This window comes from Peromyscus leucopus, chromosome 15 (genome assembly GCF_004664715.2).
Source record: "Peromyscus leucopus breed LL Stock chromosome 15, UCI_PerLeu_2.1, whole genome shotgun sequence".
NCBI lineage: Eukaryota > Metazoa > Chordata > Mammalia > Rodentia > Cricetidae > Peromyscus > Peromyscus leucopus.
The window spans coordinates 35,971,798-36,115,976 of NC_051076.1; the positions used below are offsets into that span (position 1 = coordinate 35,971,798).

The window sequence follows — 144,179 nt, forward strand, 5'->3', positions numbered from 1 at the left end:
TTAGAAATTGAAGGACTTGACCAAACATGTCTCTAAATGCCACATACTGAGTCTATTTGCTTGGACTGTTCCTGGCACCAACTTCAGAATTACGATCCTGTCAGAAGAGAGAATTTCACTGGAAGAATATCATACGGAAAAGTGTTGACAGGATGTCAGAGAGTCTAAATAGTAAGACAGCCCTGAATATCACAGAGGTGCGAACCACAGAAGGCACTGCCCCTCCCAGGGCTAATGAGATGAAAGGAGCAGGTTCTGGGCTGAGCAGATAATTAAGATGGTAAAGCTTGACTACCAGACACTATACAGAAGAGCCAGGAGTGGGAGCCCATGCTTGTAATCCCAGTTCTGGAGAGGCAAAAACAGGCAGAGCCCTGAGGCTCCTGAGATTTGCTAGCCGGCCAGCCTAGCTTGGAGAGTCCCAGACCATGAAGATATCTATCTGGGATAGTAACTGATGAACAACATCCAAGGCTATCCTCTGGCCTACATGTGCATGCATGTGAGCTCCAGTCTGCATACACACGGGGTAGGGGAGAAGGAAGGGAGAGAGACTGGAACTCACACTAAGGAAATAGACCGGAAATATTAAAAACTAAAGGTCTTAAAGGAACTGGCAGAGCTGGTGCCTCAACTCTGAGAATAGTGCCAAGTGGTTTGGGCTAGTGTCTCTGAGGCAACGTGAAGAGACTGGTTCTACAGGTTGGGGGAACAACTATCACTGTAACTGAATCTACCTAAAGCGTCAGCAAGGTAGCTGGGGTGACCACATTTGTGGCAGAAATGCTAAGAGAAACTGGAAGGGAAAATTTCCATCTCTCCCAGCCTTTGAGACTCCCCCAGACAAGGAGCCAGCAGGCCAAAAAAAAGAAAAAGCATCACTGCCCAGCTTCTTAAAACAGAGCATAAACTAACAGGCTTGAAGTTGAGAGGCACTAACTGAACCTGCAAGCATTCTTTAAACCATCTCAGATGCTTGGAAGTGGGAAAGAAGGGATGATGTTGTTCATCAGGTGGTACAAGTGTGTCTTCAAGATTTAATATATAGCACGCTAATGATAATTAAAGCAAATATCATGTACTTAAAATTTACTAAGACAGGAGATGTTAAATGTTCTCAACTACAGAAAAACAAAGGTCATCATGTGAAGTGATAAATATGTTGATTAGCCTGCCTGTTACCCTTTCACATTGTATATTATAGCAAAAGATTGTATTGTGTACCTCAAAATATACATTTTATTCATCAATTATATCCCAATAAGATACATTTTATAATATAATATAACATCTCAAAAAACAAAAGCCCTAAGTTTTGTACCCATCTATGTGGTAATAATAAAATTCCCTTTACAGAAAAACTAAACAAAGTGTCTTAAAAGCACTATAAAGTCAGCATGTATCTATTGAGCCTCTACTGAATATTCAACTCTCTACTGGATGGATGCCAAGGAAGATAAAAATTAAAAAAAAAAATGAGCAGACATGTTGGTGTCTGGCTAGAAATGGGAAATCTGCCCACCAGGATAATAATCAACACTTATGAGCCAATTCACAAAACCTTCTGAAATCATAGCTATTAGGTAGTGTGGGCATATCATTTGGTCTACAGAAATTTAGAAACGACATATAAACGCTAAGAAACTTTCTACTGAAGAGTGAACTTTGTACAGATTAAATGAACATGGAGAATCCCCCCAGAGGCACTGTAGAGGTCTGTGTCAGGAAGGAGCATGATCCCTTGTGGGCGGATGAGAAAGAGTGTGGCTGAATGACAGGCAGTTCGGGGTATCATGGTAGACAGGTAAGTGCCAAGAAGTGGGGAGATCAGGAAGCAAGGGAGATTGTGTGTGCCCTAATCTCCAGGGAGGAACACCATAAAATTTATCATTCGGGAAAATTAATTTCCTGAAGCTTTAGAGCTTCCAAATGATGCGTAGGTCCCAAGGACTGGGAGAGGAAATTTACTACCAAAGGCAAAGGAGCTCCATCGAAAGAACAGAGTTGAGCCAAAGTTCATCTGGCAGGGCAGGGTGGTACCAAGAACACAGGGTGGAAGAAAGGAACAGGCATTCTACTGCTCTGCCCTTCACCTCCTGATGGAGCTTCTTGGTCCAAGACCTCCTCTCACCTAACTGAAGGTGTCACTAAGAGGTCAAGTGTTAGATGTCTCTTAACTGAAGGAAAGTTCCAGGAAATATAAGGATAAGTTGTCTTCCCTGCCTCTCTGCTGTGCGTGAGCTAAAACACAGGGAGCAAGCTAGGCACAGCCCCAGCAAGGAGGAGGGTCTGTGAGGTGCAAGCAGGCCTGGAGAGGAGGAGGGAGAGAGGAGGAGCGAAGCCCAGAGACGAGACGCGAAGTCACAATAAATCAAGGCCTCTGGCTGTGGTTCTGGGTACCCCCATGGTCCCTTGGGTCCATCAAAGTACAAACGTAAGAATTACATAGTGTGAAATCATCTAGAGATTCTCCCCAAACTCTCACAAATTCTACAATAATCAGTTTGGCTGGCAGACACCAGCTCTTTCCACACTTGAATTCCTTCGACTCCCTAAAAAGTCCTAATCCCCTGGCCAGAGAAGCTAGTCAACAGGCCAGTGAACAGCTTGTTCACACAGCCCTGCTCTGTGTGACAGTCACACTGCACACCACCTCTGGAGCTTGAAAACGGGAGATGTGAAGTCTCCAGAAAACCAGAGACCCACCAGGTAGTCTCTGTGATCTCTTCTCCCATATGAACTCCTAATCACCTCTCCAGAGGCATCATGGAGGTTTTACAGTTTTCTAACATCCTAATAAAAGCTGGAGCTCTTTCATTTCAAAGCACTCTAAAATCCCTAGAATCCTAAACAGCTACTTAAATTAAAAAATGTACTTTCTGAATCCCTGCCATTTGCTTAGCTAGCTCTGGGCAGGAGAAATAAGGAATTGAGCATGATGGGGTCTTTGAGATGAAAAAACCACTAAGTGTTGAAATGGGACAAGTTAAACAGTGATTGAGAACACTGTGAAACTGATCAGTGAAGTTAGCACTTGGGCAAAGAAAAGGCCTGGCGGAAATGAAACTGTGCAGGGAAGCTAAGTGCTTCCACTCTGGACTCTCCCTCCTGAATCACACAGACTGGAGCAAGGGGGAGAGAGGAGCAGAGGCGGGGGTCAGAGAGCAGACTTCTGACTTTACAGTCTGCTCTTTACATTGGCCAGTTTCATGAACTGACCACCTACAAGAAGTAGATCAGCAACTCAAATCAAGAGGCTTGAGCTTTCCTCCCCCACCCCACCACCACCACCATTGGCACAACAAACTCTTTCCTTGGAGTTCGGGTGCTAAGGTTTTGTTTACATTTTCTGTAATTTCAAAGCAAGAACAAATAAAAGAATTATAGGTCATTTAATCTCACAGGGGTTTCACTTTACATCCTGGTGACCATATCAGTCACCATTGTGTTTTTTTAGAGCCAAGGGCCAGGGCCCCCATTCATGCCTTCCCTCCAGTCCTTTCTTCCTTGTCCCCCCATGCCCTCCTGGTCCTTCTTTTATTCCTACGACACTCAATCCGTCTCTTCCAGGTTTTAGCAGAGCTCTACACCATGAAAAATACAAAGAAAAAGGAAATTTTGCTTTAAGAAAAATAGCCCTGCCCCCTTTCTCAATTTTGACATTAAAAACCAATTCTCTTCTACATTTGGAGAGCTGTTGGTTATCTGGGCAGGGAAAGAAGGTGGTTGGTTAAGAGGTAAAATCTCTTAAAATCAGGCAATCAGTATTCACAGAAGTGATTTGATGCAATGGGTTTCGCTTAAGGGGTCCATTTCTAGTTCTGAACCTTGTATTTAACTCTGAGCTGGTAGAGAAGTCATTTTTGAATTTCAAGCTACTGAAGCTTCATTTGAAATTCTGAACGTTGGTTTGGTTATCTTCATGGTGCTGCCTGCTGTGGTGGCCACTGACTTGGTCATTTCTTAGAGAATGGAGTAATCAGAAGAAGGAAGGTTCAGTGTCTTGTTATACAAGAATTGCACATAATGAATACACACCGTTAATGTGCTCCTGTGTCTTCTTGTGTTAAGGTGGGGATCCTGACACATAAACCTTGGCTAATAATTTCAACTGAAAAACCCTAAGCATCAAAGAACAATTTTTTAAAGACTCTTTTTCATACCATCTATCATCTATCATGGGCAAGAAAGTGGCCATTGTCGGAGCTGGTGTCAGTGGCTTGGCTGCGATACGGTGCTGTCTGGAGGAAGGGATGGAGCCCATCTGCTTTGAAAGGAGCAATGATGTTGGAGGCCTTTGGAAATTCTCGGTAAGTGGTCCATCTCTAGGACACAAGAGGTAGAATGGTGGTTTCCATTGCAAATCACATCTGGTCAGACTTGAAAACCATATCACAAAAGTCCCAGGTCTGGAAAGTTAAGTCTGACTTCTCCTATTACATTAATATTGGTTCACTCAAAACTATTTCACACAAGCAGGGCTGAACTTAGCTGAACCTTAAAGGATGCCTCAAAGAAAGCAGACCACTTTGTAATGTATTTCTAGTCTCTAGCTCATCAACAATACCATGACCTGTCTGGTGGACAGTTCTCCAAGGGATGGAGTGCTAATGTCAGTAATTAGCTTAAAGTAATACACTGCCACCTTTTTGTATATTTGCAAAGATTCTATCATTTATTCCCCTTAAATCCCAACAAAATAGTTTGGAAAAATCTGGACTAGAATCAAATTCTGAGTTCTATTTACAACTCAGGTTTTCTAGGCAGATCTTAGGCAAGTTGACTACCACACTCGGGAGCTCAAGTACTCATCTGTCAAACACAGAGATTGGAAACTAGGTTACCTCTAATGTGCCTTGTGATTCCAACAGGATATGATTTTATGACTAACTGTGTCTCTCAGAGCAGTTATAAATTATTATAAATGTTGATGGTGTATGCGGTTATTGGATTGCCTGACAACTCTAAATCTGAAGAGAAAAATTATGATCCTTGCCATCTAGTCTTCAAAACAATATGGCCAAGAAATGTTCAATATAAATATAACATTCAAGTTTCAGAGCCAAATCTGGAAGCACTCCAGCGTTTCTGCCTTGAATTTTCCAGTCAATGTGACTGCATGGAAGTGATACATACTTTTGGCTCAAAGAGAGTGTATCCACAACACTCACTGTGCAGCCATCTTTCTCTGTCTCGGTCTCGGTGCTTGCCTACCTGCAATTTTCATTCTCTGATAAAGAATTTAGTACTAATTAAGAATACATCTGTATTCATCTCATGAGATTTTTCTATAGTTTTTGTTGCTGTTAAATGCAAAGTTTTACATGAGTGAGATATCTAGTCATGGATTTTATTTTCCAGTCTGGAAATAAGGTTTTTTTTGGAGCATTCCATTGTCTTTATATCTGCCCAGAGAAGTGTTACTAGCTTAGAATAACATGACTGTCCACAATCCCATCAGCAAGAGCTAAATGCTACATCATCATTGGATGTGTCTGTTTTGTGCTAGTGAGTAGGATGAGAAACATGTGACATAATCATTCTTCTACATCAATGGTTTCCAGCTTGCTGATGAAGGGAGTCATAACTTAAGTCCACAACACTTTGATATCAAATAAACAAGAATTCAGTTGATAGCAACACCTTTCATGGGGTAATGATGGAAACAGTCTGATCATGAGGTATGTAATGGATCTAATCTGAAAAAAAAAAAACTGAGTATATTCTAAGAAGCACATTAGCTATCAGATTATTAAAACAGTGAACCTCAAGAATTTGGGATTTCCCCAGGATCTCAAGCTGAGAGAAGAAAAGCCTAGGCCATTCAAGGAGGAAGCTCTTCTGTAGAGAAAAGAGCTTTATACCCTCACAGAGATGGTGTGGGTCAATGGTGGATGGGACCATGCCTTGACCTAAAATGCTGAAATGTGTCTATCCTTGGTCCTCTATTTAAACATCAGTCTCATTTTAGGAGCCTAGAGATGAGCTGGAGTGGGGAAATAACTGGGTCTTCCCCTTTTCTGGTTTTTACTATTAATTTTGGTGGCCTAATTGGCTTGTTGAGGATAGTTGGACATACCTGGCTTCTCGAGCCACAGACTGTGACCCAAAGTTCAGTAGCAGTGAAATATAAAAACCATAAGCCAAACTGTTATACAGCTGATTCCCACTCTTACTTTATCCTACAGAAATTTTATCATGTTTGATTATAGGTAGGTACCCCAGACTTCACTAGGAGACTATGGATCATAATTCAAAACTATATATATTCCATAAAATAAATGGCCCTAAGTATCTCAAATAAAAAGTTATTGACAAGATAGCTACTGAATAAAAAGCTTCTGAAATCTTCATAAGTCAGAAGAAAATTCCTGCAAGATAGCAGTGAGCTGAATCTTAGTGAATGTTGTCAAAGAAAGTAGATAACTACATGATGCAATTCCAGAATGCCATTTCCATCATGATCTGTGAGTGGTGCCCACTGTCATGTGAATGTACTGGCAGTGTGCTAACACCAGCATCATAAGAAAAATCAACGATCCCTGAAATAAAAATGAGAGATGTCGAAGTCATCAGCATCCAAGAAGGAATCTGAGATAACTTTATCACCACCTCAAGAAGCTTATGTAAGGAAGCAAAAAGTGATAGTTTAATAAGATATAAAGTCAGACTCTGGTTATCCCCAAGATAGAAGGTCTGTTTCTCCACCAAGTTATGTATATAAGCAACATTCTACTCGGAGTCCCAGTGAACACATTCAAATACTTGAAACTCCAGTCTCCTCCGCTCATCCCCAAGCCTTCTTTCTTTTCTAAGAAAAGTTGCTTTGCACAGTATGCTCAGACAGGAATTTTTGAAAAAATGTGTTACATAAGCTTTCATCTTGCAAGTCCCTGCTGTGCAAAAAGGTGTGCAGGAAGACAGAAACCTGATCATTCTGAACTTTCTACTGTATGCTTTTCCTAAGAAATGGAAACCAAATGGGGTTTAAAGAACAGCAGGTTAAATATGAACGAGTTTTAAGTTTCATACATTCACATAGGACGCCACGTCCTCAAAAGACTTGGTTAGTTTTACAATAAGAAATTTCTCCCATGAAAGTACTAACCAAGCTTGACCCTGCGGAACTTCGGTGCATTCAAGGTGGTATGGCTGAAACTGACCTGCTGAAGATGAAGATATTCTAAGGGGACACTTGTATTCCCCAGTCTATCAGACTATTGAAACAATGGACACCCCAAAATGGATATTTCCCCCAGGAATCTCATGCTGGGAGAAGGAAAATATTGGAGGCCTTTGTATCTCTGAAAAGAGATTTAATAGTACTGACTGCATCTAACATTTGTTGGACTACCTTGTATGATGAAATGGAAGCCTAGACAATTTTGAGTCAATGGTGGGAAGGACCCCACTTTGCCCTGGACTGCTTAGATGTGCATAAACTTTAATCTCACTTAAGGACTTATACAACGGACTGGAGGAGATCACCGGGTCTCATCATCCTTCTTCCCAATGACCACATTGACTAAAGCTCCTTTTTCTGCTTCTTACTATTAATTTTGCTGTTTCAATGGACTTCTGGAGAACAGGTGGCTGAACTTGACATTTTGGAGTACAGATTATAGCCCCAACTTTGGTAACATGGTCATACACAACAATTGAAATTTTCTCAAGGAACGAACAGTAGATTGCCATCATTTTGGTTGAAAAAAAAAAAAGGAAAACAACAGAGTCAGAATAATCTGAACTTATTTTTTTCTCACTCACTTATTCACGTATTTACTCAGCAGATACATCCTGGGTGTGTACAGTACCATGTGAGGCATAGCATCAAGTAATAAGTACACTAGGAAGCCAGTGTTTTACATTTCCCTTAGTTTTTAAGAATTTCATACATGTATACAACAAAGTATGATCATACCTACCTCTCATGCCTCCTCCAGCTCCCCTGTATTCCCTTCCCAACTTCGTGCCTTTTTTGAAATAACCCACTGAGTCATTAGGGCTATCCATATGTGCACTGGTGTGAGGCCAGTCACTGAACCAAGAGAAACCTATCAGTGGCCATAGAAATGAAAACAACTATGATGTAAGCAAATATGTCGTTAGGGCAATAAAGACAACAGGAGCTTGGTAGACGCAGGGATGACTGACAGTTGATGAGAGGGAGAAAGAGAAAGCAAGTTGAAGGAGCAACTTTGAAACTGGAGCTGGAGAGTTTATTTAACCCAACAGAAATTGAACAAATACACAGAGATGAAGTATGAGAGGCAATAAAAGCGGACTGATGAAAACACACAAAGAATGTTCTGGAATTCACCTCAAGTCCTCCAGTCACTTATGACCTAGAGCAGAAGAGGGGAGATGCCGAGGCTCTTGACAGAATGACAGTGTGTTGATAATGTACCCACAGCTGTTGGTCTCTAGTTCTAGGACACAGTCTCTCAGTCTGTGTCATAGTTGGTCCTTAATTCCCTCCTGACTGATTCTAACTATCTCGCATGGTGACATGAGGAAAGGGCACGCTTTTGGAAGCAATTGTCTACTGTTGTACATTTCTCTTATTGAAAGAACAGCCTCTGAAGAAAATTTCAAGTTCTCTTTCCGTGTTAGGATTGCTTAGAATCGATGCAAGAAAGCACATGCACTTACTCGATCTGAAAAGAGTCGCAGGCCAGATCACCTCTTTTTCCAGAGCAAGCTTAGATTTTTAACCACTCCCTGACCCACAAATGTGCCCTCCCTCTTTCCAGTGGACAGCTGAGAAAGCTTCTTCCCTCCTTGCCTGACAACTGGCCACAGACAGGGCTGTGAGTAAATACAATGGCTCAGACCCCAGAACCTGCCAGGGAAGAGCCTTCACCCTGTTTTTGACCTCCATAAATATTTCCAAGCAAGTCTTTAAAAAAATAAAAATTTGAGCCTAGAAATTTATGAGAAATGTGGCAATCACAGATAGAGGAAGAATATATTCTCAACTTAAGGAGAGACACTGAGGCCTTCCCTCCCAGAGACATAGACCTCATGATCCTTTCTAGATCTCCCTGTCTTGGTCTTCCAGAAGCTAGCCTGGTGAACAAGAGATGGGCATCTTAAATCAAGCAACAGTGTGACATTGTATCTCTCTCCTCTGTTACATAAGAATTCCTTCAGGCCTTGGGGACATAGAGACGGCCAGCTTTGAGATGTGTTTTCAAGGCAACACCCTGTGTATGTTTTATCCTGTCCACACAAGAGACAGGAAATGTTTATTTTCAATTTCGCTTCCGACTGCTTTTCAACAAGAAGCCACTTTTCAATTACACAGAGGTTTTAGAGAGGAATGCCAAGCAGTGACACATAGTCTAAGTCCTGTGGTTTCCTGTGAATTTTTTTTTTTTTTTTTTTTGGAAGAGTGAATTTCCATAGCTGATGAGTTAAAGGCTCCTCAACTCATTTACAGCAGAGCGTAGTTTCCCACACTGTGGTCTCAAGACCAGTCACACCAGTATCCCCTGCAACTTCTTAGAAGTACAAATTCTCAGGCTTCTCGGGTCATGTATTAGAGGCAGGGAATCCAAAATTTTGGAAGTGAAACCCAGGAATCTGCAATTGGGGGGATTTTCTTGTGATTCTGATTGCACCAAAGTGGATCCGCCACTTGCACACTAGGTCTTGTGGCTGGTGAAGAGGGTACCGATGTCCATGCAGCAACCACATAAGACAAAAGCCACACACTGTACTGCCGTAGCCTTGTTTTTTTCAAGGTAAGCATGATATCAGATCCCGTGATAACACAGGGAAGAATAAGGAAAATGCTGAGAGACTGTAAAAAAAAAAAAAAATGTGATTAATTAGGGCAAGGAGGGTTAATGTGGCAAGAGATCAGCTCTGTACAGTCCTATGTAAAGAGCTTTCTATTCTTTATCTGGAAAAAAAAGAACTCTTTTTTTTCATACATTTTTATTGAAATTTTTTAATACAATGCAATACATTCTGATTAAGTTTTCCTCTCTCCCAATTCCTCCCATATCCCATGCACCTCTCCATCTACCCAACCCACACCCTTCCTTTCTCTCTCTTTAGAAAGCAAACAAGAAAAAAACAAAATCACGTTAAAAAAAAGAAGAAACGCACACACACAAACACAAACAAAACCCATAATAACACAGAATCAGGAACCATAATATAGGCACAAAAGATCAGTAAGAGGAAAAAAAGCCAAACAAAACAACGTGAGACAAAACCATGAGGTTTGTCTTATGTTGGCCATTTACTGCTGAGCATGAGGGTCTACCCTTAAGTGTGGTCAATATACCTAGTGAGACTCCATTGGAGAGAACTGATAAAAAAAAAGAACTCTTAATTTTTAATACTAAAAGGGTTTTTGCTCCTGCTGGGTTGCCCCTTCCAGCCTTGATATGAAGAGATGTGCCTGGTTTTACTATAACTTGACATGTTGTGTTTGTTTGATATCCCTGGGAGGCCTTCCCTCTTCTGAAGAGAAAGGAGGAGTGGATCTGGGGGAGAGGAGATGGGGGTGGGGGTGGGGGGACTGCAGCCGGGATGTAATATGTGAAAGGGAAAAAGTCTAAAAGGGGGAGTGTTGATCAACTAGTAATTGAATATTCTCAGAAAAGAGCACCATTATTGCGTTCATTTTACAGTTTTGCTATTCTTCCTAGGGCCACTCGGAGGAAGGAAGAGCCAGCATTTACCAGTCGGTATTCACCAACTCTTCCAAAGAAATGATGTGTTTTCCGGACTTCCCCTATCCTGATGATTTCCCAAACTACATGCACCATAGCAAGCTCCAGGAATACATAAAAGCATTTGCTCAGAAGAAGGGTCTTTTAAGATACATACAGTTTGAGGTAGGACCTTGTACCCAGTACCACTGGGACACAGGCATGAATCAGAGAAGATGGAAGGACACAGCATCAGACAGTGTATACCAAGTGTCTTGACGCTTCACCAGTCAGCGGTTCTGTTAGACTATAGAGCATTTATGCACTCCCCCACCCAATTCCTCTCAGAAACTTTTTAAATGCCTTGGAAAATGCTGGAGACAAATATACTATCACAGCAAAGTTCCATACCACACTTTCTTATGCTTGGAAAATCATCCAAAATTCTGTAGTCCATATTTAGATTCCTGTGGGTTCAATATCAATGAATTATGCATTGTCCAATCAAATGTGGCATTTGTTAGAAATTATGACATTATGAAAAGAGTAGCAACTTAACTGAGCCCTGTCCTTTACCCTCTTAGCCCATTATATGTCTCCTTAATGAGTCTAGGAAGTGTTATGAAGTGGAGCCACTGTTTCTGGAGCTGGCGGTAATGTTTCATATTTGTTTGAAAGCCCTGTCTTAATTAATTAGTATTAAATGAAAGGTGAACACAGATAGTGAGGGAAACAATGGACAAAAATATGACCTGAGGCTGTATTTATATAATTATTTCCCCTGGAGTTTTCCAAACACATAGTTAAAATTTCCAGCTATCATTTTTCAAATTTTTTAAAGAGTAAAAAAGCAAGGTTTATTGAGAAGTAAAGAAACAGCTGCTTGCAGCTGGAGAGAACTCAAAAAGAAGTTGGCCCCAGATGTCCTTTCATTACATTTATCTACTCATTCCATCCATTCATCTATTCTTGGAATTCCCAATGTCAAAAATTGCCTTGATTTATGGCAGTAATATCTGTAAACATTAATCATGCTCCTGATACATGCTTACATCATGCTAATGTTATATAGGAAGAAAGAAAAGAAAGATGAAGGAAGAAAAATCCTGCACAAAAGAAAGAAACAGAATTATAGAAGGAATTATAGAAGAAACATAGAAGGAATTATTTTTTCTCATTTTCTTTCAGACCCTTGTTTCCAGTATAAAGAAATGTTCTAGCTTCTTGGCCACTGGCCAATGGGAGGTTGTTACTGAAAAGGATGGGAAGCAAGACTCTCTGCTCTTTGATGCTGTAATGATTTGTTCAGGGCATCATGTGTACCCCAATATGCCGACTGACTCTTTTCCTGGTAAGCCTGAAATATATATAATAATAATGGGATTTATAGGCAAATAATTAGGGTGGAAGCATATCTTTCCACAAAATTGTGTTTAAATTGCCAGAAACACAAAAAGAAAAATATTTATGTATGATGATATGAAAAATATAATAACTTGTTCCCCAAGCACTGAAGTCCAAAACTATACAAATCAGAGATAGACATGAGTTCTTAGGTCACAGATGATAATGCAAATTTAAGTCCTAACACACATGGGGTCTTTGAACAATCATATCCAAAAATGTGGGGTTCTGCCAGAAAATTAAAGTAAGATTCATATTTTGTCTTTGTTTATAATTAACAAGTGAATTTTAATAATCTCAGTGTTGTGTGTATTAAGCATGCATAAATTTATATTTTGATGTGTGTGTATATAAATGTGTATGTATGTGTGCATGCATATGTGTGTGTGAGAAGAGTAGTAGTAGTACTAGTTGTTGTTGTTGTTGTTGTTGTTGTTGTTGTAGCAGCATCAGCACATCCAGTCACTGTCTTACTTTGCTTTCTATTGTTGTGATAAAACACTGACCAAAAGCAACCTGAGAAGTAAAGGGTTAACTTCAATATATAGTTTATATTTTGGCAGGAACTCAGGACAGGAATCTAGAGACAGGAACTGAAACAGATCATGGAGGAATACTGTTTATTGGCTTGGTCTTCTTGGCTCACTTAACTTGCTTTTCTATACAATCCAGAATCACCTGCCTTGAGATGTCACTGCCCACTCTAGGCTGAGCCCTTCCATATCAATCATTAGTCAAGAAAATGGTCCACAAGCTTGCCCACAGGCCAATCTGATGGAAGCATTTTCTGAATTGAGGTTTGCTCTTCCTAGATAACCCCAGCTTGTATTGAGTTGACAAAAATACGAACCAGAACAGATGCCATCCAAAAATGAAAATGATCAAAGAAATAAATACACTCAAAAGTCTTCTGCCCTCAATCCCATTTTTCATCCTCCCTTCCTTCTACTCTCCATCATCCCTCCCCCACTTTACGCTAATTTCTTCATCTTTTAATACATATAGTGTGTACTGAAAGGATCAAGCAAACGCCATAACAAGCTGCTCAGTCTTCTCTCAGAGATCAGGCCTCAATTTCAGTTTCCTGAGACTTAAGCAAGCAGTTTCTGGGAGGACCATGACACAGTCCTTGCAGTAGCTCCCTTTCTGCATGTACTCTGACTGTTCAAGGTTCAGCCAGTTGTTTACTGTCTGGGACCCCTCACCAGCTTAGAGCTACAAGCTACATGCATGGGTCAAAGGGAACATGTGAGTCCAGCCAGCCCCCATGGCAGCTCAAGGACAAAGCCTGGGACTTGTCCAGGCCTGCCCCAAAATAATAACTGTAACCCCCAACCAGTAAATTTAAAGGCTATATACCCTCACCCAATCATAAGATGCCAAGGCTTGTACCATCCTGCTTGCAGCTTTTCCCTTTAAAAACCCCTCATTCTGAGAGCTCAGGGTCATCCTCCTCCACCCACTGTGCAGAGTGTTGGATGTGGACCAAGCCTGAGCTTGCATGCTGTGTGTTTTGCATCGGATATTGGCTCTGTGGTGGTCTTGTTCAGGGGTCTCTCAATGTGGTCACAACAGTACCACCCAGGGATATTATTGTGAGTAAATAATTAAAAACCAGACTAAGCATTTAGCATGTGCAATAACTCTTAGACAGTATTTAATAAATTTATTATTATTATTATTATTATTATTATTATTAAAATGCACATCATAACATCTCAAAGATTTTAAGATTCCCCAGAAGTAATTATTTGGGAGTTTACTGGCAAAACCTACTAAGTGAGTAAGTGCACCTCAAATATGGGATTTTTTTTTTTAATGTGAAAACTGAGTTTTCAAATTTTTGAAAATCACCTTAGGTCTAGAACACTTTGAAGGCAAGTGCCTGCACAGCCGGGATTACAAGAGCCCAGGAACCTTCCAGGGGAAGAGGATCCTCGTAATCGGCCTGGGAAACTCAGCAGCTGACATCGCTGTTGAACTCAGTCGTCTGGCTGCACAGGTATGTGACACAGAGGGTCTTAGGAAATAAAACTAGAAGAGAAATATGCCACTAAGTAAGCACTGGGGGCTGGGGACAGGGTTTCCATAGTGTATCACCTGCTTTAGGAGACCTTCCAATCATGAGGATTTAAGTGAGCCATTCTTCTGGAGAGGGAAGAAGTTTGTTCTGATGAAATGGAGGTAAATGTATGAGTGTACATGTGAGTATGTAAACATTTACTTTTTGTTCTGATTTTGTATTTTAAAACTTTCAGATCAGCTGGTTCTTAGTCAGGCTCCATCTTTATTTATTGAACAGCATTTCTTTCCACCTACCATGTGAAAGACACTGCTTGCCAGTCTAAAGCTCTGGAACATCACATGATCTGGCTTTTACCATCATTCATTCATTCACTCATTCGGAAGCAAGCATCCAGCAAGTGCTGGGCATTATTGTATGTCAGAACTATGTTAAATTAAAATTAAAGATATGGGTTACACTAGATTATGACTTTAAGGAACAGTCAGTGGGTGGAGATGGGTGATAGGTGTATGAACCATCTCCAAAGGAAGCGATGAGTGTCTCCATGTAATTAGGTGTGGCAACAACAACACCAAGAACAGACAACCTAACTCAACCTGGATAAAGTCAATGAGAACTTCCAGGGGATTCAAGTTGTTGTGACATGTAGACCCTAGAGAACCTCAGCATGTTTTCAAGCAAGCAGATACTAAACAAGTTAACTTCTAAAAGAACGAAAGAAAGCTTTGTTTGTTTGTTTGTTTTTTTTTAAACTAAGAATTCCCCTAAGTTATCACAAAGATAGTAAATATACCAGCAATTGACCTGGCAGGCTTAGATGGCTTCCAGAGCTTAAGATGAACAGACACTCTGTGTGCATATGTACAGGGAAGACTAGAAAAGGAGAGGAAAGACAGACAGCAGCTTTAAATCTGTGACATCTCCTCAATCTAATTTCAGCTACCTATTTAGCTCTATTTCCCCAACTCAGCCCAACCTCTTCTACTACCCAAAGTGGCTGGGGCTCATTCAGTTGACTAGTCTCTACCAGCCATCTTAGTCTATGAGCTCATAACAATTAAACCAAGCACAGTTGGCTATAGAGGCTTCTTATACCAGGTGTTGTGATTATAATTATTTGAACAGCTTTATATCAGTCCTTCAGAGTGATAAGGGAAGACTCTTAGCCCCCTCTAGCTGCAAATATAGTGTGTTCATCTAGACTTACCTGTTAGAAAGTGTTCCTAACTGGATAGTGAAGGGAACATATAGATATGCCTCCAGAGAACTCTATCATGTTTACTTATTTGTCACAGAAGGATGTTGAAATCTGTGTTGTCTCTCCCAATCAGGTCATTATCAGCACCAGAAGTGGTTCCTGGGTCATGAGTCGGGTTTGGAATGATGGGTATCCTTGGGATATGGTGTATGTTACCCGCTTTGCATCCTTCCTCCGGAATGTCCTTCCTTCATTTGTCTCTGACTGGTTATATGTCAAGAAGATGAACACATGGTTTAAGCATGAGAACTATGGCCTGATGCCTTTAAATGGGTATGACAAATAGGACATATTTTATCATCCAATCTAGAAGAGTACTGGTTGGGGTTATTCACTTCTATCTCATTCTTACTTTCATTATCCAATTGAGTCTAGTGGGATTAAATTAAGAATTTCTCAGATGACACAGTTTAAACCAAAGATTATGTGCAAGTCAGAAATTAGTTAAGAAATGTGTGTGGATATGCAAAGTGAAGGTGGATGAGGTAAACAGTCATCCAATAAGCAGAATTCATTTAGCTACAATCCATTGCATAGAACTTAAAGGGCTGAAAAAACTCAAGTTGGATTTCTTGAAAATAGCCATGTTTATAGGTAAGCAATAATATCCATAACAATGTCTACCTCTGAAGACAGTAATATTTCAAAAGATAAAGGTACATTTTTAATTTACTTCATAGATTATAAAACCTTACAAATATGAATTCTTTTTAGTCTTGGATTACCTAATGGGCTTTTAAGGACCATCTATCAATACACTATAAATCAATGTGTCTCAGCAAGGAGGAGGCCCAGAACAGGAGTAGGTAATCCCTTCCACATCCTGCACATTTCGAGAGGCAATCAAGAGGCATGGAATGTGTAGAGCAATGGAGCTTGATAGAGTTGATGTGATAAAATAGTAAGATTCATTTATTTACTTCTTTTGCAGACAGTGCTTAATACACACTAATTAGGGAAGTGTTGTGGATAGAAAAATCAGTTTATCCATAGGAAAAAAGACTATTTGGTGGGTAAGAAATGTTTCACAGTGAAATTTTCCCTCTGGCCTATGCTAGCCAAAAATTTCATTTGTTTAGAGAAACATGCTAAGGAAAAGTGAAGAGGAACTGTAAGTTGGAACACCAAATACCACGTTTAAGAGCCAGAGCCTCCTTCCAAGGTTCTTCTCCTACCCAGATTTAAGGACTGCTCTGACTCTCAAGAAAAAGTAATGTTGAATTTATATGTTTAGAATTTTGTTTAACATAATAAAAGTTCCCAAATTTGATCTGGTTAAATGTTTTATCTTATGAGAGTAACTACAAATTATATTGGGGCTTTACCATTTGGACAACAAAAAAATAGTCCTGGGAATGCACTCATTCTCAGAACTAAGCTCCCCCTTTGAAAGGGTTCCAGAGACTCTAAATTGCAGTTGACACATTTTCATTCCTCCCTTGGTTGAGAGGAGAACAGGGAAAAAAACAGGTATGCTGTGATCTTCTTGTTAGCTACCTACTAAGGCAAAGGGAAAGGGGACATCGTTACAGATGGAATAACAGTGTGGAAATACAGAAATAAATACCAAGATTCACATTGTTTGTGTGTATGTGAGATACTTAGAGAAAATTCTGAAATCTCTGAAGGAAACTTAAGTCAAAATGAAATATGTTTCATGAAAAATTTCATTGCCATAATTTTGGCAAAGTACTGTACAAAAGGTGATTTCTTCTTTGTGAACACAAAGAAGTTGATGGAAAAAGACCAAACATGGTGGTAAGATATCCATCCCATCATCAAAAATCTGATGTTGCCATGCAAGGCCTTTGAGTTATAATAGTAGTTAACATGCAATGTTCTTTTCTGTGTTTAGTACTGTTTCAGTAGTTAGTCATTCAGTGATAATATCCCTGTGAGGGAAATTTTGCCAATATCCCAGTTATACATATAGAGAAACAAATATAGAGCAATAACAGCTGGTAGGAGATGTGGCTAGGAATAAACATGTGTTGTCTAGCTTTAGAATCTTTATTATTAACTAATTTGCTGTCTCTTGAATTCATTTTTACTCTCATCTATTTGGTGAGTTTCTGAAGAGTATAAATACACATCATGTAATTTTGTTTCAAAGGGAATCAAGAAAATTTCAGACATAAATTCTTAGAAATGTTCATAAATGGGAAAGGAATTCCCACAAGAGAAGATCCTCTAGTGGCCCTCATGTTGGTGCATAACTGATCAAATATGGTTGCAATGGTGTGGGCTGTTACAGGGATTTCATGGAAGCGACTGTTACAGTCATGGTGCTTGCCTCTCACATCTGCACAGTCCCCTAAGGAAAGAACCCGTGTTCAACGATGAGCTCCCAGCCCGCATCCTGTGCGGCACTGTGACCATCAAGCCCAGTGTGACGAAGTTCACAGAGACCTCCGCTGTCTTTGAGGATGGGACTGTGTTTGAGGACATTGACTGTGTCATCTTCGCAACAGGCTATGGTTATGCCTACCCCTTCCTGGATGACTCCATCATCAAAAGCAGAAACAATGAGGTCACCTTGTACAAAGGCATCTTCCCTCCTCAACTGGAGAAACCAACCATGGCAGTGATTGGCCTTGTCCAGTCCCTTGGTGCTGCCATCCCCACAGCTGACCTGCAGGCACGCTGGGCTGCTAAAGTGTTTGCAAGTATGTGGGTCATTCTATTTTTCATTCACTAAGGCAATAATTGCCTACTATAAGCTGATGACTGTGCTAGGGATCCAATGGGAACGAGACAAGCACGCAACTTGACTTTGCAGATGGGGAAGGAATGAGGAGGGGAGGTTACCACAAGAGGAGTTTCAGGGTGTTCTGGTAAGGAGAATTGGTTTGGGATTTATTTATTCCATCTAAAACAACATAAATCGAGCCATAAGTGCGAGGAATTGCACTAAATGTATGAAGAACCAGAAACATTTTTTAAAATTAAAGACAGGTGTGGCAAGCAATAGAGAGAGAAACAAAAGCATGGGGGAGACTGAATAAGAACTTGACCTTCTGACAGTGAAGTTGGGGGGAGTTTGTAAGGTTGTATGTATGATAAAAAGTAACAGGGAGATAATTACAGTATTCAAGTACAAATACTACAAAGGTGCTGGGTCAGGGGTGATGGCATGCCAGAAACCTACCATTACCTCTGTGTCAACATCATGTTCCTCTCACACTGTTGAAGGTCTTCTTCCCTTCTCTTTCTCTACTATTGACACATGGTCCCAAGGGACTACAAGAACCCTTATGTGGGGACATATAGATTACATGAAGAGAGGCAGTGACTTAAATACACTGATTTAATGGCTACAATACTATTGATCATTATGATTATGAAAAGTGTCTTCTTGTTCAATGGCTATAAATATTAAGAAACACAAATATAATTTCCCTAACACACTACTGATAAAAACTTATAATGAGGAAAATATTAAAATCACAGAATGAGTTTAAACTTCCTAACAAAAATACTGTGGATACATATGCTTCTGTTTCAAATATACTATTAAGAATGATTGTTTAAAAGTATTGTCATGAAATCTGGAATAAGGACACTCTCCTGTACAATGCTTCCATTATCTTTTATTCTTAAAAGCCCAACAGTGTACCCAGAGTCTGATTTTTTATGAGAAGGTTGGATACAATTCATAAACCTAGAAAATTTACATTAAACAAACAGAACCATTTATTCATTTGACACATACTCATAGAACATCTGCTGCATGTGAACATCTGCCTTATCACTTACTTAGGTCACAATTCCAAATCAAACAGACAAAAATTCTGATTCCTCTCCCTCTAGTAAAACACATAGCAAATAATGGCCAGAGGGTGCTGTCAAGCAGACTGAGATGCTCACAGTGTCAAGGTGGTGTTCATGTACCACAGATATCATAGTAACCTTATTCCATTGTTTCAGCAGTGAGTAAATTACAGCCAGCCACAGTGATGAAGTCTGCAAGAAAGCCAAAGCTTTTCAGCCATCCCTTAAACATCCAGCTGAATACTGACATTGGAATCCTGTGCCTCCTCTTATTATCTACTTCACTTACCGTGGACTTTAGTATCAACTATTGTTCCAGATTATTACTTGAGGGAAATTTAAATGGGAGGATAGAGACAAGAAGTATAAACACAATTACCCCATTATATGCAATGAGGTACTGTAGAGGTATGCTGAGGACCAGGCTCTTCATGATGTTACATAAACATCAAGAAGGTTGGGTAACTTAAAGCTACAAACATCTCTGCCGGGATCATTACACACGGGCCAGCTTTTCCATCCCCACAAGTGCATTTCCCTCCCAGGTCTCCATACTGTGAACGGTCATTTGGCTCCTAACACCAAAGAGAGCTCTCCTTAAGACAAAACTTGTTTATTAAACAAAAGCACTTTATTATAATGAACACACAAATAAAAATATCACACAGCTAAATTAAGGTAGCCACTCAAACACTTTTAAAGAATTTGTTTCAAAAATAATGAATCTCATCCCGTGTCATGATAAAGGACTAATGTCATTGTCTCTTTCCCCATACTTTTTCCAGACACATGCACCCTGCCAACTACAAATGAAATGATGGATGACATTGATGAAAAAATGGGCAAGAAACTCAAGTGGTAAGCAATTATACTCACTAATCAAACGAGTTCTAATTTTTCATTATGCATAGAAAACATCAATAAGATCTTTAACGTTGCCAATGGTAACAGTTCATTTTTTTTTAATCCTGGCTATTACTGATCCACATGATCCACATTAGATGGAAAAACACTCTCTGCCCCTGTAAACTCAGGAGAGAGAGATTTTGCCCTCCAGGGAACATGTGAAATCTAGAGATAACTGAGGTCTGCAAGTAAAGTTGACAGCCAGTAGCGTCCTATAAGTAAGACACCTGGGTGCTGGAGCCACCATATACCACAAAAGAGCAGTTCAGAAACCATGGGATCGTCTGGCCCAAAATGTCCATGGTAATGAGGCTGAGAAATGGCTCCATATCTTTCCCCAAAAGCACCTTTTCTTAAAGAAAACTAGCTGGCTGGAAATTGAGCGGTAGAATCTGATTTGCCATTGATAAATTCAAATAAAACTTTATATTCAGTTCAGCTACCTTAGTATATCCTGGGAAAGAGTATTCACCACCAAGCTCAATACATGCTTTCAAGTACAGTGGGTAGAAAGTCCTTTATGTGGCTAGGTCTAAATGTACTTTTTCAGGTTAATTATTCCACAAAAGAAAATTCAAGTTACCTGTCAAAATCTGTTGAAAGTATAATTAAATACCAAATCACTGTTAAATAAGTAAACAATTGTGTGGGGAGTTTGTTTCCTCTTTCCAGTCTCCAACGTACTATTTAGTGAATGTCACAGGGTAGACATCAGCCCAAGGGTCTAGAGGAGAAAAGGAACGGAACCCTCAATCCCACTTAACCTCGTCCAGTTCAAAGGGCATATCCATATCTCAGAGGTGAGCATGTGCAGTGCTTATGCTTTCTTTAGAAGTGAATACAAATAAGAAGAAGAAGAGAAAAGCTTCAAATGTCAGTGACAATCTGCTCTTTAAGTCACATGAGGCCACACTCCAACTGAAAGAATGACATGATTTATCTTACTGCACTCCAGCAGCATTGAAACTATGCAAAATCTAAACTTCAAATAAACCTGCATAAGAATCTAACATTGGCAGATGAGACATGATGTGCAACAGACAAAAATTATAGGATGAATGCTCCGTTTGCAACTGTGACAATCATTTGGTTTTTTTGTTGTTTGTTTGTTTGTTTGTTTTGTCCTCAGGTTTGGCCAGAGCCACACTCTGCAGACAGATTACATCACATACATGGATGAGCTGAGCGCCTTCATAGGGGCCAAGCCTAACCTACCCTGGCTCTTCTTGACTGATCCCCAGCTGGCCCTGGAGGTGTTCTTTGGCCCTTGTAGTCCATATCAGTTTCGACTGATGGGACCAGGAAAGTGGGATGGAGCCAGAAATGCCATCTTGACCCAATGGAAGAGGACAGTGAAGCCAACCAGGACCAGGGCTGTCGGGGAAACGCAGAGACCCTGTCACCTTTATGACTTGTTAAAAATGCTTTTCTTCCCAGTGATCCTTCTGGCTGTTTTGCTCGCATTTTATTAATAATAAAATCTTTAGGTTCCTGAGTCTAGCCTAGAAGTGTAATCACAGAGGAAAACACACAAACACATGTAGGCACACACAATCACCAAGGGCCCCTCCTTTCCTTCCGGCAGATGGGAAATGAATTCCCAGATCATTTGACTCAAAAGATAAATAAAATGGAAAATACCCAGCCTATCTGTTTCTGATGAGAGTCTTTTCTTTAATAGGCTTTTCACATGTTGAATTGAAGTTTGGGATGTTTGAGATAAGCAGGGGTGGGGGAAATAGAAGGGAAATTGAGAAGGCATAAACAGACTTTCAGGCTAGGCAAAGTTTAATGAGGTTTGTAAGGGGAGTGCTATCATATATTGCAGCATAGCAACCAATATGTTTTGCACAATACTAACTGAAGTATTTGACAATAAATGAATATAGGGAGGTGGAGCTGTACCAATGCAATATATTAAATAAAATGAACAAATCGAAAATTGCTAGGAGGAGGTCGAGATGAGTAACTCAGTGACATAGTGCCTATCTGGCATGCACAAGATCCTGTATTCAATTCCCAGGACCAGAGAAGATGGGAAAACATTCCCGCTATGAACTTCAAAAGCAAGATGGCCTCACTCATGAATTCCATCAAAAATTTGAGAAATCAATGATACAAATTATGTAAAGATTTATCAGAAAATGCAAAAGGCAGATTATTTTGCACTGATTAATTTTATGAGACTGCCATCATTCTGAAACTTAAATCAAAACCACAAGAAATAAATCTAGATCAATATCCCTCATACACATATACACATGCATACATTCTTAATAAATGCAAAATAAAATCCAACAGTATATAAAATGAACAGCACATCATCAAGTAAAACATTTCAGGAAGAGAAGGCTGGCTTCATGGTTAACATAATTCACCTTACTAATAAACTAAACTAAAAATGGGAAAACTGTTTGAGCTAAATTAAAACATCTTAGATGCAATACAAAATGCAAAAACTCCATTAAAATTATAAATTGGAGTTCATCAAGATTAAGAATGGCTCCAATATCCCCTTGGGGAAAAGAGTAAGTATATAAATATCTTTGGCGGCTATACTAATTTGCATATAATAAAAGCAAGATGAATATCCCAAACTATCAACTTGGAGATACAGAACACAGAAGAAAAAGTTGGATTTGAGAAAAAAAAAATCTGTAACAGTCTATCTCAATAAGCAAGGGGTTTAAATAGCTTTACATTACTTGGTCCTGGGTAATAGCAGAACACAATCATGGCCTTTTTCATTTTTATCAATTAAGGAAATAAAATCAAAGGATCACTGAGGAGTAGCCAAGGACCAGGAAGCATGCTGACCAAAGAGACATTGCATTCTTAGCGTTGGGAGCCTTACCTGATCAATGTGAAATCTGTATTTGTGTATATTTGTGGGTTCAAGGTGTATGATCAAATCTGATGTAAGTACTATACCAAACGAAGTCATTAATGGTAAAAACAAACAAACAAAAAACGAAAACCATTTACCAGTTCGTTATGGACCTGAGTCTAGCAAGTTCAAATGCTCTGTTCTGTGTCTACTGACACAAAAGAAACCACAACTCTAATGCCACACTTGGCTACAAACTAGCATAGATTAACATAGTAAATATTAAATAAAATTTTATATATATATATATATATATATATATATCACTGGGATCATAGAAATTTGGTTTTCATTCTCTTCCCTCTTATTTTTTTATACTGTCATGTCTGAATAATTTGCAAATATTTCTTCATTAATCTTTTGGGCATGTTTCTAACTATCACCATTATCCTGACCTACTTCACAACAAGGAAATCAAAGCTTTCAGGCATACCAAGGATTAAAAAGTAAAGCTAATCCTCTTACACCTTGATCTGCTGTTCTTTCCAAAAGCAATTCGACTACCACTTCCTCTAAGCAGCTCATTCGGACACTGAGAACCAAAAGAACATTTATGTAACACCCCCTCTATGTACCAGCCTTCATATACGAACTGGGTAGCACTCTTCATAAATATGATCAAATGTATTGTGTCTGTTTTATTGATAAATGTACATGTAATACATATATACGCATACACACATATATAAGGCTTACAGTGTACATGTGCATGTGTATATACATTATACACACACTATTAATACAAATAAAATATGTTGAATCTCATCTATGAGAAGTGCTTCCTACTTCACATATAAAGAATGTTAAATGCGCATTTATGCACACATAATAAATACAACGTGTTTATGTAATTGTACATGTATCTATGTACACATATATGTATGTACAAATATGTACAATATATATGTACAAAACATATATTGCTTGTACATTTATATAATCATAGACAATTATATAATATAAATGTTAGACATACATAGGAAGCCAATTGTCAACAGTGGTTTCCTCTGAAGATTAGATTAGGTCTGGGAGGAGGTGGGGCAGATAGGGACTGTTATTTCTTTTTCTGTTTACTTTTTCATAGTTGGAATTTTTTCTACAAAAATATTTTCATGTGTGATTTGTGTTATTTTTTTTTTAAGATTTGTTTTATTTTGAATTATATATCTGTGTATCCATGTGTGGGTATGTGCATGTGAGTTCAGGTGCCTGCAGAGGACAGAGGCTTCCAGTTCTCTGGAACTGGAGTTACAGGCAGTTGTGGGCCACTTGATGTGGGTGCTGGAAACCAAACTGGGGTCCCCCTCAATAGCAGTATAACTCTTAACCGCAGAGCCATCTCTCCAGTGCCTTGTGTTCTGTTAGTTAGGAATTAACTTTGAAAAGATATATCATTTATTGTCTGCGTGTGTGTGCACATGCGTGTGTGTGTGTGTGTGTGTGTGTGTGTGTGTGTGTGTGTGTGTGTGTGTACTTGATTGCTCCTAAGGAAGAGATGAGAAATAGAAATTTATGCCATACATAAAATCCAGCCTCAACTGGATATGGTTTTCCTCCTTTCTGAATGCCCTGTAATGTGAGCAACCAACCACCACCCTGTGTTTGGAAGCAGAGGAGGTTTAGCATGATCTTTTTCTTTTTCTTTTTTCTTTTTTGTCTTGTTTTGTTTTTACTCAGTTTTATATAACAGTAGTTATTGTGGTATGCTGGAGAAGGCTATGATTAGTGAGTTATGTACTAACTGGAATGTACTTTATCAAAACACACAATTGTAGATAAACAAAATGTCAAACCAAGCCTGTGGGTAAGCAATAAACCCACAGCACTTGCCCTGTGACTGATATCTGAGGCCAGAGATACTCAGAATGATAATTTAAAAAAAAAGATGCTTTGCCCCATAAGTAATAAAGGTTAAAATAATGAAATCCTGTAGGCTCCTAGTAACTTGTGGAACTGATACATAGATAGATCTTCAAGATAGATCACTAGATAAATGCTGAAATGAAGAACAAGGTGGCACAAGTTTTGGTAGCACCAGCCACCTCCTCTTTCTTCTCCACACTGCTATGGGTATGACCACAGTATACACCTCTTCAAAGCCCTTAAAAGCCTTCTCATTGCCTTTGGATAGCAGAACTGCTAAAGAAAGATAGAGATAAGGAGAAACTCAACAAGAATTTCTAGCCAGCTTTATACAAATATTAACCCTTCTTAGATCTCATTGAATGTTGAAGAAGAAGTTATGGTTTCATGGAGACAGGGAGCCATAGTTTTGGCATCAACTTAGGTACTCAAAAGAGAAGACTTCACAGAAATGTTTGCTCTGACTGCCTCTTGTGCTCCCTTCCCCCACCCTTCATGATCTCCAGGCAAGCTGAAGGAAACACAACTCCTCTCTCCCAAGGGAAGTCATGAAAGCCAAACTCTTTCCCCAAATCAGTCATAAAACTTGAAAATATTACTCAACCTTTATCCCCACTTGTCTAAGATTTGATCTTAAGGAAATGTCTGTTCTTGTCTTGTCTGAGAGAAGGTCAGATGACCCCCATCTCAGAAAGGGTCCAACCCAAGGTCAAGAGAGAAGAAGTTGTGCACAGAGAGACCAAAAAGAATCTGAACAGACAGGCACTGCTGGGTTCTCCCTCCTTGGTGTATTACTCTTACAACTTATCCTTTTGTCTAATCCTATTCTACATGACTGTCCACTCTTCATCAAATCTATGGAAATGGAGTGTTTACATTTATTCCTTATGTCATTGTTCTCAGAACAATCAAGTCGTACAAAATTGTGATCATATAAATTTATGTGCCTTCTCTTCTAATTGCCTCCTGTTATAGGAATATTAGCCATGATCGGCTTAGAAAAGACATGAAAGAAATTATCCCTTTTTCTGATCCTGCATTAGTTATGACTTCTGCTTCTAAATTTGAAAAAAAATGAATACAATGAACATTTAGCATACTTCAAAAACACTGCAATCAATTACTATGGCAACACAAAATGTATCCACAAAAGAATTATACTAGAGTGTCTCTTTGCTAAGAACATTCTCTTCAAGACCATTGCCACATTTGCAAGTGAACATACTGCATTGTTTTAAGGGAAATAATTTTTCAGACTTTTTCATTGATTTACATTGATGGTTTAAAACTGGAAGAACCATGACCATCATTTCTGTACACTGCTTGCTTTTCTTGCTCAATGTTATCATTGTCAGATGCATGTTTTTTTGGTTTTTGGTTTTTGGTTTTTGTTTTGGTTTTTTTTGTTTGTTTGTTTGTTTGTTTTTTGTTTTTGAGACAGGGTTTCTCTGTGTAGTTTTGTTGCCTGTCCTGGATCTTGCTCTGTAGAACATGCTGGCCTCAAACTCACAGAGATCTACCTGGCTCTGCCTCCTGAGTGCTGGGATTAAAGGCTTGTGCACCACTGCCTGGCTAGATGCATACTTTTTATTGCATAAAATTTCATTTCACTTTCTTTCATTGTGTGAAAGTTTTTTTGATAGAAACACATTACAAGACACTTAGCTGCTCTTCACCAATGAGCATTTAGTTATTTAGGATTTTTTTTCTAATATTGTGTTTCCTCTCCCCCTTTCATTTATCTAGCTGGACTTAGCTCTCACCTTCATCTTCTTTGTCTTTATGATAGAGGAGTATTTTACTAGCTTCCTCATCTAGTGGTGCCCTCTTCTGAGAGACTAGAAAAGTTCAAGTATTTTTTTTATTTATTTATTTTTTATTTTACAACACCATTCAGTTCCACATAATAGCCACAGATTCCCGTGCTCTCCCCCCCCCCCCTAGCCAACCCCCCATTCCCACCTCCTCCAGATCAAGGTCTCCCCCAAGGACCGGGGTCGACCTGATAGACTCAGTCCAGGCAGGTCCAGTCCCCCCCTCCCAGACCGAGCCAAGCGTCCCTGCATAAGTCCCAGGATTCAAACAGCCAACTCATGCAATGAGCCCAGGACCCGGCACCACCGCCCAGCTGCCTCCCAAACAGATCAAGCCAAATGACTGTCTCACCCATTCAGAGACACCTATACAGGACTGATCCAGTTGGGGGCCCTCAGCCTTTGGTTCATAGTTCATGTGCTTCCATTCATTTGGTTATTTGTCCCTGTGCTTTATCCAACCTTGGTTTCAACAATTCTCGCTCATATAAACCCTCCTCTTTCTCACTTTAGAAGGCAGCAGCTCAGGGCTACAACATTCAAAGAAATTACAAGTTACATCACTTCTTAGGATTCATGATTGCTGCTGACAGAAATTAAACCATCTTGTGAGAAAAGAAGTGTATGCAGCCTCAGTCTCTGAGTGGTTTGGAGGAAGAGATTTCTTGGCAGCAGAAGATAACATTCTATTGTTGAAGTTCTTTATAAGCACATGTCTTTGATGTCAAACCCTGCTTACTATCACTCTGAGATAGCTTTATATGTCCCCACAGTCAGTCCTAATTGTGCTCCAATAAATGCAATTTTCTCTGCTATTAACCAGGTTGTGAGCTTCCAGCAGGTGCTAACATTTACTCATTTGCTATCTACTAATTGAATGTATTGTGTTAGTGATGGAAAACCAGCTAGACCTCACTAGGCTCTCTTCAGGAAATATTTGAGATTTACCAGAATGAAAACATGTTTTGTTCAACAAACAACAACACAAATCCCACAAAAAACAACCAAACAAAATCTTAGTATAGATTGAAGACAGAGAATGCCAAAAACTGTAGAAAAACTGTGAGTTAAATAGAAAAACCATTGAATCACATTTTGTGGTTTTGCCTGCTGTCTCCTCTCAATGCTAGTTGCAATGCCATAGAGATAAATGAAGGGAAAAAAATGCACGAAGAAAGAATTTGGAGGCTAATGAGCTACTGGGGTTAGCTGAACAATCTCTAGCTGAATTAAATTTACCATCTTTTATGAAATTACAAAAACATCTAGTCAGATTAGAGCACAAACTTCTGCAAAGGAATTTCAATAATTTTTAGACACTTGGGAAGAATTGCTACAGTATAAAAGGGAGAGTGATTGATAGTGACTCTTTGCCATGTGTCACTCTAGGGGAGAAACAGAAAACAGAGAAGCAGAGCAAACTGGAAGTGAAGGGAAAAGGAAGGAAAAAAATTAAGTCCTGTAAAATAAACAAGAACTATAAAACTGCAGGACTGATGTGCTTTCCCTCATCCTTAACCCAGTGTTAAATCCACAAAGATACCCCCCGCAAAAGACTGTTGGCAATGGTCGAGAGACGACCAGGACTGACCTACTCTGGTGATGGGATGGCCAAACACCCTGATAGTTGTGCCATAAACCCCATCCAAGGACTGAGGAATCTGGATGCAGACATCCACTGATGACTATAATACTACATGAAATATTTTATGTACACATTTGCTTTAAGTTTTAGAGAATTACAATGATATCAGGAGCAAAACTCTGAGGAAAGTGAGTTCCCGAAGGATGGGCCAGGTGTGGTTTCACTTTCTGTTTGAGATCAGTGTCAGCCCAAGAGCAGCAACCAGTGAAAGGCTGGACTTCTAGAAATTGTAAAGGGCCATGAAGAAAAAAAAAATATGTATTTCACAAAAGAGTGGAGCTGAATAAGACTTCAAGCCTCATGGATTGTGACCCATGATGAGCTTCAAACACTCTCCAAGAAAAATAACTTATACCCTTTGTGGTAAAATGGAATAAGAGTATATGAGCCATGGTTGGGAAAAAGTATTTATTACCTTCAAAAAAAAAACAAAGATTAACAGATGATTTTACAACTGAAATTATGGAAGTCGGAAAGCAATTAAATAAAAGCTCTAAGAACTATCTTTAAAGAAAGCACTGCCAATCCAGAGTATTATACATTTTTCAAATGCCTTCAAAAAGATAAAATAATTCATATTTAAAAATACAAACTAAAATAGTCAAAGACCCACACAAATGAAAGTGATCCTTGGGTAAACACGAAATGCTATGGTTTGAAGAGCAAAATATTTGTATCATATTGCATGAACATTGTACAAGACTGAAAACATCTTGTGCTGTGTTAAACACAAGAATAATTAAACATATAGTAATACTAAAAATGGTGTAGAAGTAACAAAATAAATTGAGAGTGTTAGAAACACATTTGTTGTCTTTTTAAAAAAACAAATATATCTTACACTTCAAAGGGGAAAGGATGTATATTTTAGTGCTTAAGTATACTTTCAAAATAGTAGTAGGAGACAAGCTAATTATATAATAAACAAAGAACAAAAATTTTATTAATCCAATTTGGCATAAAAGTACAAAATAGAACATGTAATACAAACACAAATAGTAAGAGAGCAAAATGCAAACATATTAATATTTCAATTAAAGGAATATATCAAATTGAACTTTTCAAAAAGCTTTAGCTGTGGAACTCATTGTAAACAGATAAATCCGGGGGGAAAATGTTAAAATTGTGTATGGAAATTGAGTCTAGGAAGATGTTAGGATGTGGTGGCCTAGGAGAATGAGTAGATCATTCTGAGGACTTTGGATTTGTTTCTGTTAATTATTAATTCTGGAGGTAAAACTACTATTCCCAATGTGTCCACTGAAAATAATAAAAAAATCAGCCTGGCTCTTCCACTGACTCCCATTAAATTAATTATCTTAATTACTGCTCACAGACCACACCTATCACCACACCTGCTACTTTTGAATTGGATGAAGTGTTTAAGAAGATATCTTAAGACCTTTGATGGTCAGAATTTAGATTCCACTTGTATGAATTTCAACATTTTACCTAATTCGTCTATACATGGGTTTTATTACTCAAAAACTTCAGCTAACAAGACTTACCCTTTCATGGGATTGTGAGGATAATCAAGCAAGTTGCTCTAGGCCAAATTTAGATAATCTCTGGTAAATTGAAAATACTTCATCATGGATAGGTATGATTGAACTTCTTGTGCCTGCACTGGTAAAGCTACATCCCCTCTCTGCTCCCAGATAATTCTACCATCTGTTCTAGGCCATAGCTTCTACTCTGGTTTGTCAATACAACCTCACAAAAATTCTGTTTTTCAGAAATTTCACCAAAATCTAATCTGCAGGTACTCAAAGTCTTAGGTATTATGCCAACTACACAAACAAAATAAAAAGAAAAAAATACGCAAATGGTACTCTATCAAAAGTAAAACTTTTGTGCTTCAAAGAAATCTATGAAGTTAACTGATGAGCCCCTGAAATGAAAGATGGTTAGTACCATGCATTTTATAAGGGATTCATGTAGGATACAAAAAGAAAGCTCACAAGTCAATACTAAGACTAAGTGGGCAAACATTAGTGTGGACATTTCTTCCAAAAAGATATGTAAGTAACCATGCTCCTTCAAATATTGTCAACATTATTAGCTATAAGGGTACTTAAATTAAACCACAATGAGATTTCGAGATTTCACTTCATATCCACTAGGGTGATTATAACCAAAAAAGATGCATAATACATGACAAGTGTTAGAAAGAATATAGAGAAATTGGAACCCTCATGCATTGTTGGCAAGGATGTGAACTGATGTGGCTGTTCTGGAAACATCCTGGAAGTTTCTCAAATGACAACCATAGAGTTATAATCTAGGGATTCTGCTCCAAGATAATTATGCAAGAAAAATAAAAATATACAACCATAAAAAATTTCACACAGATACATATAGCAGCATTGTTCATTATTGGCAAGATATAGAAACTACCCCAAAGTCTATCAATTATTGTTGAATAAATAAAAAGACAGTATCCATACAATAAAATACTATTCAACAACAAAAACCAGTAAAGTCTTAATACATGCTAAAACATGGATGAACCTTGAAGACATTGTAAGTGAAAAAAGCTAGTCACCAAAAACCATGAATTGTATGAGGCAATTGTATGAAATGTTCAAAATAAGCTAATCTAGCCAGGGGCAGTGGTGCATGCCTTGAATCCCAACACTAGCGGGTCAGATGCAAATGAATTTCTGTGAGTTCAAAGCTAACCTGGTCTAGTAAAGCCCAGTCCAACCAGGGCTACAAAATGAAACCTTTTCTCAAAAAAAAAAAAAATGCAAATCTACAAAACTAGAAAGTAAATTAGTAGTGCCTAGGGCTGGGGGTAGAAAACTGACTGATTGGTGGAAAATGAGAACTGACAGTAATTTACACAGTTCTTTGTGGCGGGTGTAGAACTATTCTAAAATTGGTTTGGTGGTGGTTCTGCAACTGTGAATTTGGCAAACCCACTGAGTTTTACACTTAATACTGGAGGGATATATGACATCTTAAATTGTATCTGGATAACACTGCTTTCTAAACCTGGGCTCGGAATGCTTCCTTGATTCAGGGCTGTCATAGATGCACGATCTTTTTAGCACTGTTGAAGACACACTACTTCCACAGATCTCCCATACCACTCTGGTGAAGTGTCATAGGAAGTAAACAGCTTGCTAAGTTCATTCTGATCCGGAAGCTCCAGAGGGATTATTTCTTTCAAGTGCTGCCCCAGAAAATACAGGGCATACAAGAAGGGTGGGTCTACAAGCATCATACGGCAAACACGGATGAGCTAGCCCGTCTACAGAAAAACTAGTCTGATTTGTGGTTCATCCAAGGTCTAAAGTGATTTAGTGAGAGAACCTGTCCTCCCAGTTCTCTGCTCCTCAGCAAGGGGAACTGTGTTTGAATATTTCTGTTAAATAAACAGCAGCTAGTCAAAAACTAAGGAGAACGGAAAGGTGGCTGATGAGTATACTCTCCTCACAGGAGTTCTCAGTGAAGGGGATGTGGACTCTTCCAAGAATGCTTTAAGGGTCATTCCAGGCCACCTGACCATTTGGATCTGTGAAAAGGACCTTCCAGCCCCCACAATATCCAGGGCATTTTCCAATCAATAGCCTCCCCAGCATCTTTAGGTTCAGATCATTGACTGATAACAGCAATATTTCTGATCTCAGCCCTATGCTTAGTCATATATATCCTATGCACACCTGCATCCCCTGTGACCTATGAACAACTGGTCAGCTGATCTGCTTGAGTATGCACAGAAATAGAGAATTCTCCTCTTCCAGAACACCTTTCTATATTTGTACAGTATTGTTAACTAGAAAGTTCTTCCTCAAACCTGAGTAAACTCAGTTTTTCTGGAGCATTCATATTTGGGGTCCTAGGTAGACTTTCACCTTACCCTAGAACTGCCTTGTGTGATCTTGCCCATCAATCAGCATTCTTGACTAGGGAATTTCAAATATATCCTCTTGACTAAACACAACATTTCTTGGTAGCTCCTAATATGATAATGTTTTAAGAAACTTACTGCTCTCCCGGCTACTCTTAAACTCCCTAGTGATATGGAATATATATCCACTTCTATAAAGTAGGGGTGGGTGGTAAAGCCTATAGACCCGGGCTAGTAAAATGAATTAACGTATGGGAAAGTATTTTTACAATTCAGAACACTTTGTAACTCTTAAAAAAAAACTGTTAAAATATATCTGATTCCTGAGAGACAGCTTGACTAAAGATATTAGGAAGTTACAACTCAAAATGCCGTTACAACTCAAAAGGACACACCTGGAGTCACCAGAAAGCTGGACCCACCTCATAGCTGTTAAAAATCCGTCTGTGTGTTAACAAGATCTCCAAGCATGTTGTGTGCACATTAAACTTGGAGGAATGCCTTATCCTCAAAAATTCAAATGCTTTCACTCAGCAATTCCTGCCTCAGATATCTATGCAGAGAAAATAATTAAGTGTGGAAGAGATGTATAAAAAGTGCACAGTGCTTTTGTAGCAGAAGAAACTTGAAACAATTATAGGTCTACTCATCAAAAATTGCCCAGGGGCTCACTGATTCACTCTGAGTATACCTGCAGTCTCCCAGGGAGCTTGTTGGTCCAAGGCACACCTTCGTACCATTTGCCAGCTAGGACTGCCTCTGTAAGGCAAGTCTGCCAGCTGGTACTAGTGCCAAGCAGATGCTGATGCTTTAGCTGTGAATAAAGGCATCAGTTTAGCTTGGCATAAAATGGCTTTAGTTTCCCCCCATGAGTTATGCCTGGAACAGAACCACGCCATTGGCCTCTATCCTATCTCAAGGCTTCAGTCAGTTAAAATTTTTGCTAGCATATCTAGGTGTGTCTCCTCAGTATAATGGTCAAGTACAATTATTCGCAACAGACTTCTAAAATATAATCAATTAAAGGAGAATGGTGAACACACAACTGAGGGATCATCTTCATTGTTGGTTGTAAAATCTGTGATCTGACTGCCCTTTTCTTTGTAGCTGAGAAATGTGCCCAGTGCCTTTGTCCTAGTCATCAATCGCCTCCTTTGTGGGTCTGTCACTCTTGTCATACCATCACTCAACCTATTGAAGAGGAGCCTGTCATCATGATTAAATTCAGTTTGGGGCATTTTAAAGAAAATGACGTTCCCTGAACACTTCAATTAACATTGTAAAGCTGTCCTTGACCTTGACACTCCACGGCTCCCTCTGTGCTTGACTTTTCCCCTGTGGCTCTCCTTCTCCCCATCTACTGCCTATTTCATTTACTAATTTGCAGTCTGGTCCGTCCTCTAGCAACCAAGGTCTACAAGTCCAGGAAGGTTTGTTCTTTGCTCACTCTGGTATCTGTAGCACTTAACAGTGTCTGGAACCTAGGAGGCATTTGAAATCTGGTTAGTCAATCTGTGTAACACAACACAGGGTCCTCAGAGCCACTGATCACCCAGAGTCAGAAAGCAGAGGCCCTACCTTCACTGTTTTGACTACAACCAAGACATACAAAGCCTTTTAGCTTTCTATTTTAGCCTCCTGTTAAAAGTCAATGCTAATAACAGGTCAAGAACTAAAGAAAAGTTTGTCTTGTTCTACCTGTCCTGGGTCAAGAAGGGTAGTGGATAGGAAGACCTTAGAAGTCCCAGTAGGTTCATCCAAGCCAGCAAACACACAAGCAGAGAAATCAGTTGAGAAATAGATCTCAGCTAGGAACAGATAACCACAAAGTGCTCAGTCCCAGAAGTCATGGAGTCTAAGAGAATCAGATCAGGACTAGAGCTAAAATCTGTGAAGTCAGGGACATAGTCTACACATCCAAGCATGGTGCTACATGAGGAATAATACCAAGCACACAAAGATGAATAACATTAAACAGATGACTAGCAGCACCAGCCAAATGGAATCCATGCAACCATTAAAAAGGCTCTTGTACAAACTTACTGGTAGAATGGAGTAAAAAACGAAGTTGGAAATTACACTTGGAGTGTGGTTGTGTTTTTGCTTTGCTACATGTGTTGTATACAATGAAGTGAAAGCAGAGCTAAGAAGACAGCTTGTTCAAAACAGTGCTTACCACACAAGCATAATAAACCTAAATTTAGGTGGGAGGTGGTGGCCTATGCCTTTAATCCCAGCACTCAGAAGGCAGAGGCAGGAGGATCTCTGATTTAGAAGCTAGCCTCGTCTAAAGAGCAAGTTCCGAGACAGCCAGGGTACACAGGGAAACTCTGCCTCAAAAATTAAAAAAGAAAGGAAGAAAGGGAGAAAGGAAGGAAGGAAGGAAGGGAAAAAGGAAGGAAGGAAGGAAGGAAGGAAAGGGAGAAGGAAGGAAAGGAAAGGAAAAATGAAAAAAGGAGGAAATAAAGAGAAAAGAAGAAAAACCTAACTAACAACAACAACAAAAAAAAAAAAACCTAAGTTCAGATCCCCTACACCTACACAAAAATCCAACCTCAGTAGCATGCATCTGGAACCAGGCACCAGGTAATCAGGAATGGAAGGATTCCTGGGGCCCACTGGCCAGAATGACTAGCTGAATTGGTGAGCTCCAAGGTTAGTGAAAGACCCTGTCTCAAAGAATAAGGTGGGCAGTAATTGAAGAAAACACCTCATGTCAACCTCTGGCCTCCACCTCTGTGTATAAGTGTGTGATGGACACATACACTATATGAATGGAATTACTTGCCAAAATGTTAATGGTGGTTTTAGGTATATCCAGATGACTATAGTAGGGATGATTTTAACTTTTTTTTTATTATCCACTCTTTTCAGTTTATCAATGCACACTTTCTACACTGACTATAAAAATAAACTTTAGACCATCTGTACGCTTCAGTGTTCTCAACCTCAGCAAGTGGATCTCTTGCTTAATTTCAGTACTAATAAAGCCCTTGGAGACTGAGCTGGCAGAGTGCTCCAGAAGGAGGAAAGCTCCTCCCACTTCTCACAGCCTCTTCCATCTCTTAAAAACTCCCATCTCTCAGCACACCACTCTCAGAGGAAACTCTTCAGCCGGAGGGACAGTGCTGAAGAGCACAAATCAAGGTAGAGATGACAGCTGGGGAGAGGGGCTGAGAAGGAAGTACTCAGAACTCCAGAGAACACAACCAGCTTTGGTTACCAAGCCTGGGACTGTTTGGTTGAGTAACTTGGCTTGCTTAAACGGATCCCTTTTTAATATTAAGCCAAGACATTGTAAGCAAGTTTACAATGAAGATCATATGACCAGACAAATTCCTCTTAAGGGAGGAGGAGATGAAGATTTGATTAGTGAGGCATTTTATTTAATTAGTGCTGCTTATTAAATTACAAGCAGTGGTGTGACCTGACCACACTGGGGGATTCTCTTACCTTTGTCCTGGTTAAGCAGTAATGACTGATTGACTCATTGACAGGAAACAATGGCAAAGAAGGTCGCAGTGATTGGAGCAGGAGTCAGTGGCCTGATCTCCCTAAAGTGCTGTGTGGATGAGGGTCTGGAGCCCACTTGCTTCGAAAGAACTGAAGATATTGGAGGACTGTGGAGATTCAAAGTAAGTGAGACTTTTCTTGCCTTAGAGTAGGGCACACTCCAATTTCAAGGTGTCTGATGGGCCTTTGAAAGATCTCTTAAGCAGCTTTGATCCAATTTTATTTTTATTTATTTATGCAGCTAACCAAGAACTGAACTCAGGCTGGCATCTCTCCTAAGTCAACACTGTGTCAAGCCATGTGATCAACTCAGAGCTGCAAGGAATCTTCTCTTTAAAAATCCAGCTAATTGCAAAACAGCCCATATTTCTGTCATTTTTCTGATATACTGATTAGGTTATATGCTAATATTAGAAAGCATTTTATAAAATAGAAGTAATTAAAATTATTTTTAATACATCACTCTTATCCTAATCATTGAGCCAAATGCTTCTTCAGAGAATGAACCCTTATCACTTTCTGACTTTGTTTTTCTCTGGAAATGAACCATGCTTTTCTGATTATATTCCAGCATAACTGCTGTGAACCTCTTTATCAGATATTTTCTATTAATTAAAGTCATTCTATTTATCCAACCTGAATTTTCATAATATTAACTGTCATTCAAAATTTTATTGATAGATTCACAGACATAGGCTTATGGCCTGTGAATATAAATATTTGCATTCCTTCCTGAGAGTGGTAGCACATGTCTAGAGTTACACCACTAAAGAGGGTGAAGCAGGGGGATTGGAAATTTGAGGTCAACTTTGGCTACATGACAAAACTCTATCTCAGTCAGAAAATATACTCATTACCAGAACCAAAATCTCCTGAAGAGATTCACACAAGTCTAACATGAACCCTACATAATGAGACCGCTTGGCAAACAGTGGACAGGGGCCAAATGAAAATGTATTCATCCAACCGTGCAAACACAGAGATAATGAAGAAATTGACCTTTCTATGAGATGAGTGGCTGTACAGAGAGGAATCACGTCTATGTCTTAATGATCACTGGTTGCTAGAATTACAATTTTTCCTGAGAAAGTAATGTAATATATTCCTGTCTTAATTGATAAAACTTGTTATCTTCTACATTGTAGGCTCACACACACAGGGTTTTCTTTTGCATCTAAATAGGCTTAAAGTGTAACAAATTTAGCTTTTATTTATTAATTGTGTGGGTGGGTGTAGACATGTGATATGTGAGCTTGGGTGCTCCGGTGTCAAAGCATGCATGTGAAGATCAGAGGACAACTTTGTAGAATTGGTTCTCGCCTTCCACCTTTACATGGGCTGCAGGGATTGCATTCGCATCATCAGGTTTCTACAATAAGAGTCTGACCCAATGAGCCATTTCAATGGCCCTGTAAACAGATCTAACGTGTAAGACTTAATATCTAAGCACAAAGTGCTCCTTATTTATCACTAATTTGTTAGCCAAAGAAGTAAAAATTACTTTGCATGGTCTGTCAACAACATGATTTAATACATTCCAGGGAGGTAGTTCCTATAGCATTTCCATGACCTAGTGTATCACATTTTAAAATCAGAGATAGTTCCTTATGTATTTGGGGGGGAAAAAACAGGTTAACACGTGAATTAATTAATCTTTATTGGATAACGTTAAATACATAATTTCCTAGCACCTGTAACAGTGTCACATGCCAAGCCTTTCTTAAGACTACATCCAGTGGAGAATGATAAATAATTTTCTCCTCTCAAAGACCTCTTTACTGCAGCAAGAAACACTAAGCAAAATTGCACAGGTGCCACTGGGGCCCCATGAGCATTCTGGGTACTGGACTTCCAAGAGGAGGAGACTCTGGAAAGGATTCTTGGCGTTTCCACACTCATCCCCAGGGAAACTGCTCCTCACAATTACACAATCCAAAACTAGCTCAAATCAAGTATTCGCTGACTCCCACATGGACACAGAATCCTCTGAGATCACTTGACACATCTTACGTAAAACAAACCCCAAAAGTTTAAATCTCTGTGCCTTGCCTGGCTTAGGTGATACTGAACTCTTCCAGAAGGTTCTCCAGCACCCCCTGGTGTCATCTTTGGGATACAGGCAGGGTGATAAAATATTTTTAGCACTTCTTCCAGCAAAGCAGCACTCAGAGTGCATTGTTTTTCTTCAGACGTTTAGGGTAAGATCTTATAGTTTTCCTCACTAGTGGCTGAATGAGAAGTTGAATTTTGTGATGCACAGTTTGCCCGGAGGGAACACAGTTGAAAGAAAAGAACAAAAATGAAGGTCTGTGTGATTCCTGAGGCCACACACTTACTGAAGAATTGAGAAAAACAACAACGTGATCTTTCTGCAGCCATTAACTTGCTCTGCTTCTGTACCCTAACATTACATAGAAATTACTAATATGCACTGTTTTCTGACTTGGGAATTTTCATAGATAGATCTCCTCTCTCTTGGCAATACATATTCAGGTATTTTACTTAACCTTTGCATAATGGTCTACAGATTTCTTTCCATCTATAATCAGCCTGAAATATTACCATCTCTTAACATGTGACCCTCCTGAGATCTAATATTCAAATGGATAATTTTTTTAAAGCTTATCTGTTTCAAGATCAGAGAGATGCTGGCCACTGCAGTAGGCATTATGCAATGAATCAGACACAATCACTTCTCTCAACAAAATTGTTATTAGTTGCCTGAATCTTGTCACTATGAGATTTACCTTGTACTTCACCTGGATACCACCTCCACTAAAACAATGTAATGCTACATCTTCAGCTTTTACAAAACAAAAACTGTTTACATCGTTATTTTCATGTAGATTGTCTCATTGTATACTCACAATAACCTCCCATGTTATTTATTATTAAGCCTAATTTAATTAGAAAGCCAAGGATAAACATCTTCCCCTTCACGACTGGTTGGCAAGGGATACAAATCTTCCAACCAGCAGTAACATTAAGAGCAAACATAAGCAGGCACCACACTTCCTCTCACATCACTAGGAGTGCTCCATACATTGATGAGTCCTATTGAGTTTGGAATCAAATAAAACTCTAGGGTCTTCTCCATTTGAGCAACTAATAGCGTAAGTCATTATTTTCTTGTCCTTGTGTGACGGGTTTTAACCCTGTTGAAAAAGTTCACATCTAAGCTGGGCGGTGGTGGCGCACGCCTTTAATCCCAGCACTCGGGAGGCAGAGCCAGGCGGATCTCTGTGAGTTTGAGGCCAGCCTGGGCTACCAAGTGAGTTCCAGGAAAGGCGCAAAGCTACACAGAGAAACCCTGTCTCGAAAAACCAAAAAAAAAAAAAAAAAAAAAAGTTCACATCTATAAATATTAAATATTATTTAGTTTGTTTGGCCTTGGAAATTTTATTTGAAATTTCAGTTACCTGTCATCTTTGCTATTCCATCCTCCTGTGGGCATACCCAAATATGATCATCTGTATTTATAGCTGTCAAAGTTATTGATTAAAATATTGATCACAAGGCCAGGTGTGAAAAGCCACACTGTAATTGCCACACTTGGGAGGTGAAGGCACAGGATAATAGCTCAAGGATACCCTGGGCTGTGTAACAAGTTTGAGGCCAAGCTAGGCTGTATAGTGACCCTCTGTCTCAAAATAAACAAACAAAATATTAATCAGAAGAAGATGAAAATATAAAGTGTGTACCTGAAGTATCTCCCAAATGAGGTGCCACCTCTACACTGACCCAAACATGCACTTGATCCGTTTATTGTTTGTGTCCATCACAGCCTTCCTTCTGTTTTAGTTGGCATCTGCCATCTAACAGCCCATTCTGCTCACTTAGGACATAATATTATACAGGCTCTTTCGTGTCCTTTCCTGAAGAGATGGCAAACAGCCTTACCCTTGTTGAACTGGGAATTCTCTTAGATAAACTTATTACAGGATAATTCAATATAATAGTCATTTGCATCCTAATGACTGTTTATAGAACCATGTTTAACCTAATATATGTGCACCTCTCCAGGCAATCAAATGTGTAGTACTGTGGTCCTGTAGGCATAGTCATTAATGGTCTGAAATACACTTTGATTCTTCCTAACAGCTTTGAAGAAGTGGCATTTGCATGCACAGACTAGAAGAAAGTGTCTAGCATAAGATCAGGAAAAACAAAAACATGTGCTTTAAGCCCAGGCCTGGTAGTATAAACAGGTAATCTCAAACACTCCAGATGCTGCTGATGTAAGGTCATAAATCCAAGGTCTGCCTGGGCAACTTAGTGAGACCATGTCTCAAATTTTAAGTGTAATTTAAAATAAAAAATTTAAAAAGAGACTAGGGATGTATTAGTGGTAAAGTACATGTATGTGCTATATGCATAAGTCCCTGAGCTTAATTCCCAGTTCCTCAAAGAAAAAGAAAAAATATAACATTTTTATGCATAAAATAGAATGACCTCTATAGTATGCTATCAGAAAGTCTATTTTTCATCCACTGTGCTATCCATTCAATGCCGTCAACCTCCTTTGTAGAAACAGAGGAATGCTTATAATTGACGTCGCACGTTCTTTCACAAATGTACTGGCTGAGTGCTTGATGCATTCCAGACATGTACTCAGTGCTGAAAACACAGAGATGCAGTCTTTGCTATCATCAGAGGGTGTGCACTTCATGACGAATCACTAAGGTTATTGCTGCTAAGGTACAGTTTTACCAGGGCTGCTTTAGAAGCACGGGATTCCGTAGAGAATAGGGCAGGCTTCCATGACTGTGATGTTTTCATCTGTCTTGGCAATTAGCAGGGATCCTGTGACTATGGAGAAACAAAGTTACAAGCAAAGTTACAGGAAAAGGTATGGGAGCTTAAATCTGATGCTCTAAAAACAGGCAGTCACAATCTGTGGCTGGCACGGAGGCTGTGGGTAAGAGAGTGACACCCAGTGAGACAGAGAGAACCATCAGAGACCAGTCAAGAGGGGACTGTGTCCCAGGTGAATGATGACCCTCTACTGTAAATGGAATGTAGAAACTAGGCAAAACTGAGGCAGGACTCTATCAGTGACTGAGGCTGATCTAAGGAAATACCATCCTATTTCACTAGAAACGGAGGGTGGCAGGGTGCTGTGATAGGGATGATGGCCCCCAAAATTCACTGCACATGAGAGTCAGCTAGGGAGCCCTTCAAAAACACAATGGGCTGTGTGTTTGATTAGTGATATAGTGGTAGCCTACCATACACATTACTCTCAAGCCCCAGCACCATAAAATTATTTAGTAGTAGTAGTAGTAGTAGTAGTAGTAGTAGTAGTAGTAGTAGTAGAATACAGTTTAGTGTGAGGTCAGGTGGTTGCAATTCTAGCACTTGGGATGCAGAGACAGGAAAGAGGCCATTATGTGGGCTGCATAATGAACTCAAGGCCAGCCTGGGTGCACCATTAGACCCACATGAAAAAGCAGAGTGAGTTAAGACCACATGCTGCTCTTCAAGAAGACCCAAGCTTGGTTCACAGCACCCACATTGTATAGATCACAACCAACTATATATAACTCCAACTCTATAAGATCTGGTACCCACTTCTGGCCTCTGTGGGCAACCTCCTCCATACATAAATAAAAATCAATCTAAATATATTAAGAGGGTTAGTTTATGCAGCATAGGATTAAAGAATTGAATCTGTTATTTAAAGAAAATAAGAATTAAAAGGGGAACTACATGATCTGAGTTGGGGGAAAAAAAACAAGAAATAGAATACAGGTGCCTCAATGCTACCCATGCCAACTTGAACTTTATAGTCTCAAAATTCCTCCTGAGTCCTTCTAATGCAGCTGCTCCACTCTCATTTGTGAGGACCATAGTTCTCCTAATCATACAAGGAGGTGAAACGTTTTAATCTTATCCATTCCAAGTAATGGAGAAGACAAATGCAGGAGTGAAAGGGTGGATGACAAAATACTTCTTAGGGCATACAATTTTATTGTTTCCTGAGTACGGCTGATACAGCTGATAGGATGCTTCATCGAGAAAAGGGCTGACTTCAAGCATTTATCATCCATGGATTATCATCCATGATATCAGCTTTCACTTTACACACCCCCTCACCTTGCACAGTTACATTTCATCTTGGTAATCATCCTTTTGAACTGTAGGTTTTACTACCTTTTCCTTTTCCCAGAGTCAAAGATAAACTTCAGCCCAACCCATGATCAAAAAAGATGGTAAATTTAAAACCGGTTCTCACTGAACTCACTCAGTTCTGCTATATGGTTTTCGAAAATTCCGAACATGATAAATTAGCAAAATCCTTTAACAAAAATTATTTATCTTGAACATTTAGCAAGTTCCAGGACAGCCAGGGCTACACAGAAACCCTGTCTCAAAGGAAAAAAAAAAAGAATTTGGCAGGGGGTGGAAATCATGGGGCCTTAGTCATACTAAATAAGTATTCTACTACCCCCAATCAGACATTGGTTTTGTCAAGAAACTGCTTCTGTGAATGAAATCTACAATAAAGATTGTCACTTCCTCCTCAGAAAAATAAAAAAGACTTGTAAAACCATCACTGTTTGGTGATAATCTATAAAAGTGAAACTTCCAAAGAAGACTTCAGTCTGGCCCTAAAATTTGTGTCAAGAATCAGAAATTATAATGAGTTCTTCTCATCCTCAAATCCTCATTTAAAAATGTACCTGACAGAGAATCCAATCAAACTTCTAGGCAATGTTTTGATTCTTGAAAAATTCCTCGTGTTTTGGCTATCCTGTCACAGTCTTGGTTTCGATGAGTGTGATGTTTTCCTGCCTTGGTGAGGTTCACCGTGGTGGGCTGTAGGAAAGGCGAGAGAGGCAAGCTTTGACTTATCACATATTTGGAAGCGGGCACTATGCTAAGCACTTTATCTAATCTCTGTAAACCTCAGAACAACTGTTTAATGTGTGGGTTATTAATGAACCCCATTTGACACAGGGACATGAAGAAACTGGATTATGTAACTTGTCCATGTTTGCAGAAGCATTAAGAGAGGCAGAAGGGATGGGCCCCAGTGGAACAGTCATAGAATCCTCACTGTTTACTCAGCACTACTCAAATTATGTAGCCTTAAGAGGGGGAAATGCATTTCTTTTCTTAATAAAATATTTCCTATTTTAAGACTCTGGTTGGATAGAAAAAACAAGTATTTAGTCTTGCCAAGGACATTGTGTTCAATTATGTCCAAACAACCAGAAAAAAAAATGTTTGTACATCAATATGACTGTAGTGTTGCACAATTTGAAGCTAGTGTTTGAAAATAAAAGCATCATTACTTATTTGTCCAATGTCAAGTCATCATATCCCTGTATGAAAGTCAGAAAACTCTACATTCTACTGAAATGTGCTTTTGTATTTTATACATATATGTAGCTCACTATAACAGCACCATAAACCCTCTCTGTCTAGAGATCCAGCATAGTCTAAAGGCTGCATACTCTGCTCTGATTGCCTTTGCCCAAACCACCTGCAACTGGAACGAAGTTATTATCCAAGTTTAGATTCTAGTCCAGGAAAAATAAACATGGGGAAATTTTGATCATAGGCATGAGAGAATAGATATATGAATGCTGCGTGAATGATAAAAGAAGAAAGAAAAAGGGTATGTGAGGGAGAAGGATATTTATAAGCAAATCTATATTTAGCAAGAATTCCGGATATTTCTTTTAAACAACCTGTTCTGAGAGTGAGTAATGTGTTGTTGAGAATCCTAATATTAAGACACAGTGAGGTCCAATACCTAGAGTACTTTCTACTTAGACAATGGACAGTAAGTCACATAAGCTTGCTCTTTTTTAACTCACCAAGACCAAGTACAACCTCTTGCAGAATGTCCATGTGTAATAGCGAGCTACTATGCCAGCTCTTTTTTTTTATCAGCAGAGTAGCTTATACCCAAATTAACCTCCAGTGCCACAGTGAGCTGTGATAGTATCAATGCTGAGGCCTAATGGCATTCTTCATAGTATGGAGCACTTCTTATATCCCTGTCTCACAGATGAGAGGCACAGATTGGTCCAGACTTTCCTCTTGTTAAAAAAAAGATATGTGTTGACACCTATCTAACATGAAGACTAAGCTCATCTTCTTCTAGTCCTGGTTACCTCTTTCATTTTTTTGTTTTGTTATATTTCTTTATGTATGCTTTTTTGAGATGGAGTCTTGTTATCTACCCATGGCTGGCTTAATGATCATTATGTAGTTCATGCCGATCTCAGATGACCACTTTCAATAGTGCCAAAAACTAAGGAACTGAAAAACTTGGCAGGCAAGGAATAATTTTCTATTTAAAAAAAAATTACAAGAAAGAAATATACATACTTGATTTAAAATGCTGGTTGGATAACAAGTGAATACTTTTTCTTTTTAAATGTCTCTACAGAAGAAACTACGATGCCATGCAAGTAAGATTAAGTAATTTCTTTCAGCTAACAAATTCCTACAAACTTTACTATCTTTACAGTCACTCTAATGCATAGTCAAATAGCAATTACTATTTCCCTGGATTATAGCTTAGTGTTTGTACACACAGAGGCATCTACTGAAGAGTTCTTAAGCACCGTTATTTAAATTTTCTAATAAAAGCTTCTCTGATCATAGGTTTATTTACAGGCTCTGATCAACAGTCTTGGCTGTTTACATTAATTTACATGAAGGACATCATGCAGAGCATGACTTTGGAAGAAAACATTAACTCAATCATAACATGTGCTTTATGGGATTTTTACCAAGGCACAATTGCAAACATTAAAAATCAGGTTTGAGTCTGGTTGGTGTCTTGGTTGGTTTCTATTGCTATGACAAAAACACTGACCAAAAGGCTGTGATAAAACACTGACCAAAACCAACTAGGGGAGGAAAGGGTTCATTTTAGCATATAGGTTACAGTCTCCATCATCAAGGGAAGCCAAGAAAAAGTTCAAGGCAGGGTCCTGGAGCCAGAAATCAAAGCAGAGACCACAGGGAAGTTCTGTTTACTGGCTTGCTTAGCTTACTCTCTTATGCAGCTCAGGCCCACCTACCCAGAAATGGCACTGTCTACAGTGGGCTGCCCCCTGAACATCAATCACCAGTCCAGAAAAGGCCCTACAGATATTCCCACAGGGCAATTCCTCAGTTGAGATTCTCTCTTTCCAGGTGTGTCTGAGTGTGTATCAAATTGACAAAAACTATGCTGTTTGGTGTCAGTATTGATCACCTTTATCTCTTAGGGAAGATTGACTTGAATTGAGCACAAAATAAAGACCTACGGGGTCAAATCAAGATGTAAAGCCTCCCTGCTCCTAAAAGCACTCATTTAATTTTAAATTCTGTATCCAGTGCCCCCAAGAACTATTAGTCCTTAAAGGCAGAGGGTAAATAAAGCCTCCCTAGGGGAGTTTAGGAAGGCAACTGGCTCACCAAGTTTGCTGTTAAATAGGTAAGAAGATGGGGTGCTAAATAGTCTGCAATGTTTAAAAAAAGAAAAAAGCTTCTCTCTACTCCAAACCCCACCAGGGCCGATAGCACATCCACTGAGCGGCACTAGTTATCAACAAACAGGTTCATCACACAGAATGATGGACCACCCGTGCCTCTGCACCCAGATGTTTTAGTCATGATACAGCAGGGAAAGAAATTCCCGTCACTCAGGGGTTCGATTCCAGAAGACGACTTTTAGCACAAGTAAGACTTGTATTAAAGTCATTACCATTAATTATTTCACCTGCTCTGTCAGGAAAACGTGGAAGATGGCCGAGCAAGCATCTATCACTCTGTCATCACCAACACCAGCAAAGAGATGTCCTGCTTCAGTGACTTCCCAATGCCCGAGGACTTCCCCAACTTCCTGCACAACTCTAAACTCCTGGAATACTTCAGGATTTTCGCCAAGAAGTTTGACCTTCTAAAATATATTCAGTTTCAGGTACCGTGTGTGGTGGGAAATGGATTTCTCTGCCTTAGCTCAGTTCACACTTAAGTAGAAGAGCAACTCTGGCAATGAAAGAAGTTCAAATAAACTATCCCACTTTGGTGGATTGTTGAAAGGCAAAACATGGTATTATACCCAAAAAGGTAGTCTCACTACTCCTGATCTTGTTGGTGGTACACATGAACAGGGGAGGAAAACCATCCGTTGAAACTGAAAGTTTAAATGATGATTTAAAAAAATGATGTTAAAACTACATGTAAACCACTGCTACCATTGACTTCCCCAAGCTTCAGACCTCTTGAAAGGATGTATGAAATAGAGTCAAACTGTTCTTAAGTTCTTCATAGAAACGGGTTAAAAACACTTTCTACTTTCCATTTATCTCAGGTGCACGAGGTAACTATTTTTTTTCCTAATTTGTTTTCTTTTCTGCACGTAATCTGCAGCAACAGAAAGTTGGTGAGATCCTTTTGAGTTATGCATGAAATTACCATTTCCTGTACTTTCTACAAAGAGAAACAACAAAGAAGCATGTTATGATTAAGCATGGAGCATTGTTACATTTGAAATTGCATTTCTGAATAAATAGCTTAATAGGGCTCATTTTTAATGCGTTTCACTTTCTTAGCGACTTCAGCTGCTTTAAGTACCAGGCTTGTCATATTAACATAACCGTTGATCTTCATGGAAACCTGTATTTGTAAATACTGTTAAAATGTTCGGTTTTACCTCCTATTTCCCCCTCTGATTCCTGGTAGAGTCATCCTATGAATGACAGTCTTCTAAGGATATCCTCAGTGTTTGCCTGCCAAAGAATAAGAAGGGCGCACTTGGCCAAGTTTGCCTTCAGAGGCTGTCAGTGGACTCAAGAAAAAATCAAATGGGTTACCTATTACACGTACCCCGTCCTTACTTCCAGGGCCCTGACAGAGTGATTAATAAGACCTTCTCTGTGTTTCTTCAAGACAACTGTCATTAGTGTGAAAAAACACCCAAATTTTGCAACTTCTGGGCAATGGGAAGTTTCTGTTCAGAGCAACGGCCAGGAGCAACGTGCTGTCTTTGACGCAGTTATGGTTTGCAGCGGCCATCACATCCAACCTCACCTGCCACTGCAGTCGTTTCCAGGTGAGGCTGCAAGGCTTCTCAGACTGTAGGAGTCGGCTTCTCAGACTGTAGGAGTCGGCTTCCAGGAATCTTGCATGCCATTTAGATGGGCAGGCAGGATTTGCTGCTAAGAACGGGAGTGATAGTAAGATTGGGATACAGGTGGAGAGCTGAAAAATGCCAAACACCATCTCCGTTGATTTCTCTGGATCGTCACACATAGCTAACTTCCTCCAGCATCATTACATTTTCCCCAGCAATTCAAAGAGTTCTCATAAAAAATCAATCTGTATAAGAGGACCTCCATACCTACCCTGATTGTTCTGTCCTGCCAAACCCATGTAAACTTGCTACATCCTTGGAGCCTTTTCTACCGGCCAAGGGTTGCTAGAGAGAATTCCTGGAAATACACACTGAGGCAGGACAGAGATGGAAGGAGGAATGCGGGTCCCTGAAGCCAGCTGTCCTGATGCCTGAGCCTTCCCTCTGAGATCAATTCCTAGTCAAGAATCATCCCCTAGACAAGGAGTCACAGAGTACTCCCTTCCCAGAGTTCTCTGGGAAAATATCTGAGACAGGGGGTGAGAACCAGGCTTCAAATGAGAACTGCCCACACTAAGAGCAAAGAACACTTTAATAAGGCCATAAGTATAAAGTGGGAAGTATAAACGTGGTTAATTGGAAGGACACAAAGAAGCACACAAATGGCTAACAATCAAATGGTTATTGAGTCACTCAATGAGAAACTTCTGTAGGCCTGGGTTTAGTCTTTCAGTAATTTGCTTTTGCAAAATGATAAATACTATTGTAGTTATTGCCCAATTACAAAAACACTATTTCAAAATAGTTCTTAAAGGTATCTACTGTGTGAAAGTAGAGTGTCACTAGACTGTCTATAGTAGACTAGCTAGTGAGAAGCCAGCATCAGGCCGTGCTCTGTACAGCAAAGGCACTTGTTTGCCATGAGTGAACACACACACTCCGGCCTCGCACACGGACCTGATATTTCTTATGGACTTTTTTTAGAGTTTGATAATTGACTATCGTAACTCCCCTAAGAGAGGAAGTGAGAAATCAGAAAGGGAACCATGCAGTTTTATTGAAATTAACTTGCGTAATTGCTTACTTGGAAGTTCATAGTTTCCCTCTTCTTCCTCTTGAAGGTATCGAGAAGTTCAAAGGCCAGTATTTCCATAGCCGCCAATACAAGCACCCTGCTGGGTTTGAAGGGAAACGCATCCTGGTGGTTGGAATAGGAAACTCAGCCTCAGATATTGCCTCTGAACTGAGCAAGGAGGCCTCACAGGTGCAATGCTTTTGCTTATCATGTACTGTGTGGAAGGGGTGGGGAGAGACAACTGCAGCGCCAAGCCGTACACCAAAGGTCCATTGCTTGATAGGTGGCTGCCTGTGGTAACCGCACAGGAAATCTGGAAGCCACAAAGTCAGAGCCCAACTCCCACCTCTGCTGCTAAGTAGCCGTGTATCCTAGAACCAGTTGTTCCAATTCTCTGAGCTGTGGTGCCTTCGTTTTTTGTGTGTTTGTTTGTTTGTTTAATTTATTTATTATGTATACAGTGTTCTGCCTGCATGTACACCTGCAGGCCAGAAGAGGGCACCAGATCTCATTACAGATGGTTGTGAGCCACCATGTGATTGCTGGTAATTGAACTCAGGACCTCTGGAAAAGCAGTAGGTGCTCTTAACCTCTGAGCAATCTCTCCAGCCCTGCCTTCAGTTTTTGTTTGTTTGTTTGTTTGTTTGTTTGTTTTAATGGGATGTTTCAACTAGATATTTCTGGTACAAAAGGCCTAGTTTTTACCCAAGGGGCCTAATGAGAAACTGGCCTGTTAATTGTTTGTTTGTTTGTTTGTTTGTTTGTTTGTTTGTTTGTTTGAGACAGGGTTTCTCTGGGTAACCCTGGCTGTCCTGGAACTCGCTCTATAGACCAGGTTAGCCTCGAACTCGGAGATCTGCCTGCTTCTACCACCCAAGTGCCGGGATTAAAGGCATGCACCAACACGCATGGCCTGACCCCTTAATATTTTAAGAACCAACTTTTAGAAATTTAGTGCATGGACCAGGAGATAGCTCAGTTACAAAAGTTTTTGCTGTACAAGCATGGGGATCTGAATTTGATCCCTAGAACCCACAATTAAAAAAAAAAAATGCATGATAGTACACAGTTGTAATTTCAGTGTTGGGGAAGTAGACCAGGTAGGCATCACAGGTTTATTAGATAGGAGCCTATCTACTTGGCAAGCTCCAATCCAGTGAGATGCCTTGTCTTAGATAGATAGATAGATAGATAGATAGATAGATAGATAGATAGATAGCTCACTGTCACTTTTCACTTTTCAAAGCTTTCAGCCCTTGCCATAAAGAACAAGTAAAGAAGCAATAACTGAAAATTTGATACACAGTAGAAAGGGGTGGGAGCCACCAGCCACCAGCTCCCCCATGCTGGAAACACCTCTAAAACTTGAGAGGAAGAGAGTGAAATAGGATAGGAGGAAAGGAACTGAGCTGCCTTTGCTGTCAGCCAAGTAAAGAGCCACCTAAGGCCATTGCATGTGCCCAGGTCAGTGATTTGGACTTAGAACAGAGAAATGTTCCAGATATTCAAATACTGAATTTCAAGAGCCATTTCTTTATAGGGTCATTACATGTTAACAAGCCTAAGTATTGGCCAAATGTGTTACCAAGATGCTACTTTGGCTATATACCTGTGCCTTATAACTCATTAGTCTTTTGCATAGAGCCCATCTTCAATATTTATTAATCACATAAGTCTGTAATTAAAACAGAATAGTAAGTTCTCAGATCTTCACCTCTTGGGCTGGAAATTTGCATCTCAGAGACAGCAACCTGAGCCTTGACCCTCAGGTGGATCACAGTCTTCATCGAGGTTAGATTTCTATGCAGCAAAAGGGTCACAACAGAAAGAAAACCAATAAAGTGGAAAACCCAATATTGACCCTACAGAAGGGAAGGTAGTAAATCACAGAAAGAGATGGTGATGGAGTATTTAAATAGAATATCCAATACCTACTCCAAATATTGTCAAGTCTGCATAAGCACAACAACAGCAGAACAAATTGGGACATAAGCATGTGGCCACACACAAACCAAGAGTACAGCAAAGCTTGGGTATGTGCTACTTCACAAGCTTAGGTAGGATTGATGTCCTTCCCCCCCAAAGAAAATCAATAATGCCTCCTCCAAGATCAATCTACAAAACAATGAGAGTTAGTGTGTGCTTATACTTCACAGTACATCTGTAACTTCATTAAACCTGCCCAATAATGTCCTAAGACAGATGCTATGCTGCCCCATTATAAAAAAAAAAAAAGGAGAAAACTAGAGCATAAATCAATCCAAATAATTCACCAAGGCAACTCAGCTCATAGGCTGAGTTTCAAACCTAGGGAGTCTGGACCCAGATTCCATGATCTAAGCCTCTTGAGTAAACTGGATGCCTTGAAAATTAGTCTTGTTTATTCATTGAAGACAACCTTAACAGAATTAATAAAATGAGACAAAAATTCAGGAAGCTGAAATGATGTATTTGGACCATGGGAAGGCAACAGTAAACAAGGAGAATGCTACTTTGGCGAGATTTTTATATGTATGTTTTGAAAACAAGAGAAATTTTAGTGTTCAAGGCAAAGAACACATATGACAACAACAATTAATGAAAAAGAGGCCATCAATTTGAAAGAGAGTGGGGTCAGAGTGTACAGGGAAGGAATTGGAGGGATAAAAGGAAAGTGAAATGATTTATAATCTCAAAACATAGAAATAATTTTTAAAAAGACGTGTACTTGAAGAGGAATAGGGCCACTGCATACAGGCAGAGGTTTTAACTTTTAAAACACATAATATTCTTTTAGGTCTAAAAAGAGGTGGTTGCTGTTATTATTTGCCATCCAGAGATACTGAGATCCGTGCATGCACACCTGCAGCATTACACAACAGGTACACATTTGCAAGACCTGTGATTATTCACCAGATCTCCTTGGGTAAGCACAGTGAAAGGACAGAAGGAGCTGTTTCTCAGGGAACAGCAGAACACACAAGAGAGACTAGTCAACCAACCATGAGAATCAGTCCAAAGTTTTTCTCACATCTCCAGATATTATCAGGACTTTGGTGCACTCCTCTATCGATGCAAGTTACCAGATAGCCCTCGTCAGGACACAGCCACCAAAGAGAAGTGAAAAGGCTGGGAGGACCTCACTTTGAGGTCAAACACACTTAAAATGGTACCTAATAAAGTGATTTCTTCATAAGCAAAGGACCTGGGCTTGACGCCCAGAACCAGAGAAGGAAATGGGAGAAAGGAAATGACTAAAATTTGTTATTATATAAATGTATGAGACTATTAATGAAAAAGAGAGAAGAAACAAACAAACTAGGAAGAAAAGAAGAGAGGGAGGGAGGAGGGGAGAGGAAGGGAGAAAAGAAGGAAGAAAGAAGGGAGGGAGGGAGGGAGGGAGGGAGGAAGGAAGGAAGGAAGGAAGGGGAAAAAGTTAGGGCTCGTGGTGCGTATTTCCAGTTCTACAGAGGCAAATAGAGGCAGATTCCTGGGCACTGGACAGCCATCCTATCCTAAATTGGTGAGCTCCAGGCCAATGAGAAACACTGTCTCCAATAAAAATCAAGATGGGTAACAATGGGGATGATATTCAAGGTTGACTTCTGGTGTTCTTATACACAAGCGCACGCGCACACACACACACACACACACACACACACACACACCTTCACACACATACACTGAACACACATGCACTGCACACAAATTAATAAAATAAATAGAACTTAGCAAACTGTGCCACTAAACACCTTTCATATCACCTGTATGAGAGATTCCTCCCAAAAAACCAAAGCCCATAATTTCAAGGGCACTCCTTTCTGTTCACCAGGTGTTTATCAGCACCAGACATGGTGCCTGGGTCATGAGCCGAATCTCTGAAGATGGCTACCCTTGGGACATGGTGTTCCACACTAGATTTAGCTCCATGCTCCGAAATGTCCTGCCTCGAAATGTCGTCAAGTGGATGATGGAACAGCAAATGAATCGATGGTTCAATCATGAAAATTATGGTCTGGTGCCTCAAAACAAGTAGTGTTATTTTTCTTTTTGTGGTATGCTTATTACCGGCAGGAGTGTCTGATGTTGCCTCTCTTTGCAAAGATCCAATTTGCCAGCATGGTAGTTCAAGCTATAACCCAACAGTATGTGTCAAATCATATAGGTCCTGGAGTCTTAATTCCAAATTTATACTGTGTCTTTGAAAAAATACTTCAAATTATGAGGTAGAAGCTTAGAAGCTGCTCCAGAAATAAGGGTTGGGATTGATTGGAAGAACTATCTAACAGTCAGATAGTCTGGAGAAGGCTCCACAAGAAGACCATGATCTCAGAGCACTGTGATAGGAAAAGCTAGCTCTTCATCTGGTAAGTCAACCTTTGCTGTCTACATACGCTGAAGGCGGTTCCCATGAGAACATATTCCTTTCTAGTGGCCAAAAGACAAATATTTGCCAATACCAAAGTTCCACATCTTGGACATTGTAAGCATAAGTAAACATTGTGGATGTTTACCTTTCTTCAGCTGATAACAGTCTCCTTCCCTAGAGGAGGGGGAAGATATTTAGTCTTGTAATAGATGTTCCATTGTGCTGAATTAAGAGTCCAGCATATATGCCATATATTGCCTTATTTTTTTAAAAAGAAGAAAATAGTTTACAAACCAAGAACTCCAGAAATACAAGCAGACTTTGCTCCACCATCCATGCTACCACAAATAGTTTCTATGGCTACTGGGGTCAATAAATATCACCAATTTTCATTTTACCTATTGATTCACACGCTGATCCCACAGGTCTCTGTGTTAATGTAGTATGTTTTCCCTTATTTATTATCAGGTATAGATTAAATGAAACTACCGAATAATGAAAACTAGATAGCATAATAAGTGATAGAAGTACCCGAGGGAATAATTACCAGCAAACTCAAAGATTAACACTAGGCGCCGACATCATATCTGAGCCCCAGGAGAAACTTCCACCTTCAGGTTGTTTTTTGTTTTGTTTTTTTTTTTCTTTTCTTTTTCTATCATCTACTTGCCTTTCTTCGTTTGTCAAGGGAAGAGATTGTCAATATTAGAATCAGTCTAATGACCAAGTTTGGGGTGAACCAAACATTTGAGTTAGACTTTTATGGGTACTTGGGAAATGCCTGTATTTTTTTTTTAGAGCCTCCCCTAAAACTGCCAAGGGGGTTGAAGATTCCTCCAAGACCGCTCCGAATGTGTTCCTTCCTTTTGTGCCTCAGATACCTTATGAAAGAGCCCGTATTAAATGATGATCTCCCCAGTCGCCTGCTGTACGGAGCCGTGAAGGTGAAAACCAGAGTGAAGGAGCTCACGGAGACGGCCGCGGTGTTTGAGGACGGCACTGTGGAGGAGGACATTGATGTCATTGTCTTTGCCACGGGCTATACTTTCTCTTTCCCTTTCCTGGAGGAGTCGCTTGTGAAAGTGGAGGCTAATAGGGTCTCGCTGTACAAATCCATGTTCCCCCCTCAGCTGGAGAAGCCAACCCTGGCATGCATCGGTCTCATCCAGCCTCTGGGATCCATCTTCCCGACTGTGGAGCTTCAGGCGCGTTGGGCGACGAGAGTTTTCAAAGGTGAGTGGGCTGCTCAACAAAGCCAAGCAGAGCTTTTACATTTTTTTCCTTAATTTTTAAAACTCTATGGGAGGAGAGGATCTGTGGTGGAGACCTAAAGACAGCTACCCTATGGGCCGTTGGCTCTCTGCTGCCACCTTGTGGGACCCGGAGACAGACCTCAGCTTGTCAGGCCTGCACACTGGCACAGCTCTACCCACTGAGCCATCTCACTGGGACAAAATTTCCATCTTTTTTTTTTTATTTTTTATTTTTTTGAATGTTTGTCTCTTCTTGTTTGTGCAGCACTTCACCTTCCTTGAAGGGCTATTTTTTTTCCTGCTTCTGGGGTTCAGTTCTGTTCAACACAAACCTCATTTACCACCGAGCCCGTGCTGGGATCTGGTCAGTCTGAAAGAAATGCAAACAAGTTGTTTTAATTGCACGGCAGGTGCTTTGATGGCCAAAGGTACACTATGGCAGAGAAAGGGACGTGGTATGATGACACAGGTCCAGGAGAGCTTCCCGATACCTGAGTTTCTCAGGTACAGAGAAGGGTTTGCCTGAACAAAAGACACCGCATCAGGATGCCTGTGCGAGCCCCACAATACTAGAGATGACCTATGAGGTGGAACAGGATGAGGGGTTAACCTTAGAGAAGGACAGATGGACACAAAAGCCTTGTGCACTGTGTTAAGGATCCTGGATTATAAAATGTAAATGTACAGACAGCTGGGAGGTTTTGTTTTGTTTTGTTTCTTTCTTGTTTTATGCTTTATTTTTTTGTTTTTGTTTTCACAGCAGGGGAGTGAGAAAGAATCTAATGTAATCAAGGCTCTCTTCAAACTTGTTAAGGCTAGCCTTGAACTCTAGGTCGCCTGCTTTTACCTTTCAAGTTCTTCCAGGCCTGCAATTTCAGTATCCTGGAGGAGGATGGATAAGAGTTTAATGACATCCTGGGCCACAAAGCATATTCAGTCTAACTAGGGCTTCTAGAAAGACTTTTTTGGAAGGAAAGAAAGAAGGGAGGAGAAAGATAAGGAAAATATAAATATAAATCAGTGCTACCCAAATCTAGTGCACCTAAGAATTATCTAGCTGATCCTTAGGGATCCATAGGTATTAAGTCTGGCCTCAAAATCTGGGATCTGCATCTTAGAAAGCTCTTAAGCCAGAGGTACCACAGAGGGGATATACTTGTAGAATAGGGAATGTCTACTTTACATTTAATGTAATCCCATCAGTTGTTTGGAACCTGGATTTTAAAATCAGGGATAGAGACTTTAGTATCACTGAGGAAGCTCCAGCACTCACCTGTGCTAAAATACAGTGCAGCCTGGGACAGAGCTGAGAGACAAAGGAAAAAAGAGAACATCCATGTTAGAAATAGTTGATGATAAAGCCAGCAGGGCATGCTGTGCGGTTCAGCACAGGAAAGGAGAAGACTCAAGGATGGCTTGCAGGATCTAGCAATGGAGAGCAGATAGGCGGCTGGGCCTGAGAATAGAGGCAGGAGGGTCTCAATGGCAAACTCAGCTTTGGACTACTTAAGTCTGAGATGCTAGGTGGCTGGCCATGTTTCCTCTCCGAAGCCCACAGGACCCTTGAGCACAGGAGACAGGCTCCCACACACAGTGATCAACACAATATTTTATCTAGCCCAACTGTTCTCATTAGTTGGGGCCGCTCTCATTCTCTCCAGATTTCCTTCACCAAAGGAAATTCTCTCCAGATTTTAAGTTCACCTCCCGTGAGCCCTCTTTCCTTAACCAAAGAGCCAGGTAGGTCTTTCCAAAGCGCAAATCTAATCTTGTTACCTCACACAGGAAAGTCTTCGATAGGGTCCTGTCAGTACCAGGATAGAACCCACCCCACCTGGCACGGCTTCTCAACCACACTCCCTTCTTCAGCCCTTTCTCTGGCCTCTCCAGTTCATAGTTAACGTCATTGGCTATGTATGATCCACTATGGAGGCCTCACCCCTGGAGTGCAGAAGCGCAGAGGTCCTGCCTGGTGTGACATGACTAAATGGCCAGAACTTAATTTTAGAAAACAATTACTGTACAAATCAGTGATACCGAATCAAACTCACTATTCAAAGCAAATTTGTTTCTATTTTTGTTTTCTAGGTTTGTGCAGCTTGCCCTCGGAAACAGCTATGAAGAAGGACATTGTTGAAAGGAATGAAAAAAGAATTGAGCTGTAAGCACTTTTCTTATTAAAAAAAAGTTTACATAGAGTAGTGTGTCACAAAATACCACGATCTGACTGCCTATGAGAGACATCTCGCTGTTAAAATGCAGTCCTGGATCACAGCCCAGTCCAAATGGATCAGTTCTGTAGATGAGCCTGGAAACTTGTAATTCGATGATTTTTTTTTCATATGATTCTTAGACGTCCTAGTTTAAAGACACATAACTCAAAAAAGAAAGAGAAAAAGAAGGAAGGAAGGAAGGAAGGAAGGAAGGAAGGAAGGAAGGAAGGAAGGAAGGAGGAAGGAAGGAAGGAGGAAGGAAGGAAGGAAGGAGGAAGCAAGGAAGGAAGGAAGGAAGGAAGGAAGGAAGGAAGGAAGGAAGAAAAAGAAAGAGTACCAATTCAGAATATCTTTCCTGGGGTTAATCTTATTTCCTTTTTCTACGGTGCCCATGGGAGATTCCATATCCTCTCAGGCCACCCACACTCAGGGAATGGGACGATGCAGTGGTGCTGACAGTAGCCTGAGGCCCTCTGGAGGAGAAGGGTTTATCTTCCGTTTGTCTGCTATTGTTTCTGTTGTGAGTGTGGAATCATGTTGGTGGAACAGTCAATTCAATTACTTCTTGCTTATAACCCAAGCTTCGAGGAGGCCTTGGTTTATGAGTGGCATAAGGAGTTGATTGTTCATCTTTATGTGTGTCATTAAACTTTAATTTACTTTGATACTATTAGGTTGGACAGGTTCTACATACATGCCTTGGGTAGTCTTTTCAGTGTTTGACATGGGTCGTTTTTTAGTCAGTTTTATACTAACGGTGATTATCCACGGCATGTAGCCTTGCTCTAGGCACTACCGGGTTGTGTTCTCTGATACCTTCAAATGAGGTGAGTTGTTGTATAGATCCTGAGTCATTACTCATAGGTGCTGACTTGAGACTTAGTAGCAGTCACTTAATTATATTAGTAAGTGTTAATTATAGTGGCACTGGCCTTTCTAATATCGAGTTTCATTTTGCTTAGAATCTCCATGAACTTTGTCTATTTAGATTTGTGTGGCCTTAGTTCTTTTTACACATTTATCTGATGGGACGATGGGTGGTCTCTCTATATGGAGCCCTTTCCTGCTAAGATTCGATGGTCAATTAAGCTCATGTGCTTTTCGTTATTTGTCTATGAGGTTTAGTGGTCCTGGTTTTATTTGTTGTCTGCAACTCGAGCTTTATTGTAATGCGTCTTATTAAGGATACTTAGATAGAGAGCATTTGAGTGAACTCGGGCTGGTCCCTCTTTGTTATTTGGCTTTTGCATTGAGGTTTGGGAAAATAGCCGTAGAGGCGGGCGAGATCTTTGCAGACCAAGCGTGATCGTTGCACTACCTGGATGAAACTGCGCCTTGGGGTATAGGGGTGGGAGCTCCAGATTTTTTCCATCTCTTTCTTTTTTTTTTTTTTGGCTCTCTTTTTCTTTTATATTGAGAGCGTGTGGTTTGCTCTTAAATGGCCGTCTGAACTCTATCATTTCTGGGCCCTGCACATTCCTGAGCCTAGTTGACTTTTTGTTGTTCTGGGTTTTTTTTTTTTTTTTGTGCGTAGGTTGTTGACCTTGGGCAGTGGGATATGGAGCTCGAGTGAATCTGCCATTCTCTTCATCCTGAGAAGCAGAGGGATTTCCTGGAGTGCTCTGAAAGATCTTCGCGTCTACTCTGTATAGCCTTTTCATTGTCATATCTAATCCAGCATTGCTTTCTGCTGCTACGATATAATCCTGGGTCTTTTATTGCTGTTATGTGGTCTTGTTGTTTTGTTTTTGCCTTTTTTCTTTTCTCTGGATTATTTCTCTAGTGGGTTCTATATTTCTGTACATTGCATGACACTTTTTGTTCGATCTCTCGATTGGTCCTTCTTCAGGTGGTTTTCTATTCTTTTTTTCAGTGTTTCTTGCTTTGGGAAAAAGGGACGAAGAGAATTTCACTCTTATGACTTAGGTATTATTTACATTTCAGTCTACAGTTGCTCTTTGTTCTACAGTATGAATTCTATATTGCTATGGGAGATTTTTCTGTAGGAGTTATATGGTGAAAGTCTGGGGATACAAAACTAAATTTCTGTCATTTTTTTTTTTGGAAATGTTTCTTTTATTCATTCTACTGCTTCCTTCAATTTTCATCAGTCGGTGGTCAATTTATCTAGTATATAGTTTCATTTTATACATCCAACACAGGTAGATATTGTGCTGGTTCTAGCAACTTTACTTAGTGTTTTTGTTGAGGTTATAGTGGAAGTAATATATACAATTACATGTATTGTCATAGTGAATTTAATAGGGTCAGATATGTCATTTAGCTAGGTCATTGTTGGCCTGGCCTCATGCCTTTAATCCCGTGGCACTTTGTAGTTGTTGCGAGATGGCATGTACGCGGAGATCCCCTCTGTGCAGTTGAAGGCCACTGATTGGTCTACATGGCATTTTGTTCCAGGTATCAGCCATATACTATCTATTAGTAGTATGATTTTTTTCTGTCTCTTAAAGTTGAAATTTATAATTAGCATTCAGAGGTCACTATAGATTAGATTACTGAATAATTTAAACAGTGGTGTATTGGCGCAGTTGTGCGTCTAAAGGTTCATAACACTGAGCTTCGGCATTCTGTTAGCTTTTAATGGGGCTATTTGTGTGGCTTTGGTATAGTTCCTTCTATAGTATATGGTAGGTGTCTGTTGTTTTGATTGAGTGGATCACTAAGAAATACTTGTGTGACAAAATGAGGGTGGCAGATCAAGAGGCAGAGCTGCTTGGGGTGTTATTAATGATGCACACAGGCGGGGGCTTGGGGGTCGGGGTGGGGGCTGTGTGGGGGGTGGGTGTTGCTTGTGGGTTTTTGTGGTTGCGGTGGGTAGTTTTTGTGTTGTGTGTGTTTTTTGTGGTGTGGGTAAGGGGGTTTGGGGTGGCGGTGGTTTTTCTTGTGGTTGGTTTTTTTTTTTTTTGGTGTTTTTGTGTGTTTTGTGGTTGTTGTTGTTTGGGGGTTTGTGGTGTGTTGTGGTTTGTTTTTGTTGTTTGGTTTTTTGATTTGGTGTGTGGGTGTGTCGGGTGGGTGGAAAGGGAGGTGGTCGATTTTAAGTAGGGTTATTATGCGATCATAGTGTGTCCTGTTATAGTTGACATGAAACCCTGATCAAAGTGAAAAATAATATACCCTAGCTACAACGTATCGAGAGATATTGTGTCCTCCAGATTAGACACTGTGCTACTGTGTACATCAAATAATAATATACTTTATTTGATTACTCATAGCAATCGGTATGGGGAGGGTGGTGACGCTAATGATACTTCATGTCTTGTAGTTAAGCGATTTGTGTTGTATGCTGAAGGGAGCTTATAACAGGTGTGACTGGAGCATGTCCCTTGAACACTGTTTTGTGACATGATTAGTTTTCAATGGTGAGTCCTGTAGTTTAGTTGATGTCTTTTTGGGAGTCATATAATTGGTCAATTAAGGCCGTCACCGATTTTTGTATATGTGTTTGTTGGGGTGCTTTCATTTATTAAGACCATCCACTCTGAGAAAAGTACTTATAACTAGTGTTTTATTTTTTATTCATTATTTATTGAATTAGATTGAGCTTCTATTTCATGTTAAGCATAGAGAGTCTTCTAAACGATGTGTAGAAACTGGTACTGGCTGTGCTTTTGTTCTAGATTTATTGCAGATCCTGACTAAATTTTAATTTACTAATATTTAGGTCTATATATTTTCCATCTAGAATTGTTAGTTATTGAAGGGCGACTTTTGTAGTCTGTTGTGTGCATTGGGGTTTACTAGACCTTTTAATCCCTGAGTACTGCGAGGAGGCTCGGTGGGGTAGGAGGTTCTTTGTGAGTTTGATGGCTCAGACTGGACTACGATAGCAAATTCCTGTGGCAGCCAGGGCTCACAGTAGTGCCGTTGTTACTTGTTTGCTTTTGTTCTCATATTGTATTGAAGGAATTATAAAATGATAAAGGATATATTGTTAAAATGTTAAAATTAGGTATGTTATGTCTAATATTGAGGACTTATTAGGAGTCTTATGTGCAGTCACATTTTGAAAAAAATAAATTTGAAGATTAAAGTGAGTATGTCCCAAGTCAGATGAAAAATATATTGCCTGCAAGTTAGCGATTATAAGTAAGCAAGTGCTAAATTGTCTCTCAATGTATTATGCTTGTTTTCTATCTGATAAATTTTTGGTATCACATGGTGTGTCATTCTGTGAGAGACATTTGCTTGGTTACTTGTAAAGGCTAGGAGCACAGCAATTCTCAATATGCCACAAATCATTTTGTAGCACATTCAGTATTACAATTTTCTATTGTCGCTTTTGATTGCTAGTGGAGTCATTTCTCCTGATAGCAAACTGCTTTTCATGGACTTCTGCACTGTGCGGGATGAGCTTGATCAGCCTTTCGGAGAGATCCAGGTTGGTACCTAGGCCGCGGCTGTTAATGGATTAAGTGTACTTAAGGTTGTGTATAATTGAATGGTTTAGGTTAATTTAGGTGTTCTTTATCCTCCACAGAACAATGCTTTCTTGAGAGACTTAGTTCATTAACCTCCAGTTGTAGCTCTCTGCGTGGTCGAGTCGGGACTGCCTGGGGCCCCACAGCCACACACAGACCAGCTCGCCGGCCTCTGGTTTCCCAGTGCCATTATGGGCATCTCGTCGGCTGTCTAGTGAGAATATCATATTCTTTAATATGTTCACTTTTGGAGTAATTTGGTGTGTTTATTCTGGCATGAAGTGCGGCCCTATCTGGTGAATGAGTTGATTGCATTTGCTTGTAGGGCATGAAGACCTTGAGTTTGAGTCCAGTTAATCTGACATTTGAAAAGTTAGACAGTTTCTAATCTCAGCACTGGAAGTGAAAGGATGAAGAACAGATTCCTGGGGAATTCTCTTGTCTTAGCCTACTCCTTATGTTGCCTGGATTTTTATTGGAGTTGATTCAGTGCCGTTAGAGAGACCTCTTTGGTTCGTAAGGAGAGACAAGAAGTAGGCAGATGAATTGGCTCGGTAAGGAATATAGCTCTTTTGATTGAGCCTTCTGATCGTCTGGTCTCTACATACCACCTCGCACATTACTACATGTCATGGCACCCCTGCACGTTTCATCGGTGGCAACTGCACCTTCTATGCGGTTGAATGACTACACAAATATTACTATCACACATATCATACTTGAGAGGTTCACGTAAATTATGGGCCTATTTCATTCTGTAGTGCTGGTGAGACTGATTTTAAGCTATATCTTTTTTATTAGTAATTCCTTCTTAAAATTACTATAATGATAATAGCGTTGTAGTGGCAATTTAGGATGTGGTCTCGAGGTGACGGAGTAAAAATTTAATAGTGTTAATATTGACATTGTGAGATTTATCTCATTATTCTGAGTCTTGATGAAAAGCAGATTATTTAGTGCCAGGCAAGAGTGGGCTCATCTGGTATGAGATGTAACTGTCCATTCTGATGTTAAATGACGGTGTATTCAAGTCACAGGTACCTACATTTGTGGTTGTATAGGTGAGAACCTGTGCGCCTGGAGTGGGTCCTCTGTTGATCTTCGGTGCACAGCTGCATTCATGTTTCTTTGGTACACCCAGTTTGGGATGTGCCACAAGGTGGAAATAGATAGAAAGTGCGTAGTAAATTTAAATAAGACATAATAGGCAGAGTGAGCGTGTTTTTTGTCAATTTATTAAAATTTCTTTTTTCAAAAGTCATGAATGTTTTGAGGTAATTAGAGTGTGTCTCTAAGTCCTGTAAATAGCGAAGACTGTTTCGAGTTCAAGCGGGGTGGTTCCATGTGTTGATGGTGGACAGTGTTGGAGTCAGTGCGAAGCCTTTTATCGATGTTTGGAGGTATGGTGTATTTCATTTCAGGACATGATTGATTTGCTCACTTTTGACTTTTAGTGCCCTCTTTCTTGTTGTGTGCTGGGCGAGGTGGGCGCGAGAATTTGGAGTGGTATTTGCAAACAGGGTTAGCGAGTAGTTGGGCTTACCGACGCCCACTGGTTCTCGTTGGGTGGTGGTCGTTGCCCCTTTTGCTAGTAGGCTGCCAAGATGCCGTTGCTTTGCCTTGTGCCAGGCTGCTCTAAGTGGGTGGTACGGATGTCCACACGCGCCTACGGATGTTTCTACCTATGTGGGCTGACTGCCTTGGGTTTGTCCGGATCCTGAAGCACGCTTTTGCCTATGCACTCTTTTGCCTTATCTTTCTCCATGAGAGAGTGATGAAGGTGAGATCCAGGGGTGCAGGTATCGGGGTGGGCGTGCCATCAGTGGGAAGATTGCTTGTGAGCAGGGACAAATTTCTAGTTATTGTTAAATTTTCACAGGGCACTTTGGGGTTGAAATATTATCCAATCTCTTTCAACTTTTCCCAATCTTTCTGTTATCAATTCATTTGTTCATTGCAGCAGCTCAGTGCTTATTGATGAGTAGAAAATTGCCGTCGTGGAGAATGTGCGATGGTGCAGTGTGGTTTCGTGCGCGCTGCGCTTGTGCCGGTTCCGTGGATTCTTCTGAACACAGTTGAGTTCTCTTCACAGACTAACTGTACTTTATGTGTTGTTTGTCCACAACCACAGTGCTCTCTAGAGACTTACGGTCTAACTTCAGAGACCGCTCATTCTTCTTTAGTGTGCAGGCTATTCGGTATATTCATGAGCCTTCGAGAACTTTGGTGTTTGAGATTTTTTGCGTTGTGGGCTTTAACATATCATTTAAAGCTCTTGTCACAAGTTCAGTTCTGCTGTTTTCATTAATAGTCTACTGATGCACAGATGTGACACTTTATAGGGAGCCTGTGAAGTGTTGGAAAGTGAAGTGAGGCTCATAGGCTGTTGTGTGTGTTGGAGAGAGTAGAGAAGTTAGGACAGCCAGACAGACTATGTTACAGACATGACAGTGAGGGCACGGAGTTTAGGGGGATTAGTGGCTGGCTACTTTATTCTAGGCCAATGTTGTGTGGTGCACACACCCTGTTATATTCCTGGTATTACGTTTCAGATTAGTGCTGACAGGGATAACTGTGTTTGGGTGACTCATGTGATCCCTGATTTAATAACATGGGTGGTGTGAGATGGCGGATAAGGAGACTGGGAGGGTGGGATAGGAGAGGATATAGGTGGGAGGGTGGGGTTAGGTTGTTTGGGTTGAGGGAGGGATATGTGGGAGGATTATTTGAGGTAATGAGGGGAGTAATGTTATTGGGTAGTGAGTATTATGACTCAGGGGGGAGGTAGGGGGATGGGGAGTGGTTTGGGTTTGTGGAGGATGGAGGGGGGTAGTGTTTTGGCTGGGTTGGAGGCGACTGAGGTGGTAGTTCGGGAGGATGTATTGGTAGGTGGGGTTAAAGGATAGGATATGATTGTTGATAGTGAGGTAGGTTGTTAGTGTATGTAGGTGTAGGTGGAGGGGTAGAGTTGTTGTATGGAAGGTTGGTTGGGGGAGGAGGGGTTGAGGGCGGGATAGGAGGGAGTTTGAAGGGGGTGAGTGGAGGATAGGGGAAGGGATGGTATTATGGGTGAGGGAGAGGCATATTGGAAGGATGGGGGAGGAGAGGGGGATGGAGATGGAGAGTGAAGTGAGAGGAATGTTAGTGGGTAGGTGTAGTGGTAGTAGGCGGTTGATGGGATGTAGGATTTTAGGAGAGGTTGATGATGTGAGTTGAGGTTTGTGAGTGGGAGTGTGTACGTGGTTGATAGGGATGATGGTATGTTGGGGTGGGGAGTTGGAGGTAGTGATGGGTGGATGTGGAAGGGTTTAAGGACAAGGTTGGGGGTTATGACGTCGGTTTTGTTCCTTCTTTTTTCATTTGTTTTTTTTTGTGCTCGGAGTGGCTCTGCGGTTGCGGCTGTTTTTGTTTTCTCTTTCTCTTCGTTTGGGTGTTTTTTTCTTGGGTCGCTCTCTAAATTTCGCTCCTCCTTTATTTTTTAGTGTCTCCTTCTTTTTGCATTCTGCATATTATTGTCTTGCGCCTTCTTGAACTGTTAAATGAACGTGAGCGGTTCCTAGCTTTTCCCTTTTTTTTTTTGGCTCTATTGGTTTTTATGTTTGTCTCCTTTTCTTTTTCCTCTATTTGAGGTGATTCTTCGTCTTTACTAATTTCTTTTTGTTTCCTTTTTTGTTTGTGTTTTATATTCGTTCTTCGCTCTGGGTTTTTTTGGTTTGTTTGTAGTTCTGCGTGGAGAATGCTTGCTTGTTGTGCTCTCTCTATATATAATATCCAGATTGTGCGCGACGTGTGGTGTTTCTCTACGAGAAAGTAAGGCAATGGATTTTTTTGTTTGTTGTTCGGTGGGAGGTTCTAGGATTCTATCCCGTCGATGTGGTGTGTTTTTGGCCAGTGGACATTATTATAATTAGAGAGTCATAAACAACCATTTGTGTGCCCCAAATACATTAATGTTGATTTGCTTGGTATAAATGCTTTATAGCTGCCAGTGGATAGGGTTATGTGCTTTGTGTTTGAAGCGCAGTTCGCTGTGGGTTCTCTTCTGTTGAGGGTCTTTGCTCTCTGACCTGATATTCATTGGCTTTGAGCCTTGGCTTCCGGATGTTACATGTGTGTGTTTTTTAATGTTGCTTGGAGCACCTATAGGCAGAGGTTGCGAGCGGATGTGCGGCTTATTTTAGTGCCTGCTTCATTGGATTGGTTGACTCTAGGATAGATGTATCTAATTTGAGCTGTGCTTAAGTGTGCATTAGGCCTCTTATGGGAGGTGAGGAGACTGGCTTACGTTCGATCCTATTGGTCGAGTGTTATTATTGCTAACTTTGGGTTCAGTGAGATCGATAGTGAGGCGATGCAACGGTTTTAACTAAGTTGGGTGGGGAATTGTATCTGTGTTGTCTAGCGAGAGCGTTATAGAGGAGGGCCTGGGAAGGCTGCAAGAGTCATCAGCTGCTCAGCATGTGTCATGAGTTAGGGTCGCTTGTGCGGGCTGGGCTTGTTTGGTTGAGGAATTGTTATGTTGAAGGAAAAAAGATCCAGTGGCAAACAATACAGACTGTTTGTACAATGTAGGGAACGTCCTCTGTGGGGGTCCTACTGTAGGGGATTTGTCTTATTGTTTTTTTGGGTTTTTTTTTTTGGTTGTTTCAAGAGAGGCTCTTCTATGAGTGGTAGCTCGGTTTTTGTGTCTATCTTTTTCGGTGATCGCGGTTGTTTGAGTCTTATTTATGAGGTTCGCAGCAGCAAACCATTCTAATGTGGACCTGGTGGTTGCCGTTTCTACTCCTGGTGGGGTTGAGTCATTAGATGGTACTTCTGCTTGTAGTTATCGATTAGTTTATTTGAGGCTTTTATATGTGATGATTTATTGTGTCTGCTTTTTTGTTTTTTGGTTGTTTTGTTTTTTTAATTTTATATATATGCCTTGGTTTGTTTGGTCTGTTGCGGTATTGAAGTTCCGTATGTGCATGGATTCTATCTACATATCAAGTGAGGTTGAGTTTGATGCTTAAATGTTTTGGTTTAGTTGATCTTGTTTCTTTGTGGTGGTTTGTGATGTTATCTGTGGGTGGTTGTCAGGGGGGTGTTTTAGAATGGTGTGATGGTTGTTTGTGCGTGAGAGAGGCATCAGTTTCTCTGGTGTTTTATGCTATTTTTTTCAAGTTTTTCATTTTTATTTCAACTTTTCTTGTTTTTGTATCTTCTCTGTTTGGGTGAATTAGATTTATACGTTTCGGAGTCCATTTGTTGGTTGTCCTAGGGAATACTACTTTTCAATTTTAGACGTGTATATTATGTGTTTCGTTTAGTTTGGGAAGCAATTTGTTTGCCCTTAGGTATGAAGTCAGGTGGCGCATTCAAGTTAAATCCTCGACGCCAAGTCATTGTTGTATTCCTGGTATGTGGCTGCTTTGGTTCGGGTCTTCCGACTGTGCTTCAAGTACTGGATGTGGGTTCGATCTCTTTAAGCCTTTTTTGCTTGGTGGTGGAAGGTTAGCGACATTGAGATAACATACGCCGGTGTGTAGGTCTTTGTGGTGTTTGTGTGGCCAATAGACTGCTTTCTTAAAGATCACTAAGAGAATAATGTATCATGGTGAATCAGCATTGGATGCCATTTCGTGCGGGAGATAAGTGTCAGTGCGAAAGGTATGGAGAGTGATATGCGTGTTTGTCGAGAGTGATTTAATTTTTTAAAATGGCTTTAATATCTGTCTGATTTTCTGATCGTTGGATGGATGGCTGATTTGGAATGGATACTGTTATCTGATTGTTGATCATTTTGGGTTTCCAGGCGAGGTATATTAGTTATTCAATTTTGCATCTCTTATTTACAGTTATCTAAATTGAGAGTGGGAACTTGCATGTGGTTGTAAGTACTGTTGTTTGTAGATGGTTTTGATTATAGAAGGTGCTTAGATGTTGAGTTGTTATTGCGTAGGTTATTTGGTACATTGGTCGGGCTTTTGGTGTGTGTTGCGATTTGGGGGCTTTTCTAAGAGTTATTATTAATTGGTATGGACGTTGGCTTGGGGTAGCGTTCTCATTTTCTTTCCTGTGATAGCGGTTAGTTTTTTTGGGGCGGGTGCTGGTGGTTTTGCTGGGTTGATGCTTGAAATCTGAGCCCTGTCAGTTTTGTCTATGCCTCTTTAATATTGTTCTGTGTCTAGTGTCTGTCTATAGTTATTTATGTTGGGAATGCGAGATTATGTGGGACGTTTATAAAGACTGGGGGGAAGGCGAGGAGTGGGGAGAACAAGGGACTCCGTGGCTGATATGTAGAACTGAATTGTATTGTAAAATAAAATAAAAGGGGAAAAAAGTGGGAGAAAGAAAGCAGATATTTAAGACAATGGGGCTGGAGAAATGGCCCAGCAGTTAGAAGCAAGTAGTGATCTTGCAGAGGACCTGACTCCAGTTCCCAACACCCACATAGGCTAACTCACAACCTCTTGTAACTCCAGCTCCAGGGGATAGAGTGCCTTCTTTTAGACGCTGCAGGCCTCTGCATTCACATGTACACATACCCACACGCATAATTAAAAATAAAAATAATGTTTTAAATGAAGATGGTTTTGAGATATAATAATGATCCAGTAAACAACTTTCTAGTGCTTTGGTTAGTGGTGGCTGAGCACAGTTCCTTAACCATAATCACCAAATCTCGGCACTTAGAAACAAAACAGAATTTTTCTTAGACATTGGGGGTCTTGAAAGTTGATGGTTACCACGCTGAAAACAAAGGAAGTCATATGAGAGTTTGTCCTGTCACTTTAGTGTTCTGTCCCAGAAGGACATATGTTAACTTTGGCTCATAGTTATTTGAGCAGACTAATGATGTTTCCAACCAGCCACTGGGGGGCCATGCAGTGCAAGTCCAAACTACTTCCTAAAGAGCATTATTGGCTACCAATCTGGCTTCTAAGGGTCCAGACCCTCCTGAATAACAGGGTAGAGAGCTTTCTTCCATTCTGTATCCTTAACTATGGCTAATTAACATCAAGCCCTAAAAGCAGCCAAAATGGAAACTATCACTGAAGGCCAAAGGCCTCATTCATTCATAATTAATAAAAGTCTCTGGCCAATTATGGAAATGAAACAGTATAATAAAATGGTCGTGTTTATGCTCAGCCAGCAGCCCAATGTCCGTTATGTGTAATGTGTCCTCACCAGGGCCTAGGGACTCCTTTAGTGCTCTCCATGTACACATCAATTAATTTAGTTTGCTTGAGCATATAACTTTTGGACCATAACATAGTCCTAACTCTCAAGATGCTTCTGAGTTAAGGCCACATGTTTTTAGATATTCAAAGTTACATTTGACCTCACAGTTGTCTTGAAGGTTTACTTTACGGTAAAAATTCAGTCTTAAATCATTCAAGTGCTATCATCTTCAGAGCTGCAGGTGGGTAGATGAACTAACTGCTAACAGCTAGCAATGCTGGCTTCTTGCCAAGCATTTAATGCGCCATGAAGGTCAGAGCTGAGCCCCGTAAATGAGCAGACTGTTCGGTACTGTATAAGGTCCTCCAGAAGGGAGGTTGGAGGCTGTGCTGGAATAGTATTAAAGCCAACAGGAAAGATTCAGCCTGCCAAGAGCCTTTCACTGCCTCGGTCTACCAGTATCTCTTGGAATTTTCTCTCAGTGCCTGTAGGATTCACGTCAATACTGGGAATCAATCAGCAATTATTATCGGGCAATGTATAACACTACCAATGCCACTATACACAGGAGTTTTCTATGCACATGGCCCTTTCACACAGATTACTGCATCAAATCCCATGATAACCATTTGAAGTAGGCATTGTAGTGCTTATTTTAAATTGATGAAGCTGGATCTGAGAAAAATCATACAATTTTTTTCAAAGATTATTTTGATAATAGAGCTGGTGAAGACATTTGAACCCAGGACTTAAGACTTCAAAGGCTGTGTTCTTTTCATATATCTGTCACGTGTTTCCTAAGTACCTGGGTAATCATCAGCACTTAAAAGAACTTTTAAAATTGTATTTAATAATGTGAGTGATATATGCTTTTAGAAATAATAATTTTCTCTAAATGAGAAATGGGCCAAAAGTCTTAGAAATGCTGTTTGATGTAGCAGCTATTAATGATTGTGATTTCATGTAGCAGCTCTTAATTTTATCCTTAGCCCCCTGAAGAATGAAATGAAGGATGTCATTGTAAGTACCCCATTTAATTTATAGTTTACAAACAGAAGGATGAGGTGTTTTTTTGTTTGTTTGTTTGGTTGGTTGGTTTGGTTTTTTGAGACAGGGTTTCTCTGTGAAGCTTTGGAGCCCCTCCTGGAACTCACTCTGTAGCCCGGGCTGGCCTTGAACTCACAGAGATCCGCCTACCTCTGCCTCCTGAGCGCTGGGATCAAAGGCATGCGCCACCATTGCCCAGCCCTGGATGAGTTTTAAGTACATATCGCCAGGCATACCACTGTTGCAATTAATCAATTTAAAATACAAACAACAACTAACCTTGGGCTCCAATTTTTTTTTTTTTTTTTTTTTTGGTAACACTCTTTATCTCTTAGACCAGGCTCATCCTGTGTGCTAGGAACTCCCAAACACTGGCTCACAGACCATTTTGATTTTTGCCGGCTCTGGGATCCTAATTGTGCCGGTGCCATTGGAATGAGCAACTACAGCTACTTAAAGTAACCTGATAAAAATCTCCGATTCCTCCTCTGGATGCAGTAGGTGGAGCCGGGGTCTTCCTGTTTTGTTATTGCACATCAGAGACGAACGGTCTCAGCAGAACACAGCTCCCCCGGCCAGTGACCCTGGAGGAACTGTGCCGCCATCCCTGGCTCCACAGTAAGGAACAGAGCTTGAGTCCTTGTCCTGCAGCATAAAGTCAGATCGCTAAGCTTCTGTGTTCACTGGTAAGTTCTCTGCAGAATGAACTACTGAGTGCTTCCCTCAGCAGCCTCGAGCGTATCGTGAGCTAGTGGCTCAGGTTTGTGTATCAAGTGTCGGTATTTTGCACAAATGGAAACAAGAAGCAAGCAGTCTGGAAATTGGACTAACTTAGGGTTTGCATGTCATCGGTTTTCTGTTGCTGTGTTTCCTGCTTTATTCTGTTCATGGGGTTAAAATTTCTTGATTTTGACACTGCTTTTAGATCTTCTCTGCTAATCATAAATCCACAAGTATTAATATCAAGGGTTTGAGAGTCACTTCTATGCGGTTGAATTCCATATGTTTTATGGTTAAAGAAACTGAGTCTCGGTGTCTGATTTTTTTTTTTTTCTTCGTAGTCTGCTCTCTTAGGGAAATGGATATAACTTATAAGAGGAAGAATTTGCATTATGTGGTAGTTGGGTCAGGATTAGGCACGAGGAAGTGAGTGGCTACTGTTAAGGGGATACAAACCCCAAAACATACTCTTGTTCCCACCCAGGTCTCGGCAGCTTCTGCTCTGGGTCATGCTCTCTGCTAGGCTCTGGGGACTATGTCTGCTCTAGGTTAGGCTATGGGTGCCTAGACCCACCCCTAATCTTCCATCTGAATCTACTACAACTGATAACACTTGAAATGACACAACCCATTTAGGGATATGCTCTTATTGGAAAGCCTGTGCCTGTCAGTATTCTAAGAAACTTCCACACACTAAAGAGGAATGTGCGGATATCTGCCTGCGAGGATAAAGATAACAACTGCCGAGTAAATGCATAAGTGAGTCATGCTGGTTAGCTGATCCAGTGCTGAGATCAGTTAAGGGATAATTTCCTGAAACAATCGATAAGGCCTCCGAGTCAATCGGAAACATACTCAAAGGGCAAGACTTTGCCTAGAGGTTCCCAGACTTCCTAGTTGAAGGTATGATTCCTGCAGTAGCAATTTCTTCACAGAACCCCCAGGCCAAAGTCCCTCTTACTAAGTCCCTCTTATCAAGCCCAAATGACTCAGTACTTACGTTCTAACCACTGAAGTTGGTTGTAGAAATAATAAAGAAATTAAAAGAAAATGGCATTTTTATTTCACTTTTTATTAATTAAATTTATTCATATATTTTACATCCCGACCACAGTTCCCCCTCCCTCCTCTCCTCCCATTCTCCCCCCTCCACATCCCCCCAATCCACTCTTCTGTTTCTATTCAGAAAGGGGCACTCTTAATCACACTCAGTAATGGATTTATGGAGCTGCTGAACACTGTATAAATTCTCAAAGCTTAGAATCAGCTAAGACATTGCCTCCTCATTTGTTGTTCCACCTCAATGTTGCCGTCTTTTATCATAGAAGCTACTGAATACCTGTTATGCAAAACTGCATGAGGTATTATTGAATGGATCACAGCCCTGTCTCATGTTAAAACTATGACATGCCCCAGACTCTGGGAGGTTGCCAGAAGCTCAAGGCCACCCTGGGTTGCATTGTGAGTCCTTGCCAGTCAAAGCTATAGTTATGAAACCCTGTCTCAAAGAAAAAGAAAAGAAAATCTATCCACATCTGAGACAACTTAAATAAGATTCAAACACTGAGTATCACTGTGCTCTCTGTGATATTTTTAAATAACTCAAGGCCATCTGTATTTTAGAATGAGACCCCCACACCAAATGCTATCTCAATAATGGAGGTGCACACTCAGTCTGTCCTCATTTAATTAATTATTTGTGTTTTCCTTCCTTGCTGTAGAGGACATAGTACAAAATCCATAGGAAAACGCAGTACCTTCTGACCTTGCTGTTAAACATTAGTGACTTTTGTGCAACCAACAGTGATTTCCCAACTCACTTAGAAATCTGATGAGGCTTGTTTTGTTATTTTTGTTAAATTCCTATTCCCTTAGTAACACCAGCTTAGCAAGTTCACTATGAACCCCTAATTTATGTGACTTATTTCTTCCATAGTCAGTTAACCCTGACAATGCTTTCTTCGTGATAATGTTTCTTTTAAAACTTGCAACTAATAATTAGACAGTTTACTGAATATTCTAAAGAGTAATAATACTTTAAATGCTATTTTTGCATCAAAATGTAAAATAGCACTCAATAATCAGCAACATTAGTGTGCTATTTCCATTAATAAAATGTCTTACTGTGTTCTTAGCCACCCACCAGTGCTGGAATTACAGGCATGTGGCAACATACATATTTGACACCAGTCACTTTCTCTCAGGGCCTGGTACACCCCAAGAGCTACTCTAAGTGCTACTTGTACATTGACTGAGTGATTCATACAGAACCTGAGGCCAGGTATATCTCTAGCTTCGTAGAGATGAGGAAATGGAAACACGGAAACATTAATTTATCTACCTCTACTGATAACTATCCAGCACTGAAATTCAAACCCAGGTCTCCAATTTGTAACCCCCCTAAACAAAGTCACCCAGAAAGTGTGCTGCTCAGAGGTGGCTGAATAAGTCTGCCTTCACACTGGGTTACAGTGACAGACTGGCAGAGGGAGGGGTTCCACACGTTGCATGATTGATTTTAAAAAAAAAAGGTGCTTTTATAAGCCATCAATCTCTGACTCAGGATATTAACTTCCAATAAATATTTGCTCTGTTTTTTTTAATCAAAGAGCATGCAAAATAATGAATTCATTCATTCTACCCAGTAAGAAATCAAGCCATTGCCAAATACTTATTCAACAACTATTATAGTGCAAGCGTTATTCTGGCAACTGAGACATATACATCAAAGAAAATACCCTACTTTGGGGAAGCATAGACTTGTGCAGAAAGAAGACCCACAGATGTGATCAACCAATCAATAATAAAATGTAGTATGCACTTGTGGGTGCATGCTGTAAGCTTCCCTAGGAATAAAGAGAGAGTTGAGCTCACCATGTAGTCGGAAAGCCACACATGCTTCATGGGACTATTGCCATCCCTGAGCTGCTCCCTGACTCTGGATCCCATTGCCTCATCTCCTCTGACTGCTGAAGTCCTTCCTAGTCATCCCTCCAAACCTAAGCAACTACCATTGCCCTCTGTCCCATTCCTGCCACTCCAAGGTCAGCAGAACATCTCCTCTTTGCTGCTCTCACTACTATTTAAAGATAAAACATCTTGGTGCTTTACAAAACGTTGAAATCCTTGCTTTTCAAGTTTGACTTTCACACTAAACCAATCACTACTATAGACAAAGCTTCAATGAAAACCTAAAATACCAGTGTTACCAATGAAGAAGCCACTCAGTGGGTGGTTGATGCCTGAATTAGTCAAAGAATGAACTCTAGAATCTAGTCTAGGATCCAAGAGGGCATCTGATTCCATCCTCTACATGAACTAGTCATCTCCTGCTTAGACTGTCCCCAAACCTTTGTCATCTAGACTTCACTTTGGTAAAGCCAATCTCAGAGCTTGAAATATTGGTAAGTGTTTATATTGAACTAGTTATCTTTTCTGTTGCATCCCTAGTCATGATTCTAATCCTTTTCTCTGTGAGGTAAGAGCAAATGTTTACATTGTTGTGTCAATAGTTGTTAATAGTCACTATATGCCAGGTGGTGGTGGTGGTGGTGGTGGTGGTGGTGGTGGTGGTGGTGGAGGAGGTGGTGGTGCACACCGTTTTAATCCCAGCACTCAGGAGGCAGAGGCAGGCAGATCTTTGTGAGTTCAAGGCTAGCCTGGTGTACACAGAGAGTTCCAGGACAGCCAGGGCTACACAAAGAAACCCTGTCTGGAAAAAACAAAAACAAAAAAAACAAGAGTCATGATGCATGTGCTCTTTTGCAAAGTGAAGCTGGGCCAGTTCAATTCCTTATCTGAAGACTGCATTAGCTCCCAGCATTGGCTTCTTCCAAGTCCTTGGCTTCTTCTCTCTAGCTCTATTAACAATAGAACGGATGTGTTCTGACTTCCTTCCATCAGCAAGGCTATACCTAAAACAACAACACACTGGGCAAGGAAACAGACCAGCTGCTCTCTGCATCTGAGTGCCCATTCTGGGTACTGAGGATGAGAGAGCCCTACTAACTAATCTTTCTTCTTTCTCCGAGGCAGCCACATACCCCTTGCTGAACTCCTCTCTAGTTTCAGTGAAGCCACAGAGAAATGACCTCCCCTCTTTCTTAACCCAGCCCTTATAAAGGGCCCCTCGCTTTCCCAGAGTGTAAAACACGGCCAGCATTGCTTCCAGCCACTGTGCTCACACTCTTCCTAGAGCCAACATACTTCCGCACACGGCTTTCAATGTCAACGTTTGTATGCAACTCCCTCTTTTTTTCCCCCTAGAGCCATTTTTTGTAAAAGTAGTTTTTACTTTCATTGGATGACTATTAAGTCCCACCCCCACCCCCCAAAAAAATAAACATTATACCATGTGTCACAGTGAGGAAACTGGAAGCCAGAGGTAGCAGTTTTCCCATGTCACCAACCTGATTCCTAATAAAACAGGGACCCAAAACAGACACACCTTGACGCAGCCCCTCAGCTCCAGCTCCTTCTCTAACTGTAGGGTCACAGCACCCCTCTGGCATCCAGGAAGATGGAAAAGATAAAAATCGCCACTCGGCAGTATCGGTTGTGGTCTAAAGCTTGCCTCCTCTGAGAGGATTCTTCTAGCACTTGCTAGAGAAAGTAACCAGTTCTACACTGTAACATCTTTGCAGACATATGAAGGGGGGGGGTCCTTTTAATTCAAGAGACAATTCTGTATCCATTACACCATATCCTCAGTACTTCCCTGGAAAGAGCACACAGCAGAAACCAAAACTGCCTCAGCCTTGGGGGCTGAACTGCTTCTCTTGGGTTTCCAGTCCTAAAAACACAAATGATACATACCTAATCCTGTGGACAGTTCACATGGAAAACAAAAAAATAGAAAATGTTCAGGAAAACTTCATTACTGGGGACTTCTTTGAACTTGAGGGGTAGCGTTCCAGCTCAATTTCTGGTATGCACGAAGCCAAAGACCACAAAAACAGGTTATGGCGGCATGCTCCCAGTGCCCAGGAGGTGAAGGCAGGAAAATGAAGTGTTCGAAGTCACCCTTAGCTACATAATGAGTTTGAGGCAAACCTAGCTTTGTGAGACCCCGTCTCAAAAATATATATATATATATATATATATATATATATATGATAAAATTACCTCAGAAACATATTAAGAAATGGTGTCTAATATTTGTTTTAGTGTATGCTGACTGTGTGTGCTCTTGATCAGAAATTCAGAGAAATTACCAAAAAAAAAGAAGCCAACTTTGGAAATAGGTTACATTATTGAGCATTTACTATGTGCCAGGATCTATTCCAGACACTTGTTAAGTCATTTGATCCTCAGAAAACACTGCAAAGAAGCTACAAGATTTTCTCTGTTTACGCGATGCCCAGAGAAACTAAATCATTCAGATCACACAGTTTTAACTGACAGAGCTTGTTGCTTACCCAATGTGCTATATTGCCAGTGTTATTATTATTATTAAGAAATTTTTTATTCATTTTATATACCAACCACAGATCCCCTCTCCTCCCTTCTCCCACCCCTCCCCCCCCCATTCCCACCTTCTCCAAGGCAAGGCCTCTCGTGAGGAGTCAGCAGAGCCTGATACACTCATTTGAGGCAGGTCCAAGCACCTCCCACTGCACCAAGGCTGTGTAAGGTGTCCCACCATAGGCAGTGGGCTCCAAAAAGCCCGTTCACGCCCTAGGGATAGGTGCTGAACCCACTGCCAGGGGGGCCCTTAAGCAGATCAAGCTACATAACTGTCTCACCTATGCGAAGGGCCTAGTCCAGTCTCATGGAGGCTCTACAGCTATTGGTCCACAGTTCATGAGTTCCCACTAGTTTGGTTTGGTTGTCTCTGTAGGTTTCCCCATCATGATCTTGATGCCCCTCATTCACAGATTCCCTCTTCTCTCTCTTCAACTGGACTCCCAGAGTTCGGCCTGGTGCTTGGCTGTGGATCTCTGCATCTGCTTCCATCAGTTACTGGATGGAGGTTCTATGATGACAGAGTATTCACCAATCTGATTACCGGAGTAGGCTAATTCAGGCACCCTCTCCGCTATTGCTAGTAGTCTGAAGTGGGGTCATCCTTGTGGATTCCTGGGAACTCCCCTAGCACCTGGTTTCTCCCTTCCTCCCTATCCCCATGATGTCTCCCTCTATAATGGTATCTCTTGCACTCTGTCCCTGTTCCAACTCAAACCATCCTGTTCCCTTATGTTCTCATCCCCCATCCCCCACCTTCCATTGTCACTCTGCCCAGTCCACCCATGGAGATGTCATCCATTTCCCCTCCCCAGGGTGACCCATGCGTCCCTCTTGGGGTTCTCCTTGTTAGCTAGCCTCTCTGGAGCTGCCCTCACAGTGTTCTTACAAGTCCATGCTATTAACACACGGCCAGAAAATTCTCAAACCTGCACCAAGCCTGACTGTGCCGTGGACTCCACAAAGGTGAATCCTAAGCTCCCCTTCCACTCCAGTTCCTCCCTGCAGCCACTGGTGACTAGTGGTGAATTATACTCCAACAGTACTGCTGTGGCCTTGGCAGAATGCCAGGAGAGAGCCAAGCAGGGCAGTGCTGTGGCACCTGTGATGGCCACAAGTGTCTTGGATCCTAGTCCCAACCCCACCCTACCAGCTGCTGCGCCGTTTTCTGTGATGTCCCCAAACCAATCGGAGTGTCAACGTTAATGTGATTTTCAAAAAAAAAGAGTGGGTTTTACAAAGCCTGTCCTGTCTGCTGCTCCAGCCTGCTCTGGGGTTGGAGCCCGGTGGATGGAGGCAAGCCAGTTCAGAATGCAAGACTCTGCCCACCAAAAGGGTCTGGTTTCAGCCACTCCGCCAGAAGCTGCAATTGCTTTAAAGACCACGAGCGAGCGAGTGAACTGAGCGCCAGCTCTGGCCAAGGGGTGGGGACATAATCCAGCGCAGGGGTTAACCCGATGACCTGTACATTTTCTTGCTCACATTCACACACCACAGATAGCCTACAGAGGACTCAAACTGAGAAAATCTCTTAATCTTCCAGATTCTTTTCCTGGTTTGTTGAGTAGCCAAGGTTTGGGTGGGGCTTTCGTGAATAAAAACGCTCTCCTTCGTTTTCCCTCCACCGAGGAACATGGGGAAGCGAGTTGCAATTGTTGGAGCTGGGGTCAGTGGCCTGGCCTCCATCAAGTGCTGCCTGGAGGAGGGTCTGGAGCCCACCTGCTTCGAGAGGAGCGATGACCTGGGAGGACTTTGGAGATTCACCGTAAGTAGGGGATTCACGTGCTTTTATCTGCCTACTGGAGAGTGGCTTGAAAAGACTGGAATAATGTCTTCCGAGTGGAGACCATTCAGGAAGGACCCTGAAATTGTGAATGGTAAAAAAAGAGATACAGACAGAGCCTGTATTCTAGAGTCTACAGGGAGGTGCCAGCCACCTTATAACCGTCCAGGGTGAAGAGGAAGAAATGCCCCCAGAGAAGCCCACAAAGTGGAGAGGGAAAAGTAATGCCTGAGTCTGACCAGGAAAGCATAAGGCTGGAGTGCGGGACCAGGATGGGGGAGGGGTGAGTTGGGGGAGGTTGGGGTGGGGGGTTTGCACAGAACAGAGTCTGCAGAGAAACTGAGCTGCCTCTAGTCACATAGTTTCTGGGTCCCGCTTCAGCTGTGACACAGTGACACAGGGTTCAGTGAAGCAGGAGTTCCATAACCAAGATCCCGCTGCCTGGACAAAGGTCGTCCACACCATGAACAAGCAGTAGAGAATGTGAGTCTGGGCAAAAGAGATGTTCGCTTCTGGAATCTCAGTGGGGTGCTAGTGTGAATGGGTCAATGGTCTGGAAAGTCCACCCTTGGCTGGCCTGGAGCCCTAGGGGGCTTCACAACAGCCCTTGCTTTGGGCCAATGAAACCCCAAAGCCAAAAGAGAAAGTGTCCTTTGGGCTCCAGCATTCAGCCAGGGAAGCAGTTTGTTTTTTCTTTAAACTCTCTGCAGCTTGAAGGCGAAAACATTTCCCACGAAATTTAGGCAAGCTGTCAAGAGCTGGGGAAGGAGAGTGTCAGATAGCCTGGCCCGGGATCCCCTGAGAAACATTCCCCATTATAGAAGCCAGAAACTTGGAACTGAAATAAAGTAATTCGTTTCTAAGTCAGAGAGCAAAACTCCAGAGAAGCCAATGTTGCCTGTTTACGCATAGTGGGCAGGCGCGGCTCACATAAAAACGCATCTGTCTTAAGAAGTGCCTGGCTACCAGACATGACCTCTGATGTATAGAAATTTTCCAAAGGGGTCAAAGGAGCTCTCCCAACCCCATGATTTAAACTATATGTTCTGACAGGTTAACAAACCCTCGGGTGCTAAAACTCCTCTTCCGATTCATTGTAGGCATTGCTGATTAAGCAGTTGACATTTCCATGATGACTACCAGTATGCCAGATGAGTAAATGTTGAGAACTGACTTGAAAAAAAAAAATGAAACTGTTCCATTAAATTCAGAGTTATTTGGCTAAGGTAAATTTCAGTAAAAACAAAAAGCAAGTCCAAAGATCAAAAGCTGTACTTAGCCCTTGAGACACTAGACAAAAATGCTCAGGGAGGTCAAGTAACTACTAACCCTAAAATTCATTTTCCTGGGAATCAGGAGATATTAGTCTTGATCCAGTTGTGCCCAACTGATGTGAGCAGATCAAACATTTGCTCAAAGAGCCCAGTATGGGGATGCAAAAAGGAGAAGGATTCCCCCTGCTCTGGAGAACCTTGAGCAGAAGAAAGAAGGCGAATACTCTTAGAAGTCACAAACAGTGCTGTAGGTGTTGAAATGAGGGCAGGATCACAGCCACTGCTGGGATACCAGAAAAGTTACAGAGAATGGGCGGCCAGTGAAGGGTGTCGGAGGAGTCCAGTTAACGGAAGAGAGCATGCTCAGAAAATAATAAGGTTATTTATTGGTGCGTGCAGTACACATAAGAGGAGTAATAGAAGGGAAATGAGTGGATGAATGTCTGGGCAACTCCCATAGCAATGCAGGAGAGCAAAATATAAGAAATTCTTTGCTGCTGCAACTGCTGCTGCTGTTATTGTTATATTTGAATATATGTATGACAGAAAGGCTCAAAGATGACTGTAGCTGAAGACTGGAAGTCCCTAGATAACAGGAAGTGATTGAATATGCCAGTTCAAACTGAGACACCATCCTGACAGAAAAAGAAGGGAGTGGGATTGTAGGCACAAGAAAGGGAGTTAGTCCAGGAAAGACAGAGAGATAAGGTGTACTCTTCCCCATAGAGTGGAGGAAGGGAGAGGGAGCACAGAGGAGGGAGAGGGAGTGCAGGGGAGGTAAAGGGAGCACAGGGGAGGGAGCACAGGGGAGGGAGAGGGAGCACGGTGGAGGGAGGACAGGGGAGGGAGAGGGAGCACAGGCAAGGAAGAGGGAGCGCAGGGGAGGGAGCACAGAGAAGGGAGAGGGAGCACAGGGGAGGGAGCATAGAGAAGGGAGAGGGAGCACAAGCAAGGAAGAGGGAGCACAGGAGAGGGAAAGGGAGCACAGGGGAGGGGGAGGGAGCACAGGGGAGGGGGAGGGAGCACAGGGGAGGGAGCACAGGAGAGGGAGCATAGGGGAGGGAGCACAAGGGAGGGAGAGGGAGCACAGGGGAGGGAGCACAAGGGAGGGAGCACAGGAGAGGGAAATTAAATGCAGCAGTTTTGTGGGGTGAAGAGGGTGTAGGGGTGGGGAAGGGAATTAATTAGAAAATGAAGACAGTCATTTAAAAAAGACTGATGTGGGAGAGGGCTGGGGGCGAGCTCGGAGGGCAGAGAGCTTGCTGCACAGCCATGAAAACCTGGAAGAGCTGGTGTGGTGGCTCAAGCCTGCAATCCTAGGGTGGGGAGACAGACAGGAGGGTCTTGGTGGACTGCTGGTCATCCAGCCTGGCCAATCAGTGAGCTCTATGTTCAGTGAGAGGCCCTGTCTCAAAAAAAAAAAAAAAAAAAAAAATGATAGAGGAAGATACCGAACATCGAGCTATGTCCTCTACAGGTGTAACACAGACACACACAGACACACACACACACACACACACACACACACACACACACACACAGGAAATGTGATAAACCGCAAGAAAAACAAAAAGACTAACAGGATTATCTAGCAGCTGCCAAGTTAAAATGGCACCCAGACACCAAGACAAATGTTATAAAGATTATGAATTCATTCATTTAAGTGGCCACTCCTAGGATCATGATTCTGGTCCTCCTAGCTATCACAGCAGACAAAGGTTGGGGTGAAAAGGTAGGGGCATCAAAGACTGAGCCAGGAGTGGATGGAAATCACTAATAATACAATTTTAAAAAGGCAACACACTGGTAAAGACTACTTCTGACTGACTGCCTCTCGAGTGGATAGAGAGCATGTATAAGGAACACCTTTGCCACAGTGAGCCTCCCTGGCAGCTGAGGGAAGAGGAGAGGCTCACACCAGTGGAACTACTGTCTGATGGTCTCAGTTATAAAATAAGGGTTGGGACTGTAACTTCACTGCTAGAAGACAGGACACATAAAGCCCTGGGTTCAGTCCCCAGAAACCAGCGGAGGAGTCCCTGCCTGCGATTTCAACACTCAGCAGGTAGAGGTGGGAAGATTGGAAGGAAGGTCAAGGTCATCTTCAGCTACATAGAAAGGGGCCAGCCTGGGCTACTTGTCACCCTGTCTCCCAAAACAATAAAATAGTTGAAGAAAAGGAATTTGAGGGTTTGTCTTGCCACTAATAATAAATATTGCTTTTACAGAACTTGACTGTAGGAAGGGAACTTGGCAGGTAGTCTTTGGGTAAAACCACAGCAGCATTGTCTAGAGAGGATTAACAGAACTGGCTGACGAACACCCCGTGACAGATTTCAGGGCTTAACCACCATCCAAAGGATGATACCTTCCTGTCTGTATATCAGGATCTTCACATACATCCTTTCATTTATTCAGCAAATATTTATTGATAGCCTACTATGAACTTTTCCTCTATTTTTATTTTCAATAAGGGGAAAGGTAAAACATAAAAATAGATCATTCCTGTGAATCGTTGAGAAATTGTTCCTCAGCTCTTGCTTGATGCCTATAATCTTATAAAAAGTATTTTCATGTATTACTGTGTGTGCAAGTGTCAAAGCATACCTTTGTGGAATCACCTTTACATGGGTTCTGGGGAACAGACTCAGGTCACCAAGCTTGTGTGGTGCCATCTCACTGGCTCCTACAATCTTCTTTAAAAGTCTTAATTCTAGAACTTCAATAGTCTTGGTGGGTTTCATTTTATTCATGTATTCTAATAACATTTATTGAATTCCTGTTATCCATATTGGAGTACACTAGACAAACCTCTCCTCTCACTGAGCTTAGATTCTTGGACTACAACAGATTTTCTCAAAGATTTTCCCTGTCCTTCAGGAAGAGTGACTGTCACCAGGAGCAGTGTTGGAAATGGTGATGCATTCTCTCACTTACTGCTACATCTCAGTTGTTAGGAACCTTATTACCATCTTTTTTATTTTTTATGATATAATTAAAGTATAATTAAAATTTTAGTAAATAATATAAAATAAAGATATTTTGTATAGAATTCTCAAAGAATTAATAAAATATCATTTCAAAAGATTATAGTTTTACTTCATGCTTTGTGGGGGTTTTCTCATTTTCATTGTATTTTAAATATTTAACACAATATGTTTTGATCATATTCACCTCCCTCCCCCAGCTCCTTCCAGATCTACTCCCCCTGTCCTACTCACCCTTATGCTCCCCCCTCTTTTTTTTAACAGTCAAGTCCAATTTGTGCTTCCCATATACTCTTGAATGCATGACTTTCTATCAGACTGTGGTCAACCTACCAGCGGTATACCTTTAATGAAAACTGACTCTCCCTCCCCCAGTAGCCCCTCTCCTAGGGATTGGACTTCCTGTCCACCTTTCTTTTCCATGCTGGGAATTTTCTGGCTTGAGCTAGAGTAGGATCTGTACATGTTGTCACAACACCTGTGAATTCATAAATGTGAATGCCTTTTTGTGTCCTGAAAACACTACCCCAGGCTTTTACAATATTTCTACCCTTAGCTGGGTGGTGGTGGCACATGCCTTTAATCCAGCACTCGGGAGGCAGAGCCAGGAGGATCTCTGTTAGTTCGAGGCCAGCCTGGTCTACAAAGTGAGTTCCAGGAAAGGCGCAAAGCTACACAGAGAAACCCTGTCTCGAAAAACAAACAAAAAAAAATATTTCTACCCTTTCTTCTACAATGATCCCTGAGAACGGGGAGTAGGGGGGTGTGATATAGATGTACCATTGAGGGGTGAGCATTCTTCAGTCTCTAGGACTAGTTCTTGGCTCTATAAGATACAAGATATGGGTTTCATCTTGTGTAGTGCGATTTAAGCCCAATCAGAAAGTAGTAGTTACTGCCATGATGTTTGTGCTACTGTTGCAAGAGAGTGAGCTTATCTTGCCAGTTCAGTCATTATTGTAACTCACAGGGTTCACTGTTGGGTAAGACTGATGATTTCTTTCTTCTCCAGTAGCATGCATAGTACCTTCTAGCACACTGAAAGCTAGCCTGCATGGATGAAGCTCCTAGGCCAAGACCAGTTTGATTTCTCCATGTTCTGTGTCTATGGGGTGTCTCCAGAAATAGTGTCTTGCTGTCAAGTCCGGAGGGGAAAAAAGAGGACTGGCAATGGCCCCTAATGTTTGTGAGTCTGTGGGTCCACAAAGGCAAAAAACTTCAAAAGAGATAACCCACTTCTGGCACTGGGCTTTTCATTTGTAAGCCTATAGTATCTAGTAGGGGCATTGTCCTCTCATTATAGAGTAACCCTTCTTATTTGTTTATATGTACATATTTTAGGAAGCTTTTACAGTAATAGGTTTCTACTTTTTTGAAAGGTCTTTAAAGCTAGCCATCCCTCCCTTTATTTCCACCTCTACCTTTCCTACACAGTCACTACCCTAATTTAGCCCAGCCTGTTCCATTATTCCCCTTTAGTCCTTTATACCATTGCACTCTATTTATCCTTTCTTGAAAACCATACCACCACAGTCCTTTACTAATTTCATGATCTTTATGGATATTCCAAATGAAATGCATATATCTGAAGATTAAAAGCCAATATCCAAAAATGAGAGGAGGAAAAAAAATGTGTCATCAGAATAAGTGTTTCCAGCTCCATCCATTTCCCTGTGAATGCCATAGTTTTGTTTCAGAGCTGAATTCCATAGTGTAAATGTATCAAATTTCATTTTCCATTCATCAGTTGATTGACATCTAGTCTACCTCCACTTCCTGGCTGTTATGACTAGAGCATCAGAGAATGTAGATGACTGAGATCCTTTGGGTAATTCCTATTGATTTCCATAGTTTCTGCACCATTCTGCATGGCCACCAACAATCAGTAGGCGTTCCTCTTTTCACCACATACGTACCAACATTTTTTGCATTTGTTTTACTTTTGTTTTTAATCTTAGCCATTTTGACCGGGGTAAGATGAAATCTCAAAGTTGTTTAATTTTCATTGCCCTGATGTCTAAGAATGTTGACCATTTTTTAAAATGTTCCTCAGATATTTGTGTTTACTCTTTTGTGAATTCTCTGTTTGAGTCCGTGCCCCATTTTTTTTTTTTTTGCTTTTTTATTATATTTTTATTATTGAAGGCAACTTTTAGATTTAATATATTTTGATCATATTCTTCCCCCTCCCCTAGGTCCTTCTAGATACTCTCCCCACCCGCCCACCCGATTTTAAGTTCTTTCTTGGAATGAGAAAGAACAGACCTTTGACCCACAGCACCTCGGTTGCTAGCCGTTCTCCTGAGCTGCCCCCTGACATCACAGCTAATAGTTAACGTTAATGAGAAGCTCAGCAGAGCTGTTTCAAGTAGTTGGCCACGTCCCTGTCCATTTAGCCCAGGGGGTGCATACCGCTGTCCCTCCACACAAGCGGGGAAACTGGGACTGAGAGAAGCTGGGAAAACTCCGAAGAGCAGTCAGTAAAAATAAAGAGCTTCATTGTGAACCTGAGCAGTCTGCCCCTGTGCTATGGAGACATGCCTCGCAGTTCTAGTCGGTTTCACAGTTCAAAGGTCAGGCAAACGCTGAGTTGTGCAGGGTCCCACCAAGCACCCTAATCCCACTGTGCTGCGGAACCAAATTGGACCAGAAGCCCCAAACCCTCCCTCCCGTTTATTCTCTTCTCTTGTCCCTTTCTCCAAAGCCCTCTCTCTTTAATCCCTTTCATTCATTTTTTTTTCACTGCATGAGGACTAAACTGCTCCCCTAGATGACCCCATCAATTCTCAACAGGCATATACTCCCACACTGCGTGCCAGGGCAAATAGCTGAGGCACCCAGGAGTGTCTGCAACTGGCAGGGAGGGATCATCTGGAGACAGATCCAGAGGGTCTGGGAATCACTGGAGCAGACTAGGGCATCACCGAGGCAAATGCTGGTCCGGGACCCACAAATAGCATTGAGTGGTAACAGGGACCCATGCTCACTACACATGTGCTCAGTACTCAAGCCCTGGTATTTTTGTAAGAGAAACAATTGGTGGGAGAAAAGAGAGAAAAGAACAGAGTTCGCCATAGGTTTGACCCTAAGGGCTAAGCGTTCTCTCTGCGGCTAACATCTGTAACACATTATTTCACAACAGGCTTTGGTGTTTCCTGGAAGCTCTTTTTCTGCGTTTCCAAGCATTTTCTAAGTTTTGCAAAATAGAGGGCTTCTCCACTCCCACCCTCTTTTTTATTTGTTTGTTCAGTTGCAGTAAGAGTTCATGAAATACAGGGTAGCTTGGCTTATTTAGTTCCAGTGGGCCCTCATTACTCCCTGGGGTGTGTGTGGTGTGTGTGTGTGTGTGTGTGTGTGTGTGTGTGTGTGTGTGGGTGTGATTTATCTTTACTGAAAATTGTCTGTACTAGCAATAATACAGTTGTGAAGTTCCTGGAAGCCATAGAAACTTGAGAGAATGTGGGCCCTACACAAACTGATTTCCAAATGTTTACAATCATTTTTTGCTTCCAACAGCACAGCTTCTTCTCTGGGTAGTTGGTTCTCACTCATCAGGACTTTAGCTCTTCATAGATACATTCTTATTCCTGTAGCTCAGAGGGAAGCTCATTGCTGTTTGGAGCAAATCAAACCCACTTTATAATTAGTGCCCATGCTCCCCTGAAGCTTGAAGGGTCTCCCTACACTCTGCCATGCACCCACAGCACCTCAGATGAAGTTGGGATGAGGAAAGCACTGGATTTTTATTTCACTTACTTTCAGTTCTAAATTCAATTAGTTATGGTAGAATTTCTAAGCTTATTGTGTCAACTTAGATATGTGGATCCAGTTTCTTTTTCTCCATAGCCCACCTCTCCCTCATCTCTCTCATTCATTTTTCCCCCTTCATGAAAACAAAACTTTTTTTCCTTTTTTTTTCTTTTTTTTTTAATTTTATTTTACAACACCATTCAGTTCTACATAACAGCCACAGATTCCCTTGTTCTCCTCCTTCCTGCCCCCCTCCCCTTCCCCCAGCTCACCCCCCATTCCCACCTCCTCCAGATCAAGGCCACCCCCAAGGACTGAGATCGACCTGATAGACTCAGTCCAGGCAGGTCCAGTCCCCTCCTCCCAGATTGAGCCAAACGTCCCTGTATAAGTCCCAGGTTTCGAACAGCTAACTCATGCAGCGAGCCCAGGACCTGGTACCACTGCCTAGATGCCTCCCAAACAGATCAAGCCAATCAACTGTCTCACCTATTCAGAGGGCCTGATCCAGTTGGGGGCCCCTCAGCCTTTGGTTCATAGTTCATGTGTTTCCATTCGTTTGGCTATTTGTCCCTGTGCTTTATCCAACCTTGGTCTCAACAATTCTCACTCATATAAACCCTCTTTTTTCTCGCTAATTAGACTCCCACCGCTCCACCCGGGGCCTAGCCGTGGATGTCTGCATCCAGATTCCTCAGTACTTGGATGGGGTTTCTGGCACAACTATTAGGGTATTTGGCCATCCCATCACCAGAGTAGGTCAGTCCCGGCTGCCTCTCGGCCATTGCCAGCAGTCTTTTGTGGGGGTATCTTTGTGGATTTCTGTGGGCCTCTTTAGCACTTTGTTTCTTCCTTTTCTCATGTGGTCTTCATTTACCATGGTCTCCTATTCCTTGTTCTCCCTCTCTGTTCTTGATCCAGGTGGGATCTCCCGCTCTCTTTCCCTCGACCCTTGCCATTCATTGCTCCCACTCATGTCCAGGCTGTTCATGTAGATCTCATCCATTTCTCCGTCATTGGGTGATCCCCGTGTCTTTCTTGGGGTCCTGGAAAACAAAACTTTTTTACTAAATGGTCCCATCAATTCTCAGAAAGCATGGGATCTCACAAAGTATCCAGGCAACTGGCTGAGATGATACTAAGAAAATTTAACATATGTAGACAGATGATGGATAGAAAGAAAGAAAGTAGGAAAGGCAAAGATAATTTTTTGAAAGCTTAATATGGAAAATGAAGCAAACTACTTCATTAATAATTTTAGGTTGGTTACATGCTGAAATATTTATATATATTTAATTAGGTAAAGTATATTTTTAATAACCTTTGCTTGTCTTTTAATGTATGGCTACTCAAAAGAAGTTGTAAATATAGCATCTATCACATTTCTATTGGGTAATGCTGTTGTAATGTCTTGTTACTCAAATATGGCCCATAGCATATTTTGACTTTTAAAGTATATGAAAAATAAACTTTTAAGAAAATGTAAGTAAAAAAACTGTGTAAAATATAATCATTTCTATTGAGCTAGAGATTATAAAATTAATTTCAGTAAATGACGTTAAACATAACAATTACAGAAAAAGACATATTTTTATTTAAAAGTGTACACATAGGTAGTAGTCACTACCTTGTAGTATTACACTTGTAACTTTTAGTTGAAGAATGTATTCTGTGTAAATAACAGTTATCCATCTTAAATAACTATAGGCGCACTTTGATTATATGATGCTGCATTAATGTCGAAGGGTGTTTTGTTTTGTTTTGTTTTGTTTGTGGTACTAAGGATGGAACCCAGGGCCTTACACATGGTAGACAAATGCTCTCACACTGATATACCCCAACCCAATATCCAGGGTTTTTGCTGTGATAATTAAGCTAGCTTCTTGTTTTTCAATGTACCTAGTTTGGATTCCATGGATGATAATATCCTGCTTATGAGGAAAAAGTAAATACAGACTATTCCTAAGTATTGCTTAGAAGCATTCTAAAAAGAAAAACAAATGTCACAAAGGTATGTTGACTGAAATGGAAGATTTTAAAGCCATATCAGTTCAAAGTATTCTGTTTAAAAACTGCTATCCAAAGTGAAGCAAAGGGTGATAGATTTTAAAATATAATTACATCGCTTTCCCCTTCTCTCTCCTCTCTCCAGCCCTTCCCATGTCCTCCCTCACTCCCTTTCAAACTGAAAGCCTTTTTTATTATTGCTACATATATATAATATAAATACATAAGTATATAAGTACAACCTGTCGAGTCTATTTAGTGTGGTTTACCACTTTGTATTGGATAACCAATTAAGAATCTTATCCCTGGGAGGGGCTATTCTTTCTCTCTCAGCAGTCATCAGTGGCCAGTAGTTCTTTGTCTGGGGTGTGACACCCTGAGATTTCTCCCTTCTGCATTAGCAGATTTATTGATATTATTGTCCAGGTCTTGTTTTAGGCAGCTAAAGTGAAGGCATTTGATGTGAGATCAGATACCAGTTTACAATCCACTCATATAAATTGATATGGACCAGTCCCACTAATTTAAACCAGTAACATTAACTTTTAATCATATTTAATTATATTCTCTATTATTGCTATGCATTTTGCTCATATGCTGGGAATATGCTGGATTCATATGCTGGGAATAGAGTAAGCCTATCCATATGAAAGGTTTAGGTTCATGTTTCCACTTATTCATATAAATAAAATAACTTATTTTTCTGTAAAGAGAAATTGTGTGTGTGATTACAAATCAAGTTATAATATTAAGAACTTGCCCTTTGAAATCAACAGTCCTCCATAATACTACCCATAAGACAGAGGCAACATATAGTCAAAGAATTACTAAACATACTCCTCAGTATTGCAGGAGTTGTGTGCTATATTACTGCTACTAACTACTTGAGTCCAAACTGAGGTAAGAAATTGAATAGGGTCATGCACACAGTTGTCCAGTCTTAAAACACTAACCTTCTGTCTTCCTAACTCACATTCTCTCATAATCCTGTGCCATTTGTCATTTGTGCCATCCTACAAGTGCCAACTCTCTCAGCCCCAATGTCCTTATCTCTGTTCAGGTCCTCGTTAGCAATCAAGAAGATTTGTATCTTAGGTTCTTACCTGGATTCCTTCATCATCATCCTCATACCCTATAATCTCTGATACATCTTTAATAGAACCAAAACTATATTTTCAAAATTTAATGTGAATCATTTCCATGTTGCCATGAACTTCCTATAAAAACCCAAAAGCCTTAGTTTTTTATGCAAATAAACCTTCATAATTCAAATTCTGTTCCTCTATATTGTTCCAAGAGTAATCCATGAAGCTAAGATATCTAGCAATTCTTCTTTATCAAGCCTGTGTCCAGGCTTTTGCCTATGTGTTTCTATATTCTCCCAAACTTTGCTGTGATGCTGCACAAATATGAGTTCCTCCCAGATTTATTTGGTGCCATGTCATGACTGAAATAATGGTTGTGGTCAAGCAGTTTACATTGGGTCCAATGTCCATCATTTCCCAAATGCAAATTCTATTTTAAAAGTAAAGGGTAGCATATATTATCTTAAACTCAACCAAATGTTTGAGATTTCAAGAGTGTTAACATCCTGTGTGTGTGTGTGTGTGTGTGTGTGTGCATGCATGCATGCATGCATGCTCATGAGCGTGTACTGTTTACACAGGAACATGTTGAAGAAGGAAGAGCCAGTCTTTACAAGTCTGTGGTTTCTAACAGTAGCAGGGAGATGTCTTGTTATGCAGATTTTCCATTCCCAGAAGACTACCCAAACTTTGTGCCAAATTCTCTATTCCTGGAATATCTCAAACTGTATGCAAGCCGGTTCAACCTTCTGAAATGCATTCAGTTCAAGGTAAGATAAACACAATTGGCAGTCGGGAAGCTTTCTTTTACTTCTCTCCTATCACCTGTCTATGGCACAGCCCTGAGCTCTGTAGATGAGCTACTGAACTGGTAAGAGTAATGAGGCCTTTGCACAAGACAGAATTGCTAATACAAATGTAGACGCCCAACAGGCATTTTGAGTATTATAAAGCAAACAATAACATCAGCGGGAAGGACTTAAGAAACCCATCTTCTCTGAATGTTTTTTAAAAAAGATGGCAAAGCCTCTTGGTTAGTGAGCAATTTTTACTTTGAAGTTTTACCTGTATTAATTTTTTTATAAACATCTTGGGATTGCAAGTAGAGTACATGCCACATAAGACCTGGGTTTACTTCCCAGAACATAATCAATACATCAGAACTTAATACTCATTTGCATATGTGTATTTAATAAAAACAAAAAATAGATTATTTGAACCTTGGAATAGTCCCAAATAATTCAGGCCATAAGGTTAGCAGTCAGTTTCTAGATGTGGGTAAATTTCAATTGTGTTTTCTCTAAGATTTTTTTATGAACTAAGATAACCATGATCAAATTTTTATTTTCAATGATATATAATCCTTGCCTCTGTTAAAGAAACTATTGTTAAAGAAAGTTCTCCATGAAAAACAAGGTTTCACAACAGAAAAAATAATTTTCAAGCCTCATCAGAAGCATGAGTTATAAGATTGGGGCTTGGAATAGAGTGCTTTCCTAGCAGGCCACATTTGAAGACCTGGGTTTGATCCCCAGAACACAATTAATGAATCAAAACTTGATATTAATTTGCATATACTAGTTCAATAAAAACAAACAAAGAATAGATTATTTGAACCGTGAACTACTCCTAATGTTCTATCATTGCCAAAGAGAATTTGAGCAAATCATTCAATGTCTTTGATTTTCACTTTTTCAAACTTAAAAGCTTCTAATACATCATGTTTGATTTGATAGCCTAACTAGAATTCTAGGGTTCTATTCATGAAGTATGCTTTGTGTCTGTCCTAGACCTTTTGAAATGTCCACTAGTGTATTAGCCAGCCCTGAAAACACACTTGACAGCTGCTAATTATGTCTGTGATTCTTTTCAGACCCAAGTCTGCAGTGTCACAAAATGCCCGGATTTTGCTATCTCTGGACAGTGGGAAGTGGTCACTCTCCATGAAGGGAAGCAAAGCTCAGCCATATTTGATGCTGTCATGGTCTGCACTGGCTTTCTAACTAACCCTCACTTGCCCCTGGATTCCTTCCCAGGTACAGAATTTTCCATCAATTACCTTGAATTGTCTCAAGGGACCCATCCTGATATGTGGTTGATCCCAGGATGAATTCTTGGGGCTCTTTCGTTAAATAGTTAAAACTGTGCTGTAGCAATTTTTTTCCAAGCAGAACTTTGCCTAGCCAGACTTTTTTTTTTTTTTTTTTTTTTTTTTGGCTTTCAAACGAATTGTGAATGCAGACAAGAACAGTGGATAACACATTAAGCAGGTTTCTGCTTCACTGAGATTCAGTGCTCCTCCTTAAGTGACAGGCAGTACTTAGTCTTATGAAATGCGGGGTGCTTACACAACTTGTTCACCTCAGCAGCTGCTGCTCATTGCCAAACCTGGGTTTAAAGGACACAAAGAGCAGTGTCTTGGAATAACACAGTGAGAAACCTGGTGTGTGCTTGCCTGCTCACCTCCCTGGGAGTGGGCAAACGAGAGCTTCCTGGCACTGGAGCAATAGTCAGAAGGGAAATTAATCTTAGGATTCAAGTTAAGACATTGTCAGGTCTCGGTTCCTTTAGCTAGCTTTTGCAACCATAATTCATGTTACTCTATGCCAAATTTCACTTCTATATCAACTCAAGAAAATAGAAGATTCAAGGGCTTGAAGGTTTATTTCGCCTGCAGTAATCTTTCAAAACTTAGAGAAGGAAATTCTTCTCCAGATCATCTAGATATGACCTGAAGTAATTCCAGGATCCATCTTACAGTATCTCACCTACTTCCAGTGGGCCTGGATCTGCCCCAGAGCTCACTAAGCTCAGGTCAGTGGAGGAGAAGTAGAACCTGAAAACTACCCTACAACAGAATTGCAACAAAGAACCAAGGTGGACCTCTTCCCAATGCAGGAAGCTTCCCTAAGCAAGCCGAGTCTGGGCCAGGCTCAGCAGGGAAAGATGCTTTCTGTGTACATGTGATATCACCCAAGTGTACACACACACACACACACACACACACACACACACACACACACACACACACACTAAAATAAGCAATGATCTCCAAGCTTCTACTTGGACACATTCAGTAACAGACTCTCATCAGCCCTCAAGGTGACATAACACTTGGTATTCTTGCCTACAGACCAAAGCCTTGAAAAGCCAGCCAGCCATTCAAATCTCTCTAAAGGAGCTCCCGGTATAACATCACCCCCAAGAACCCAGGAAGCTCCATAGTACAGACAAAAATAAAAAGCATGTTCTCAGTACTTGCAATGTATTATACTAAATACTAATAACACAGAAGTGAATACAGCATGTAACTAGTATTAAAGACATGAGCAGAGATTTTACTGAAGTTTGGTATAGGAATCACAACCTACATAAGACCCAGAGTAACACCAGTAGTCCAAACTCAGAGACTTGTTCTGGATCTGCCCTGGGAGCTATATCAGAAGTCATGTCAGATTGGAATAGAGCAGACTATGAATGCATGCAAGCCACTGTGTCTGGTTTGAACTGGATGCACTGCCAATCTGAAAAGCACACACTAAGCCACATGGTTCACCAGATCACAGTCTTTGGCCTTTTCCCTCACCTTTCTAGGCCTCTGGGGTGGGGAGTCGCTGACAAACCGAGAAAGTCAGATCACTTTGCCCAAATGTGTGTATCACAAATCAAGTGAAGAGGGCTGTATAAAGACCACAGTCCTTGTATCATAGGCACTACTTATGGGAAACCCATGGCTCATGATGCTCAAGCAGGCTCTGAGCTCCAAGACTCTGATTCTGACTTTAAATGGAGACCTCTCAACTCTGCCATCTCCTCCCTGCTTTGGGGTGGTTATGAACCAAAAATTTAAATTAAGTGGAAATGTCCAAAATATTCATCACAGGTTCTGAAACCAGTTCCAAAGGGGGGTTCTCAAGAGTCTTCGTAAAAAACAATATCACAATTAGAATTAGTGTACCATTTCCCCAAAATAATTAGTTTTATTTCTTTATTTCTACATGCATTCTGGGATTTGTTAACACAGCTGTATTTACCTCCTGTAAACTCTTACTCTTTCCTCCTGTGAGGTAAGAGGGAAAAGTATTGAGCCATAGGAGACTCACATGGTCTCAGATTTGTCCATTTGTAACCCAAACAACCTGAGTGGGAGACATTCTAAGGTAACTTACAGGTCTGGAAACAACTCTATGGTCCATCTTGGGTTTTCCAGTTGTCCTTTCCTGAGTGGTCTCTGAACTATCTGGAGTTCCTGAACTTCATTAATACTTGAACTTGGTCAAAATCTGTACCAAATACTAAATGATCTTAATTGTGGTTAAGTTTTGATCACGTTTTATGCTAGAGTGTGAATGATTCAATGTGAACTAAAGAGCCACCTGGTCTTAAGTCAGCCACTTCCTGCAATCACGTGTGCTTCTCCTCAGAGCCCAGCTGTCTTATCATTGCGCTACAAAGGCCAGGGTCTCTGTTGAGCACATATTACTTCTGATTGTGCAACTCAGCCTTGAGAGGATTTTCCAAAAAGCTTTCTGTTTGCATTGAATGTCTCAATAGGATTTGGCACCAACTGCCTGAGCTATCTAGTGAGCCAAGGAGATGTGGTCTTGATGTCTCTCTCTCTCTCTCTCTCTCTCTCTCTCTCTCTCTCTCTCTCTCTCTCTCTCTCACACACACACACACACACACACACACACACACACACACACAGCCCTTTTTTTTCTCTGAGTCAACTCTGACTCAGTGATCTCAGCCTGAGCTGTGGATGGACAGCAAACATCTCCATTTTATGAGAACCCTTGTGAATGGGGACCATGGTTCATTGATCTTATTCCCCCACCCCATATCATCTAGCACAATGCCTGGTATGTAGCCAGGGTCCCCAGAAAGTTTGGTGAATAAAATCGGTGATTCACTTCTCCGCTCCTGTTTATAAAAAGCCACGCAACATAAATAAATCACCTGCCAACTAGAACATCAACCCTCCCTCTTTTGTGCAGTATATCTTATGTCAGAGTGTTTCAGCTTAGTACTTAATCATTTAGTAAGAGAGAGCCCTGTCCAATGAGATAATTATCCCTTTTGCCCCTAATCACATAAGTAATTAAGTACATAATCACCAGACAATATTTTCTAAAGTTGTATGTTCATATTCCAGGGTTTCTCAAACTAGAGTATCCTAGTATTAATAAAAGAAGCCTAAATCATCTTTCAAGGTGTTATCAAGGGAAAAATATTTATGCTTCACTTACCAATTTTGTAAGTTCTCTATGTGCTTTTGTTTTCTCTGTAGGCATAAAAAATTTTAAAGGGCAGTACTTCCACAGCCGAGAATATAAACATCCGGACATATTTAAAGACAAACAAGTTCTTGTGGTTGGAATGGGAAATTCTGGCACAGATATTGCGGTGGAGGCCAGCCACTTAGCAAAAAAGGTACCCCTCTTGGTGTTACCTAATGAAACCTTCATCTTAACATGCATGTCCCAGCAAATTGTTTGACGTTATGATAAATGTCATAATTTATTTGGTTCAAATCTGCCGTTTACATTCTCACTGAAGGGCTGATTTAGGCCTTTCTACTGCCTTGTCTTTATTTCCTCTTTGCCTCACCAGCCCCCTCCTCCTCCTGCGGTGATCTTTCTCTTATATTGTAAAATACGTTTACATTTGGCACAAAGTGAGCTTTCCCTAGTCATGATGTGCCAAACCCTGTGCTGGGCCCAAACCAACAAAATTAAGATCCACTCTCATGGAGCATGAACCTGCCAGATAAATAAGTGAAAAAAAAGCATGAAGGAAGAATATTGAGGGCTCCTGATTTTGAGATCCCCCCTGTTACTTTAGACAAAGGAATTAATGAATGGTTTGTTCATTAGAATATTGGTTAATTGATTTGAAGAGACTTAGCAATTTGGAGACATTGTCCTGAAAGAAAAGAAAGGCCCTCCTGAAAACAAAACTTAGACGGGGCGGGAATACTATAATCTCCACCTGTGGGAACGTTGTTTGTCTTTCTCTAATTACCTGGAAATTCCTGTGATCAAAAACATGCTTTGACATTTATCTTGTCATTTCTGAATTAACAAAGAAATGCCCCCTGCCTTGGTTTACTGCAGAATGTAAACCTTGGTGTCTACCGTTCTTTATCACAACAAGGAGGCAGCATCAGTCAGTGCAAATAGCTCCTATCAGAACCTCTGATGGGGCTGAGGCTCTTAGCATGTTTCCAGGGCTGTGTCCACTGGTCCAGGATGTTATAAAGTTATGCAAAAATAACAACACTGTCTGTAGCCTTCACGCATCACTTAGGTAGGAGAAAACGCAATCTGCTCAGTCTGTTTGCATCAGCAAACAACAGATTGGTTAGCCAAATGTTTTGCTTTCTGAACAGTTACTCAGAAAATTACTTACTATGTAGATATCAAAACACTATTATCTTAGCTTGATCAGCTAGCTAGTGAATGAAAAGGCCAAATGGCCAATATGGCTGAGAAAGAAGGACAGGTGGAGGGAAGGAAGGAAGGAAAGGAGGGAGGGAGGGAGGGAGGGAGGGAGGGAGGGAGGAAGGAAGGAAGGAGGAAGGAAGGGAAGGAAGGAAGGAAGGAAGGAAGGGAAAGGAAGGAAAGGGAAGGGAAGGGAAGGAGGGAGGGGGAGGAAGGAAAGAAACAAACACCCAAATTAATTCTTTAATGAATTGTATGCCAGTCAAGTTAGTACTTGTATTGATATCACCTTTGTAGACAACTCCCAATTTCTACCATGCCCTGTTCTCATTGCCTACACCTCCAGTGAGTAAATAAAATTACAACCAAGTGTCTGTTGCCTTCTCATATGAGACTTAAAGCTCCCTATAAGTTGCTATTGTCTCTCAAGTCTGGTAAACAATGATTATTCAATAATATACCCTGTGCTGTTTTAATACTCTATATATTCAAACAATTAGAAAAACAAGACTATCTTGTCAAGTGTGCATGTTCACAGTAACAGACATCAACCTTCACCCCCTGTAACTCTTTGGTTGATTCTAGGTTTTTCTCAGCACCACCGGAGGGGCATGGGTGATCAGCCGAGTCTTTGATTCAGGTTACCCGTGGGACATGGTATTCATGACACGATTTCAGAACATGTTCAGAAATTTTCTCCCAACTCCAATTGTGAGTTGGTTGATATCAAAAAAGATGAACAGCTGGTTCAACCATGTGAATTATGGTGTGGCTCCAGAAGACAGGTAAATGTATCTGACAAAGGGTGTTCGGAATCGGGAGTGTTGAGCTTTCCAGTAGCAGCGAAAAGGCTGAATGTTTAAAAAAAAAAAAAAAAAAAAAAAAAAAAAAAAAGACTTCATACGAATTTACTCACTAAAAGGAGGAGGAGTGGGTTGGGGGATAGGAACAGAGGGGGTGAGAGGGAGGGGCTGGAAGGAGAAGAGGGAGGGGGAAACTGAAGCCAGAATGTAAAACAAATAAAAAGAAAGAACTACAGTAAACACATTAAAAAAGAAAAAAGACTATGTATGTATCTACACATACATTTACATATATATATGTGTGTGTGATAACAATTAGTGAAAAGAGAGCCCATGAATGTGAAGGAGAGTGGGAGGCGTGTATGTGAGGGTTTGGAGTAAAGAAAGGGGAGGGAGAAATGTTGTAATTATATCATAATCTCAGAAACCAAACATAACAAAAACCTTCACCGGCAGATCTCTAGAGTGTGTTTGTCTCATATAACAGAGACGTGACACTATTGGGCAGTAATTCCCAATCCTCCTCTCTCTACCTGCTGGCAAGTTCTGCTCTCTTCTTGGATAAGTTTATTTTAGATATTTCATGGAAATTAACATGTGGTGCTCACCCTTCTCTGACTGGCTTATTGGAGGATTTCCTTATTTTTATAGAATAAATAATACTCCATTGTATGCATAAATCACGTTTTCTTTATTTAGTATTTTTTTTAAAGATTTATTTGTTTATTATGTATACAGAAGAGGTGCCAGATCTCATTACAGATGGTTGTGAGCCACCATGTGGGTGCTGGGAATTGAACTCGGGAACTCTGGAAGAGCAGTTGGTGCTCTTAACCTCTGAGTCATCTCTCCAGCCCTATTTAGTATTTTTTTTTTCTTGGAAATTTGGGCTATTGCCAGGACATGATTAATGTGAGTGATGCTACAATAAACAAAAAAATTACTTTAAAAAAAAAAACAAGTTTACTCACTAATAGGCACGAACTAGCAAGTGTTCAGTATTTCTGTATTCCACTTTGCCAACAACTCTTTAAGGTAAGCATTATTATTATATTCTCTCTGTTAGTGTGAAAAAACTCCAGTCACTTTGCCCTAGCTTGTTTAGTAAGAGTTTGGCCTCAGATCCGGCAAACAGGAGATAATGATCTGTCTTTGCCTTTTGTATTGTTTCACTTTGGGAGCCGGTGGGGGAGGGGTGCTGAGTCTAACAGGCACCCTAAAGTGTCTCTGTAGTGACAGCGCCTTCTTGCCTTTGTAACCATTTTGATTTCTGTCTAACCTTTAATTAAAACCTGTAGCTTATCCCATTAGCAAGAACAAAGTGTCACTTTGTCATTCGTTAAGTTTAGACAATTGTATTAGAACAGAGCTGGTATGTATTTGTTCATTCATTTGTATATATGGAGATTTATTAGAGTGGCTTACAGGCTGTGGTCCAGCTAGTCCAACCATGGCTGTCTGCGGGTGGGAAGGCCAGAAATACAGAAGTTATTCAGTCTGCAAGGTTGAATGTCTCAGATGGACTTCAGTGAATGTCAGAATCCCAAAGAAGTGGGCTCTTATTCCAGTGCAGGGGTGGACTCGCCAGACAGGAGAAGGGCCAGCAGGCAAAGAGCAAAGACTTCTTTCTCCCTGTCTTTATCTAAGCTGCCACAAGAAGGTGTGGCCTGCATTTAAGATGGGTCTTCTGACCTCAAGCAATCCAAGTAACTAAAAATCCCTCACCAGTGTCCCCAGTAACTTGGGCTTTTAGTTAATTCCAGATGTAGTCAAGTTGACAACCAAGAATAGCCATCACAACAATTCAAATTCATTGCCAGGTACACTGCAAATCCTCTCTGGTCTCCTCCAGATTTCATTCCAGATCAATATGGACCTGTGGCCTGAGACCACAGTGGTGATAGGCAGCGGCTCTCTCTCTGTTTGCTCTCCTCTTACCAGTTCTCTCTATTGTCTTCACATCTTTCCTTATTTCCCTCTTCTACCTCTAGACCTCTCCAGAGCTCTAACTCTTTCTGCTAAAGCTTTTTCTGTCCTTAGTTTTATCTAGCCCAGCTGGTGGCTGGCAGGACTGAAGAAACATGATTCCTCTCTCTTTGATGTAGTCAGTCTTTTTCCATTTCCAAAATCCCCACAGCTGACTTTTTCGTATGCTTTTTCACTCTACCTAAGTGTCAGTACCTGTACTTCTCAAACGAACAGAAGAAATCCCCAAAGGACCATTTGAGTTGTCTAAACTCTGCTGGGCACACACTATAAAAGAAACTATGCTTATGACCTCCTACTCTCTCTGTTTCCATTTTACCATACTATCTCTTTCTGGGAATTCCCCACAATCCATAAACATGTTCAACTCATAGCAAAACAACTCAACAAAAATATTTTTCTCTGTTGAGAAGGGGGTGTGCCAGAAAAAGATGATGCTGTTTGTGTTCCTTTGGCACACAATGGTGATTTCCTTACACAATTATTCTCTGGGAGGAGGGAGAACTATATAGAAGGGCAGAAGTCCTTGCCAGATATGGGCTTCCCAGTTTCTTGTGGTCTTTCAGCATTCTGCTGTCTCTAGAACGATAGTAGCTGAATGGTGAAAATCAGCAAGAGAGAGGCTACAGAAGGCGCTGGCCGCCTCCTCGGCTTTCAAACCCTAGTAAGTGGTCAGCACATTTCTTAACGCTTCGATATGGTTCATCCCCTCCAGAGGTTGCAGCTCTGGTCCAGCCAAGAGAAGAGTAAGGAGAGCACAAGCTTCACTGTTGACCTGCAGATCTCACTGCTCATGTTTCTGTTTAGGGTTCAGCTGAGAGAGCCGGTGCTAAATGATGAGCTGCCAGGCCGTATCATCACCGGAAAAGTGGTGGTCAAGCCAAGCATCAAGGAGGTGAAGGAGAACTCTGTCGTATTTAACAACACCCCAAAGGAAGAGCCTATCGACATCATCATCTTTGCCACTGGCTACACCTTTGCTTTCCCCTTCCTCGACGAATCTGTAGTGAAAGTTGAGGACGGCCAGGCATCGCTGTACAAGTACATCTTCCCTGCACATCTGCCTAAACCAACTCTGGCTGTGATTGGCCTCATCAAACCCCTGGGCTCCATGGTACCCACAGGAGAAACACAAGCTCGATGGGTTGTTCAGGTCCTAAAAGGTAACTGTGTGAGAAATAGATGGGCACATTTATTAAGTTGTTGTCTGCTATGTGAACATTAATACTGGAAATTAAAAATGGAATCTATTCAGTAAGAATTATTCTGGCATAGTGACTTAAGTCATCACAACACAAATGATAAATCAGGGATTAAAAAGACATGTGCCTCCCTATTATTTTGACTGAATCAACCGTTCAATAAAAATTAAAGTTCAGTCAATTAAATGACATCATTCGGATCAAACCAGGTTTGAGGTTCTGTCACATTAAGTAGCTAGTAAGATGGCCAAATATTCACCTTGTCAGGCAGCAATGTTAACGCCAGGAACACACCACCAGTCAGCGCAGGTGACTGACAGATGCGGAAGGACAGGTAAGTAGCTGGGTACCAGAAAGATGAAAGATAAACAATGGCAAAGCAACCATACCCCTCAGTCAAAACCTAGAGCTAGTGTTAAATTGCACCGTCATGTGTTTATTTTATAGGTGCGACTACAGTACCACCACCAAGTGTCATGATGTCGGAAGTCAATGAAAGGAAGAAAAACAAGCACAGCGGGTGAGTAGACTGATGGGTGTCCTTTATGAATGACGGTGTAATTGGTGAGACAGTTAAGTGGGGATGAGCTTTACATTCCAAAGAGAGGTGCCTGAGACTGAGGAAAATCTTAAGAGAGCCTGTGTACGGAGAGCGGAGGCAAAGGCCTAAATGGAGGCATCGTTAATTCCTGGAATCATCTAGCATCACCCAGACCAGGCAAGATCACCCCACACCTCACAATCAGCAGGCAGAGTGTGTGCTTCCTGGGAGGCTCTGTCTACTCAAGAGGTCTCTACTGGCTTTAGTATTTTCATCCAAGTTGTTAACTCTAAAGCAAGAGTCAGTTGGCCTTGCCCTTTGGGACAGACCCACTGACCTACTTTTTCATTTTCAAATGGTTGTTGAAGATAAATATTTTGCAATTTTTGTTAGATAAAATTTAAACCAGGGTGACTGTATGTGGTCTTGCTGCAAGGCAGCCATGCTCGCTCATTATGCATTATCAATGGCTGCCTGTGTTACCATAGAGACGTCCTACAGTAGACACAGAAGCCCTGTAATGGCCCCCAAAGCTGTTAGCATTTCCAGTGGGCCTTCTTCAGGGGGGGGTGCTGCTTATGCTCTGCTCTTCATGCCCACTCAAGGGCCAAAGGGAATGGAAGAGATATAGGCAACAAGGAAGAGAGAGACCCGTGACTATTACCTGCTATGGCTCCCGAGCAGCAAAAATACCTCTGACTTTATCTGTTTCACTGTCTGCCAAGCAAATCTTTACTTGAAGATCTAAAGGGCTCTATAGGAGATTTTTTTTTTTAAAAAAAAAAAAAAAAAAAAAAAAAAAAAAAAAAAAAAAGAAGGAAACATTTTTTAAAATGAGCTAGTAGGATTACTCCATTTATAAAGTGCCTTACAAGCATCAAGACTTGAGTTCAGTCCCCAGAATACACTGAAAAAAAGCCATCTGTACAGCCAAACGCTTTCCATCCCCAGTACTGAGGGGCAGAGTCTAGGGCTCACTGACTGGCCAGCTAACATACTTGGAAATTTTTCCAAAAAGGCTCTGTTTTCTAGAGCTGGCCTGAGGAACAACATCCCAGATTATCTTCTTGCCTCTACACACATAGACACACACACACACACACACACACACACACACACACACACACACCTGTGTATACAAATGCAGCCACACACTATGAACATTCACACCCATGTGTACATGTGTACACACTAAGAAATTAGCCAAATTCACTGGCTTATACCTGTAATCTCAGTGCTTGAGAGGCTGCAGCAGGAGGATTGCTGCAAGTCTGAAGCCAGCCTGGGATACACAGTGAAACTCTGGCCAGTTTAACATTAAGAATAAGTCTTTTTTTTTTAATTACTCCATTTTAATAACTGACTTATCTCATTCATAGATTCTCACATTTCAAATGCTGCTCTATCCTTGTCTAAGCATTAAGGTCCAAAACAATAAAAGCATTGTAGATATTTCTTCTCTAGAAGGTGGGGTGGGTGCATGTGTACGTGTGTGCCTGCGTCTCGTGCATGCAGAGGTCTTCAGAGGCCACAAGAGAGCATCCGATCCCTGGAACTAAAGATACAGGCAATTATGAGCTCCCATGGGGGAGATGGGAACCAAACTTAGGTCCTCTACAAGAACAGTAAGAACTCTGAACTGTTGAGCCATCTCTCCAGCGATGACTTTTTTTTTTAATCCTCAGTCTAGAATATGGCCTTGTCACATTATAGGATGCCAGTATAATGGATAAATAATCAGAACTACTGGATAATATAGAATCTTCCTGCCACAAAAGTCAGCCAATGAGTCAAAGGGCTAATAGTAGAGGTATGAGAATTTCACTCTGTGGAATTTTGTGGCTCATCATATTGTACAAATGAAGAAATAATTGAGCTTTAAGAAAGAATGAAGCCAAGTATGGTGACTCATGGCTGTGCTCTCAACACTGGGGGCGGGGGGTGGGGGGGGGGGTAGCAGGAAGATGGCCATGAGTGAGACACCAGCCTGGGCTACAGTTTGAGACCCTGTCCCAAAGAAGCAACAAAAGAAATAGGAGGAGACCACTTTATTTTTTATTTATTTATTTATTTATTTGGTTTTTCGAGACAGGGTTTCTCTATGTAGCTTTGCACCTTTCTTGGGACTCACTTGGTAGCCCAAGCTGGCCTCGAACTCACAGAGAGCCTCCTGGCTCTGCCTCCCTAGTGCTGGGATTAAAGGCGTGTGCCACCACCGCCCGGCGAGACCACTTTAGATGTCCATGGGCATAATGGAAAAATACACCAGGCTGTTCCAGACCTTGCGGCAGTGTCTGCTTTGGACAAAGTCTCCATTTACTTGTCTTAGGATTATTATCATTGTAACTATTGTTCCTTTTCTTCCCATTCTTCCTATTGGAAAGGTTTGGCTTGTGCTACTGCAAGGCTTTGCAATCAGATTATATTACATACATAGACGACCTCCTGACCTCTATCAAGGCAAAACCGGATCTGCGGGCCATGCTCCTCACCGACCCACGCCTGGCTCTGAGCATCTTCTTTGGCCCATGCTCACCTTACCATTTCCGCCTGACTGGACCAGGAAAATGGGAAGGAGCCAGAAACGCCATCTTGACCCAGTGGGACCGGACAGTGAAAGCCACCAAAACTCGAATCGTGCAAGAATCCCCATCTTCTTTTGAAACTTTGTTTAAACTCTTTAGTGTTCTGGCTTTGCTTGTGGCTGTTTTCTTAATTTTCCTGTAAGAAAAGGATCTGACTGGCCTTTCAGATGCATGGAGTATAATGCTCCAATTCCTCTAATGTAACAACTTTCCTTCATAGTCACAAACCATGTCCAGAGAGTGAAGGCCAACCTCTCCTCTCCCCTGATCACCCCACTGGCACCCTGGTATTGCCGGGTCTCTAACAGCTCCATTAGGTTTAATCCCAAAAGATAATGCCCAACAATTTTTAGGGATCCAGGCCCATTTTTAGGGAGGAGCTTCCCCAGGGAACACGCTGAGTACTCTTTCCCCTAAAAACTCTTTTCCTAAATCTTAGTGAAAACCCTAGCTCACTGAATATTGGTTCTCTGTGGACAGGTGGACTACAAATAAAATGAAAGTAACCACTTGTGTCAAGGGGTCTTTTGTCCTTTTTTGTGGTCTAGAAGGAAACAGGCTGTGGGTGGCTATGAATAAAGTTCATAAGAAGATGGGTGGGCCAATGAGCTAGACAGTTTTCAAAGGAGTATATGTCCTTTACCATGCTGCTTTAGGAGGCAATGGACTGCCTCTCCTGAGAGTCAACCCTTTTCACCAGAATTCATTAGAGAAAGAACCCAGCTAAGACACCTCTAAGAAAAAGAAAAGGAGAAACCAATGCCAGCACCATCTCAAGAGCAGTATTTGACCAGAGTAGAGCCAGTTTCTCTCACAGTCACACAGGATAAAAGTGGTACCCTGCCAGGAGCCAGCTTGGGCTCCTTCACCTCATTAAAAGGCTTACACATGGAGCCTCACCTCACAAGAGAGGCTCAGAGATTGCTGGAGGAGAGGACCAAGGAACTCTGGTGTCAGACATGAGTGGGTGCTGGGGCTAAATTAAATATAGACTATTTCACTTTAACCCACCCTGCTGGCTCCCAGGATAATCTCTAACATCCCTCCTGATCGGTCTCACTAGGTAGCAGACACTCATGGTAGAAAACTGTCCCCACTGAGAACATCCTGGATGACTTGTGAAGCGCCCTGCAGTGGAGCTGGTATTTCAGCATCCTTCAGGAATCTAATGAAGATCAGGGAGGTGATGATTAGTGACCAGCACGAGACAGGGCCAGCCAGAATCTCCAGATCACAGTGGCAAAAATACTCTGGCTCTCCTGACTCTGTAACTCAGAAAGAGCTTCTGAAGTGTTCAGTCTCTCGGGGTAATTTTATAATTTCTGAAATTGTTTCTAATATACACTCTGAGCACCCCCTGTTGGACTAGTCTGAAACTGAAATATCTATTTCGTATACCAGTGCTCCTGGTCTTTCCACATGCCTAACTTTGGAGGGATGCTTAGAGAAGCAAGTCCAAACCTTAGGACCATGGGCTCTATTACGTTTTAGTTGTGTGATGTTGACAAGTCACTTACTTTTCCTAAGCCAGAAGGGTCTATATAGCAAGTTCGAGGCCACCCAGAGCTACATAGTAAGACCCTAGCTACAAAAAAAGTGGGGGAGGGGAGTTCTGCTACAAAGGTGGATGAACCTGTAGGACATTATGCTAAGTGAAATAAACCTGTCATAGGAAGACAGATGCCATAGAAAGCATCTATAATTTTCTAATTTATAGAAGCAGAGAGCACAATGGCAGTTGCTTGGGGTGAGGGATTGACCATAGGAGAGAACAGTTGTTATACAACGAGTATGAAGTTTCAATTATGTAAGATGAAAACAACTGGATAAATCTGCTGTAAACAGTCTCTACCGCTACTAAATGCTGTTCCCTGGATAATTAAGATAGTGTATCTCGAGTTACATGTTTGTGCCTTCTCCGCACACAGACTCGATAAATGAAAGGTGAGTGAGGAACCTGTCAGAGACAATGGATGCAGCCTTATACCAGCCCTGTTTCATTAAAGCTACTTTTAAAGTATCAATATTCTGGTAGAGAACAGCTGGTCCAGGGTGAAGGAAGCCAACTTTACCGCCTGCCAGTTTTATAATGTCAATATTCCCACTATGACTAATGTCTTGTGATATTGAATTCAGAGCTGGAATACATGCACACACATTCTCTATACAAGCCAGTTCCAACATACCTGTAAGACATTGTTGAATGTACATGGGCTTTTTCTCAAGGCAATAACAGTGGGCTCATTCTTGTAAGATACACACTGAAACGTCCTGGTGCCATCCTGAGGTTGGCAAACTATTTTTAAGTGGTTTACCAAATGGAAGTTGTGTGTGTGTGTGTGTGTGTGTGTGTGTGTGTGTGTGTGTGAGAGAGAGAGAGAGAGAGAGAGAGAGAGAGAGAGAGAGAGAGAGAGAGAGAGAGAAAATGTATCAAAAGGTTAATGAAGTTGAGCTCCGTGGCTCATACCTGTAATAATAGCACTCTGAAAGGTGAGCAAAAAGGATACATAGAGAGTTCAAGACCAACCTGGACCTCATAGCAAGAACCTTTATTGGAGAGAGGACTAAATTATTTTAGTATTGAGAGTTTAAATATTTAGTGTTGAGGATGAGGGGTGTGTTTGTATTCATTGATGAAAACTGTCTATTTAACTTTTCTGAATATTTTTTTAAAAAATTAATCTGTTGCTCAGAAAACATTCCACATTAAAATCCGGGCTTGCAGCTTCTACTGAAAGAGAAGCCTAGCTAAAAGTGGCGGTGCACACCACTAGTCGAGGCACTCACACAAGGAAAAAGGATCCCAACAATTTCAGGCTAGCCTGGGCTACGCAGCAAGACCTAGGAGAGGAAAGGTAGGGGGAAGTAAGGTAGGGAGGGAAGGAGAGAGGAGAGGAGAGTCAGGCTGTGACTAAAGCCTCAGCATATTGGGCTTCTATTCCCAAATGACAGCATTTAGCTAAACTGAGCAAACCACTGGGCTTCCCAGTTGGGTCTTGCCTATCCACCTTTATTCATGTTGACTTCCTGACTCCTTCAGGTATTTGCACTTCTGATTTCTGGTTCAGAAAATGGGCAATGAACTATGGTGGAGAACAACCCTTAGCAACAACAATCCTAGATGGAACACCATCACTATGGCGGCTTCCAAGCATTGAGGGAAAATAAGAGCCAGCCCTGGTTCCCTGGTATTCCTACTTCAGCTCCTTCCTCAGTCGCCCTTCCTGAACCCAGACAAATGTCTAGAGAAAAAGGATTTTTTTTTTAAATCTTCTCAAACACAGTTCATCAGCTCCCTCTGCTGACCCAAGCTGAGGGACACACCCACTTGAACTGCTTGTGAATCCTGAAAAATCAACATTACACTTCTGGGAATAGGAAAGAGTGGAAGAGTGTGGTGGTCAGAATTATTTTCTCCCTTTTTGACAGCTCTTAAGATGCCCAGTAAAAGACTGGGTGGGGCACCAAAGTACCCTCCACTAAAAAGGCTGCGAGTTTGGCTCCCTCTGAAGGCAACAAGGACAGTTTACCAGTCCTTTGCATGTGCCAGCTAGCCTAGGCTACCTGGTAAATTCCAGACCTGGTCAATTTCGATCCCTAGGAAGGGGTGGGTGGCGAGGTGGCTTGTGCTAGAGGACTGCAGGACATGAGTAAGGATGTTGACTGAGGAATGCCACCCAAGGCTGTCTTCCGGCTTTCAAATGAACTTACACATGTGAACACACATGGAGAACATAAAATGTGCTAAGTGTAGAGGCACATGCCTGTAATCCCAACCATTTAGGAGGTTGAAGCCAGAAGCCAGAAGCCAGAATGAGTAACACAGTGAGACTACGTCTCTAAATAATTTTTAAAGGGCTAGTTATGCATCTTAGTGGCAGAGCTCCCGTCTAGCATGTGTGAGGCCCTGGGTTCAATCTCCAGGACTACAAGAATGAAAGAGCTTGTCCAGTGGTGAAGGCCTCCTATGAGAACATGCCTCCCACAAAGGATCTCCTTCATTCTTCTTCAGAAAGGTCTCAGTTCCTACTTGGCACATATGAAATGCCCAGGAAGTTTTACAATTCCCCATAATCTTTCACCATGCACAAACAGTAACTGTGGTAGTTTGTATAAAAATGGTAAGCAGGACAGTGGTGGTGCAAACCTTGAATCCCAGCACTCAAGAGGCAGGGGCAGGTGGATCTCTGTGAGTCCTAGGCAAGCCTGGTCTACAGAGAGAGAGTTCCAGGGCAGCCAAGGCTACACGCACAGAGAGATCCTTTCTCAAACAACCAAAAAAAAAAAAATGGTTCCCATAGGCTCATATATTTGAATGCTTAGTCATTAGAGGGTAGCACTACTTGAGAAGGATTAGAAGGTATGGCCTTATTGGAGAAAGTTTGTCACTGGGGGTGGGCTTCAAAAGCCAAACCCAGGCCCACTGTGACTCTCTCTTCCTGCTGCCTGTGGATCCAGATGTAGAACTCTCAGCTCCTTCTCCAGGACCATGTCTGCCTGTGTGCCACCATGCTCCCCACCATGATGATAATGGACTCAACCTCTGAAACTGTAAGCTAGCTCCAATTAAATGTTTTCTTTTATAAGAGTTGCCTTGATCATGGTGTCTCATCACAGCAATAGAACAGTGAACAAGACAGTAGCCTTGTATTATGATTATTCTACTGCCCTATGCCAAGCTACCAGAAGAAAAGTAAGGCTTGTAAGAGACTGGTCCCTTAGGAAGAAGCACACTGAAAGCACCATGGATCAAGATGAGCAGGAAACTGTTCCAACAAATACATTTTGGATTAAAAAAAAAAAAAAGTATTTTTACCTAGACCCATTTAGCCCACAACTCTTTAAACGGGGCAAAGAGATCTTGACAGCATCGTACCCAGGGCACACTGACTTTAGAGAGCTTCCACATTACCATTTTCATGTCAGGGTCTCTCCATCCAACTTAAAATCTTTTGCTTTGTCTCCCAATGTTACTGTTCTTGTTACCAAACTCAATGGCTCACACCTGGATGAGTTCAAAGCCGAAACAAGGGGAAATCCAAGAAATTAAAGAATGGGAAAAGACTTTATTAGCTGTAGCAGGTAAGGAGAACACAGAAATTACTTCAAAGCAATGTCTTCCTCCAACGAAGAAAATGAGAATTTTATTCAAAGAGTCTAGACAGATTCACACAGGAAAGTACATTAGTGGTCAGCCCATTCCCAGGCATGTTCAATTCAAACTATATGTTTCTGAGCATATTTATTTAAAGGCCATAGTTCAACAAGGAAAAATAATGTATGGTAACACTTGGGCCATGATTAGTGTGATGATTTGAATAGTAATGCCCCCCATAGACTCTTGTATTTGAATGCTTAGTCCTTAGAGAGTGGCACTACTATGATATGTGGCCTTGTTGGAGTAGGTGTGCCTTTGTTAGAGGAAGTGCATCACCAGGGGGTGGGCTTTGAGATTTCAGAACCTCAAAACCAGGCCTAGTGGCTCAAACTTCTTTTCCTGCTGCCTGTGAATCAAGATGTGGAATACTCAGTGCCTTTCCAGCACCATGTCTGACTGAGTGTTGCCATGATGATAATGGACTGAACCTCTGAAACTATAATCCAGCCCCAATTAAATGTTTTCCTTCATAGGAGTTGCCGTGGCCATGGTGTCTCTTCACAGCAATAGAAACCCCAACTAAGACAATTAGCTTACATCATAAAGATATGAGTAATACTTTGGGTGTGCATACTTTCTTTTCTCAGAGAGGATTTAGTAGCAACCAGGACCTTACTTGGTGACTTAATACAGTTTGACCCAAATGGTGTTGCCTCACTTAGATACTAATGGTTTAATTTACCCACTGAATCTCAGTTATCTCTGGGCCCATACTCACTCTCTGCACTGAGAGGTCCGTGGGGTACAATAGTAGATGGAGTCCTTTGCTGCTATTTCACCTTACCAATTTAACCAACAACCACTTCTCTTGTGTCTTTGAAAGACAGGGCAGAGCAGAGATCTGACTTCAGACCTTCACTTAGTGGCCTAGCAATTCAAGTGTTCTTCTTGGTTAAGTCCATTTGTTCCTGGTTAAAAAACTCTCTTAGCGTTTGTAATGCTGTGACCAAACACAATGGCCAAAAAGTAAGTTGGGGAAGAAAGGGTATATTTGGCTTACACTTCCACATTAGTGCTCATTGTTGAAGGAAGTCAGAACAGGAACTCAAACAGGGCAGGATCCTGGAGGCAGGAGCTGATGCAGAGTCCATGGAAGGGTGCTGCTTACTGGCTTGCTTCCCCTGGCTTGCTCAGCTTGCTTTCTTACAGAACCCAGGACCAGCCCAGGTTTGGCACCACTTACCACTGATGATCACTAATTGAGAAAATGCCTTACAGCTTAGTACCATGTTAGCATTTCCTCAACTGAGGCTCCTCTCTCTCTGATGACTCTAGCTTGTGTCAAGTTGACACACACAACACCAGCCAGCACAGAAGCAAATGGTGCCTCCTTCTCAACTCAAGGGACTCTACAGTTGTGTTTGCCTACTTGTTTTCACATCCCATGTTAAACCTAACTCTGTGAGATACCTTTTCTAGAGAGGAGGTAGGGCAGGAGGCGATGAGTGATCCGAGAATGATCACCAAGTAGTCTTGTGCTCAGCACTTTGTTTAATATACAGTCCTTTGATGTGGGTTTTTTCTCTTCTCCTGATTTGCTGTTCTTTGGGTCTTATGAGGCAGGGTCTTGCTATGTACCTGTGTCTGGCTGGTACTAGTACGTAATCCAAACTGATCTCAAATGCACTGCAATCCTTTAACATCAGACAACTGAGTACAGGGATGACAGTTATGAATCATCACTCTCAGCTTCGGGATTTATTTTTTCTTATACAAATACTGTATCTCAGAGTGTTTTCCTAGTTTTCTTTGGGTCTAAAGATTAGTCAAAGTTCAAACTCTGTTTGCTATTTCTGAGGTCCATTCTCCTTTCACCCTAGCTTGCTCTAAAGTAAAAGACTCCCAAATAAACTCAGTTAAAATGGAAGAGCTACAGATTTGGAAATACACAATGAGCCAGAAACCACCACCCCACAAACTTCTCAGAGGGTAAGTTTGGAATAGGAAGCCCTGAGAAATCCCTCACTGCAACCAATGGAGTCTGGGAGGTCTGAGGACTCAGAACTTCTCCTGGCTCCTTTTACTCAGCAAATCCACTTTGTATTTGTACCTGGGGCTTCTGACCTGACTGTGAGGCAAGTTACAAAGCCACAGGGACAGAGTCCCCAAGACCACCTAATGGTGCAACAGCCAGCCTGAGCAGAGGGGGAAAGAGAGCCTCAGTGACAGGGTCACAGAACACCTCAAGCCTTCACAGCACGCCCATGCTGGCTCCTGGGCTGAAGGTGCAGCTATAGACTGACTCTGCCTCTCAGAGCAGGGCAGATATCAGATGAGGAATGCTCATGCTAGATTCCTCTTGCTGGGCCCATGGGCACAATACACATGTGCTCTCCTGGTTACCAAGGCAAATCCCACTGTTATAAGTGGTGCTTGCATTCAGAAATCACAGAGGGAAGTACAGCTAGAGCCCTAAAACGTATTTTACCTGCAAATAGGGTGGTGGCATGTGATTGTAATCTCAGCACTGGGGAAAGTTCACACAAAAGGATAGCAAAATTGAAAGGCTACAAAGACAGAAAGCATATAGAGAGATCCTGTCTCAAAAGGAAGAAAGAAAAGAGCCTAGAGCCTTGAGATATTAGGCTCTTGCTCCCAAGTGACAGCATTTAGCTAAACTGAGCAGACCACTGGGCTTCCCAGTAGGGTCTTATCTATCCACCTTTATTCTTGTTGCCTTCTTGACTCCTCCACGTGTTTGCATTTCTGACTTCCGGTTCTGAAAATGGTCAGTGAACCATGGTGAAGAACTTCCTTGAGCAACAAGCCTAGATGGACCACCGTCACTATGGTGGCTTGCAAGCATTGAGAGGAAGTAAGAACAAGCCCTAATTCCCTGGTATTACTACCACTACTGCTTCCTCAGTCGCTCTTCCTGAGACCAGGTGAACGTCTAGAAAGGGTTTTATGTCCTCAGTTTTTACAGCCCCCTCTGCTGACCCAATCTGAAGGACACACCCACTTGTGAACCCTAAAAGTCCAGACCACAAATCTGTAGTTAGAAAATACCAAGCACCAGGCAGTGATGGTGCATGTCTTTAATCTCAGCACTCAGGACACAGAGGCAGGTGGATCTCTGTGAGTTTGAGGCTAGCCTGGTCTACAGAGCGAGTTCCAAGACAGCCAGGGCTTCACAGAGAAACCCTGTCTCGAAGAAAAAGAAAGGGAGAGGGAGGGAGGGAGGAAGGGGAGAGAGAAGGGAGACAGAGAGAACACCAAGCATAAAAAAATGTGGTGGTCTGGATTATTTTCTCCTTTTTTTTTTTTTTCATAGCTTCTATGTTGGTTTAAGAAGAGAATCATTCTTAGAAGGTATGGCCACTGGTAGGTTCCCCATACTGCAATCAATGAACCCATATCATTCACATATGGGCAGTACTAAGTGTACTTACGTTAGCAAACTAATAATGAAGCCATTATGCTGGAATATATTGAGAGGGTGAAGGAAGTTGGTGAGGAGTAGTGGGCGGATCGGATCATATTTCACTGAATACATGTAAAAAAAAAAAAGTCTCCAAGAATAAAAATATATAATTAAGACAGAGAATGAAGTCAGGGTGTCGCTGAGAAGGATGAGAGTTTGGCGCCCTCTAAAGGCAGCAAAGATAACAGTGCCTTGAAGTGCTCGCATCCAGCCGAGGGTGTGGGAAAGAGGCGGGACTCCTTTCTTTCCTATCTGAAAGCTGCACTCTGAGTCGTCACTCAGCCCTCCTCTCCCCGGAGATTGCGGAAGTGTCAAGTTCGTATTAACCCAACTCCCTGTTGTCAACAGCATAGTAGAAGCAGCAGCTGGCTTTTGTGTTAAACCGAGAAGAGTCTGATCAAAATCTGTTGTCTTCTTAAAACAAGGCTCTGACATAGAAACTTCTTCCTTGTGTCATCAAACAAACACACTTTTGACTTCTTACCTTGGACTTTGAGTCCGAGGATCTGCTCTCTGCTTGCCAGGTAAGTGCCCTGGATTGTTTTGCCTTCAAGAGGAAATTTTTCCAGAAACTCCTCTTGCAGAGGGTGAATGGAGAGAGTGTTTTTGCAGGAGTGTGATGTGACTTGCTTCCCAAGCCTGTTGCCTGAGGTTAGGGCAGTAGAATTAAGGAGGACAGAAAACAGAGCATAGCTGGAGGAGGCCATCCAACAGGAAGGGCCCTGTGTCAGTCACAGCCATGGGTTCTTCCGTGATCCTACTCTGACTCGGGCTGGTCTTAGAATGATACACTTGGAAATGAGTGACACTTGGAAACCCAAACAGGAAAAGCACAGCAGAGCACAGTGATCTTGAGTTGGATGAGCTCATCATCAAATGGCCATCTCCGAGAAACCCTAGTTGATTCTACAATCTGCTAGTCGCATGTGTCTTTCCAAACCTCCAAAGTATTTGCTGGCCGCTGAGGTATGAGGTGGAGTTCCGGGGTTGAACAAAGATCCAAGTTCAGAACTTCGGGCCTCCTTTCTAGCCAGAGAGCAACACAGTATTTCTCATGTTTTAGCATTCTTTATAATTGACAGAGCTGGCATATGGTGCATTTTCTTAGTCCTTCTAGTTTGAATTCAGAGCTGGTTATTTGGCTCTGGATTTTGCTTGGCTGTTTGTTGGGTTTGGGGTTTTTTGTTTGGGGGTTGTGTTGCTTTTTTTTTTTCCTTTCTTTCATTTGTGGATTTGTTTTTTATTTTACGAGTAATTTGGTCTCAGACACAATACTTCCAAACTTGATAGAAAGAGGAAGCTACTTTAAATGTACTTTTCAAGAATTTTGGCCAAGGTCACACATCTGGTTAGAGGCAGAAACAAGTAGAACTCGGGTCTCTGCATTTCCATCTCATGACCTTCCCTTACTGATATAAAGCACACTTTCAAATGACTACCTCCATCAGAAGATCATGGCACCTAAATAGCAATATTGAAGTGTACAAACATGCCTCTATTGCTAATAATCAGCCCTGGAGAGACCGGTGCTGCAGTCCAGTTTTACCCCATGGTCCTCTCTAGACTGGGAAAAGACACTCTGCCAGGACTTCGCCAGGGCCAGCTGCTGCCACAGGACCTACCACAAGCGCTGTCGTATGTCTGCCTCTCTCCTCCTAGTGTCAGGTCACAGCCTGGCTCAGTGCTTTTGTTATTCCTCAGACTATTTCTCAGATGTAGTCACTGAGTCTCTGTCATATTCCCACTCTCACTCAGTCCCTGCACCGAGAGGTCCCCGGGGCACAACAGTGAATGGACTCCTTTGCTGCTAGTCTATTCCACTTGCATATTCTTTACTTTACCATTCTTCACTTTACCAGTTTAACTAACAACCCCTTCTCCTCAGACAGAGCAGAGCAGAGATCTGACAGCTTCTGACCTTCACTTAGTGGCCTAGTAATTCAAGTGTTCTTCTCAGTGAAGGCCATTTGTTCCTTGTTAGGAGCAATCCAGGTGTTCTCAACTCAAAAGAGAATCCACAGGTATATTTGCCATGTTTTCATGTTTCCAAACTTGTTGGTAAAATTTGTCCACAGAAACACTCTCTCCTGAGGAGAAAGGGTGGAAGAAAGGAAACAATCACGTAGAGAATGAACAGCATGTAAATATTTTGTGATGGGTCCTTTTATGTAAATAATATGATATTGTTTACACATTCCATTAACATAGGTATTTTTCTTATTTTACCAGCAGTACATCTGAGAGTGTTTTGGTCAGTTGTTGTTGTTGTTGTTGTGTCTGGAGGGGAGGCAAGTCAATAACTTGCCCTTTTGGGGCGGGGGGGGGGGGTGGGGTGGGTAAAAAAGACAGGGTTTCTCTGTGTAGCTCTGGCTTTCCTAGAACTCACTCTGTAGACCAGGGTGGCCTCGAACTCACAGAGATCCTCCTACCTCTACCTCCCTGAGTGCTGGGATTAAAAAGTGTGGATCACCACCACCTGGCCAAGGCAACTCTTGCAAGAGAAAGCATTTAACTGAGGGCTTGTTTACAGTTTCAGAGGGTGAGCCCATTATTATCATGCCAGGAAGCATGGCAGCATGCAGGCAGGTGCTGGAGCAGTAGATGAGAGCTACATCCTGATCCACAAGCAGAAAGAGAGAGACTTTGGGCTTGGCATGGGCTTTCAAAACCTCAAAGCCACCCCCAGTGACATACTTCCTCCAACAAGGCCACACCTCCTAGTTCTTCTAATCTTCTAGTTCTCAAATAGTGCCACTCCCTGGTGACTAAACATTCAAATATATGAGTGTATGGGTCCATTCTTATTCAGTAGCAAAGTTCAAATCTTATTTTGCTGCTTCTGAAGTCCATTCTTCTTTCACCCTAACTCCCTCTAAACTAAGAGACTCCCAACTGAACTCAGTTGAAACAGAAGAGGTACAGATTTGGAAATACACAATGAGCCAGGTATGGAGACACCCAATCTCATGGAATGCAGAATACCAGTATGTTTGGAACAGGAAGCCCTGAGAAATCCCTCAAACCTGAACAGAGGGGAAGAGAGAGCCTCAGTGACAGGGTGGCAGAACTCCTCAGGCTCTCAGCTCAGCAGCACGCCCATGTTGGCTCAAGCACCAGATGGGCACCTGTGGGCAGACTCCACCTCTCAGAGTGGTGCAGATATCAGCAGTGAGGAACACTCATGCTGGGTTTCTTTTGCTGGACCTGTGGGCATCATACACACATCCTCTCTTAGTTCCCCAAGGCAAATTCTACTGTGACGAGCGGTGCATGCATACAGAGTTGCTTCTACTGCAGTGTGTGTATTAAGTTACTGAACATAGCCCCAAACTTCATATCTGAAAGCTGGAAACTATTACCCCAGGCTTGGTATTATTATTATTGGTGATCAAACAGGTTCCATGTACTTCTTGACTGATACTATTCTTTTCTTGTATAAATTGCCCATCCATGTCAATTTGCCCAACTGGTATATTGTTTTATTGTTTTTTTTTTCCTTTTATTGAAAATAGACTCTTTTCTCATACACATTTTCTTTTTTATTATTAATTTATAAGTTTATTTTACATATTAAGCATAGAAGTATTTTCTGTATTTCAAAATATTTTCTGTAGGTTATTAACTTTATTTTATTTTTAAAAGTTTATTATTTTAGTATATATGAGCATTTTACCTGCATTTATGTGAGTGAAGTATGTGCATGAGAGGTTCCCAAGGAAGTCAGAAGAGGACATTAGATCCTCCAGGACTGGAGTTACGGACAGTTGTGTGGTATCATATGGGTGCTGGGAATAGAACCCAGGTCCTATTGTATAATATTTAAGGGTCCAGCCTTAAATTTATACAAATCCAGGGGCCCAGGAGAGACACTACCATCAGGGCGGGAATGAATCTAGTTGCTCAGAGCTCTTTTGTTCAATTTGTTTATTTGTCAGTCACCGTCATTCAATCACCAGTTCAACTCTCTCAGATCTCTTCATTTCCTTAGTTCCCTTCCTTCTCAGTTCCCTCAAATCTTCAATTCTCCCCGCTCCTCCCGGGGCTGGTCTACATCCTATCCCAAACAGTAACACCTTATGTTTTGTATACAGCACAAGATTGTAAGGGTCAACCCTACAAAACTTTCCTTGACGTTCACACAGAGCATAACATGGCCAAGAAAGTTGCAGTGATTGGAGCCGGTGTGAGTGGCCTGTCATCTATCAAGTGCTGCTTGGATGAGGGCCTGGAACCCACCTGCTTTGAGAGAAGTAATGACTTCGGGGGACTGTGGAAGTTTGCTGTGCGTAGTCCACATCTTCCTATCTCAGTAATCATAATCCAGTCATGGGCTGCTTCTGCTCACTTGGTGATCCAAACAGGAGTTCACTGCATCAAGATAAATATGTGTGTGGTGCCATGATAGACGCTGTGTGGAGTGCAGTCTGAGATGTAAGGGGCCTTAGAAATGGGCAAGGCATAGGCAAAGACATGGAAAAGAGAATGGAAAAAAAGAGTGGAATCTGATAATATAAGATCCACATAGTTTGGAAGTTTGTGATGATTTCTGTACTTGCAAATTCTGAAGGTAGCAGAGTGCCACATCCTGCAAACTGGACAGTCTTGGTAAATAAAGAGGATTACGCACTTGTGAGGATGAAGTTGGAGTAAAATAGTGGTGATCCAACTCCCAGACCCTGTTCAGATCTTATGGAAGACTCATTCATTCAACATGTACCTATCATGTCCCTCTGCCAGGATACAATGGCACACAAAACAGGCAGGGACCCCACCACCCTCCACATAGTCGAGAAAAGGACAGAAACAGTAAGGAGGTTGTTGTAATGGAGCATGAGAAACTCTGAAGTTCAGGCCACCAGTTCTATGGGGCCCCAACAGTTACCTGCTGCAAACCCTTAATTAAGTCCTGGAAGGCCTTTAGGACAAAGTGACAGGAAAAGAAGAAACCTGAGAGAAAAATGGAGATGGGCTTCAGACATATGAAGTTCATTAGTGCCTAGAATATAGATGCTTTTGCTATTTTGTTTTTGAGTGATAGAGATCAAGACCAGAGAGTGGGTTAAGGAATACAGGAGGAAACAGATGTTACCTGCCCATGATGAATCTTTCCTGACAGTGGAGATAGAAGGGAGGGAGAAAAGGCTAATGAGGGGGCTGGGTTTTGTTCGTAATATTAGAGTCCCTCGATATTTTTAATGCTAATGGAAAGAATACAATCAGTAAATATGCACTGAGTGTAATAAGGAAAACTATCAAGCAGTTCCCTAGAGAAAGGTAAGAAAAGAAATGTCCAGAGTGAGTAGAGGGAGTCACTATGACAGGTGAAGAAGAAACAACCAGCCAAGACTGACCATGAGCTTTATAACTGTGAAATCATGGAAGGACAATTTTGTACTGTCATCAGCTTATTTGTGATGGGGCAAAGATACAGTGCTTAATTATTCCAGTCCCAATAAGGATGTCTTATCACAACAGCATGGGTGCCCAATGCTGGGTCTAGAACTTTTTAAAATTATAAATAGAATGCTAATTTCTCTGAACCCCCTTCAGTTGGACACCCATGAACCACCAAGGCAACCTGGGTTCTCTTCTACTTTGTTCCTTCTTTCCTCCAGACTAATTATATCTCCACTACAGGAAGATTCCAAGGATGGGATGACCAGGGTCTACAAGTCACTAGTGACAAATGTCTGCAAGGAAATGTCATGTTACAGTGATTTCCCATACCGAGAAGATTACCCCAATTTCATGGACCATGAGAAATTCTGGAACTATCTTAGAGAATTTGCTGAGCACTTTGGCCTCCTGAAATATATTCAGTTTAAGGTAAGATAGTTTGGGTTATGGAAAGTTCATGAATGGAAGCTAGCCCAGTCAGCAAGTGAATGTAAATAGATGATTAAATTAAACTTTTCTTTGATTTTTATCTTGATTTGAATAAGATAGGTAATTTCCTTACTGTTCCTTACTCAAATCATTAAAATACTGAATTTCCTGATTCCTCCTCTAAATGTCAAAGTCTGTCTTAGGGTTTCTATTGCTGTGAAGACATACCATGACCACAGCAACTCTTATATAAAGGAAAACATTTCAATGGGGCTGGCTTACAGTTTTAGGGGTTTAGTCCATTATTATCATGGTGGATCATGGCAGGACATGGCGGTGTGCAGGTAAACATGGTGCTGGACATGGAGATCAGAGTTCTACATCTTGATCCACAGGCGGCAGAAGTAGACTGTGTGCCATACTGGGTATAGCTTGAGTATCTGAGACTTCAAAGCCCGCCTCCATGGTGACACACTTCCTCCAACAAGGCCACACCTACTCCAAGGCTACACCTCCTAATAGTGCTCTCTATAGGCCAAGCATTCAAACATGAGTCTATGGGGGCCATTCCTATTTAAACCACCACACTCTCATTTGGGATGAAACTTAGAATTTTTTTCCTGAGAATAAAGTAAGAATAATTCTATTTATGAAACCCATTGCGAAGAAATGACTATAACTCTCAACATACAAAGTATGGTAGAGGAGAGTTTGCATTCCTGGCTTTTCCCAGTGCACCAGGAATTATAATTCACTTCCTTCTCATCAAGAAAAAAAGTCCTGCTTTATTCTTTCAATAAAGGGATTCAGTTGTCCTACGTCCTGGTCCACATAGGAGCACCTGTGAGAACATACATGTTGCTTAATTTCTCTAAGAATGAGATAATATATTTAAAAACCTTATTCAGATCATAAGTTGGTCTACTTGAAACAGCAGGGGCTTATTATATCAGTCACTGTGTAAGAGTCAAAAGAAGTGTTTGTCTTTTGCTTGTAGACTACTGTGTGCAGTGTAACAAAACGCCCAGACTTCTCTGAAACTGGCCAGTGGGATGTTGTCACAGAGACAGAGGGCAAACAGGCCAGAGCTGTATTTGATGCTGTCATGGTTTGTACCGGGAAATTCCTGAGCCCCCGTTTACCTCTGGAGTCCTTCCCTGGTGAGTCGCTTCTACCTGAGATCATCAATACTCTTTCAGTTCTTCTAGAAGAAAAACAACTTGCTCATAATTGAAAATGCTTCTGCAGGCTTATAGACAATGGTTTTGTATTTGCTTGGAAATTATATGCACAAAATTACTTTGAATGGTAAAAAGTACTGTTTTGTGTACAGTTTTACTATTTATGAACTAATATAATTGCTGTGGTTGGAGCCTTATCATACATGCCCACTTCAATATAATGATCAAATAAGACTTAAAGTATCAGATCTGTCATTTTTAAGAAGGCTTTAATTTGGGGGGTTGAGTTACAGGTCATTTGAATCAGAGCTGGTCTATTATTTAAAAACTTGAAGTAAGAGAATACAGAAGCTTGACAGATAGTTTTTAAAGAAAATATACCAGAAATTATATATTTAAATTAATACATTCACTCTTTAAAATTGCCTGTTACACCTCTCAGATCAGGATGCTTTGAAATCCCCTTTGAAAACAGTTCAACACATTCTTTTCGACATACTCATGATCGGCAAACCTTCATCTTTGAGGTCATAATCAGTTATTTAGAAAGCTGGCATCCACTCAAATTCAGATGGGACAAATAAAGTTAGGGAAGTGAGGATTACTAAAATGTAATAAAACTGCTCCTGTTCTGCCAGTTCAGAGTGACCTTGAAAGCAATTAGTAAGTAAAGTTTTGAATGTTTTCCTTTATTTTTTATATGTTCTTGTGATCATAGTATTTGTTGTGCGTCATATACATACAGTGCTTGTGGAAGTGCCTGTGTGCAGATGCACAAAGGTGAGAGGAGGAGATTGGGTATCCTGCTTTATCACTTTCCAGCTCTTATCCTTTGAGACAGGGTCTCTCGCTAGCCCTCCCGCTAGGCTGATAGACAGCAAGCCCCAGAAAGCATCCTGTCGTCACCTTGAACAGCACCTGGGTCCCAGGCAAAAGTGAGGCCATAGCCAGCTTTTCACAGGGGGCTGGGGTCCAAACTCAGAGCCTCATGCTTGCATAACAAGCACTTTTGCCCACTGAGCCATCTCTCAGAAATCTTATAAAAAGATCAATCACAAATAAATAGAATATCCTGTTCAAAAAATGTTTACTTATAGGAATCAGTGATAATTCAACCCATAATTTCTCAAGAAGCAGCATTCAAAATGGTGTCTAGGTTTAAACTCAGGGACTAAACTCAGATGGATCGTCAGGTTTGATGGCATGTCTCTTAACCCACTGTGCCCTCTTTTGACTCCTCATCAATGTTTTTATACATGTCCATCTTTGATTAAATTTATTCTAAGCTATTTTGTTGTAGCTATTATATGTGGAATTGTTTTTATTAATTTCTATGTCAGAACTTTTTCCATCGGTATACAGCAATAATACTGATTTTTGTATGTTGGTTTAGTATCCTACGATTTTGCTTAATTGGTCTTTTGTGAGGTTTCACGGGGGGGGGAGAAATCAATGGTGTTTTCTGTATAGAAAATCATAGTATGTGCAAACAATGAAAACTTCCTTCTTTCCAAACTGAATGCTCTTATTCCTTCCCTTGCTTTACTGTTCTAGCTAGGAATTCCAGTAGTCCACTGAGAAGTAGTAATCACAGGCACCTGTGCTCCAACCTAGAGGATACAGGGATGCTTTCAATTTTTTTCCCATTTGATATGATGTTATCCATGGGCTTATTTTACAAAAACTGTATTATGTTCATGTACATTCACAGTGTGCATACCACAGTGTCCAAATAGACTTCAGAGGACAAATGGCAAAGTCAGTTCTCTCCTCCCACCATTGGTTTCTGGGACTCAAACCCAGGTTGTCAGGCTTCTCAGTAAGCATCTTAACCCATCTTAGGCCATCTCTCCAGCACTGATCGGTGTTTTTAACAAGGCAGGTTGTAAGAGGTCTGTACTTGGGCTCACTGAATTCCCGGAAGACTTGTTCTTCACACTTCTCCTTCCTTAAGTAGTGATACAAGCAACATGCTTCTGGGTTTCTGGGACTTCCCTATCATTGTTACTGTAGAATTATAGCTTAAACATTTCAGGTCATTTCATCCTTCCCCTCCCTCAGGAATCCATAAGTTTAAAGGGCAGATCCTACACAGCCAGGAGTACAGGATTCCGGATTCCTTTCAGGGCAAGCGCGTGTTGGTGGCTGGTCTTGGGAACACCGGAGGAGACATCGCAGTGGAGCTCAGTAGAATGGCAGCTCAGGTACACCATTTCTTTCTTTCTTTCTTTCTTTTGGTTTTTCGAGACAGGGTTTCTCTGTGTAGCTTTGCGCCTTTTCCTGGACTCACTTGGTAGTCCAGGCTGGCCTCGAACTCACAGAGATCCGCCTGCCTCTGCCTCCCGAGTGCTGGGATTAAAGGCGTGCGCCACCACCGCCCGGTTCAGGTACACGATTTCTAAATCAACGTCTCCACTCTTATCAGCACGGGTAGTGCCGACAGAGAAGTTATCAAGACTGTAAACACCTTCCCAATTGGTAAATTATGTTGGCTTGAGGCAAGTGAGGAAAAGCCCCAAAGTTACTCTTGGTCTGCTATTTCAGGAGATACACAACTTGACTATGTCCAAAAGACTCCAGAAAAACTATGTGAATGCCTAACCACAGGCATTGTTCAAAAAATGATCTTTAGGGGGTAAAACCAATTAGGCAAACTATTCCACAGAAGGGAAAACTCTCATTCACATCCTTTCTCCTTCTCTCCCTCTCTTCCTCCCTCCCTCTCTGCATCCTTGTCTTCATCTCTCCATTCTGCACACCTATTCTCTGTCCATCTCCCCACAACTGTTTCTCACTTTTCTATATTGAAATAGGATCTCACTATGTAGCCTCACCAAGTCTCTTGCTTCAGACTCCCAAACTCTGGGATTACAGGCAACCAACACCTAGCCATCTTTCTTTTACATTAAACCCTCTGTAATTCTGTCAAAACCCCATGTTAGAATCTAATGGTAAGGTTGTTTGCCAAGTGTTTCTGAATTAGTTAGGGTTTCTATTGCTGTGAAGAGGCACCATGACCACAGCAACTCTTATAAAGGAAAACATTTAACTGGGGTGGCTTACAGTTTCACAGGTTTAGTCCGTTATCATAGGGGGACATGGTGGCGTGCGGGCAGGCATGGTGCTGAAGAAGGAGCTGAGAGTGCTACATCTTGATCTGCTGGAGTCTGCGTCTACACTGGGCGTGGCTTGAGCATAGGAGACCTCAAAACCCACCTCTACAGTTGCACACTTTCTCCAACCAAGCCACACCTCCTAATAGTGCCACTCCCTATGGCTTATGGGAGTCAATTAAATTCAAATTACCACAGACTCCAATACTTCTGCTAGAAATCAGATCAGTTCTTTGTTTTAATATAGAAGAAATCTTCAATTTTTAAGTATACATGATGATTTTAGAAATTCTAAACAACTCAAAAGTTAGAGATCTATTTCATGTGCATATATTATAGGAAAACTATTAGATCTCAAAAGGATAGATTTATTTCTAATTTGGTTACAATTGCTTTTCTAAACCTTTTGGTTCTCTATTATTCGTGTGTTTTTAAAAAAACATTGCCAGACCAGAGCCTAGAGAGCTAGCTCAGTCACACAAATAAATACTGGCCACAAAAGCATGAGGATCAGTGTTCCATCCTCAGGGCCCACATGCCAGCCTGTGTGTACTGCTGGGGAAGCAGATTCCTGGGGCTCACTGGACAGCCAGCCTAGCCTAATATTTGAGCCCCAGGTACAAATGAGAGATCCTAACTCAAAAGAAACAGGTAGATAGCTCCTGAGAAATGACACCAGAGGTTGACCTCTGGCCTCTGCACATGTGCACACTCATTCACACATATCTGCACCCATGTATGCCACAAACACACATAGAATCACCAGACAAACATATTGTACTCACAAATATTACAATCCTATTTTCATAATTCTTTAAATGGTATGTTGAAGATACTTAACATATATAAAACAAGTGATGTGTTTTCAGGATAATTATAGCAACAAGAACATATAGTCACATGTAGATCTATGTAAGAAAACCAGAATATAATTTGAAATACATTAAAGAAAAAAAAGACTTCAAAATATTGGGCATGTGTTTATCCGTCTTGTTTTTCTTTCAGGTGTTTCTCAGCACTAGAACTGGTGCCTGGGTTGTAAGCCGCTCTTCAGGGGGTGGCTACCCTTTCAATATGATGATGACAAGAAGATGGTATAATGTGATTACACAAGTTCTGCCTTCGTGTTTTATAAACTTAGATAAACAGCTGCAACTTAATCATGAGATTTATGGATTAAGAATTGCAAAAGGGTACTTAAGTTTTTATTTCATGGGAAATCTTTGGTTCATTTTCACTAATATGTATAAATTTCATGTATCAGTGAAGTTTTGTACATGCATATAGTACCTACCATTCAAAGATAACCTTTTTTCTCCATCCTTCCTTTCCCTGATATCTTTCCCATCTCTAATAGTCACTATTCTGATCTTAGCTTCCACATATGGAAATGAAAGTGCAATACTTACTTTTTATTTTATGTATTTTATGTAACATATTCTTTGAGTTTCTCAGTTTTTCTGTAGCTGGAAGATTCTGTTCTTCTTTAGGCTGAAAATATTCCAGTGTGTGTGTGACGCTTTTATTCTTGGATTTCTTGATGAGCATTAAGGCTTAGCTATTGTGAATAATGCCCCAGTTAAAATGGGCTTGCAGATATCTCTTTGGAATGCTGATTTTATTACTTTTGGATATATACCCAGAAGTGAGATAGACAGATCATATGACAGATCTAGTCTTAATTTTTGTTGTTTGGTTAGTTTCTGTTGTTGTTTTGGAACCTCTCTATGCTGTTCTCCATATATGGCTGAAGAATAGTTTACATTCCCACCAATAGTACAAGTATTCCTTCTTTTCCATATTTTCACCCACATTTTTTTTAAAGAAAAACAATAGCCATTCTAACTGGAGTGAGACAGCATCTTGTTGTCAGTTTAATTTGGGTTTCTGAGGGGAAATTTTAAATCAACATTCCTCATACTGTATTTTTCAGAACTTTACATGTTCAAAAACTATAGCACTGTCTTAGTTTTTCCTGTTATAAACTTATTTCCCTAAGACATATTGGGTAATATTAATTTAAGGTGTGTTACTTTAGTTTATATTGCATTTGTTTAACTCTGAGAAGCTGTGATACTTTGTCTGTCTAAAACACCTGATGGTCTAATAAAGAACTGAATGGCCAATAGCAAGGCAGGAGAAAGGATAGGCAGGGCTGGCAGGCAGAGAAAATAAATAGGAGGAAAAATCTGGAGGGAAAAAAGACGTAGCCAGAGAAAGAGGAGGACTCCAGGGGCCAGTCACCCAGATACACAGCAAGCCACAGAGTAAGAAACAAAGAAAGATATAAAAGAATAGAAAAGGAAAAACCCAGATGCAAAAAATAGTTGAGGATAATTTAAGTTAAGAAAAGCTGGCTAGAAAAAAAGTCAAGCTAAGACTGGGTGTTCATAAGTAGTAATAAGCCTCTGTGTGTGATTATTTGGGAGCTGTGTGGCAGGCCCCCACAAAAGAGTAAAAACAGCCGGGCAGTGGTGACACATGCCTTTAATCCCAGCACTCAGGAGGCAGAGGCAGGTGGATCTCTGTGAGTTCGAGGCCAGCCTGGGCTACAGAGCAAGTAGTCCAGAACAGGCTCCAAAGCTACACAGAGAAACTCTTGTCTCAAAAAAAAAAAAAAAAAGAGTAAAAACAAACAACAACAAAGACATTGCCCACAAAGTTCCACAGTAGTTCTTGAAATAGGCATATTCTCTATCTCATAAGAACAATAATAAATTCACAGTGCTAGAATCAAGTTAAGGATGAAAACTTTTCTTTCCAATTTGAAGGAAATTTAATTTGGCTTTGAGGCATCTTGAAACTGCAACTATCCAGAAATACAATGCATGCAGCATCAGTGAACACAGATGGTTGACTCCCAATACATGTGATAATAAATGTCTAGACTGACCATGATTAGAAGTGTGAATTCTTAACAGGAGTTCCTAAAATAATGTATCTTAATATACTACTCTATAGAATTACATATTGGGAAGAAAAAAACTTTGAACTTCATGTGATGTCATTAAATGTGATTATTATTATATATTATTAATATATGCCTAACTCAAATATTCTTTAGCAACATCTATTTAAAATTACAAGAAAAACAAGTGGAGATAATAATGTGAGCTTTCAGTTTTATAAAGACCACACGTCTGATGTGATTGTATAATGATGAAAATAGCCATCTGTGTAAATAGATTAATAGTTTTTATTTTTGGAGAAATAGTTTCTAACTGATTTCCTCTTGACCTAATATAACTTCTGGAGGCCTGAGTGATACGGAATCCTAAATTCATCATCAAATCATTAGTTGTATACTCTACTTTTATACTTTAAGCATTTCTGTGCTATGGGTATAGCTCAGTGGTAAACCACTTGCCTGGCATGTGTGAGGCTCTTGGTTCAATCTCCAAAGTGGAAAGGAGGAAATAAAGGAAGAAAAAGAAACAAAAACACTGCTCTAGAAGTGAATTCCAACATATAGAGTTACAAATAAAGTGCTGGTGAGATTGCTTGGGTGTAAAGTCATCTGCTACCAAGACTGAGAACCTGAGTCCAGTCCCCAAAACATGCAGAAGAAAGAACCAGCCCCTGAAATTTTTCCTCCTTCTCTCTCTCTCCCTCTCTCTTTCTGTGTGTGTGTGTGTGTGTGTGTGTGTGTGTGTGTGTGTGTGTGTGTGTGATATTTTTTAAAAGGGAATTGTAAATCAACTTAGGAAAGAGTCATTTTCCACATACCTTCTACAAAGAGCAAAGAGACAGCATGTTCTATAAACAGTGATTATTTATCAGATTGCCAACTTCAAATTAGATACTGGTCAACTCACTTCCTTGACTTGGCAGATAATTTAATTCAACTGACTGCAGAAATCATTTGCAAAGGTCCCTTGTAGGTAATGATAGTGAATATTTTTTTCCTCTGCCAAAGGAAAAAACAAAACTTTATTGTGAATGATGAGCTACCAACCTGCATCCTCTGCGGGAAAGTCACTATGAAAACCAGCATAAAGGATTTTACAGAATCCTCTGTCATCTTTGAAGATGGGACAGTAGAAGCCAACATTGATGTAGTCATCTTCACTACAGGATATGAGTTTTCTTTTCCTTTCTTTGAAGAACCTCTCAAAAGCCTTTGTACAAAGTTCATGCTGTACAAGCACGTCTTTCCTCCAAATTTGGAGAGACCAACATTAGCCATCATTGGCCTGATCAGCCTCACAGGATCTATCTTAGCAGGCACAGAGCTCCAAGCACGATGGGCTACAAGAGTATTCAAAGGTATGTTTGCTCTCTTGAAACACAAATGCTATCAATTGAACCTTAAAATCAGTGCCCTGCCTTTTACTTAGTCAAACAGACATGAGCTAAATATAAATTACTAAAAGCAAACTTAATGAGCAATTAATCATATATGTGTGTGACAGTATAAGAGATGTGCTTAGGTCATTCTGTCTGACTGAGGGCAAGCTGTGCTGATTCTGTGGAGGGGATGAAGTTACACAACAGAGTTGTGTAGTGGGTAGCTGAACTGATCAAATTGTTTAGATTAACTGAAATTTAAAGATCCCATTCTACTCTAGTTCAGTCCTACCATTTATCACTAAAAGCCAAATTTTATATTGCTTCCAAAGAATGATATTGAGATAATGCATCCTGCGAATAAAATCAAGATCTTAGGAGAATGGTTATTAGCTGTGTGACAGAGCACAGCTCTACACTGCAGCCTTACAGCCTGAGCTGTTTCCTAATCACAGACACCTCCAATCAGGTAACGAAAGATCCTTGGCTTCACCACAGAAAAGAATTTCAGGATGAGCCAGTATGAAGCAGGCCTGGAGTTTTTTAAACAAGGCTCTTCGGAGCAAAGTAAGGCACATCTTGGCTTTTCAGACAAGTGTCTTTACAGTAGCCATATATAGTGGGTCTTTTGGATTCTTAAGTTTCATCCTGGAGGGCTGCAGGGGAGCCTGAATGAACTCAGAGGGTGGGACCTACACCCTGGATAGAATTACAGCTGATAAGGAAAAGCTCCAGGTCTGAAGACTCACAGGGCATGTTTTAACTGTCTTCTCTTTGATCTTCCTAGAAAACATCTAGGGAAGAAGCAAAGCCATTCTTCAAAGTACACAGGTTTAGGCCTTAAAGCATGGCTTGTTTCTATTTTACCATTCTGTTCTATGTTAAAGGAATCTTGTGTCTATGTGGGCAGCTTTCACAGCAATTATTAATTGTGCTGGAATTCTTGATTCTCATTTGGTGAGAGGCTTCAACCAGATTCCACATCCCCATAATTCCCCCTGTGTTCTACCCTCCTGTCTCATAACTGTTCACACATGCTTATAAAAAAATATTTAACCCTGGGTATCACTCACTGTCAGTTACCGATCCGAGAAGCTAAAGATACCAGAGATGGAGCTTATGCGGTCCGGTCCCAGCGCTGAAATTCATTAGCTGTGTACAGACCTCTTAAGATCTCAGGTCCTTTGTCTAGATAGCATTTTTTTCAAGGTTATTTTAATGGGTGCTTTCTACAAAGCAGTTAGCAGAGTACTTGAGCCACCTTGAAAACCCACTAAGTGATAACTTCTGCTCTTACGGTTGGCATCCTGCCACACAATTAGGTTAGCAAACGTTTTAAAGAACTGCATCTGTGCTATTTTTATATAAAAACAGCATTCACATTTGGGCCAAGCAGGTATCCTTAATAAATAAAAAACAATCACCAGCAATCCTGTAATTGAAATAGCACACCAACCTTACTTGAAAACCTGTGCTTGGGGCTGAAGAGATAGCTCAGAGCCTACGAGAACTGTATGTTCCTGCAAAGAACAAAGATTCAGTTCCCAATACCTATATGGCAGCTTATGACCAGTGTCAAGGGACTCAGCACATACATGTAGGCAAGACACTCATACACATAAAATAATAAATATTTTTAAAGCAGCATGTGCTCTCATAAGTTCATAATATTCCATTTATGCTTATTTATTTGGTTATTTATGTGGGTGTATCTAATCTGTGTTTTGTGGGGCTGGAATTTGAACACAGGGCTTGTGTGTGCCAGGCAAACACTCTACCCCTGAGCTACATTGTCAGCATTTTTTTTTTTTACACAGGCTTTTACTAGAATTTCCAAGCTGGCCTTGAACTTGTGATCCTCCTGCCTCAGACTCTTGAGCAACACAAATTACAGGCCTGCACCACAAGGCCTGACTGCAAACACGCTACTTGAATGAAAGGAGGGGGCAAGACAAGTTTAGAAGACCCTTATATGGCAGGAAAGGAATCTGAACCCTTCATTAAAGTACCAAACATCTGTATTTCTTAAAGCCAATTAAAGTGCTTTCACAGCACTATCCAATTACATTAAAACCACAGAAGACCCTTCAATACCTGGTGTTGTTTGTGCATAATAAGCTGTAAAATGCTTATTAAAATGATACAGTTGACAAGACACAGCTTGATTGGCTCATACCACATCAGTAATTGTGTGGTCCACTGGAGAGCTTCCAAGAGGCACCTCAGCAAACAGTCTTGCTAGTTTTTGACAAGATAACAAAACCCTGGCAGAAAACACAGCACAGAGCTGCATCAGTCCTTACTCTAAGGATAATGCACCACACTCTAGGGTTGCCACTTGGTACCAGGCAGGACAGAACTGGCCAGAACAGGATGGGGGACAAAGTGGATTACCAAGGTCATCAGTAGCCTAAGTCAAGTAAGGGAAGCTGGGGGGTTGTGGCGGGGGGTGGGGGAATGACAGGTTCACATAAAGTAGGTAAGGGTAAAGTTCCAGGAAACCAAAGGGACAGAATGAGATTTTAGACGCCAGGAGCTGGGCCACTAGAGAAAGGTCAGAGTCCATGCAATGGGCTAAAATTAAAATAAGCACGGGCAGAGTTCAAGTTCTGCGCCTGTCCTACAAAGGAGGTTTGTCACTGCTCTAGAAGCATGGGACCTGGGAGATTAGAGCCAAATAAATAAGGCAGACTAAATTCTCATGCCAGCTTTATTCAAAACCTCAGACAGTTTATACTCTGAGGGTTAAGAAAGGTTACATAGGCCTGTGGTGGTGGTGCATGTCTTTAATCCCAGCACTCGGGAGGCAAAGGCAAGCAGATCTCTGAGTTTGAGGCCAGCCTGGTCTACAGAGTGAGTTCCAGGATAGCCAAGGCTACTCAGAGAAACCTTGTCTCAAAAACCAAAGAGAGAGAAGGGGGGAGGGAGAGGGAGAGGGAGAGGGGGAGGGAGAGGGGAAGAAGAGGGGGAGGGAGGGGGAGGGGAGGGGGAGGGGAGGGAGAGGACAGGAGGGAGGGGGAGGGAGGGGAGGGGGGAGGAAGAGGGAGGAGGAGGGAGGGGGAGGGAGGGGAGGGGGGAGGAGGGAGGGAGGGGAGGGGGGGAGGGAGGGGGGAGGGAGGGGGAGAGGGAGGGAGAGAGAGGGAGAGAGAGGGGGGAGGGAGAGAGCACATGAGTAAAGTTCTTGTGAGTTCAGCTCTATGCAATCACAAGGACAAGCTGCATGTGGCAAAAGAAAAATATTTTTCCCATAGAGGTATATAAATGATCATTTAATTGAATAACAGCAACAATCAATAATGAGTAATCTGAAGTAAACCCACTCTTATCCACTACACCTGGGAGGAGCATGAAAACACGGTCCAAGAACAATTCCATGTTTTGAAGAAACTCAGGTCACAAGACTCTCGTTTTCTTGGAGTGTTCTCACAAGCACTCAGTTTTCTTCTTACACTATTCCATTCCTGGACCATGTTCCAACAGAGGTGGTCCTCACAACACACCAGAGAGAGCTCCTCCGAGGCTGAGACTGATCACACAGGAGACTTCCCGATAACAAAACTACCTCCTACAACACATCTGACCTCGCAGGGTTCTAAGAGTGGTGACTCTAAATGTTTCCTTTTAAACAACTAATGGTTTTAACACACATGTACACACACATACACAAGAATCACACAGGAGTGTTACACGATATTATACAGCTTGTGTTGAGAGGGAGAAGGGGGCAACATGACAGTGGATGTGGGAGAACTCCAGCAACTGCTGGAGCAGATGTGATGTCTGGTGTGGCTGGCAGAGCTGAGCGTCTGAGAACCTGGCAATGATGTTCCCTAGTTAATGGGATTTTACCTCCAGGAAGTTCCCTGTTTACTGCACTTCCACACTAAATTCCGAGGAGGGAGCAGAGGGAGGCCAGAAATAGAAGATGCAGAACTTAAGAAGAAGGAAAGCTAATGTCTTTACTGTTGCTCCTGATCTTCCTCCCAGGACTCTGTAACATACCTCCATCCCAGAAACTGATGGCCGAAGGCACTAAGAAGGAGCAGCTCATTAAAAGGTATGAAGCATAGTTTGCTATGAGGTAAACATCAGTAAATGCTATTCAGCTACCTGTGACCCTGTCTTCCTGCCTCACTTTCATGCAGCCCCAGGAAATCCCACCTTGCAGGCTGAGTTTCATCTGTATGTGCTCAGTCTCCTCTTTCTCACCCCTTAAATTTGATGAGCCCCAAAATTAGATCTTACTCCCAGATGGCCTCATCCTGGCCTGTAGTTTTAAATAGCATCATATAATTGTGGTGTCTGTATATGAACTTTTTTTGTTGTTGTTGTTATGTTACCTAGGTTAGGCTTCAACTCCTGAACTCAAGTAATCCTCCTGCCTCAGATTCCCCAGTAGCTGGAATTATTCCTTTCCCTGTCCATATAGGAAATGCTTTCTGATCCTGTTCATTCATTAGCAGCATCTTATTTGGACAGACCTGGCTTAAGCATCATGTCATTCTTATGTTCTAAATGCTTTCCTTTCAACTTCCTATAACAAATTTGCCCTCACAGACATGCTTGCTAAATAAACTCCCCTTGGTCTTACTTTCCATCATAGAAAAGCATTCCCAAAATAAAGATTGACCCTAATATAGCAGTAACAAAGTGGTAGGGTGAGAAGTAAATCTTATAACTCAGGAAATGCAGAACAGGGGGTGGTTAATGAATATTTCTTATCTTTTTTTGCCCATAGGGGTGTGATTAAAGATACCAGTGAAGACAAACTCAACTTCATTTCCTACATGGATGAGATTGCTCAGTGCATAGGCGCAAAACCCAATATCCCACTTCTGTTCATCAAGGATCCAAGACTAGCTTGGGAAGTTTTTTTTGGACCATGTTCCCCTTACCAATACCGCCTAATGGGCCCTGGAAAATGGGATGGGGCCAGAAATGCCATCCTGACCCAGTGGGACAGGACCATAAAACCAATGAAAACTCGAATTGTTCCTACGTCCCCTGAGCCGACCTCCCTGTTACGTTACTTAAAAGTTTGGGGGGCCCCTCTTCTACTTGCCTCTCTTATACTTACCTATAAATCATCACTTCTTCTTAAACTGGTGCAAGATAAACTGCAAGGAAGGGTCTTCCCTAACCGTGTGCTATGGTTCATCCCCCAGAGTCCATGAGTCGGTCTCCCATGTGACAATGGAGGGAGTACCCAGGGTACCCTTGGTGCTGCTCTCGGATACTGCATCAGTCTCCATAGGGTGGGTTGTCATAAAGCATGGCTCCCTCTTGTTTCGTAACTTTTTTTTGTGCATGTATTTGCCCTTCAACCTTTCTACCATGTAAGGACACGGTACCCATCTCTCACCAGAAGCTGCCACTATGTCCCTTGAACCCTCCGACCGCCAGAGTCATGAACAAAATAAACTTCTTTTACTTGACTCGGTTCGTGTATTCTGCTGTGGTGATGGGAAATGGTCTGAGATGCCTAGCTGCTGGTTGCTGAGGATTAATATGATTTGTTGTGAAGGCTGCACCAAGTCATGATAGTTCCACCTCAAGTGTTTTGTGTATGCCTCCTCTTTCTCATCATAGATTCCAAGTTCAGGTCCAGCCATCTCTTGCCAAAATTCCAGGATTTTCTACTTTGGTCTCAGTACCTTCATTCTCATATTGCTTTCTAATGTAGAGTCTACCCCTCTACCTAAAGTTGTTCTAAACAAATGTATGATTACTATTTCTAGCAAGGTACTGGTAGAAACAACTTGGAACTCAAATTGGCTTTTCTGTCAGTTATTTATTTTTATTTGTGTGTGTGTGTGTGTGTGTGTGTGTGTGTGTGTGTACAACGCGCATAATGTGGAAAGGGCCAATGTGTGCCATGGCACATGTGTTGAGGTCAGCTTTGCCACAATGGTTTATCTCCTACTTTTATATGGGTTCAAGAGACAGAATGCAGTATGCCAGGCTTTCAAGGTAAATGTCTTTACCTGCTGCGCCATCTCACCAGCCTGTGACGTTTTAATATAGAGATCATGTTAAAAGATGTGGGCAGTGGAGGGAAATTATAATGAAATAACTACCCCCCCCAAGACTGGTAACAATGACTTTACTATCCTGGAACCTAAAGAAGCGAAGGAAGAAAGCAATTATTAAAATGAAAAATATCTACACAGAAAGAGCCACCTAACACTTGCAGTACCCTTCAGCCAGGCGGTAAAGACAAAACATGATGACCCCCAAAAGTCAAAACCTGAGAGGAAAAAAGTCTCTTTCTTTACTGATCAATCCTTTGGCAATGTTCCCCAGTGGCTGAATCCAACCAAAACCCAGAGGCCAAGTCCTCCCACGAATATTGCTCAACAGTCTCCTATGGTTATCTTGCTGTGTGTGGACTTTTCTGAAACTCTGAAACACAGAGGATCCCCCCTGTGCAGTGACCATACCTAACATACTATTCTGTTATTTCTCTTCTCTTACTGTGATACCCTAGTTTCATTTCTGTTCCTGTGATAAAAGACCCTGTCAGAAAGCAATTTAGGGAAGGGTTTATTCACAGTTCCACATCACAATTTATAGCAGAAAAGTCAAGGCATCAGGAACTTAAAATGTCTGGTCACATCACATCCACAGCCAGGTGCCAAGAGAAATTAATGCATGCATATTTAATGTTCAGCTAGCTTTCTCTACTTTTATACAGATCATGGCCCAGCCCATGGAATTGGGCCACTCACATTCAGAGTGGGTCTTGCCACCTCATTAACGTACTTAATAAAAATCCCTCATAGGCCGATTCCCCACTGAATTTTTATTTCAAGATGATTTTAAGTTCTGTAAAGATGACAATTATAAGTACTTATCACATGTAAAACCACCTGTCCTTTTGTTTGGGAAATTTTGTGTGTTTTGTGGGGCTTGGTGTTTGGGAGTATTTTTGTAGTGGTTTTTGTTTAAGACAGGGTCTCACTATGGTGGCTTTGGCTGGCCTGGAACTCACAGTGTAGAATGGGCTTGCCTTCAACTCATACAGCAGTCTGCCTAACTGCTGTAATTTAAAAAGTATGCCACCAAGCCCAGCTATCATTTGACATTTTATATCTCATAAAAAATGATGGATCCTTCCAAAGTATCATTTTTTATTCCAAGAATTATTTAATACAGAGCATTTCTAAATAAATATTTGATTGTTTGATGAATAAACAGTGACTTCACTGACTGACATTTTCGTCTGTCTTCATCTATCCTCATTCTTCTGCCAACATAAATGCCTCCCCTCAAATTAACTAAGCTTTGTAAACAAGCAAGAACACACTACCAATGGTCAGTTACTCTTTAAGTAAAGGGCAATCCGTGAGGCAATTAGAAGAACTGTAACTGCTTGGTCACTGTGAGACAGGTATACTGTTTAGGATGACTAGCCAGAAGGAATCTGAACTTACTGGAACTAATGAGAATAAGACCTGGATTTCCATCTACGCTCCATCAAGAGCTCTGAGGCCTTGGCCAGATGACTCAGCCTCAGGCTCTCCATCCAGAAAATGGTGGTACTGACAACGGGCTCTTGTCCGAGATATGCAGTGTGTGAGTCACAGTAAACTGCTGATTGTTGCAAAATCCTTTTCCATTCTCTGAATTAAAAGATTAGAAAACGCCAGGCGGTGGTGGCGCACGCCTTTAATCCCAGTACTCGGGAGGCAGAGGCAGGCGGATATCTGTGAGTTCGAGGCCAGCCTGGTCTCCAAAGCGAGTTCCAGGAAAGGTACACAGAGAAACCCTGTCTCGAAAAAACAAAAAAACAAAAAAAAAAAAGATTAGAAAACCACCACTTGTTCCCTGTTGCTGTTTTCCTGTTGCATAACCAGGGGGTGTGGCCATCTCTTCCCTTGAATTCTCCAGGGCAAAGCTCTCCAGCGAGTATTGCTCTTCTGTCCCTGAGTCCTCCATCACCGTCACCTACGGGATCCCTCCGGCATGCAGCAGCAAGTGAACATTAACAAAGCAGAGCCTGTTTTCAAGCTTTCGAAGTGGCCCTTCTTTTACAGCTGGTTAATGTGTCTAGGTTCTTACTGACAACTCCCCAGTACAAGGGGCAACTTCAAAACCAGCGGGAGCTGAGCAACCACAGATAAAGGTCTTTCTTTACCTGTGCTATTCTTATTCCTCTACAAGGGAGGGAGTAGAACAGAGATGTCTTTATTAGCCTATCATAACTTAGATATATCATGTACTGGCTTTTCCCTATGTATAAATTTTCAAAGAAGAAATCAAAGAGTCAGAGAAGTAATTTTTTCCTAGTTCACACACAAAGTAGGAGAGAACCCAAAGATCTGAATCCCTAAAGCCCAGGCTATCTCACTGGCGGCCTTGAGAAGAAATGCCTTGGCCTCCAGCCACCTCCGTTACTAAAGCCCCAGCCTGAACACTTTGGCACTGCCTCTTCCAGGGAGCCTTCCCTGCTTGCTCACTCCTCCTTGCTGACTCTACACTTTGAAGAGATCTCTAAATATCGTGGGTACCACGGGCCAGGATTTCAAACACTCCAAGTACAGATGGTACCAGGAAATGGCCATCATAACTGAATCCATTTTTCAATGAGAACCAGAAGTTCACAGTAAATAATGGGTTTGACCAAGACTTCAACATCAGAAATTAAATTAGAAATTATGAAAATAAGTATGTGTTGCCTTTTATTTAACAAAATATCGGTTATAATTGGGATTGTAGGACTACAGGGAGTACCTGGTGTAACAATTCATACGACAGCAAGTTAGAAGCATCTTTGGTCTCAAACTACTTTCAAGACTAAAATATAAGACAAGTGATTTAAAAAAAAAAAACTTTTATTACATGTATTTATTTATTGTGTGTGTGCATGCACATGCCATGAAGCACATGAGGAGGTCAAAGGACAACTTGTGGAAGCTGACTCTCCTCATCTATCATGTTGGGATCTAGGGGTCAAACTCAGATCATCAGGATTGGAGGCAAGGTCCTTTACCTGCTGAGTCAGCTCTCCATCCAAAGATTTGTGATGTTTATAATAGTCAAAGTTTGACTTTTTTTTTTTTTTTTTTTTTTTTTTTGGCCAAATGACTCAGACTTTAACTACTGCATCTTTTTGTCAATGTCTTTTGAAATGTCTGTCACATTGGCATACTTGCCAACCACCTTTATGACATTTTTAATTGTTTTCTTATATGGAGTCTCATGCCCAGCTTTGCAGGCGAACCCCACTACAGTCTCCTTTTCCTCACTGACCCCATCCCCAATGGGTCACAAAGATCTTCTCCCCCAACTTTCCTTCCCCCAACTCCTCCCAGTATCCCCGCCTCCAATACCAGCAGACACACCAGCTTAGAACAGGGAAACAGGTAAGCCAACTGAAGAACCCCCCACGATTCCCTCTTCCCCTCCAAATCCAATCCCCCAGCCTTATCCCCAGAGCTGCAACGGAACACCACCAGCTGCCCAAATCTCCTGTGGATCCCGAAGTCCATCTCCTCCTAATCTCCCCCCCCCAACTCAGTCACTTTATCCCAGCCCTGAACTCCAGCAGGTACCCCTCACAGGAAGCCAGGTAGACTGCCTGCAGACCTTCTCTTTCTGTTCCCGCAGACTCATGCCCAACGCTGCAGCATAACACCCGTGGCAGCCTTCTCTGCCCTCCTGTTACCACCTCCTGTGGATCCCACATCTCTTCCCTTCTAACATTCCTCCCTCAATGTATTGCTTTGTCCCAGACCACAACCCTAGCAGGCACCCAAGGGCAGCTCCTCCCAGGACAACAAGCAGACTTAAGACTGACCTAGACTTCACCTCCTGCTCCTGAAAGCCAGTTCCCCCAGTCTCATCCCCACCTCTGTAGCAAGAAACCCACTAATATCTTCCTTTCATCTTTGACCCCCATCCCCAACAGGTCACAAAGACCTTCTCCCCCTAAGTTTCCTTCCCCTAACTCATCCCAATATCCCAGCCTCCAACACCAGCAGGCATTCACTGTGAACATACCAGCTGAGTAGGCCAGGAAAACAGGCAACACACAACTATCACTCTCTCTGAAAATCGAGAGCGGAAATAAAAAAAAAAATACAATGAGTAAAACATCCACCCAACAACAACAAAAAAAAAAAAAATCAGCACCTAGACCTATAATCACCCCAAACCCATATGCCTAGAAAGCCAGTGTAAAAACACAGTCACTAACAATCAGGGTAATATGTCTCCACTAGAGCCAAACTATCCTACCACAGCAGACCCTGAATATTCCAGCATAGCTGAAACACCTGAAAATGACCTTAAAATAAACTAGATGAGGATGATAGAAGTCCTTAAAGAGGAAATAAATAAATCCCTTAAAGAAAGCCAAGAAAGCACAAAGAGTTGAAAAAGTGCATAAACTGTTCAAGACCTGACAATGGAAATAGAATCAATAAAGAAAACATAAACTGAGGGAATTCTGAAAATGAAAATTGTAAGAATTTGAACAGAAACTACAGAGCCAAGCTTCACCAACAGAGTATAAAAGATGGAAGAGAGAAACTTGGGCATTGAAGATATAACAGAAGAAATGGATATATCAGTTAAAGAAAATGTTAAATTTTAGAAATTCCTGACACAAAACATATAGGAAATCTGGAACACTGTGAAAAGACCAAACCTATAAATAATAGGAATAGAGGAAGAAAAAGAAACCCAGGTCAAAGGCCTAGAAAAATTTTTAACAATATCATAGAAGAAATTTTTTCTAAGATAAAGAGATGCCTATAAATGTACAGAATATCAAATAGATTGGACAAGAAAAGGAAGTCCCCTCACCACATAATAATCAAAACTCTAAACATATAGAACAAAGAAAGACTATTAGAAGCTGCAAGGGGAAAAGACCAAGTAACACATAAATGTAGGCGTATTAGAATTACACTTGACTTTTCAATGGAGACTCTAAAAGCCAGAAGGGCCTGGACAGATGTGCTGCAGACTCTAAAAGACCACAGACCCAGACTACTACACCCAGCAAAACTTTCAATCAGCACAGATGGAGAAAATAAGATATCCCATGAAAAAGTCAAATTTAAACAACATCTATCTCTAAATACAGCCCTACAAAAGAGGCTAGAAGGAAAACTCCAACCTCAGGATGTTAACAACACCCATGAAGACACAGGAAATAAATAATCTCACACCAGCAAAACCAAAAAAAGGGAAGCAGACACTTTCTCACTCACTCACACACACAGCACCAACAACAACAACAAAACTATAGGAACAATAGGAATCAGTAATCAGTTATTCATTGATATCTTTCAATATCAATGGTCTCAATTACCCAATAAAAAGACACAGACTAACAGAATAGATACAAAAACAGGTTCCATCATTCTGCTGCATCTAAGAAACACACTTCAACATTGAGAATAGACATTACCTCAAAGTAAAGGGTTGGAAAAAGATAGTCCAAGTAAATGGACCTAAGAAGCAAGCTGGTGTAGCCATTTTAATATCTAACAAAATAGACTTCAAACCAAAACTAATAAAAAGAAGTATATATACTCATCAAAAGAAAAATCCACCAAGATGACATTTTAATTCTTAGCATCTATGCCCCAAATACAAGTAAAAAAACATCCATATGCCCCTTAATACATAAGCAAGAGGCAATCCTAAGTAGCTTGATAAATAGAAAAACAAACTACAAAAAAAAAAAAAAAAAAAAAAAAAAAAAAAAAAAAAAAAAAAAAAAAAAAAAAAAAAAAAGAAAAAAGAAAAGAAAAGAAACACTCCTACAGCTTAAATCACATATTGACACATATACACTGATAGTGGGGAGACTTTAATACCACACTCCGGTGGTTTAAATATGGCCCAAATAGACTCATGTGTTTTAATGCTTGGCCCATAGGTAGTGGCACTATTAGGAAGCATGGCCTTGTTGGAGTGGGTGTGTCCTTGTCGGAGTAAGTGTATCACTGAGTGGTGGGCTTTGAAGTCTTCTATACTCAAGCTACACTCAGTGGGGAATGTAGTTGTTTCTGCTGCCTGCAGATCAAGATGTAGAACTCTCAGTTCCTTCTCCAGCACCATGCCTGCCTGCATGCAACCATGAAGATAATGAACTAAACCTCTGAAACTATAAGCCAGCCCCAGTTAAATATTTTCCTTTATAATAGTTACCATGGTGTCTCTTCACAGCAATAAAAACCCTAACTAAGACACCCACTCTCACCAATGGACAGGTCATCTAGACAAAAACTAAACAGAGAAATACTGGACCTAATAGATGTTATAAACCAAATGGACCTAACAGATATTTACAGAACATTTCACCCAAACACAAAAGAATATACCTTCTTCTCTGCACCTCATGGAACTTTCTCCAAAATTGACCACATACTTGGACATAAAACAAGTCTCACAGAAAAAGCAAGTCTCATAGACAAAGCAAATCTCACAAGAAAATTGAAATAACTCCCTGCATCCTATCAGACTACCATGGATTAAAGCTGGATTTCTGAAACAACAGAAAGTTTACAAACTCATGGAAACTGAACAACTCTCTACTGAATGAAAAATATGTCAAGACAAAAAGAAAGATACAAGTTTAACTCAAAAAATCAGTAGCCCTCCTACATACAAATGAAAAATGTATTGAGAAAAAAAATCAGAGAAAAACCCCTTTCACAATAGTCTCAAATAATATAAAATGTCTTGGGGTATTTCACTTGCTTCTAACCAAGAAAATGAAAGACTCATATGATAAAAATTTCAAGTCTTTGAAGAAATGAATTGAAGGATATATCAGAAGATGGAAAGATTGCCCCATGCTCATGGATTAGAAGGATTAATATAGTAAAAATGGCCATCCCACCAAAAGCTATCAGCAGATTAAATGCAATCCCCATCAAAATTCCAATACAATTTATTACAGATCTTAAAAGGACAATTCTCTACTTCATAAGGAAAAACAAAAAACCCAGGACATCTAAATCAATCCTGAACAACAACAAAAATACTGGAGGTCCCTCCATTCCTCATTTCAACTTATACTATAGAGCTATAGCAATAAAAACCACATGGTATTTGAAAAAAAAAAAAAAAAAAAAAAAACAGACACATTGGTCAATGGTCAATGGAATCAAACTAAAGACCCAGATATAAATCTAAACACATATGGACATCTGAGTTTTGACAAATAAGCCAGAAATACACACTGGAAAAAAAAGACAGCTTCTTCAACAAATGGTGCTGGTCATGCTGGATGTCGGCATGTAAAAGAATCCAAACAGATCCAAATTAATCACCTTGCACAAAACTCAACTTCAAATGGATCAAAGACCTCAACACAAAACCAGATACACTGAACCTGGCAGAAAAGAAAGTGGGGAATAGCCTTGAACTCATTTATTGTGGAACTGATCTACCTCAAAACCCAACTATACCACTCTTGGGCATATACCCAAGGGATGCTCCATCCTGCCGAGAACCAGAAACTAGATAGCCCAGAGACCTAGGGTAAAAATCAAACACTACTGGTCTAAAAAAATTGTATCAATAAAATGACTCCTAATGATATTCTGCTATACTCAGAGATCTGTGCCTTAGGCAGTCATCATCAGAGAAACTTCTCTTGACAGCAGATGGCAACAGACACAGAGACCCACAGCCAGACATTAACACGAAGAGAGAGTCTAAATGGGAGGTCTCCATCAAATTCCTCCCCTCAGAGTTCAAGGAATCTTGTGGAAGAGGAGGTGGAAAGATTGTAAGAGCTAGAGGGAATGGAGAACGAGGCCCTCTGAATCTACTAAGCAAGTCACATAGAGCTCACAGAGACTGAAACAGCAAGCACAGGACCTACATGAATCTGCACCAGGTCCTCTGCATATATAACTACTAAGTTAGTGTTTTTATGGGACTCCTGACTATGACAGCAAGTGGGTCTCTGACGCCTGTGCCTTCTCTTGGGACTCTTCTCTTGTTGGTTTGCCATGTCCAACTTTGATATGATAGTTTTTGCTTTATCTTATTATATTTTATTTTGTCATGTTTGGTTGTTGTCTTATAGAAGCCTGTTCTTTCCTAATGAGAGACAGAAAGGGAATGGATCCAGAGGGAATGGGAGGTGAAGAGGAGTTGGGAGGAGGATAAGGAGGGGAAGCTATAATCAGGATATATTATATGAGAAAAGAATCTATTTTCAATAAAAAAAAATGAAAATTTTCTTCTTATATGGTTTAGTTTTGCTAGATTCAATTTTACCAGTGGCTTGGCATTTCTCCAGTGTCACCCTCATCAATTTTATGAAATCTTTTCTGTTTTGCAGGCTATGCAGTGGCCCTTTGTCACCGATTTCCATCACATGGTCTGCATTACTATGGAATCAGACACAGATGATCGATGAGATATTAAGTACCAAAATCTGTGGCTACATTAGTATCTTACACAAAGTAAATGGCATAGAATTTGCCTATACACATTCTATATACTTTCCCCATATACTTTACCTATACACATTCTCCATATACTTTAAGTCACCTCTGCATTGTTTCTACTGCTTAATAAATGTAAATGCTATGGAGAAAAAATCTCTTTATCCTGAGAGTTGTCCCAATTCACAGACTAGATCCAGTGTTGCATTATTTTTTCTTATTGCACTTCGTGGCTTTGCATCAAATTCTCTTGTACTAATTTAGAGCCATCAGTTACTTACTTTTATCACAACTAATAGGCTATAAAGTTCCATTAAGACCAAGACCATATCTGTTTTCTTCCTGATACATTATCAGAATCTGGTTCAGTATACAAAGATGAGATTCATAAATATGTGTTGAATTAATAAAGATAATGTGCAACTGAAGATAGATGATAGATAGGCTGGTAGGTGTGGGTGAGTGGTTTTCAGATGGATGGTGGATGGACAAATGGAATGATTTTTGTCTCTTCCAAATTTCACTAAATTCTTTTTTCCTTTTCTTTTTTTCCTTTCTTTCTTTTTTTAATTTATTTTATTTTATTTTTTGGAAAGATCTCACTACATAGTACTGACTAGCCTTGAACTCACAACACACGGAGATCATCTGCCTTTGTCTCCCAAGTGCTGGTATTAAAAGCATACATCACCAAGCCCAGCTGCACTGTTTTTTATCTCTCCCTTAAACTCTTCACTAAGCTGGTCAAATCAGGATTTTGTGGAAGAAAAACATTTGCATTTTTTGATTACTGGAAGCCACACTAGAGGGGCAGGTTGCCCCTTGGCAGCAGTCATTAATGAACTGGATGTCCCAATGCTCGCTATTTCAGCTGAGTGACAGCTTGCTACTGATGCCTCTGAAATGAAGACAGTTCTCCAGGGTTTACTTTAGAGCTCAGACCTGCTCTGTTTTCTTCTGCATGAATTTCACACCACCACTGACACATAATGCCTTCTGTCCAAGTTACAGAACAACTTGAATCAGTCTCCATGGGGTGGGTTGTCATAAAGCAAGGCTGCCTCTTGTTTCATTACTTTTTTGTACATTTATTTGCCGTTCAGCCTTTCTACCATGTAATGATAGCATTTACACAGCTTAACTCTTCACCAAAAAAAGGTTTTCATTTATAACTACAAATATTTTCTCATAGTCAGAATTAGCCTCTTTGTTTTCATGCATTTTTTTCCTGAGAGCAGATTTTAAAACATGAAATTGACTCACATATGTGAGATTTTTTTATTATTCATTAAGAATCTGAGACATCTCCCTAGTCATATCTCTTTAGATAATTGTCTTTAATTTACACAAATCTGAGAGAGGGGGGAAGATCAAAAAGGCTGAGGTTGTAGCTCTGTGACAGAATTCTTCCTTAGGTTCTGTCCTAAGCAAGGTGTAAGACCCAGGGTTCCAAAACTGAAACAAAAGAGAACCTTAAATAAAACTAATGAGCATGAGCCAGAGAGCTGGCTCAGTTAGGAAAGTGCCTACCTTGCAAGTATGAGGTCCTCAGTTTGATCCCCAGAACCCACATTTTAAAATCCAGTAGTGGTGAATGTTTATAACATGAGCACTGGGGAGGTGGAGACTAGTGGACCCATGGGTCTTGCTAGTAGGCCACCTAGCCCACTTGGCAAGCTCCAGGCCAGTAAGAGACTCTGTCTTAAAGAAAAGTAGACAATAGCTCAAGATTGTCCCCTGACCTCCATAAACATATATACACTTGCACATGAGCATCTGAGCCCATGCGTGCACCCACACGCCCACACTAAAATAATAGTATAAAGTTAGAATGAGAGGTCGGTTAGGTATGCATACCCATCACCTATGTGCAATGTGGGGGAGTGAAGCATGAGGTTTGTAATTTTGCTATCTGATGTTACAGAATTCTTCTGGCAGATTTTTCAATTTCAACCACTTATCACAATGACAAGTGAAGTGTGGCCTGTAAGCCATATGCTGTCAACTTAAGCGTGGGATGCAGCTTAGGATCCAATTTCTGGAATCCTTTAATCCTAATAACTGAGAAATACATTCTTCTTAGAGAAACTCAACTGAACTCCAGCTGACCTTCGCTGATCGCATATTTCTGTACAGGCCAAGGAGACAGAAAAGAGTCAGACAGCTATGGATGTGGTATGTACAGTCATTGGGAGAGGTTATTATCCAGTCTGAGCCTGAGCCTGATCTTGGATGTTTGCAAAGGATTAGAAAAGCAGCTGTGAGTGTTTCCACTTCCTCATTGAGAATGAAGACTCCCAAGAATAATCTAGAAACTCATTACATTATTAAAATCGCTTTGTCTCCTGTCAGTGATCACAGAATCCATATAGAGGTCAGCATAAAAATAGAGTTCAAATGAAATCATGCAATAGCAAGAAGTGGACCGAACCAAACTTTGCAAGATCACACTCAAGGAAATTAAAATTTAAACCAATGTAAAAACAAAAATCTCATGTTCAATATCAAAATACGACCACAAAGCTCAGCTTTGTACTTATTACATATCTTTCCTGCAAAAGTTCTGAAATGTATCTTCTCTAAAAGAAACCCTTCAAGTGAAGGGAACATTCATTTTTCAAAAAATGTTAAGCTTCAAATATTGCATTTTTACTTTAATAAAAAATGCATATAATAACTTGAGATGAAATAAATTCAGCTTGAAAGCATTTACTTTTACTCTCTTGGACTACATATCTGATATACATATGTGTTCTAACATCTCAACCTTCCAAACTGGGTTCACTGGATGTGTTCAGGGTAACTCTTAAGTCTCTGTAGTAATAGCAATCACAAGGCAGCCATTAACTCTGCAGGAGAGACACAAAAATATATACACATTTACACACAAGTTCACCTGAGGTCGTTTTACTTGTAACAGAGATGTCTCCTTCAGCCACCTCAAAGAATCTTACCTGGAATGTGACAGATACAATGTGTACAAAAGACAGAATGGCCCAACAACGACAGCAAAAAATACTAATAGGCAAAATCAGAGAGCAGGAGCAACCAAGAGGGAAGACAGAGAGAAGCAGAGACTCCAGCTTAAACAGAGGAGACGTCTTGGTCATGCAGAAGAAATAAGCCACTCTCAATAACACTTGAGAAACCCATCGGCAAAACTGTCTGACTGAGGCCAGGTGTGCCAGTACATACCTGTGATTCTAGCAGTGGGGAGGTAGAGGCAGAGAGACTAGGAGTGTACTAGTTCATACCTGTGATTCTAGCAGAAGGGAGGTAGAGGCAGAAAGACTAGGAGTTCAAGGCCAACCTAGGCTAAAATAGTGGGGATGAGGCCAGTCTGGATTACATGAAATGCCGTGTCAAAAGCTAGCAAATGAAAATAATGCATCATTAACACCAAAAGAACTATGATCTATGTATTCTGAGGGGTAAAGTATCATTGCAGTCATAAAACAAGAACAGAATGTTATATAAGAACAACACAAAAGGAGCTTACAGAAAATAAAAATGGGAATGAAAGAAAAGTTTAGGATTCTAAAGAAAGAGAGACCAAAGATAAAAATGATGAGTCATAAGAAAACTAAGAATGGGGGTATCCTTCTAGGAAGCAGAACGTGGTTTTTTATTTGTCTGTTTTATTTTGTTATTGCTTTTGTCTGTAGTGAGGATCAAATCCAGAACCTCACACAAACTGGCCAAACACTCTACCTTCTATTAGATTTCTTGGAAATTAGACATCTGAATAAGGGGGCATCCAGAAAGAGAAATGAACAATCAAGATAAAATATCAAAGAAATAACATATCTTCCTAAGAAAACTGAAAGGCTAGAATGCAAGAGCTCATTGAAAACATCAAACAATGAGTGAGAAAAGTCTCAAACAAGGCTCCCCAGAGTTCTGTTTCAGATACGTGACGCTTACAAATCCTGTAACAAGTAATAGTGAGCTATCGTGCAAATAGATACAAGAGTCCAGCTCAGAGAAGTTAGGGTTGAAGGTGTGAATTGGAAGATATTTGCATATGAAAAGTATTTGAAGACAAACACAAATGGAACAACTTATGAGGAGCTGTGCAGGCACAATGATTGATACCTGTAATCTCACACTTGGAAGACTGAGACAAGAAGATTGCTTCAGCTACACAGTGAATGCTGAGCCAGTGTTTGGCTTTGTTTCCAAATATTTCTTCCCACAATCCCAACAGAAAGACCTTGTTCAGTGCTCAGAGCTGTCCACATTATATATGTATATATATATATAAAGTGAGGTCACACAATCCCAGTAAGGAAAAAAACAGCATATTCTCTTACATAGTTGGATCATATTCTATAATACACACACACACACACACACACACACACACACACACACACACATACACACACACACACACAGGACAACACAGAAAGGGTAAATATGCAGGCGATAGGGGCGCACACCTTTAATCCCAGCACTCGGGAGGCAGAGCCAGGTGGATCTCTGTGAGTTCGAGGCCAGCCTGGTATACAGAGCGAGATCTAGGACAGGCACCAAAACTATACAGAGAAATACTGTCTCAAAAAACAAAAAAAAAAAAAAAAAAAAAAAAAAAAGTATCTTCAACAAATGGCGCATAACTAATGTCAATGTAAAAGATAAAATAGACCATATCTGTAATGCACAAAATCAATCCAAGTGATAAAGATAAACATAAATCAGTTACATAAACAATAGAAAAAAAATAGAAGATCTTGAACGCATTGACCGAACATTTAAATAAAAACCAACAGACAGACCAGCAAAAAAAAAAATGGACCTCAAACTGAAAGCTTTGCAGGAAAAACACAAAAAACAAAAAAAAACAGATTAAAAATCTAAAAACGACAAAGAAAAAAAAAAAAAAAAAAAAAAAAAAAAAAAAAAAAAATCTAAAGACTAAAAAAATTACAAAAAAAAACAAAAAAGACATTTAAAGAAAGCAAATTTAATCAAAAAAATGCAAATAAAACGACTCGAATACACCACACTGTAGAATGACTACGACAAAACACCAATGACAGTCAATGTGAGAGATGTGACAAAGAGAAATCCACTGTGTGAAGTAAACTTGTACAAATGGAAATCATATGCGTTTCTCAGAAAAAGAATGATCTACCTCAAACCAGCCACCCACTCTGAATAACCAAGAATGCGACATACCATAAAGATACAGCTCACTATTCAAGCAGCACTATTTGTAATAGCCAAATGAAACAACTAATCCATCAACAGAAGAAAAAAAAAATTGGACAAAACAATATATACCAGAAGAAAAACAATGAAAGCATAAATGCAGCAAAGATAACTAAAAAATACCTGATGATAACCAAAAGCAAAAACAGTTATGAATATCATCATAGGATTCTAGATATAAAAAAAAAAAATCAACCAAAAAAAAAGACATAATAAGCAATTAGAGACTGTATATAATAAATCATAATCAAAAAAAAAAATACCAAAAATGGAAAGCAAAATATGAAAAAGGCGAGGGAGGATCAGGTCTGAAGGTGAGAAGTGATGGCTGATTAGTGGAGGCACTAGGCAGGGGAAAGTTATGCTCATTGCATGAGTTGCTGTTGAAACTGGAGCTTTGCAGGACATTGGCCAGTTTGGAGAAGGACTTGACCTCCCTGGATGAGTCTACAGTTGTTCGCAGTTCAGGGGGATTGTCTGGAGGGGTGGGGGGTAGGCTGGGGGGGGGGGGGGGGGGGGAGATAGGGAAATGCTATATGTAAACTAATGTATTGTAAATTATATATATAATATATATATATATATATATATAATATATAAAAGAAAAGAAAGAAAGAAGAGAGAAAGGGAAAATAGGTGATGAGGAAAGAATGAATGCAGGTAGTGAATACTTGAATCACAGAAGAGGATATGAA

General features: G+C 41.0%; 4 protein-coding genes across 8 annotated transcripts; all 4 read left to right on the forward strand.

Annotated features, from left to right (window-relative positions):
- The first annotated feature begins 4,071 nt into the window (after window positions 1–4,071).
- On the forward strand, window positions 4,072–21,676 carry LOC114690025 (putative dimethylaniline monooxygenase [N-oxide-forming] 6). 2 transcript variants are annotated; one of them, XM_028864501.1, is made up of 8 exons: window positions 4,072–4,310; window positions 10,665–10,853; window positions 11,856–12,018; window positions 13,931–14,073; window positions 15,429–15,628; window positions 17,666–18,021; window positions 19,912–19,984; window positions 21,162–21,676. In XM_028864501.1, the coding sequence occupies exons 1-8, from the start codon at window positions 4,179–4,181 to the stop codon at window positions 21,502–21,504; spliced, it is 1,599 nt and encodes a 532-aa protein (XP_028720334.1). In that variant the 5' UTR covers window positions 4,072–4,178; the 3' UTR covers window positions 21,505–21,676. The 2 variants fall into 2 exon arrangements, with proteins under 2 accessions (XP_028720334.1, XP_037066955.1); XM_037211060.1 differs by lacking the exon at window positions 10,665–10,853 and having other exon boundaries at window positions 4,099–4,310; window positions 21,162–21,649.
- A 13,459-nt stretch (window positions 21,677–35,135) lies between these two features.
- On the forward strand, window positions 35,136–75,621 carry LOC114689957 (dimethylaniline monooxygenase [N-oxide-forming] 2). The gene is made up of 13 exons (XM_028864431.2): window positions 35,136–35,244; window positions 35,595–35,732; window positions 45,350–45,538; window positions 46,510–46,672; window positions 47,815–47,957; window positions 51,580–51,779; window positions 52,994–53,349; window positions 55,458–55,530; window positions 57,117–57,228; window positions 59,850–59,981; window positions 61,330–61,421; window positions 68,734–68,850; window positions 75,231–75,621. The coding sequence occupies exons 2-13, from the start codon at window positions 35,601–35,603 to the stop codon at window positions 75,619–75,621; spliced, it is 2,100 nt and encodes a 699-aa protein (XP_028720264.2). The 5' UTR covers window positions 35,136–35,244; window positions 35,595–35,600.
- On the forward strand, window positions 68,565–101,380 carry Fmo1 (flavin containing dimethylaniline monoxygenase 1). Of its 3 annotated transcripts, XM_028864433.2 has the most exons (9): window positions 68,565–68,918; window positions 76,045–76,180; window positions 87,883–88,071; window positions 89,175–89,337; window positions 92,592–92,734; window positions 94,330–94,529; window positions 97,341–97,696; window positions 98,183–98,255; window positions 100,661–101,003. In XM_028864433.2, exons 2-9 carry the CDS (start codon window positions 76,049–76,051, stop codon window positions 101,001–101,003), a joined length of 1,599 nt encoding a protein of 532 aa, XP_028720266.1. In that variant the 5' UTR covers window positions 68,565–68,918; window positions 76,045–76,048. The 3 variants fall into 3 exon arrangements, with proteins under 3 accessions (XP_028720266.1, XP_028720267.1, XP_037067219.1); XM_028864434.2 differs by lacking the exon at window positions 76,045–76,180 and having other exon boundaries at window positions 68,570–68,918; XM_037211324.1 differs by lacking the exon at window positions 68,565–68,918 and having other exon boundaries at window positions 76,049–76,180; window positions 100,661–101,380.
- Window positions 101,381–109,713: 8,333 nt separating this feature from the next.
- LOC114689960 (dimethylaniline monooxygenase [N-oxide-forming] 4-like) lies at window positions 109,714–129,285 on the forward strand. 2 transcript variants are annotated; one of them, XM_028864435.2, is made up of 9 exons: window positions 109,714–109,967; window positions 113,535–113,725; window positions 115,081–115,269; window positions 116,267–116,429; window positions 118,512–118,654; window positions 120,569–120,756; window positions 123,480–123,829; window positions 127,838–127,907; window positions 128,589–129,285. In XM_028864435.2, the coding sequence occupies exons 2-9, from the start codon at window positions 113,594–113,596 to the stop codon at window positions 129,022–129,024; spliced, it is 1,671 nt and encodes a 556-aa protein (XP_028720268.1). In that variant the 5' UTR covers window positions 109,714–109,967; window positions 113,535–113,593; the 3' UTR covers window positions 129,025–129,285. The 2 variants fall into 2 exon arrangements, with proteins under 2 accessions (XP_028720268.1, XP_037067220.1); XM_037211325.1 differs by having other exon boundaries at window positions 113,586–113,725.
- The last annotated feature ends 14,894 nt before the right edge of the window (window positions 129,286–144,179 follow it).

What these genes read in the sequence shown, in the direction of transcription:
- LOC114690025 (XM_028864501.1), top strand. Translation starts at nt 4,179, where the DNA reads ATGGGCAAGAAAGTGGCCATTGTCGGAGCTGGTGTCAGTGGCTTGGCT. An exon ending in GCCGACTGACTCTTTTCCTG is followed by an intron (nt 12,019 to 13,930) that starts GTAAGCCTGAAA and finishes AAATCACCTTAG; the next exon opens with GTCTAGAACACTTTGAAGGC. An exon ending in ATGGGCAAGAAACTCAAGTG is followed by an intron (nt 19,985 to 21,161) that starts GTAAGCAATTAT and finishes TTTTGTCCTCAG; the next exon opens with GTTTGGCCAGAGCCACACTC.
- LOC114689957 (XM_028864431.2), top strand. Translation starts at nt 35,601, where the DNA reads ATGGCAAAGAAGGTCGCAGTGATTGGAGCAGGAGTCAGTGGCCTGATC. An exon ending in GCCACTGCAGTCGTTTCCAG is followed by an intron (nt 46,673 to 47,814) that starts GTGAGGCTGCAA and finishes TTCCTCTTGAAG; the next exon opens with GTATCGAGAAGTTCAAAGGC. An exon ending in CCTTTTATCGATGTTTGGAG is followed by an intron (nt 61,422 to 68,733) that starts GTATGGTGTATT and finishes TGGATGCAGTAG; the next exon opens with GTGGAGCCGGGGTCTTCCTG.
- Fmo1 (XM_028864433.2), top strand. Translation starts at nt 76,049, where the DNA reads ATGGGGAAGCGAGTTGCAATTGTTGGAGCTGGGGTCAGTGGCCTGGCC. An exon ending in TGAAATGCATTCAGTTCAAG is followed by an intron (nt 88,072 to 89,174) that starts GTAAGATAAACA and finishes GATTCTTTTCAG; the next exon opens with ACCCAAGTCTGCAGTGTCAC. An exon ending in AAGAAAAACAAGCACAGCGG is followed by an intron (nt 98,256 to 100,660) that starts GTGAGTAGACTG and finishes CCTATTGGAAAG; the next exon opens with GTTTGGCTTGTGCTACTGCA.
- LOC114689960 (XM_028864435.2), top strand. Translation starts at nt 113,594, where the DNA reads ATGGCCAAGAAAGTTGCAGTGATTGGAGCCGGTGTGAGTGGCCTGTCA. An exon ending in TCAGTAGAATGGCAGCTCAG is followed by an intron (nt 118,655 to 120,568) that starts GTACACCATTTC and finishes TTTTTCTTTCAG; the next exon opens with GTGTTTCTCAGCACTAGAAC. An exon ending in GGATTAAGAATTGCAAAAGG is followed by an intron (nt 120,757 to 123,479) that starts GTACTTAAGTTT and finishes CCTCTGCCAAAG; the next exon opens with GAAAAAACAAAACTTTATTG.